The 111,200-nt window shown below is 40.3% G+C and overlaps 2 protein-coding genes and 2 long non-coding RNA genes across 4 annotated transcripts; 1 reads left to right on the top strand and 3 right to left on the bottom strand.

Annotated features, from left to right (window-relative positions):
• Nucleotides 1–830: 830 nt before the first annotated feature.
• nectin3a (nectin cell adhesion molecule 3a) lies at nucleotides 831–50,761 on the bottom strand. Its single transcript, XM_049466928.1, has 6 exons — nucleotides 50,620–50,761; nucleotides 24,671–25,018; nucleotides 16,578–16,877; nucleotides 12,108–12,225; nucleotides 9,696–9,847; nucleotides 831–5,403 (listed from the first exon to the last, which is right to left on the bottom strand). The coding sequence occupies exons 1-6, from the start codon at nucleotides 50,705–50,707 to the stop codon at nucleotides 4,769–4,771; spliced, it is 1,641 nt and encodes a 546-aa protein (XP_049322885.1). The 5' UTR covers nucleotides 50,708–50,761; the 3' UTR covers nucleotides 831–4,768.
• On the top strand, nucleotides 10,032–11,638 carry LOC125782568 (uncharacterized). The gene is made up of 5 exons (XR_007425282.1): nucleotides 10,032–10,116; nucleotides 10,527–10,623; nucleotides 11,039–11,206; nucleotides 11,249–11,500; nucleotides 11,543–11,638. It is a non-coding gene; the product is annotated as an uncharacterized LOC125782568 (long non-coding RNA).
• Nucleotides 41,360–44,372, bottom strand: LOC125782569 (uncharacterized). The gene is made up of 3 exons (XR_007425283.1): nucleotides 43,388–44,372; nucleotides 42,781–43,081; nucleotides 41,360–42,737 (listed from the first exon to the last, which is right to left on the bottom strand). It is a non-coding gene; the product is annotated as an uncharacterized LOC125782569 (long non-coding RNA).
• A 12,834-nt stretch (nucleotides 50,762–63,595) lies between the features above and the next one.
• diabloa (diablo, IAP-binding mitochondrial protein a) lies at nucleotides 63,596–67,828 on the bottom strand. The gene is made up of 6 exons (XM_007237711.4): nucleotides 67,513–67,828; nucleotides 66,465–66,594; nucleotides 66,095–66,220; nucleotides 65,267–65,377; nucleotides 64,713–64,809; nucleotides 63,596–64,603 (listed from the first exon to the last, which is right to left on the bottom strand). Exons 1-6 carry the CDS (start codon nucleotides 67,632–67,634, stop codon nucleotides 64,398–64,400), a joined length of 792 nt encoding a protein of 263 aa, XP_007237773.1. The 5' UTR covers nucleotides 67,635–67,828; the 3' UTR covers nucleotides 63,596–64,397.
• Nucleotides 67,829–111,200: the final 43,372 nt, after the last annotated feature.

The following is a 111,200-nucleotide window of genomic DNA, read 5'->3' as shown; positions in this document are numbered from 1 at the left end:
TGGAAACTAATTTCAGGGAGGAAGTACCAAGACCCAGAAGGAACATTTATATTTATTCAGCAATCATCCCAAATATGTCACTGTCACGAAATATTAGTGCTGTTTCACATCTGTTGTAAATGTAAAAATCAATATATTTATAATATTATATTTTTAATTCTATACGTTTTTAGCAATTTATTATTATATTACAATATTCCTTCGGGTTACACTCCTACACTGTCGTGATTTCCAGGAGATTGTAGCTTCTAATCAACATGTAAGAGAATCACCGAAGTTGCAGGAGAAATGGGATGTCTGATCCTTTAAACCAAGGCAACTGGCCAGTGAGGTTATTTGAACTATAATGAAGGATAATTTAAAAAAAGAAATATAATACTGCTTCATTGGCAAGCTTTTATTTATATTTCTCCCGTCTCTCTGTCACGCTCGGCGTGACTTTAGTTTCCGCCCGTTCCTGGGCTCCCTATCTCCTTGTAAGGGCATTTTGTCCCGACTGTGTCCCAATTCACTAGCCAGGGCAGCGGTAGTGTGTTGGACCGTGACCCTGACTACACAGGTTTGATTCCGTGTAAGAAGTAGTATGTTTATTGTTTTTTTTTTTTTGCTTTACGTTCAACTGTTCTGCAATTGGGTTCAATAACCCTCTGGACTGGAGAGCTACTAGTCTGTAGCACTCCATCCCATTACACTTCATTTTCCTAAACAGAATTTTTTTTGTTGCCTTCCTCATAAATGCTTGGGAAATATCTGGCCAAACTTAATAGCCAACCCCTACTTTAAACCTATCACCAGCATATAAAGCACCTATAAACACTCACACATTCACATGTTGGAAGAATACATATTTGTTTATTAGAAACAGAACTCAATTTAAATCAAAGTGAAATGATTTGTGAGACATCAGTTGTTAACATAACCCTATTATGTACAAAATAATCAGAAATAGCAGAACTGTCCAGAGCTAAAAACAAACAAAAACAAACCAACATGAGAACAGCTGTTTACATCCTCTGAGCATGTTCTTATGATTTCATAGAAAAATATGATTTATTCCAAAGCCAAATAAATCTTGTCAACATATTTACAAGCAAAAATATTTACTATGACTGGCTGCTGATTTTATAGTGCACAGTACTACTGTACAAATATCCAGTGAGAATTCAGCAAAATACAACAATAAAAATATACAACGACTCGCGCTAATCAAGGCACTAATTCAGAAAAATACCTTTACGCTCCAGAATGAGAAAAGATATACATACATAAATAACAGATTAAATTAAGTAAAAACATTTCAATGAAATGAACTAAGAACATTTCCCTGTTTCTAATTTGTACAAACGTAAAAAGAACAAAGTTTATCACTGATTAGATTTGATATGTTCAGTATCTGAATGCTGCCAAGCTAACAATGCTAACAAATGCTGGATTCCCAGAGACAAACCAAAGTGTTTTAAAAAAGTGTTTATTTATTTATTTAGGATTTTAATAAATTTTAAGCAAATAATTTGCATAGTATTAAGTAATACTGAGATCAAACTGCCTAGTGTTTTTTTCTGTGTGCCCGGTCTGATTCACTATATCTGGGGTTAAATATTAATGATTATAAACTGATTTCTAAATTCTGCGAGACTAACGAATTGAGATACAAATAGTCTACATGAATAAGTGCAGAGATAAAGCTGAAGGTACGATCAGACACTTGGTATATGTGAGCTATAATACTCCAGTTTCACTCCAGTTTAAAAAAAACTAATAGAAACACTATAAAAACAAAGCAGGATTTTAAGCTATGCTGTTAATCTGTAGCTTAATTTTTCAAAATACCAAATGGTTTATCTGGTTTCTGGAATATTGTACAAAAAATAAGATATTACCATGTATGACTGAAGTCAGACTGTAGGGTTTTTTGTAGCAGCGTTAGCCTAGCATCTCCCACTGTAGAAAGCATGTTGTATTTTGAATCCACTGCATGTGGGTTTAAGATAAATGATAGTTATTTGACTTCCATAAAAAGTCAAACTTTCTTAAAAAGACTAAATAAATTCAGTGTGGAGCTTGTACAAATTAAAAGTCAGGAAACGTGGCTGCAGATATAATATCTGAATTATGCTAGGCTAACATTGCTAACTTATACTGGATTTCCATTAAGACAAACTGACATTAAAACACTGTTTGATTACTTTAGTCTATAAAAACAAAGACAGGCAGATAAGAGCAGATTAGCCTTTTTTTTTTTTACCTCAGTACAGCCAAATTCAAACAACAGGCTGGGCATTACATTCATCATATCAGGACAGCTTAAACTGCAGCTTAAACTGTGTGTAATTCGTCTGTGTAGATTTTTGTAGGTGTTTTAATCAAATAAATGAATATTTTATGTTAGTGTCAGAACACTTACTATAGTCTACAGAAATAAACACAGAAGTAGACCAGAAGATTATCTCAGTAAAGCGTGATACTCCATTACTTTTAATACTTCTGTAGAGCAGGGCATTATGCTATGATATCTCCAACTATAAAGTAATAAATATGTATAAAGAGATTTTTGAATCAAATAAAATGAAGATTTTATATGTATTACTGATTTCCAAGTCCAGTGTTCGTTAGCAGCGTTAGCCTAGCATCTCCTGCAGTAAGACGGTGAGATATGAAAAGTGTCTGGAATGAGATAGAGATGTGATCATGTTTATCTCATCCAGCCTTTTAAAAAAGACAATAGGAATGCTGGCTGAAGCATTTTTACAAAATAAAAGTCAGGGCACAGCTGCACATGTAAATCAGCAGAGGGCCTCACCGCTCGTCCTTCGGGACAGACGTCCCGCTATATTTATCTCTGGATAAGAAAACAGAGCCGGGGGCGGGGCCGCGGTACAGCTGGGTTAAAGCGGTAGTTTATAGGGGGTGTGGTTGGTGGGGCTGGTGGTGTTTGGGTGGGAGGGGGGTTAAATTATAAAGCTGGATGTTTGAGGCGAGGCCTGGGCAGCACATGCAGCAGATGTATGGCGTATGAAGTGGTGTATTGTGGGAAGCGCAGTGAATGGAGAGGGGGATGGAAGGATGATGAAGGAAAAGAAATCGGAATAAACGAGTAACGAGTTCTGAAAACCACAACCTCCAGTGAACCTTCTGCTGCCCATCCTGGTCTGTTTGATATGCTGGCCTTTATAATAACATGATCGAATTACAAGGCATGTTATAAACATTAAGAGCTTAATGAATATTATTAATAATTGTAATTTTGCTTTTATTTTGAAAAGCAACACAAATATGCTTTTAGGATATTTAATTTATTCAACTTGCAAATTAATATTAAAGATCAGTGATAAAACTGTTATGAGAGTTTATTACCTACAAGATTTTTGGAAGCTACAATTTTACTGTAAGTGGTAAAAAAAAAAACTATGTTAAGCAACGTTTTAAAAAAGGTTTCAGAAAGTTTAGCCTGTAAAGAATATAAATTAATGTTTCAGGAACTTTCTCACAAAAGTGTGACATAATAATGGTTTGCATCACAACATTATTAGAACTTTTCTCACATAATGTTCCCAGCTAGATAAATGCTAACATCAAGGAAACATTCAAAATAACATTTCCAAAACTAAACATTATAACATTGTAATGTTGCAGTGACATTGCAGCAATGTTACCAGAACATATAAAAACATTGAATAAAAACATTCTAAGAACATCAGTTGTAACATTCAGAAAACATTTTGCTAACCAAAGACTTCTAGCTTCCAGAAGTTGTGAGTGTTAATGTTGTATAATTGTGTACTTGTGAATAAATAGACAAACAAACAAAAAACTGAATGAGCAGGAATCAGAAGGAGTGTTTCATTCTTCAGTCTGGTGGAGTCGAGTTCTCCAGCCCTCGGGTCAATTCCTCTCCCGGACAGAGTTCAGTAACTCCCACAGAGAGTCGCAGTATTAAGCTGTGCTGAAACAATGGAGCAGACGAGACTGTGCAATAATACACGCTGGATACATCTCCACTGTGACGTTATGGCAGCTCAGCTTTCTTACAAAACTTCAAACCAACATTGAAACAGGGCTACTTTATCTACTGAAAGTCTCTTATTGTATTGACAGATAATTTTGTTTAAATCAGGAAATGCTTAAAACCATCAAATATATCTGCCAGTGAAATAAGAAACGTTTAAGTAGAATAAATGACTTAAAACAAGGAAAAAATAATTTTGAAATAAGGCAAATATTGGTATAAAATTCTGAAAACAAAGGAAAACAATGCAAAAATGAGAAATGTCAGATATTTAAACTAACGAACTTATGAAGATTGTTTGATCTGCTTAGATTACAGTTTCGCTGGAAAGGGATGCAGGGAAACTGCAGGGAAGCGGCTGTAAGTATCTTCCACCCAGTTTGAAACTGGGAAGTCACGTGCGGTGCGGTGTCTGGCTGGGATCTGAGTAATTCACGGCGTAATTTTAGCAGGCTTGTTGTTTTTGTTGCTCTGGGCTACCCTGTCATCATAACCCACGCCAGCCTCTGCCTTCACATTACAGATGCAAAATAACACGGTATCACCTCAGCAGAGTACCGAGCAGCCGGAGACAGGCGCCGTCCAGCTGGGAAATTATAATAATAATAATTATAATAATAATAATAATAATAATGATAATACAGCCTTTCTTTCATTTGCATGATATACAATATTCCTTAATACGTTTGGTAACGTTTAGAGTTCTCTATCTTTATTATATTATTGTCTTCCAGCGTCGCACCTCCACTCGTACCGTAATCCTCACACGTACCACTCCCGGCGAGAGATCACGGATCCGTCCGTGTGAGCGACGTACTCGCAGTCTGTGCCGTTATCGTAGCAGCCGTCCTGCAGGAAGGGGGCGCCATTGTTGAGCGTAGGGCCAGAGACGGGCGGTCCGCTGGGGTTGACGCCACGGTTGCTCTGTGAGTCGGAATAGTAAGTGCAGCCCCTCCGGAGGCTGTCGCCCCAGCTGCCCTCGTCTTTGGTGTAGTCTGGGTAGATGAAGTCCCCGTCGGGTTTGGGCTTCAGGTCCTGGCTGCCCTTACCCGAGTCGCCGCCGTACACGTCCATCAGCTCGTGGGGCTGGATCACATCCAGCTGCGACTCCTTCTGCATGTCAGACGGGCCCAGGTACTGCTTGGTGTAGTAGTCCCCACGGAAGGTGCGCCGCTGCCGCAGGTAACACAGAACCCCCAAGCCCAGGAGCATCGCAAGGAGCAGGACGCCACCCACTGCCCCGCCCACAATGGTGCCGACAGAGCCGTCCGCCAGCGACGCCAGTGTCGGAGAGGTGAACTGGGCGTGCCTCTGAGTTGGCGATGTCCCGGAGGATCCAAGGGCGACCGCAGCGCTGGTGGTGGCGGAGGTGGGTGTGGCCGTGGTGGGAGGCGGCTCTGGTGGGAAGAAAAATGGGAGGAGCAGAGAGGAGAGAGAAGAGAATTAAAACAATGGAGACATTATGAAAGACAAGCTGTAAACTGGAGTTTAGAAACCGACACCGAAACTCCTAAGATTACACAATCTCAGCGGATCTCCAGCAGGTTCACCTGCCCTGCACGAACACAGGAGCCGTCAGCTCGCCCTGTTCATCTGATTACAGTTTATAGCAGGTTATAGATTCAGGGTCTGTTGTGCACTAATATAGTCATAATAATAATACAAATGAAAACATAAATAAGAATTAAACATTATATGTAAAGTATTAGGTTAAAGTATTAGGTTTGGACACGATGTGTATCATCTAAATAAATCTTTTGATAATATTATAATAGGATAGTGGTGGGTGGTTATTCTCAGCACTGCAGTGATTAGCACTGATTAGCATGGTGGTGGTGTATGAGGTGTTAGTAGAGTGTGTTGTGCTGGTAGGAGTGGATAAGATACAGCAGTGCTGCTGGAGTTTTTAATCATAGCAGAGTATCCTGTGGGCAGAGTCCTGAGGGCGGTTAGCTATGAGTGAAGTCTTGTGTCTCCGATTTTACCGTATTTGTTGCACTATTAGGTGCACGTAAAATTCTTTAATTTTCCTAAAAATCATCAGTGCATCTTATAATCCATTGCGCCTTGTTTATGAATTTTATCAGTCAGGTTGTAAGGAGTAGTAAAATCACTCCACTGAAGTGCAGCGTTATACAGGAGTTTCAGTTTAGTTCTCCAGCAGTATTAGCATTAACCACACTAAGCGCTAGCCATTTGGCCGTCCTGAGGTGAGTATTTTTGGCCTGTAGTCTGCTCCTATCCCCGGCTAGCACTGCTGGAGCAGCATAAGCATTAGTTGCTTACCACAGTGCTAGCACTTTTGCTGTTCAGAGGCAAGTATATCAGACTGTAGCCTGTGTGTTTAGCGTGTTAGTGTAGCTCTTTTGGGTGGCTAGCGGCTAGCCGCTAATGTTAAAGCTCTAGCTTTAGTGGAAATCTGTAAATCTAAGCTTACTAACAGTTGTCAATAAATAAATCTCTGTATATTCATATCCAGTACTCTCACATAAAATGTGAATTATAATCCAGTGCATCTTATGTATGAAAATAGACCAGAAAATACATTTATTGATAATACACCTCATAAACTTCTGGTGTATTCCCCACTGCTTTCAAACAAGCACATGTGACACCACTGCTTAAAAAACCTTCTCTCAACCCCGCCCAGGTTGACAACTACAGACCGGTCTCACTGCTACCCTTTCTCTCTAAAACACTAGAAAGAGCAGTTTTAAATCAGGTCTCTGGCTTCCTCTCCCAGAATGACCTTCTGGACCAGAACCAATCTGGGTTCAAAAAAGGACACTCTACCGAGACGGCTCTGTTGTCTGTGACTGAAGCGTTGAAAACTGCCAGAGCTGCAGGTCAGTCCTCAGTGCTCATTCTGCTGGACCTCTCGGCCGCATTTGACACAGTCAACCATGACTTCCTCCTAACTATACTCTCAAACATGGGGATCGCAGATAATGTGCTGTCATGGTTCAGATCATACCTCACTGGGCGCTCGTTCAAGGTGTCGTGGCAAGGACAGCTGTCCTCAGCCCGCTCCTTATCCACTGGGGTTCCCCAAGGTTCGGTACTGGGACCCCTTCTCTTCTCCATATACACCACCTCTCTTGGTCAGGTTATCCGCTCACACGGATTTTCCTACCATTGCTTTGCTGATGACACCCAGCTATACCTGTCGTTCTCACCTGAAGATCACTCAATCTCTGCACGGATTTCGCAGTGTCTCTCTGACATATCCTCATGGATGAGGGAGCATCACCTTCAATTAAATCTCTCAAAGACTGAACTTCTGGTTATACCAGCAAAACCATCTTTTCAACACAAATTCTCTATAAGTATCGACTCTCTCTCTCTCTCACCGACAAAGGTTGCTAGGAACCTGGGTGTTATGGTTGATGACCAAGTCTCCTTCACGCACCATGTGGCCTCAGTTGCTCGGTCCTGCCGCTTTGCGCTCTATAACATCCGAAAAATTAGACCGTTCCTGACGCAACAGGCCACCCAACTCCTGGTGCAAGCGGTCGTCATCTCACGCCTCGACTACTGCAATGCCCTGCTAACTGGCTTCCCGGCCTGTGTAGTAAAACCACTCCAGATGATCCAGAACGCAGCAGCACGTCTGGTCTTCAACCAGCCAAAACGGGCACATATCACCCCGCTGCTCATTGAGCTCCATTGGCTACCAGTTGATGCTCGCATCAAATTCAAAACTCTTACAATCGCCTACAAGGCCGCTGCGCTCCTCCAGTGAACGTCGCCTCGCTTTGCCAAACATTCACACAAAGCAATCCAGACTGTTCTCATACAGAGTTCCCCAATGGTGGAACAAACTACCTTCCACTACCAGATCAGGAGAATCTCTCGCTATCTTTAAGAAACTCCTGAAGACAGAGCTCTTCAAAGAGCACTTACTCTCTTAACACCTCTAACACACTAACTACTTCTAACCTCATTTCCTTCTTCCTCTCCTTCACTCCTCTATCCTATTATTCCCCTTTGTCCTCCTTTTATCCCTATCCAAAGATGTTTTTCCTTTAAACTTATTTTACATTGTACTTGACTATTGTAAGTCGCTTTGGACAAAAGCGTCTGCCAAATGTAATGTAATGTAATGTAATGTAATAAACCACCATCATACTAATCAGTGCTAATCACTGCAGTGCTAAAAAATAATGACCCTCCACCCAAATATTAATAGCTGCTCTGTGGTGGGATACATAATTAAAATATGGCATTTGGCATCATAATAAAGGGGATAAAAGAAGGGTGGCTGTTTTGGAGGTATGAGGTTTTGTCTGGACATTAATGATTAAACATCTGTTAAACGGTAATAGAGTGAAGCTGGAGTTCAGCAGTGTGTGCTGGTGCTGTAACTGTGGGGCTTCATCTGTAAACGTGACCGGGTCTGGCTACTTCTCAGAACCTTTTTATCCACATTTAGAGATCATGTGCTGAAAAGTTTCAGCTCCAAGATCTGAAGTCACTGTTTGGATAGCCATAAAAAACTAGGCGGAAGTGGAAGATGAGGGGTTCTCAGGTTCCGAACCCACTGAGCTGTGGTTCTGCCAAGAGCACCGCTAAAGAGCCGAGCTGGAGGCACAGTGCTGCTGAGTATTTATCCAGCCTGGAAAACAGATTTGAACAGTTTGTCAGTTATTCCTCACAGAACTCTATAAAACTCTTTAAAATCTATAATATGCTGGTATCAGAGAGCAGATCTGGGCCCTGAAGCACAGCTGGACAGACGTGCTTCAAAAGAGCAAAATCACAACAGAAACTGATCCAGCTGAAGTTCTGATCATGAGCGTGACCCGCTCTGCTGTTCTGGAGGCTCTGTTGTGAGTAAAACGACATCAAGAACCATTCCAACAAAACAGATACGAGAACCAAGGGCTGGATGATATGGACAAAATACATAAAAATATATAATCATAATAATATAATGCGTTGAACTGATGGCAGCTCTCTGTGATGAACATCAGTCAGGAACAGATGCTGTAAATACTGTATATCTCTAACAACACAAGACCAGTTTATTACAGCTGCTTATTTGTTCACCTAACTATTATAGAAGATGCTCACACATGCTAGAGGACATTTTCAGGAGATTTTAATTTGAGATGCAAATATTACTATAATTTAGATCATTTGACCATATTTTGATTAAGAAAGTATTTAGCAAGCTCCATATAAAATAAAAATAGTCAAAATAACATGTAAAACCTGAATATTCTTTATTATTTGCAAGGTATTTATCTATTTATTTTTACTATCTGGCCTCAGGACTCTTATCTTGAAATCTGAGATGTGAGGCTCAGGCACAACAGCAGGTCAATGGCTATGAAGTATAAAACAGGGCGGGTGATAATGAAATACTGAATACCAGTCAAAAGTGTTCAGTTCTATTAGCAGTGCTTTCTGTACCAGTTTTCTCCCGCTTCAAAGAGTTTTTTAAGGCTAAAAAAACAGTACTCACTGCTCGCTGGCATAATTTGTAATTTCTTCAATAAAAAAAAACTGCTTTACTACTTTTAATTGTTACTGATTTCTCTGTGTTTCTGTGTTTTTTTTCTAGTTATTATGAAGTGTGAATATGCTGTGTGTAAGTGTGTAAATGCTGAACCAACACTCAGGTTTGTTTGGGTTCTGTGCTGTTCATATCTTTAAACCCGGTACAGTCGGTTCTGACGGAGCTCACCTCGGATCCAGATGTGTACATCCTGAGAGCGCAGACCCACGTCGTTCTGAACCTCACATCTGTACGTTCCAGAGTCGTTCCTCCGTAAAGGACGAGTGAAGACCAGACTACCGTTAGCCGCCTCCACGCCAGCGGGCATCAGCGTGTCCACCCTGACATCACAAATACCAGCTTTACAAGAGCATATTTCAACCAAATTATTAGGAATACAAACACTGTCTGTACTTCACAAAGAAAGAAAACACTAAATACTACAGAAAAAAAAATACACACATGCTAAAAATCACAGGACAGCAGTATGTTACTTTACAATTAAATGTGAATGCCCACTCCTGTATAAGTTGTGAGGTGGTATCTAGTATCGAGTGAAATTGATGCTCATGGTAAGGTGTGTAGAAAGAATTATAGGAGTTGTAATGAGGTCTGATAGTGGGTACAGGTGAATTATGGGAGTTGTAATGAGGGCTGATAGTGGGTGCAGGTGAATTATAGGAGTTGTAGTGAGGTCTAATAGTGGGTACAGGTGAATTATGGGAGTCGTAGTGAGTGAGTAAGTACAGGTGAATTATGGGAGTTGGAGTGAGGTCTGATAGTGGGTACAGGTGAATTATGGGAGTTGAAGTGAGGGCTGATAGTGGGTGCAGGTGAATTATAGGAGTTGTAGTGAGGTCTAATAGTGGGTACAGGTGAATTATGGGAGTCGTAGTGAGTGAGTAAGTACAGGTGAATTATGGGAGTTGTAGTGAGGGCTGATAGTGGGTGCAGGTGAATTATAGGAGTTGTAGTGAGGTCTAATAGTGGGTGCAGGTGAATTATGGGAGCTGTAGTGAGGGCTGATAGTGGGTGCAGGTGAATTATAGGAGTTGTAGTGAGGTCTAATAGTGGGTACAGGTGAATTATGGGAGTCGTAGTGAGTGAGTAAGTACAGGTGAATTATGGGAGTTGGAGTGAGGTCTGATAGTGGGTACAGGTGAATTATGGGAGTTGTAGTGAGGGCTGATAGTGGATGCAGGTGAATTATGGGAGTTGGAGTGAGGTCTGATAGTGGGTACAGGTGAATTATGGGAGTTGTAGTGAGGGCTGATAGTGGGTGCAGGTGAATTATAGGAGTTGTAGTGAGGTCTAATAGTGGGTACAGGTGAATTATGGGAGTCGTAGTGAGTGAGTAAGTACAGGTGAATTATGGGAGTTGTAGTGAGGGCTGATAGTGGGTGCAGGTGAATTATAGGAGTTGTAGTGAGGTCTAATAGTGGGTGCAGGTGAATTATGGGAGTTCTAGTGAGGGCTGATAGTGGGTGCAGGTGAATTATAGGAGTTGTAGTGAGGTCTAATAGTGGGTGCAGGTGAATTATGGGAGTTGTAGTGAGGGCTGATAGTGGGTGCAGGTGAATTATAGGAGTTGTAGTGAGGTCTAATAGTGGGTGCAGGTGAATTATGGGAGTTGGAGTAAGGTCTGATAGTGGGTGCAGGTGAATTATGAGAGTTAAAGTGAGGGCTGATAGTGGGTGCAGGTGAATTATGAGAGTTAAAGTGAGAGCTGATAGTGGGTGCAGGTGAATTATGGGAGTTAAAGTGAGGGCTGATAGTGGGTGCAGGTGAATTATGGGAGTTATATTGAGGGCTGATAATGGGTGCAGGTAAATTATGGGAGTTATAGTGAGGGCTGATAGTGGGTGCAGGTGAATTATGGGAGTTGGAGTGAGAGCTGATAGTGGGTGCAGGTGAATTATAGGAGTTGTAGTGAGGTCTAATAGTGGGTGCAGGTGAATTATGGGAGTTGGAGTAAGGTCTGATAGTGGGTGCAGGTGAAATATGGGAGTTGTAGTGAGGGCTGATAGTGGGTGCAGGTGAATTATGAGAGTTAAAGTGAGGGCTGATAGTGGGTGCAGGTGAATTATGGGAGTTAAAGTGAGGGCTGATAGTGGGTGCAGGTGAATTATGGGAGTTATATTGAGGGCTGATAATGGGTGCAGGTAAATTATGGGAGTTATAGTGAGGGCTGATAGTGGGTGCAGGTGAATTTCTGGAGTTGGAGTGAGGTCTGATAGTAAGTGCAGGTGAATTATGGGAGTTAAGCCTCGTCCTAGACTAAAGTTTCCTTTTAGTGGAAACCTTTTCTAAATACTGCAGCCCTATACTAGGCTTAATCCTAGTCTGGAAAACTGCCCCTAAATGCTGAACACCAAAACTGCTTTTTGCCAACTGTTTTGATGCATCCTGACATTCTTCCATTTGTTTTGGTTCTGAACTGCAACTATCATAAAAAAAACATTATAAACTGATCTTGTTTTGGAAAAGATCACAATAAACTACAGTTTTAGACACAGTGCTGCAGTAGAAACCCCCACCCCCCCTGTTTTAAGCAGCAGGATAATCAATGCAGGAACTGACCGCTCTGCCCGCTGCAGTTACCTGGTCCAGAGGAAGAGATGGGGGTACGGGTTGGCGTTTGCTCTGCAGTCCAGCCTGACGTTCTCCTGCCCCACATACCAAACCTCATCTTGACCCACCACCATCACATCCGGAGCAACTGGAACACATAACATACAAAACACTGTCAGACCAGCACAGAGCAATTTAGATAAACAAAAGAAAATCAGCATCCCCTCCCCCCATTGGTATGAAAATGTATGTTTGGGCACCCCTGATAATGTTCATGATTTTCCTTTATAAATCATTGGTTGTTCGGATGAGCAATTTCAGTTAAATATATCATATAGCAGACAGACACAGTTATAGTTAGAAATGAAATTGGGTTTTTAGGATTTACAGAAAGTGTGCAATAATTCTTTAAACTAAATTAGGCAGGGGTATAAATCTGAGCACCCCTTCTGAGCAGAGGTTAGTTACAGTAGTTATAGGTATAAAGCTAAAAGTGTGGTGCCAGATTTCAGGGAAGTATATATCCTTGTTAATGAATAAGTAAATCTGTAAATTTGTTTGAAGCATTTTAATGAATCTGACTCTACTGATAAGTTTATAATTATTTTATAAAATACTTTTTATTGCATCCCTATTAATCATTATACAAGTGGTTAAACACTATTAATGTGGACATAGTGGAATAAGAGTTTGACTCAAATACTCTTTCTACACTGAGAACTACTTTCGCCTAACCAAAGCAAAGCTGCAAAACAGGCCGGTTTAAAAAACTCAAAACTGTTACATCACAGTCTGGATTTAGATTTTGAGCGGGAACTCAGCCCAGAATTAATCAAAAGTTTGGTGAGTAAACAGGGATCTGTGGGCTAAAAGCAATGGCATACAATAGTACTGTCTTTTTAAAAATATATATTTATAATAATTTCATAATTTTTAAATTACAATTTTATTTTATTACAATGTCACCCAGCTCTACAGTGCAATGTTTTGAATACTAAATCATAACACCCCCATCTCTTTCTCTTACTCCACTGTGATCTTCTAAATGGAGAAGCTGTGCGACCTGTATGCCTGTTACAATAATTACATCATTGGCCTTTATCATACAATTTATGAGACATGGGGAGCTCATTAATGTGAATGGGCCGATATGGGACGTTGTTTAAAACATAATTTATTCATGAAACCTATTGTGTTTTGGAGAAGAGAGACTAAACTTTAGCATAAATAAAGAGTAATCCACCTTATGAACTCGCTGTGTTTATATCACTATATAAAATGGATAATACGTCACCAGGCTTTGTACACATCGTGATTAACTTGCATGAAAACATGTTTTGTTGACATTGTCTGCCCTAGAAATGTATTTTGCCTTGCCATTACAAAACTACAATTCAAAATATTTATAGAACATAGTGCTGGACGATATGGCCAAAATTTATATCACGATATATTCCTTAAATTTCGGTCGATACGATATAATTTCGATATCGATAAATACTTTGAAGGCCTCAGAAAAAGAATCCCTGCAATCTCTGCAGCTTGCACTGCAAATTTAAATTATTATTTAACTGTGTATTTGCACTTTTTGTATCAATCTATCTAATGGAAATCTGTACCTACTACTGTATGAAAATGTTTTTTAAGTCTTTGAAACCTCCTTTCACAAAAACTTTAATACTTTAGAAATAAAAGTAGTCAAAATAAATCAATGCTCAATTTTATTTGCATATAGCAAAATAATAACATGACATCCCTGTCAAAAATAAGCCTATATAACTATTACAAATAAAAATAACTTTAAATGACAACAGAGGCAGAGCTTCTTATTCATTGTAAACAAATTTAACAGATTAAAACAAAAGTGTTTTAACTAGGATATATAATACAAGAAGCCTTTATATACATAAAAGCAACAAGATTTTCCCGTCAAATAAACAAACCTATAGGATTTTTCAACTATAAATAACTTAGTGACAACATAATCTATTAAAGTGCTTCAGCCAGAATACAAGAGGTATTCAACATGATATCAACGGCAAATAAACAAACCTAAAGGATTCATAAACTTTAAATAACTTAGTTTCAACATAATCTATTAAAGTGCTTTAGTCAGAATACAAGAGGTATTCAACATGATATCCACGTCAAATAAACAAACCTAAAGGATTCATAAACTTAAAATAACTTACCGTAGTTTCAACATAATCTATTCAGTGCTTCAGTCAGTATAAGGAAAATATTGTATGTAGTGAAGATGCTTGAGGTGGTGGAACAGATTAGATGTATTAACGTTACGCTGCTTGTCGGCTCCACTCACCGGCACAATTTGCAGCAAAGCGGCTGGGCGAGCGGACCCGCGGCTGGGCGAGCGGACCCGCGGCTGGGCGAGCGGACCCGCGGCTGGGCGAGCGGAGGCGCGGATGAGCGAGCGGACCCGCGGCTGGGCGAGCGGAGGCGCGGATGAGCGAGCGGACCCGCGGCTGGGCCAGCGGAGCCGCGGATGAGCGAGCGGAGGCGCGGATGAGCGAGCGGACCCGCGGCTGGGCGAGCGGAGCCGCGGACGAGCGAGCGGACGCGCGAATGGGCGAGCGAAACAGCGGCTGACCGAACCGAGTCTACCCTAGCCTTGGATCCGCTCGTCCCGGCTCCGTTTCGAGACATTTTAGATGCGTAGCGGAGCGGACCTGAACCTAACCTAGCCTAGCCTAGCCATTTTAACCTAGCCTAGCCTAGCCTATCTGGCTACGTGCCTGTGTGATTGCGTCATCACGCACTGAGGTAGCACAGCTATGGGGGCTGAATGTGTTTGGCTCTGCGGCGAGCTGACGCCAGTAAAAAACGCCTGTCCGTGACAGATTCTGTACATAATACATATCGATATACCACAAAAGTGATATCACCGTTATTGAAACATTTCTTATCGCGATAAATACCGATATCGAATTATTGTCCAGGCCTAATAGAACATGAATTTTTTTAACATTCCAGCAGACAATCCAACAAAGTAAAATATGACTATAATAGATTAGGCAACTGTTTGGTATTATTTTTTCTTTTTTCCCCACTTATTTAGCTAAGCACTGAACATTCAGTGCATCCCTATTATATTCCCATTATAGCATCAAAATGTTGATAATAATTAAAATAAAAGGTATGCTTTTTAAAATAATTAGTATGATATTATTTTTTTTATAATATTAGTGACATAAAATGACAATAATATAGATTTTCATATAATTTCTGGCACAAAATATTGACCACACAAAAACACTCATCATGAGAGGCCTGATTACCTGCATTATAATGAAGTTCTAATGGAGTACAGTAACCTACGTTTACTGAGCTCTGAAAGGCTCTTATACTGGGAATTAACCTCAGCCTCGCTGGTTCCGCTCCCACGGCCGGTCCTGCTGGGTTATGATCAATATTTCATAAAGCATCTCCATTAAGCAGCACTCGGTTCAGACAGACAGCAGCCAGAGGAAGAGCACAGCGAGGATTATAGCGTTTAATCGACTCGTTTAAACGGGTTTACGAGCGTCCGAGAGTAACGATAACACTTCATATCATAAATCATATACTCACTCCTACTTTCAGAACCACAGAAAACAATAGCGGCTTTAGAAACAACAATCAGCAGAATCACACTACAGCTCTTTCAGGATATATATACACAATATATATACACAACATACAGCTCTGGAAAAAAATCATGTAATAAATAATGCAAAGAAAACAAGTTCATATTCATAAAGTTTTAGAGGTTCAGAAATCATTATTTGGTGGAATAACCATGGTTTTTAATCTCATACATCTTGGCATGTTCTCCTCCACCAGTCTTACACACTGCTTTTGGATAACTTTACGCCACTCCTGGTGCAAAGATTCAATCAGTTCAGCTTGGTTTGATGGCTTGTGATCATCCATATTCCTCTTGATTATATTCCAGAGGTTTAGAATTTGGTAAAATAAAAAAACTCATCAATTTTAAGTCTCTTATTTTTTCCAGAGCTGTATATACACGAGATATATAAACAGCCCTAAAGCCTTACAGTCTCGTCTATACACCCATTATCCATGTTTTCAGATTCACTGATCATACAGGACTCTCTGTAGTTGTACAATTACACACTAGAGATGGAAGCTATGTATAGGTTTTGGACAATGTTCAGCCGAAAAAATCTGCAATATTGGAGCAATATTCTTTTTTGACCTCTATATGGAGCCAATCGCTCGTCCTGTGGGAGGCATCCTGTGGGCAGAGTCTTGTGGGCAGTGTACTGTTCTGCTCAAAGCATGTTACGCTAAATTAAAACTCCAGTTTATAAAGAAGATGATGTTGCTTAAAAGTTTTAGATCCAGGTTTAGTGAATTAGTGCTTTTTAATTTAATTACTTGAATTTACTTTAATGCAGTGCGATGTTAGGACTGTTTGGCTACAGGGCTCATTTTATACACGATATAAACATACAGGCCAACCTGAGCCTGTTAACTCACACTGCACGTCCAGCACATATGGAATGCGGAACTCCATGTCCAGTGCCGGGTGACGCACCACGCAGGTCAGGGTGAGGCCGAAGGCGTGGCTGGTTGGTGCCCAGATGTAGCGCACCTGCGTAGTGGTGGTGCCGTTGGGCTCGTCTTGGTCGATCTTCTCCGAGCGGCCAAACAGGTCCGACTCCCAGAACACCTCAGCGGGTGGCCGGGCCCGCTCTGCCGTGCAGGTCGCCACCACACTGTCCACGTCACCGTCCACCAACGGACCAGAACCGGCCGACACGTACACCTTCGGCTCCACTAAGAGAGAGAGAGTGGGACAAATAGAGAGGGAAGAGAGATGGAACTGTTAATATATATACTGACTTTAATTATTAGTGTTCTACAGGGATGTAGGAAGTGTTCACTGTGGAACTCTACCTCACTTTACCTCACTTTACCCTCAATCTACCTCTTCTATATCGCTTTACCTCACTTTAGTTTCCTCTACCTCACTGTGCCTTGATCTACCTTTCTCTAGTTTACTTTGCATCACTCTACCTTGCTTTAAATTATTCTAGTTCACTCTACCTCACTGTTGCTCCTTCTACTTTACTCTAGTTCACTCTCACTTTACCTTCTTTATCTCTGTCTACCCTCACACTACCTCTTTTACCTTACTCTAGTTTCCTCTACCTTACTGTGCCTTGATCTACCTTTCTCTAATTCACTTTGCATCACTCTACCTTGCTTTGCCTTTTTTAAGTTACTCTACCTCACTGTCCTGTTGCTGTATATGGGTAATGACGTTATTAACAATGTTATTTTTTAGATGTATTTATAGAGGTTTATCTGCGATGCTGTTTTTCTGAGCTGTATTACTTGCTAGTAGTTAATAACAGGTTGATGGTTTGATTGGGTAAGTCTTACTGTTCGATATGATGTGTATCTGAGATATAAATCTGAGAATATCAGCATGTAGCTGCCAACAGTGAGGGCACTGGGTTCAATGAATGGATCCTCCTCTGGATGAGTCTACTTTTATTAGCTGATCCAGACAGCTGTAAAATATTTTTATTGGTTTTGTCAATACCTGAATTGATGATGATCTGGTTTTAATATTGGTGCATCTCTAGTGTTGCGTTCTGTCCGGGCTGTTCTATAGGAAGTGAGGGTTTTAAAAATGCCAAGCCTTTTAAGATGGTTAAACCCCTGGACTGTTATATAACAGTTATTGATATTGTCCTGCTGTACTACAAGCTGAATAAATAATTAGCATTATAACAGAGGAAGACCTGCAGATGGGTAGCAGAGCGGGTTTAGCGGGCACTGCCTGGCAGGGGTAGCTGATTGATTACCTAGACTCACAGACCCCCATTAAAAATACATGATGCCAGCAATCGCTTTCTATGAGTGCATTCTTATTGGAGAAACAGGTTCTCTGCAGGGTCACTATTTACAAATCATGCCTTTCATGCATCTGGTGGACATTTACAAGAAACTGATGAACAAGCCATCACAAACAGAAGCTGCTTTTGGCCACGGCTGCGTTGATGGTATGAGTGGATCAGATACAGCAGTGCTCCTGGAGTTTTTAATTGCATAATAATAATAATAAAAAAAAAATTAAAACATGAAAAAAACGCTTGAGGGAAAAGTTAGGTCAACACAAGGAAAACATGAGCTACACGCAAGAAAAACATTAGGTAAATATGAGGAAAACATTCAGGTAAACATGAGGAAAACATGAGGTAAATATGAGGAAAACATGAGGTAAACATGAGGAAAACATGAGGTAAATATGAGGAAAACATGAGGTAAACATGAGGAAAACATGAGGTAAACATGAGGAAAACATGTGGAAAACATGAGGTAAACATGAGGTAGACACGGGGAAAACATGAGGTAAACTTGAGAAAACATGAGATAAACACAAAAAACATGATGTAAACACGAGGAAAACATGAGGTAAACATGAGAAAAACGAGGTAAACATGAGAAAGACATGAAATAAACACAAAAAACATGATGTAAACACGAGAAAAACGAGGTAAATATGAGAAAAACGAGGTAAACATGAGGTAAACAGGAGGAAAACATGAGGTAAACATGAGAAAAACGAGGTAAACATGAGGAAAACATGAGATAAACACAAAAAACATGATGTAAACACGAGGAAAACATGAGGTAAACATGAGAAAAAACGAAGTAATAATGAGGAAAACATGAGGTAAACAGGAGGAAAACATGATGTAAACGCGAGGAAAACATGAGGTTAACACAGAAAACATGATATAGACACGAGGAAAACATGAGGTAAACACAAAAAACCTGATATAAACACGAGGAAAACATGAGGTAAACATGAGAAAAATGAGGTAAACATGAGGAAAACATGAGGTAAACATGAGTAAACAAGATAAACACAAGAAAAACCTGTGGAAAAACGAGGTAAACATTAGGAAAAAAGAGGTAAATATAAAAAACATGAAGTAAAAATGAGATAAATATGAGGTTATGTCCCCATATTATAGGACACGTCTATAATAATTATTGTGACGCCCTTTCTCTAGTCTTCACCAGGGGGAACAGGATGTTGTGGGTGGACTATTCTCAGTGTTTCTGAGGTGTTTGAGAACTTCAGCAGCTCTGCTGCATCTGATCCAAAGCTCTCCTCACACAGCCATGGCCAGAGGGGCTTCATCAACAGTTTCTCATAAATGTCCACCAGGTGCATAACGGGTAATAATCTCTATAGGAATGAAGCAGAACAAAAATGGCAGAGGAAGCTACACGTGCTAAAGGCTAACAATGCTAAAGAAAGATGTGAAGAAAGTGAGAGGTGGAAAAGGCATTGAGATTAGCAGCAGATGATTATCTATTGGTGTTATTGTCCTAAATTATGTGGCTACTGCTAATAGCTACTAATATATTAGCCTAATGTTAGCTAAGCTGCAGGTATTAGCTAGCTAGCTGTGTTTATCTATTATCTCTTTGTGCTGAATAATGTAATATCTGCACTGTAGATTTAAACCATGCTGTTAGTCCATATTGTTGAGTTATTATCTGGTTACTTTTGTTTATGCTGTAATTTTTATATTAGTTATAAGGATCATTCTACTGTCGAACTGGGGATACTTTTTTACCTTTAAATATAATACTATTTATATTAATTCTACACTATTAGTAGTGCATAAATTGTACTATTTACATTATTTATACTCAAAATATATGAATTAAATCACAACGTTCACACATTACTGACCTTGTTGTTGTTTTTGAATTTTACATGAAAAAGTTTAATGTAATTTTTCTTTTAATGCTTTTCTAGTAACAGGTACAAAATCAGCTGGGTGGAATTTCTTTTTAATGTAGATTATGTAAGAATATATTGTGTATGTACTTAAACTGTAAAATATAATTAATAATAGTGTATATTTGTGAAGCAGACATTGCAGTGCAGACCCAGCTGCGACCCTGACTGACTGAAATGTCATCCATTAAAAATACATTACAGGCTACAGTTACAGTTACAGCCCTAAACATTTGCAGGCGTTTAGTGGATTCCCCATAATTCTTCTTCAATGGTTCCTCTCAGCACTCGGCAGCTCAGGAACACCGGCCCGTCTGCAGCAGCAGCACCCCCACACTCACCACCTTCATCATTACCACCATCATCATCGCCATAATTTTCATCACCATCATCATAACCACCATCACTATCATCACCATCATCATCATAACCACCACCATTATCATCAACATCAACATCATAACCACCACCATTATCATCACCATCAACATCATAACCACCACCATTATCATCACCATCAACATCATCATAACCACCAATATTATCATCATCATCAAAATCATAACCACCGCCATCATCATAACTACCACCATTATCATCATCATCATAACCACCACCATTATCATCACCACCATCATCATAACCACCACCATTATCATCACCATTATCATCACCATCATCATCATAACCACCACCATTATCATCACCACTATGATCATAACCACCACCATTATCATCACCATTATTGTCATCATAACCATCACCACCATTATCATTACCACCATCAATATCATAACCACCACCATTATCATCACCATTATTGTCATCATAACCATCACCACCATTATCATTACCACCATCAATATCATAACCACCACCATTATCATCACCATCATTGTCATCATAACACCACCATTATCATCACCATCATCATATACACCACCATTATCATCACCATCAACATCATAACCACCACCATTATCATCACCACCATCATCATAACCACCACCATTATCATCACCACCATCATCATATACACCACCATTATCATCACCATCATCATAATAACCACCACCATTATCATCACCATCATCATAACCACCACCATAATCATCACCATCATCATCATTATCATCACCACTATCATCATAATCATAATCACGGCCATTATCATCACCATAAACATTAAAACCACCATCTCTATCATCTCCATCATCACTATCACCACCAACATCACCATTATCAACAAAATATTCAGAATACAAACATCCAGTCTGATTTACTGCAGATGCTTTGTGAGAATTATTCTGGTCATCAATATTAGGCATTAATAATTAAGAGCAGTAAATGGTCAGCTTGTTCCGGATCTATAGAACTGTCTGTATTTCCTGTTTGTGAGATTATAATAATCGATTGAGCTGAAGTAACAGGAACTGCAGAGTAAAACTCTATAAAACTCAATAACACTTTTTTATTCTTTATTTACAGAATTAAAATCATATCCTAATGTTCACATCCATTAGAACTGGTCCAAAACACTACCAAGCAGCACCAGAACGAGCAGCAGGACCAGAACCAGCAGCAGCACCAGCAGCACCAGCACCAGCAGCAGTGGGAGTGTTTATTTGGGTCTGTAATGAGGGGCTGAGAGGGAGTTCCCCGGTTCCAGTACGGTAATTACACAGTACAGGAATAGAACATTTAGCATGTGTTCACATACACTACACTATACTAACACTACACTATACTATACTACAATACACTACACTACACGACAATATGCAGTATAGTATAGTGTAGTGTGGTACACTACACTAACACTGTCCTTCACTACACTATACTACTACATACTACACTACACTATACTACAGACACTATACGTCACCACACTATATTACAATACACTATACTAACGCCATACTACACTATACTACACTAACCTATACACACTGGGCGGCGCCGACACTGGCACAGTGCGCCCCCAGAGGGAAAAATATACGTAATATTTCAGCAGCACTGGGTATGAATATCATTTCTGGGTTTGCTGAGTAATCACAGCACCTACAGAGCAGCACAGTGAGCAGATGGCACAGAAACAGATGGTACTCAGATGCCACCTTTTACGGTGAACAGGGAAGAACAGGACGATTTGGATTGTGTAACAGCAGGTGATCTCTTATAATTTCTTGAAGATAAATAAAAGCAAAAGTGACTTTGTACCTCATAGATGAACTAAATGATATACAGGGGTTGGACAATAAAACTAAAACACCTGTCATTTTAGTGTAGGAGGTTTCATGGCTAAATTGGAGCAGCCTGGTGGCCGATCTTCATTAATTGCACATTGCACCAGTAAGAGCAGAGTGTGAAGGTTCAATTAGCAGGGTAAGAGCACAGTTTTGCTCAAAATATTGCAAAACACAACATTATGGTAGACATACCAGAGTTCAAAAGAGGACAAATTGTCAGCAAGTATTTTTGATGTATCAAGACTCCCGGTATCCAGGGTAATGTCAGCATACCACCAAGAAGGACGAACCACATCCAACAGGATTAACTGTGGACGCTGTAAGAGGAAGCTGTCTGAAAGGGATGTTCGGGCACTAACCCAGATCGTATCCAAAAAACATAAAACCACGGCTGATCAAATCACGACAGAATTTAATGTGCAGCTTAACTCTCCTGTTTCCACCAGAACTGTCCGTCACCACAATAAATTATTGTGGTATAAAACCAGGTGTTTCAGTTTCATTGTCCAACCCATGTATATAATACAGCTCTGGAAAAAAATACAGACCACTTCAGTTTCTGAATTAGTTTCTCTGATTTTTCTATTTTTAGGTATATGTTTGAGGAAAAAGAACATTGTTGTTTTATTCTATGGGCATGTTCCCTTCCACCGGTCTTACACACTGCCTTTGAATAACTTTATGCCACTCCTGGTGCAAATATTCAAGCAGTTCAGTTTGGTTTGATGGCTTGTGATCATCCTCTTGATTATATTCCAGAAGTTTTCAATTTGTTAAAATTAAAGAAACTAATCATTTTTAAGTGGCCTCTTGTTTTTTCCAGAGCTGTATATAAATATCCAACTGCTGATGGACAAACAGTATGACCTACAGTACTATCTCTCTTGGACTCCGGCTGCTGATGTAGAAGCAGCATGAACTACAGTGAGGAAAATAAGTATTTGAACACCTGGTGACTTTGCAAGTTCTTCCACTTAGAAATCTTGGAGGGGTCTACAATTTCCATCTTAGGTGTTTGTCCACTGTGAGAGACATACTCTAAATAAAATCCAGAAATCACAATGTATGATTTTTTTTATCATTTATTTGTGTTACTGCTGCAAATAAGTATTTAAACACCTGCCAATAAGCAAAAATTCTGGCGAAGAATCAGCCCAGAACTACACAAGAGCTGTTCAATGACCTGAAGAGAGCTCGCACCACTGTTTCCAAGGTTACTGTGGGTAATACACTAAGACAACATAGTTTAAAATCATGCATGGCACGGAAGGTTCCTCTGCTTAAATCAGCACAAGTTTGCCCATGCCAACTGGATGATCCAGAGGAGTCATGTGAGAAAGTTCTGTGGTCAGATGAGACCAAAATAGAACTTTTTGGTCTTAATTTCACTCGTAGTTTTTGGACAATAAAGAATGAGGAGTACCATCCCAAAAACACCACCCCTACTGTGAAGCATGGGGGTGGAAGCATCATGCTTTGTGGGTGTTTTTTTGCACATGGTAATGGAAGACTAAACTGTATTAAGGAGAGGATGATCGGGGCCATGTATTGCGAGATTTTGGGGAACAACCTTCTTCCCTCAGTTAGAACATTAAAAATGGGTTGGGGCTGGGTCTTCCAACATGACAATGACCCAAAGCGCACAGCCAGATTAACCAAGTGGTGGCTCTGTAAGAAGCCTGACACAAATAAATAAACACACAAATAAATTTTTTAAAAAATCATACATTGTGATTCTTTAGATTATGTCTCTCACAGTGGACATCTAAGATGAAAATTTCAGACCCCTCCTTGATTTCTAAGTGGGAGAATTGCAAAGTCGCAGGGTGTTCGAATACTTATTTTTCTTACTGTATTGTACTCTCTCAGACTCAGACTACTAATCTAGAAGCAGCATAACCTACACTACTTAACTAAACATGTAACTGTAACTGAACTATTTTGAAAGGAATTGATATTAAATCAGATCAATTTGGGATCTTGTGAATCAGAGATAAAGAACCACAGGCTTCTGTAAATTAATCCAGTGAACAAACAGTATAAGAGAGGGTAATAAAACTGTGCCTGAAATCAATCAGTTCTCATCAGTACGGGTAATAAAATCGATCCGACCCTGAATTACATTCAGCCGTAACAGCGTGATATTAAACAGCCCTAATGAATCATTCATTAGTCATTACATTAGGCACTACAGAGCCGGGCCGTCTCCTTCCTCTCTACTTTATAAACTAATCAGCCCGGCAGGAAGTGAGCGCTCACGCTGCACAGCTGGACCATCACTCAACCCTCCACATCTGTTATCAACAGCACCACCCCCTTGCTCAGGTCCAGGTCCAGACTCAGGATACACTGAATATTTGGCAACCGTAATTACGACAAAAAGAATTTGTAAAAAAAAAAAAAGCTTTTGGTGTTAAGGAAGGTAAATTAAAACTGTGAACAATTTTGACCAAATAATGAATAATTAAAGTAATACTGCAGTGTTTCCTCGAACATGGATGGAATGGGTAAATCATAATAAAACGGAGAAGAAGAGAACAAACACTGCCTACCCATCACGTCCAGCACTGTGGAGGCCTGCGAGTTGCCCAGAGGAAACGTGGCCACCTTACAGGTGTAGGACCCAATATCTGCGAAGCTGACCCCCTGCAGGACAATGGAGGCATCCTCCGCGGACGGCCTGACGAACTGCACTCGGTTCTCATACGCCTCCACCACAGAGGTGCCGAACTGAGGGTTAAACACGGCCAGGGTGGTGGTTCCCGTGGGTGACTGTCGCTCCCATGAGCTCTGGGTGAGGCTGAGGTTGGTGCCCACCTCCACCCTGCAGCTTAGCGTGACATTCTTCCCTAGTACTGCGCTGACCCGGTCCGGAACCAGAACTTCATTACTGCACACACCTGTAGAGACACAAACACTGTTACCAGGGGTTCAAACCATCAAATAGAGACAGGACTCAAAACCGACTAAACAGAATAGCACTGCTGAAGTAAAATTATGAATAGAATAGCACTGCTAAGGTAACTTCGTGGTTAGAATAACACTGTTAAGGTAAATGTATGAGTAGAAAAGCGCTGCTGAAGTAAATGTATGAGTAGAATAGCACTTAAAACTTTTTAAAAACTAGGCTAAATAAAAGTCTGTCCATTTTTTTATATTCTTATAAAGTTCAACACAGACAACACTGGACATACCCAAACCAGTACTAGATGTATGATTAGAATAGCACTGATGAGGAAAATGTATGAGTAGAATAGCACTGCTGAGGAAAATGTATGAGTAAAATAGCACTACTGAGGTAAATGTATGATTAGAATAGCACTGCAGAGGTAAATTTATTATTAGAGTAGCCATGCTGAGATAAATGTATGAGTGGAATAGCACTGCTGAGGTAAATGTATGAGTAGAATAGCAGTGCTGAGGTAAATGTATGATTAGAAAAGCATGCTTGAGGTACATGTATGATTAGAACAGCACTACTGAGATACCATTATGATTAGAAAAGTACGGCTGAGTTAAATGTATGAGTAGAATAGCACTTTTAAGATAAATGTATGATTAGAACAGCAATACTGAGGTAGATTTATGATTAGAACAACACTGCTAAAGTAAATGCATGATTAGGATAACAGTGTTGAGGTAAATTATATAGTTATGTAATCATACATTTATGTATGATTGAAATAATACTGCCAAGGTTAGCACTGCTAAGGTAATTTTATAACAAGTATAACACTGCTGGTAAATTCCTATGATTTGTAGTTCTTTAGCGTTCATGGAATCTCTGGCTGTAATTAGGCCTCACACATTTTACCCTACCAGCACACAGCAGCAGACAGCCGAGTGCTGCACCGCTTTAATGAGCACCACCTACTGCTACTCCACGGGACTCGCCGACCGTCCTCCGTGCCCCCACCTGAACACCTCGCCCTATAAACTCTTTTGGAAAGAGATTAAACGCTGGGATCTGCTCTGGGTTACGAGCTGACTAATCTTTATACTGTGTTTATTTGAGGATGCTGGAGATCGTTTGGAAAGCGTTGTCAGCATCACCGTCTGGAGGCAGGTAACTAAATAAAGGTGAAGCACGTTAGAGAGACCTGGGGTTCGTGACACCGTCTCCAGGGGGTGGTAAGGGTGAGGTAACACTATGGTGACCAGATTTGGGTTTCTGAAAAGGAGGACACTTTTTTTTTTGGTATTTTTTGAATTTCACTCATAACAGCTCAATTCTAATTCTTCAGGTTAAAGGTGCTTCCTCCTTTAAACAGCTATAATGTATTTGTATCAGGCTACAAACAGGGCTGCTTTATTCATTCATGCAATGCAACTCTGTCTTAAAAGCACTTCACACTCATATTCAGTGTGGGCATACCTTTTGCTAATATTACTTTTATATTTTTAACACTTACTTTTTAAGTGAACTGATCATTTATCAGTTTTAAAATATGTTATTTCACTTGTTTTAGAGCTTTTTAAAACATGCTGATCCACAGCATAGAGGCTTCAAAACTGAAACTATGCAGCCTTTCAACACATTTAATATAAATATCTCAAATAAAATGATGTAGCCTAAAACACACACTTGCTGCTCATCCAGCACTTCTCAGTCTTGACCAGGGTTTCCGCCACGTTCATTTCAGTGCGGCGGTCCGCCACGCCTTCGTTCTTCCCCGCCACCCTTCGTGAAAATTCGGAGCCCGGCGTTTTTCCCGCGCTTGATCAGCGTTGCCCCTTCGGGGGTGGAAATCGGTAGTTAGTCATGCAGTGCCAACATAACGCACGCGCGAGAGAGAGAGTGTGAGTATAGGACACAGCGAGAGAGAGAGACTGAAACATAACGCGAGAGAGAGAGAGAGAGAGAGAGCGAGAGCGCGCCTGTAAATAGCGAGAGAGAGAGACTGAAACATAATGCGAGAGAGAGAGAGAGAGAGAGAGAGAGAGAGAGAGAGAGAGAGAGAGAGAGACTGAAACATAATGCGCGCGCGCGCGAGAGAGAGATGAATTAAACAGTGATTAAACAGCTTCAACTTACGCAGGTGTCCACTCAGGCTCACTCACCTGGTGGAGTGAAAATCACGCTATGTTTCTGTTTCTGGAGCTGTCATAAAGCAAGGATGTAGGGCCCTAGAATAGAGGCACCCTAGAACAGCTCTGTGATGCATTTGTTTTCACGGTCCAGTAAACATTTTATTGTAATTAAATTAAAGATTAAAGATATTATTTGTCTGTTTTAATAAGCACAATTTTTAATTAAATTCAATAATATTTTTTATTTTATTTACTCATTCTCACATTTAAAATACCTAATACAGATAAGAGCGAATAAATAATACATATATATTCTGTTGTGCCCTTTCTCCTCTGTTATGTATAATTTAACATTTTGTGTTGCACACTTTTACGTTTACCGTATCTGAAAAAAGAACAATAAGGATTTATTTTAAAGAAACCTACTTTTTGCAACTTTTTGTTTTAAGTGGGCATTTTTCAGTGACAGTTGGAAATAAAGAAAATAACTGGAAACATGTGTAATTGTGTTATATCGTGATATCATTAACGTGATATAAATTATCGGTTCCCAACCGGGGGGTCCTGCCACCGCACCTTCAAGGAAATCCTGGGGGAAACCCTGCTTGACTGTTTGCTGTTTTATCAGTTATTGCTCATCATTCTCGTGTAATAGAGCTAACGTTACCTCCATCACCTCAAAGTCCCTGTATAATCTACCTGATTATGTGCTAAACATTCCCGCTCAGTCTGTTCCTCGGTTTCTCCGTCACAAGCCTGCTCTGCCGGTCTGCTGCTCAACACTGAACGTACCACGCAGAGAAAGGGTGTGGAACCGGCGGACACACACGTGCTTTCGCTTGTAAACATTTGGGTATACACTGGCAAGCCCACGCTTTCTTCTTCACACACACAATGCAAAATAAGATAGATTTGAGGAGAAGGGCGTGACTAATTTGCGATACAGAGAAACCTGGAATGGAGTGGAATGGAACGGCGTGGCAATTCTAATAACAATATACTGTACTGTGGACAGTCAAACAAAATCCCGGACGATTTTAAAGTTTTTTAGGTCTCAAAAGTAGGAAATGTCAGGGAAAAAGAGGACGTCTGGTAACACCCTAGGTAACACTGTGACTGGAACTCTTAAAGTTCAGTTCAAACAATGATAAATAACAAACTGAGACTAACATCTGTACTAGTGATGAGACGATCCACTTTTTTCAGCTCCGATCCGATTCTGATGTAAAACTGATATAAATCTACTGATACCGATACAAATACCGATAAAAGGGCTCTTTTAGTTAATTATTAGTACAATGATTAAGTTTACATAATGAGGCTGTAACAGAGCATTTAATGTAAATTCATTTCAAAGTCATTTATTTGACACGCTTTATATACAAACACAAAATAGTTTTATTTAAATTAAATATAAAAATTTATATGAAATAAATATATATATATATATATTAAAAAATAATATTAAATGTGTTAAATATTAAATACAGGACAAATATTTTGCACTGGTTGCACAGGAGACTTTTATTTTGAAACAGATATTGTATCAGATCTGTCCTCTCTAATCTGTACTGACCTTTTATATGATTAAATCTGACAAAGAATGAGGCAGAATCCCGCCATTTGAAGCACTATAGAAAAAATATCGAACAATGAATAAATAAATAAACCTTTCTAACTTTTACCAAATGTAACCTTGTTTTGTGAAATCAATTAATTACTCGTTTTGTACCTAATGTTTTCCTTTTAAAGAATAGGTTTAGGTTTAGGATTAATGTCTGTTGTGATAAATAATGAGGAACAGCAGAACCTCTCCACATCAAACATGAAATTAAATTCACAGCAGACTGCCTGTAAGATATTCCTTTCTGATGCGTTATGGGATGTTGGGATGGCTTTACAGAAGAAGAGTGCTGAACTGACCTGCCTACAGTCCAGACATTTAACCAATACAGAACCCACCGCTCTCATCACTTCCCACACTTTTACACACTGCAGTTAATAGAGGAGGAGGTGCTACAGTTGAACATGCCCACACCCAAATTTACAGATACTGCAGCTACTTATAAACTTCTACACTTTTTTATAAAATGGTAAAATGTCTCACATTCTATTGAGCTTAAAATTAATCTAAGCATTTGCATTTACATTTGGCATCCAATTTGTAAGGTGGTAAAGAATTACATTCCAAAATAAGATTTCTCAGATTTAGATAGAATTAGATCTATATATTTTCAGATCCATAAATTCTAATTTATCTACTAAGTTTGAATTAAACAGATTTGAATATATGATCTGATTTTTTTGAAAATCGATATTTTAAAATAGATATTCAAATTTTAATACTCATATTTAATGTTAAAGCATTGTTAAAATTCTACTTTATCAATTACACACAAGTTTATTAAAAGCTAAATTTAATTAAATTATTCAAAATGCAAATTCAGATTTTTACATAAGCTTTCATATCTATGAACTATTGGGAATAAAATATGAGTCTATGAAATCTGCAAATCGTAACATTCTGTTTTTATTCACATTTATTTAAATTTTACAGAGAGCCCCCAAAAGTTTTTTGGAACTTTCCGCTGCAAACTTTAAGGATTAAGAAGTACTGGAAATTGACAAAGTTCCTAAATTCTATTTGTTAATATTAAAAACAACTTGTGTGTATTTAAGTTGTGTTGAAATCCCGGCAGAGAGGCGTTAACCCTCAGCTCAGGCCTGCAGGAAATCATTCAGCTGCTAAAAAAGGAAAAGCAGCTGCAGTAAACATGCGACGCTGCAGCTCAGAGCAGAAATTACAGGCTGCAGCTCTGCAAAACCATGCAGTCCAAATATAAATCACTGCACTGAGTCATTAAGACCCGCAACCCAGAACCATGCCTGTCCACGTGATCACACTCTGCTGCCCATATTAATTCTGTAAATTTACCAATTCTTACTGGTAAACACTGAAATTAGACTGGGACCAGAGCGGGACTGTGGAAGGAGATTCTGATGGAGCAGGAAAGGCACGAGGTGAACCTTATTATATCTGAAACATCCACCCGGCGAGGTTCTCCCGACCCGACCCGGTCTGTAATTGAGGAAAAGAAAAACACACAGAGGGAGGGAGTGTTTCTCTTCACGCTCCATTCGTAACAGAACCGAAACGGAGAGGGAAAACAGATCAGAACATTGTTCACCAGGAGCTGCCAGACCCAGACCTGCTGTCTAATAATGGGATTATTTTGAAGAATGAGACGGAAAACTTTTCTCTTTCATCAGAACCTCCAGGACAGCAGGAAACAGGAAAAAAAGAAAGTGAATTAATTAGGAATGAACTGATTATATGTGCATCGAAATACTAGTCGGACTAAAAGATCGGTCTGCATCAGCTGACCCATGGATCGGTTGGTTTACAGCAGGATTCGGCAATTAAGTTTGGCCGTGGGCAAGATATTTTCCAAGCCATTACATGGCGGGCCACAAAATGAAGTGTAATGGGATGGAGGATGGAGTGCTACAGACTAGTAGCTCTCCAGCCCAGAGGGTTGTTGAACCCAATCACAGAACAGTTGAATTCAAAGCAGGTGAACCCAAGAAAGGAAAAGAACTAAATAAACAAACGTCAGGATTGCGGTCCAATATACTAGCACTGCCCCAGCTAGTGAATTGGGACACAGCAGAGAAAAAACTGCCTTATATAGAGATAAAAAGCCCAAGAATGGGCGAAAAAAATGAGAACGGCCCTCATCACCAGACAACCTCATGGGCCAGATGTTTCATGCTTGTCGGCCACATCTGGCATCTATTGCCAACCCCTGGTTTACATAGTAAAACACTTTTTGTGACTGTTCTGACTTAATCTGACTATTCATATCAATTACAGGAGTTAGGAGTCAGACTATCATCATCCATTAAACAAAAGAAGAAGAAAAAAAAGGTGTTATGCAGAAGTCCGTCACGCAGCAGTATGGGTACAACAGATTACGATGCTGGTGATTCTGTATCTACTGTAATTGTAGATTAACCCTTATTCATGAACAGAAATAAAAGGAATATACACTCATTCTGCTGCGGGACAAACCTGCACTCGAAGAACAGAGACGCATCCTGGCAGAGGAGGCAGAATTCAGCACAACACCTAAAAAGGAAACTTGCCAAACTGAGAACGTTCAGTAAACAGCCTAATAAAGCAGTTTGTGTCCTGAATCCTTAAGTGAACGTTTATAAATAAGCCTCCCTAAAAAGCGCAGTGTTACAGACTCAGCCTGCAGGTACAGAATGGTTCTATAAAAAAACTGCAGCAGCATTAATAAAGTTCTTTTTTACCTTCAGCAGGACACCGTTTCTAAAGGCATTTTCACAGCAGAAAGTCCAGACCTGGTCTGTTGGTCCACAGCTTTTTACACCAGATATTTTGGTCCAGACCAAACAAGGCATATGTGAAAGTCAACCAAAATTTGCATGCCCTGTACATGAGCCAAACTTTATTTTTTAAACTTTTTTTTAATAAGGTGCTACGTTTTTTTTCTTTAAAATGATGGACAGAGGGAGATTTTCTATCTCCACACACCTAAGGGAGTGAAATAATGATGGAAGCAACAGAAGAGAGAAAGAAAGGTTGAAGTTTCCAAATGTTTCTGTCCTAGTGCAGTACAGCCACTGTGTGAAGAGGCTCTACCACCACCACTGAAAAATCCTACTGGAAACACTCAAATAAAAAATTGATATATCACAGGGGTTGGACAATGAAACTGAAACACCTGTCATTTTAGTGTGGGAGGTTTCATGGCTAAATTGGAGCAGCCTGGTGGCCAATCTCCATTAATTGCACATTGCACCAGTAAGAGCAGAGTGTGAAGGTTCAGTTAGCAGGGTAAGAGCACAGTTTTGCTCAAAATATTGCAATGCACACAACATTATGGGTGACATACCAGAGTTCAAAAGAGCACAAATCGTTGGTGCATATCTTGCTGGAGCATCTCTGAAAAAGACAGAAAGTCTTTTTGATGTATCAAGAGCCACGGTATCCCGGGTAATGTCAACATACCACCAAGAAGGACCAACCACATCCAACAGGATTAACTGTGGACGCAAGATAAAGCTGTCTGAAAGGGATGTTCGGGTGCTAACCTGAATTGTATCCTAAAAACATAAAACCACAGCTGCCCAAATCACGGCAGAATTCAATGTGCATCTCAACTCTCCTGTTTCCACCAGAACTGTCCGTCGTGACCATAAATTATTGTGGTCTAAAACCAGGTGTTTCAGTTTCATTGTCCAACCCCTGTATATGAGTATTGTGATGTTACGCTTTGGATAGATTTTTAAAAACACATAACCAATGTTTTAACTTTATTTACTCATTAATGATGTTTAGATGTAAAGATCACTATATCAGTTTTTGTAAAATTTCATAACATTACTAATCCAACCAACACTGTAATAATCTATTATCAAACCCAGGAATCGACTAATCTAACCAGCACAGCGCCATCCATCTGTTATCAAGCCCCAGATGATGATGTACAGCACCGACGAGGCACTACTGGAACAGCTTCCACAACCCCTGAATGACTCTGTTTACTACCCCTAAATACACAGAACTTGAGAAAGCAGGGTGTCTTTAGTGATATAATGGTGTCTGAGCCGGTCTGTGTGGCAGGAGCAGCTGCCACCTGTCCTCTACTAAACACACCACCCCCAACATACACACACACACACACACACGCACACACACACACAAACCCTGTATAAACAAGCGCATTGCTCCAGCTCTTCACCAAGGACGGAGATCAGTGCTGGACGACAGTGACACACTGCAATAACACCTCAAACCACAAAGCGCCAGGCTTTGGAAATGCTTGGCACGCTCGGGCAGTTAATGCTGCCAAGGATGCCCCCGCCCACTCTGTGGCATTTACAGCATGCTGTACCTGTGTCCTAGGTCTGTACCGGTGCTGTTCTTTGTGGCCCGGTGAAGCGAGTCCCCCCGGTTCTGCAATGCAGGACAGATGGCTGCTGCCGCGGGTGCCTGTACACCTGCCACGTGCCACAGCGGAACACTACCACTCCAACAGCATCAGCTGTAACTGCGGCAACCGAGCAACCCCTTACCATCCTCAGCTCAGTAACCAGACAGTACACCATCTACAGATCTACACACTGAACAGCCCTACTGTACACATTTTACTGCTTTAAACTGCTGCACACACACGCTACACACAATGCACACACCACACACACACGCTACACACGCTACACACACACACACAGCTCACGCTACACACACTGCACATGCTATACACACGCTGCACACGATAAACATATCCTACACATTAAACAGTCCTACTGTAGCTTCACACACAATACCGCTTTAAACTGCTGCTACTGTCCACACTAGACACACACGCTACACACACACTGAACATGCTACGCACAAAGCTCATGCTACACTAGTGCTGGACGATATGGCCAAAATTTATATCACGATATATTCCTTAAATTTCGGTCGATACGATATAATTTCGATATCGATAAATACTTTGAAGGCCTCAGAAAAAGAATCCCTGCAATCTCTGCAGCTTGCACTGCAAATTTAAATTATTATTTAACTGTGTATTTGCACTTTTTGTATCAATCTATCTAATGGAAATCTGTACCTACTACTGTATGAAAATGTTTTTTAAGTCTTTGAAACCTCCTTTCACAAAAACTTTAATACTTTAGAAATAAAAGTAGTCAAAATAAATCAATGCTCAATTTTATTTGCATATAGCAAAATAATAACATGACATCCCTGTCAAAAATAAGCCTATATAACTATTACAAATAAAAATAACTTTAAATGACAACAGAGGCAGAGCTTCTTATTCATTGTAAACAAATTTAACAGATTAAAACAAAAGTGTTTTAACTAGGATATATAATACAAGAAGCCTTTATATACATAAAAGCAACAAGATTTTCCCGTCAAATAAACAAACCTATAGGATTTTTCAACTATAAATAACTTAGTGACAACATAATCTATTAAAGTGCTTCAGCCAGAATACAAGAGGTATCCAACATGATATCAACGGCAAATAAACAAACCTAAAGGATTCATAAACTTTAAATAACTTAGTTTCAACATAATCTATTAAAGTGCTGTAGTCAGAATACAATAGGTATTCAACATGATATCCACGTCAAATAAACAAACCTAAAGGATTCATAAACTTAAAATAACTTACCGTAGTTTCAACATAATCTATTCAGTGCTTCAGTCAGTATAAGGAAAATATTGTATGTAGTGAAGATGCTTGAGGTGGTGGAACAGATTAGATGTATTAACGTTACGCTGCTTGTCGGCTCCACTCACCGGCACAATTTGCAGCAAAGCGGCTGGGCGAGCGGACCCGCGGCTGGGCGAGCGGACCCGCGGCTGGGCGAGCGGAGGCGCGGATGAGCGAGCGGACTCGCGGCTGGGCGAGCGGAGGCGCGGATGAGCGAGCGGACCCGCGGCTGGGCCAGCGGAGCCGCGGATGAGCGAGCGGAGGCGCGGATGAGCGAGCGGACCCGCGGCTGGGCGAGCGGAGCCGCGGACGAGCGAGCGGACGCGCGAACGGGCGAGCGAAACAGCGGCTGACCGAACCGAGTCTACCCTAGCCTTGGATCCGCTCGTCCCGGCTCCGTTTCGAGACATTTTAGATGCGTAGCGGAGCGGACCTGAACCTAACCTAGCCTAGCCTAGCCATTTTAACCTAGCCTAGCCTAGCCTATCTGGCTACGTGCCTGTGTGATTGCGTCATCACGCACTGAGGTAGCACAGCTATGGGGGCTGAATGTGTTTGGCTCTGCGGCGAGCTGACGCCAGTAAAAAACGCCTGTCCGTGACAGATTCTGTACATAATACATATCGATATACCACAAAAGTGATATCACCGTTATTGAAACATTTCTTATCGCGATAAATACCGATATCGAATTATTGTCCAGGCCTATGCTACACACACTGTACACGCTACACACACAGCTCATGCTACACACACACCTCATGCTACATGCACTGTACACGCTACATACACACTGCACATGCTACACACACTGTACACGCTACGCACACTGCACACGCTACACACACAACCCATGCTACACACTGTACATGCTACGCACACAGCTCATGCTACACACAGTACATTCAATGCACATGCTACACACTGTACATGCTACACACACAGCTCATGCTACACACTACATACAAAGCACATGTTATAAAACGGTGCACATGCTACAAATATTCCACACGCTACGCACACTGCACAAGCTACAGACACTACACACATTAAACGCCAGAGACTCTCCACATGCTACAGACACTACACACGATACACATGATGCATACGCTACAGACACTTCACAGTGTTGCAGGTGAGCAGAGTTTGGGAAAGTGAGAAGCCTTGGGTGTGATGGGGAGCTTAGGGGAGGGAGGGAAGCACTGGGCAGTGTTGGGAAGTGGTGCGGAGCGTAAGGGAGGGTTGGGTAGTGTGAGGAGTGTTTGATTGAGGAGTGTGCGGAGCGTTAGGGAGGATTGGGGAGTGTGCGGAGCGTTAGTGGTGTGGATACACAGTAAAATTAGCAGTGCTGGATCAACACCTAAAGAGTTAACTGTAACACTCCTTCGGAGCACATATGGTCCCACTCTACAGAGAGTAAAAATTACACTGATAGCAGTGTTAAATGTTAAGGGTTAATATGACACTGTGCAGTGTACCACTTACTCATGCTAGTGTTGTTCATTAGTGTTATAGCAACATCTAAAGAGTTCATTTTTACACCGTTTGGAGTATATATGGTCCCACACTACAAAAAGTGTTAAACTTAGTATTAATGACATTGAATAGTGAAAATTAAATAAAACAAAAAGACAAAAACGTGTCATTTTTATTGTTCAGGTTCTTGTTTTTTTTTTATTTAAAATGCATAACATTTAAACACATTCATAGATATGAATCAAGTTGCAGTAGGTTACAAAACAGTAGCGCAAAACTTACCCATTGCGTAGTTTAAGGTGGACCATAAAAAAATCCACCTTAAATGGTAGCTATAGAAGTTATCTAGCTAGCCTACATGCTGGGACTTCAAATGGCAGAATTTAACAACCGTGCCATTTAGCTAGATAGCTAGCAATGGTTTCCTGAAAGAACTTTTCAATTTCGCCTCAGCTAGCAATATAATGTGATAAGTTGCTCATTTCACGTAAGCTAAGGCTAGCTAGCTAGCTAACTTAGCTAACCTAGCTTTTCCTGGCAAGAGGTTCCCCATTTAACCCAAGTTAAAGCTAGCTAACACTACGTTAGCTGTTACTTGAGCGCACTTTCCCACACTTTTTGTGTAACTTGTGAGAAGTCTTCCACCTCACGTAAGCTAGCTAACCAGCTAGGTTAGCTGTTTCTTTTAAGAAGTCCCTATTTAACATTAGCTAGCTGAGCAAGTTTAGTTGTTTAAGAGAGCATGGGTTAATTCTTTTCCTCAGCTATCTTGGCTAACCAGTTTATTGTGAGAAATTTCTAACTAACTAACTAAAGTGCATTCTGAGACTTTGTATTACTACAAATGGCACCAAAGTCAGTCTCCGTTGCAGGCTAGCTTGCTAACAAAAACACACACTAGAGCTGTGAAAAAAGTAGCCCAAAAAGGATTCCACAGGATTAATGGAATTGCATGTAAACAATATTTAGAATAAAAAAAACACATTTAATAAATGGTAAAACAATAAAAAATATATTTAATGTCACTACTTATCAAATTCGAGAGTTTAGGGAAAGAGACACACCTGTTGCTATCGCTGAATCAGGAAGAAAATAGCAGCTGATGATGTTTGAGTGTGGCGAAATTTGGAGGCGGAGCTTGTGAGACAGAATACACTGGGAGGAGTTGAAATCTGTTAACTCTGGCAAATAATGCCAACTTTATTTAAATTGTAACACTGAGAGTTGTGAAGATAACACCCAGGGAGTCAAAAAATGTTTACACTGTGATTTTAATACTATAGATTTTACTGTGTAGCATTGAGCAGTGTTGGGAAGTGTGTGGAGAGTTAGAGAACGTGAGACGCGTGGGGAGGGAAGGGTAATAGAGGGTAAGAGTGTAGATCAGAGGATCGGTGGAGTGAGAGCTCGGCGAGTACAGAGGAAACAGGAATGAACGGAAACAATGCAGGAAGAAATTAATGATACCGATCCGCTGAGCCTCGACTCCACTAACTACAACAAGCTGTTCCCGAGCTCATGCTGTAAACCTGAGCCGGCCGTTCACATTCCAGAGCCCGGTCCAGTCCAATCGGCCCAGTGTGACCTGCTGCTGACCCGCCGGTCCCAGAGACATCTCAACTACATCTACCAGAGATCTGCTGCCCTCAGAACCCATATCTGATCAGCACAAGGGGGAACACAATGCAGGAGGGGTGATGTGAAGGCCTCAGTGGTTTGTTAGAAAAAACTAGTGAACAAACAGCATTATGGAGACCAAGGAACTCACCAGACAGGTTACAAATTAGGTTCTACGGTTACCTAGGGTTAGGTTATACATATCCCAAGGAGCACTGTTGAACCCATCATCCAAAAACAGAAAAAATATTCCAATCTGGCCTATATGGAAGAGTGGCAAGAAGAAAAACATTGTTGTAAAAAAAAGACATACAGTATTGCAGATTGCCACAAGCCTTGTAGAAACAGCAAACATATGGTAGAAGTTGCCTTGGTCAGATGATACCAAATTTGAACTTTCTGGCCTAAATGCAAAGCGCTATATGGGGAAGAAATGTAATACTGCTCATCACCCTGAACACACTACACTGTGAAACTTGGTGGTGGCAACATCCTGCTGTGGGGATCCTTTACTTTCGCAGGGATGGGAAAACTGGTCAGAGTTGATAGGAAGATGAATGGGGCTAAATACAGGACAATCCTGGAAGAACCTGTTGGGGACCTTCCAGCAAGACAATGACACCTGAACATACAGCCAGAGCTACAGTAAGATAATTTAGCTAATGTTTAAGAATGACCTTATGTACCATACATAAAACCTCAATTCTTCTGCATGAACAACTTCTAACAAATTAGCAGAGCAAACTGAATAATCAAATTTGCTGCTTGAGTGAATTAAAATCATGTATTGATTTTTTAATTTTTATGAAAACATATGATAATGGTAAAGTGTGAACATTTTAAACTGATGCTGCGCTGATGTCACACTAATGCTAAATTGATGCTGAACTGATGCTTAACTAATGCTGCACTGATGTTGCAATGATGCTGAACTGATGCTGCACTTATGCTGTACTGATGCTAAACTGAAGCTGAACTTATGCTGTACAGATGCTAAACTGAAGCTGCACTTATGCTGTACTGATGCTAAACTGATGCTGCACTGATGCAAAATTGATGCTGAACTGATGCTTAACTAATGCTGCACTGATGTCGCAATGATGCTAAACTGATGCTAAACTGATGCTGCACTGATGCTAAATTGATGCTGAACTGATGCTGAAATGAAGCTGCACTGACGCTGCACCGACGCTGCACTGATCGTAAACTGATGCTGCACTGATGTCACACTAATGCCGAACTGACACGCACTGACGCTGCACCGATGCTGCACTGACGCAGCACTGATGCTAGATTGACACTGCACTGATGCTGCACTGATGTCGCCCTGATGCAGCACTGATGCTGGATTGACACTGCACTGATGCTGAATTAACGCTGTATTGATGCTGCACTGACGTTGCACTGATGCTAACCTGATGTCGCTGTGATGCTGCAGCAGCTGATAGCATTAGTAGCCTCCTTTGCTCAGATCAGATCAATGATGCTGCAGGCAGATCAGAAAACAGTGAGTCCAGCCCTGTGTACAGCCCCGGGGGTGGTGGCGGTGGTGGGGGATAATATAATGTTTATATAATAATAACCATCATTAAGATTGCAGGACATGTGGCTGCATTTAATACATGGCGAGCTCCAGCAGAGATTACAAGCTAAACTAGAGAATGCGGTTTCTGCAGAAACTGTGAAATGGATTGCAGTTCAGCAGAGCTGCTGTGGTTGCTAAGCTGTTGCTAGGTGTTGCTATGCTACTGGTGTTTGTTGCTGGGGTGTTGATAAATGGTTGGCTAAATTTATATGTGCTTAACATTCAGCTAATCACTCAGTTTAGCATTCAGATGGTGACAAAACAGGCCCCCCCCTACTACCTGCACTCACTTCTATAGATCTATGTTACCTCCCGCCCACTGCACTCCTCCAGTGAACGTCACGCAAAACTTTACCAAACATTCACACAAAGCAATCCAGACTGTTCTCCTACCGAGTTCCCCAATGGTGGAACAAACTACCTTCCACTACCAGATCAGGAGCGTCCCTCGCTATCTTTTTAAAAAACTCCCGAAGACTGAGCTCTTTAAAGAGCACTTCCTCTCCTAACACCTCTCACAAACTACTTCTAACCTCATTTTCCTTCTTTATAACCAATATCACCTGTTGACCTGCCTAAAATGTTTTTTACCTTGAACTTCTATGTCCTCTATTGCTAATGTACATCATTATTATTTGGATAAAAGCGTCCACTAAATGCAATGCAATGTAATGTAATGTAATGTAACTCCAGACTAATTGAGCTGATGAGCGTCTTGCTGCAATCTGTAGGAACGTAAGTAAATCAGATCGGCTAAATCAGAGAAAGATCGGTCGATCCCCGATCACGTATTTTGGCTGAAAATCAGCCGATACCAATACATAGCCGATTGATCTTTCCATCTCTATTTAAAATGTGATTACAGGATGAATGGAACAAAATAACGTCATCACTAGGTATCCTCAGTAGGGATGCACAATAATACTATAATTATATTGACATTAGCTGATAATTGCTTGGACAGTATTTCAAACTTATATTTTCTGACATAAAAAGACCAAGTGATGCTGGCTGCACTATGACAACTGGCCAATACTGTCTTGCTGCTTCACATTTGTTTTAAAGTTATATGGCACTGGGGTACAGTGCTGGGTGATTATGGCCTAAAAAAACAATATTTACATAAAAATCTGATTTTCGATTATAATCAACCAACCCCCGACAAATAAATGGAGAAACTCACACACTGATGGACACTATATTATACGCAGGTATGTAACTGAAAATAAATAACGTACTAAACATTTCACAGAAGAAACTTTGAAGGAGAGATTATTATTGTTTTCCACAATGAATCACAGATCCTCACCAGAGAGCAAAGGCTGCAGTTTTTACAAACGGTGAGATTTATTTTTAGGTGCGACATATGCTTTATCCCACCGGGTGTTTGTGTTAAAAAGCTGGAACTATTTTTGTATGAGCTCAGGAATGTTTACAAAATATGCGCTCGTTAGTTTGTGGAAGGCGCCGGTAACCAGGGTAAGAGGGATAAACACTTCAGAAATGAGGAGCGTTTTCAGATATTTTAGATTAAAAATATAAAATGTCTGTAGGCACACAGAGACACAGACACAGGGAGTGAATGAACTCAAAAAGGTACCTTTATTTAGGTTCGAATGTTCTCCACCAAACACAAAAACACACCGGTCCAGTGGGGCTCTAGGTGTTAACTTGTGACTTTCAGTCTTTTAAAGGTCCGTTCTGCCTCGGCCTTCCTCTCACCTGTAGCGTCTCTCTGAGTGAGGGCTGAGGCTGAGTCTTTATGCGTTCTCTGATAGAGCTGCCTGCTCTATCAGTACTCATTCAGATCAGCTGGGACAGGCAGGAGCTGCGCCTCCACTTGTCACACTATGTAAAATTGTGATTAATGCATTTTGAGAATCGTATTTAAACTGTAATTCGAATAAACAAAATGAATCGTGAAAATCGCCCAGCACTACTGGTGTATGTAGTCTCTCTGTAAGTTATAAATGTGTATATTGTCATCATCAGATAATTACATGTGTAATATCAGATATCGGCATTGGCCCAGAATTCCCACAGCTGTGTGAGAAACAAAATAATAAAATGTACAGAAAAAAATTGGTCAAACATACCAAGTGCAAGGAAATGTATATGGTAAACCAAGGTTTCTAGGGTCAAACCAGGGCCAAACCAGAGGAAACTCTGCAGATTCTGCAGACTGAGGCCCCAGGAGCACAGCAGTTGTCCAGTTTGGACAACATGGCCCACTGTGGGCATTTTCTTGGTCAGATGGTGTCAACTCTACCTCAATCCACTTTACTACCTTGTTACTTGCCCTACCCTCGATTTAACCCCACTCTACCTTGATCTGCCTCATTTTAACTCTTTCCACAACACTCTACCTCTCTCTACCCACAGTCTACCTCACTCTGCCTCTCTCTACCTCTTTCTACCATGATGGTACAGATGCAGCTCTGCTCTAAATGAGCTCTTCAGATTGAACAGCCTGAGAATCCTGTTCCTGTTCAGAACTCCTCGTTAAAATCTTCCACAGCAACAAACAACTACAAAGCCAGATCAGACCGGCATCATCAACAATCACACTCTGTTTAGGAGAGACAATGGCTGGAGGACACTGTGAGAACAGTGACAACACAGAACTCAACCCAACAGCCAATCAGTGTCAACCTGGCCCAGTAACAGCATCGCACTGAAATCACTGGGCTCCACCTCGAGGTTCTGAGATCTCGGGTCTTTGAAGTTCGTCTGTGATCTGTTTGCAACTCCAGCGAGCTTCACAATCCAATCAGAACTTCTGATTTTTACTTTTTTTGTACTAATTTAATTTATGATTTTGACCCAAATATGTTTTTTTGTGAATGGAAATATCTGAAACTATTAATCTTAAACTATAAATATGTCAGTAAGTCTTATGACTAATGTTATAGCTATTTATAATTACTAATCATTTTATGCCACTGGTACAGTGACAATTAAATACCACAAAGATGCACCTCTACACCCATTACATCCATTTAAAAAGGCATAAACTAATATTATAAATATTCAACTATTATAATTGCAATATAAATTTGTTTTAATATCATTATACAATCATGAAAAAACTACAAATAAAAAAATATGGTGGTCATACCCAACTAGGAGGATCAGAATGTTTTACCACATTGGAAACTGATTCCAGGCTCCAAGCTGGAGAGGAAAAGAAAATGTGCTTTCAAATTCAATTAAACTGCAGTGTTTTGCATAAAAATGGATTCTAAAAGGACCCCAGTGAGAGACGGCTGCTAATCGTTTGCTAATCGTTAGAGTGATGTTGGCTTAAGCAGTGCTGACACTGCAAACTCTCGCCAAGCCAATCAGTGACTGTTTTACTCTGTGCTCTGAGTCGATGCTAGCCAGCTTCATAACACATTAATGCCACAGTGTCTAATAACATTACAGCTCCCTACGATTCCATCTCAAACACCCAGCAACACCATAACAATCACCTGGGATACCATCTCAACCACCTAGCAACACCATAACAATCACCTGCGATCCCATTTCAAACACCTAGCAACACCATAACAATCACCTGGGATACCATCTCAACCACCTAGCAACACCATAACAATCACCTGCGATCCCATTTCAAACACCTAGCAACACCATAACAATCACCTGGGATACCATCTCAAACACCTAGCAACATTATAACAATCACCTGGGATACCATCTAAAACACCCAGCAACACCATAAAACTCACCTGGAATACCATCTCAACCACCTAGCAACACCATAACAATCACCTGCGATTCCATCTCAAACACCTAGCAACACCATAACAATCACCTGGGATACCATCTCAAACACCTAGCAGCATTGTAACAATCGCCTGCAATCCCATCTCAACCACCTAGCAGCATCTTAACAATCACTTGCAATCATATCTCTACCATCTAGCTACATCTTAACGATCATCTGCAATCTCATCTCAACCACCTAGCAGCATCTTAACAATCACCTGCAATCCCATCTCAAACACCAAGCAACACCATAACAATCACCTGGGAAACCATCTCAAGCACCTAGCAACATCTTCACAATCACCTAGGATATTAACTTAACTACCTAGCAACATCATTATGATCATCTGCGATCCCATCTCAACCACTTAGCAACACCATAACAATCACCTGCGATCCCATCTCAACCATCTAGCTACATCTACGATCATCTGAGACACCATCTCAACCACCTAGCAACACCATAACCATCACCTGTGATCCCAGCTCAAGCACCCAGCAACACCAATCATCTTAACAATCACCTGCAATCCCATCTCAACCACCTAGCAGCATCTTAACAATCACCTGCAATCCCATCTCCACCACCTAGCAACATCATAAAAATCACTTGCAATACCATCTCAACCACCTAGCAACACCATAACAATCATCTGCGATCTCATCCCAAGCATCTAGCAACATCAAGCACATCTGCACTTTCATTTTGGTGGACTCCTATCACTGGGTATTAACAAAAGGCAAAATCAAGGTCAGCAAAAAAATAATTATTTCATAATTTAGGTCCATATAGTGTATGATAATTTAATGACATAATTATCACGACAAGCTAAATTTAACATTTGTAAAATGAACATTGTTGTTTTTAATCTATAAACTTCGGACAACTTTTCTTCCAAATTCCAAATAAAAATATTGTAATTTAGAGCATTTATTTGCAGTAAATGAGAAACGGCTGAAATAACAAAAAAGATGCAGAGCTTTCAGACCTCAAATAATGCAAAGAAAACAAGTTCATATTCATAAAGTTTGAGAAATCTTTTGAGAAAATATTTGTTGGAATAACTGTTTTTTTATTACAGTTTTTGTGCATCTTGGCATGTTCTCTTCCACCAGTCTTACACACTGCTTTTAGATAAATTTATACCACTTGTGGTGCAAAAATCTAAGCAGTTCAGCTTGGTTTATTTGGCTTGTGATCATCCATCTTCCTCTTGATTATATTCCAGAGGTTTTCAATTTGGTAAAATCAAAGAAACTCATCATTTTTAAATGTTTCATCTTTTTCCAGAGCTGTACATATTTAATGCCATATATTGATAATGTATCACAAATGAAAACAATACGATATATCACCACATTGATATCTTGGTCCTGCCGGGCGCTGTGCTGCCAGCGGTCCAGGTCACTACATTACATTCTCTAATGGGTTCTGTAACAGTGCCGGTCCTCCTGAGTGTCACATCTGCCAGCAGAGTTCCTGGGCACCGCGCTCAACCCCCCCACCCCAGCAACCACTGTACCCACCCCCCCACAGCTCACCCCAACACTCATCTGCTGATGGCTCTCCTTCAAAAGAGCCTTTTAACGGGATTGGCAGGTTTCGGGACGCTGCAGGTCTAAGTGAGATTAAAATGAAGAACAAAGACGGCTGAGGGTGGGGGGGGCACAGGGGGGCATGAGGTGAGACTGACTTTCCTTCAGTTCAGACCAGATTCAGAGTGTTTACACAGAGAAAATATATACGGACATAATAAAACGAAAGCAAATAGAACGGAAGCATACACAAATCAAGCATAACATTATGACCGCCTACATTTTTCTACACTTCACTAATCATATAGTTCACTTTGTAGTTATATATATAACTATAGTATATATAACATTTCAGATTTTAGTTCTGTATCTTTTTCTCTATATGCTTCATTATTACCCTCCTTTCACACTGTTTCTCAATACTTAAAACCCCACAGGAGAGAAAACTACCACAGAGCAGCTATTATTATTATTTGGGTGGTGGGTCGTTATTCTCAGCACTGCAGTGATTAGCACTGATTAGCATGGTGGTGGTGTATGAGGTGTTAGTGTGTGTTGTGATACGAGTGGTACGAGTGGATCAGATGCAGCTGTGCTGTATGTCAGTGTCACTGCTGCAATGAGAATAGTCCGCCAACAGTGTCCTGTGGGCAGAGTCCTGTACCCACTGATGAAGGACTAGAGTAAGAGCAACACTGTAAACTGTGCAGCAACAGATTCAAAGCTTTTGTCTCTGACCTTATTTATCTAAAAGGTGGAGCAGCTGTAGGTATGAGTGTGTAATACAGTGGAGGACTGTGAGTGATTAAAACCTCCAGCAGCACTGCTGTATCTGATCAGAGTTGCCATGAATTAGGATTGTTTTTTTGGCCACCTCTAACCCTGCGTTCACACTGGAACAAGACGAGTCGCTTGTGTCACCCCACATTTTTCGCTTCTGGCGTGTCAAGCTCAACGCTCGCGTGTATCTTGTTCCAGCCTCCGACAAGAAAAAAGGCACAAAAATGGAATCACTTGCCCACTTTATTCTACAGCTATAACTCCCGAGCTTGCTAGACTCTTTGATTTACCTGCACTGGAAACGCAGCCGTTCCTGCAGATCAACGTGGGTCCACCCCATTCACCAGAATAAACAGCGAAAATTTCATAGAACAGAAGCCTGAGGACCTCGGACTGACTTGTATGTGATTGGTCCAAAGAAAAGCTAAAAGCCAATCGGGTTAGAATGTCGCTTCACCGTGTCATAATTCATTTGCAAAAAGTTTCAACTCCGTGTCGCTCTGCCGCATTGTCGCCTCTCGCGTTTCGCGGCGACAAATCACACCCTGCCATAAGAAATGAATGGTTGCCTTTAGCTTTGTCGCTTTCCAGTGTAAACGCAGGGTTAAAATTACAGTGGCTGGCAAAAAAAATTAAAAATACAAAAAACAACAAAAAATCACAATGTAACCAGAAATTACAAGGTGATAAAAAAATTGTTAAAGAAGAGAGAAGAGAGTTCAGGAGGGGCAAGAACAGAAATCAGTACGTAAAAGTATATATATATTTTTTTTTTTGCTAATTATGTTGCTATTCTTGACTGGGAGAATCCCCTGGGTAGGATTTCCTTAATTTTTTATCTTTTTAAAGAAGTAAAATTACAGCTTGAAACTCACTGCAGCGCTCCACTGGGATGTAATAGGAGGAATAGCGGTGCTCTCGTGTCTGTGCCGGAGCTCCTCTGAGCTCAAACCAGACTCTGTAAGTTTTCTTAGGCGGCTGCGACCAACGCTCGCGAGAACTGCGACCTGCTTTCTGACCTTTAGTTCTAACAGTTCTACAAGCACTACTGGTTCATTCTTTACAAACTAACATACAGACACTCTGGCAGAAGCTGGAAAGAGACCGAATATGTCTGTGAAAGCCAGAAAACGAGAAAGAGAAACTAATCGGACTGAAACATTTATTACACTTTGCAACTGTAGGGGGAGCCCACGAGCACAAAATCTCAATCCTACCTAGTGGGGCTTTAAAGGGTAAATAGCAATATTGATAATAAATACATTATAAACAAAATACTAAGTCGTACACTCAGTTGTTTGGCTATTTGCTTTGAATGTGTGACAGACATATATTTTGGGCTAGTTTAAGCGTCTGAAAGGTGGGTTTTAGACTTACTTTGGGCTGGATATTTGTGTTGGACCTGGCAACCCTGTATCTGATCCACTTGTACCATCAGCACAAAAACACGCTAACACCTCATACACCACCATCATGCTAATCAGTGCTAATCACTAAAGTGCTGAGAATAACAACACACCACCCAAATAATAATAGCTGCTTTGTGGTGTTTTCTCTTCTGTGGGGTTTACATTATTGAAGAACAGGGTGAAAGGAGGATAATAATAAAGTACACAGAGAAACAGATACAGAGTGTTCTATATGATCAGTGCAGCTAAAAAAAACAGATGGGGTGTACAAGCAAGGAGGTGGTCATAATGTTATGCATGATCAGTGTATATTAATAATGACTGGGCCTGCTGATCTGCACCAGCCAGATAAATGTCACTGCTGGATGCTTTGTGTTAGCATTAGCAATAGCCTGTGTCTGCTACCCAGCTGCTTTAATGACCTCTTACTGGCACTGTTATTACTAATCACTACAATCACAATACTCTGCTGTCCACTCATACTCATCCGTACCTCAGAGTGGTTATTTCACCCTCGTCATGGCAGTGGTTCAGTTCTGGTGCTGGAGATCCACAGGACCGGGCTTCCTCTGTGTGTTATACTGTATTCTGTACTGTATTATTTTGTTAGTTTTGGTTTCACGCTGCAGTTTAGTGACTGAGTGACTAAACAATTTACTACATCCTGACATCATTACCTACATAGGCAGAGTCTTCCTCCACACTGATTGATTTGTAGAGTAGCCTTTCCACACTGAAAAAATGATGCGTAAGATTTACTTTTAAAAAGTTTCGCAACATTCTGCATTTGCTTTTTTAAAGTACATTTAATTTCACATAAATTTAAGTAACTTTAACTCGATTTCAAGACTTAAATGTTACACAGAGTAAATGAACTGAACTATATGAACGAAACTTTACTTAATTAATTTTTGCTGAATTAATCCTTTCCTTTATTAAACTTTCCTTTATTTATTTTTTGCTGAATCAATCCTTTCTTTTAGTAACCTTTACTTAATTTCTGCATACATTATTACCTAATTACAATTACTTTATTCATGCAATATTACAGAAATTTAAATATTTTTAGTTAAAACACAAATTCAAATATTTACACAATCTAAAAGATTTAGTTTGTAAACGGACCAAGTCTCACTGTCTCAAGAAATGGATGGCATGTAATACATTTGTATACTAAAAAGAATGTATTACATGCCATCCATGTGTTGGGACAGTGTAATATGTGTGTTTTAACTAAAAATATTAAAATTTCAGGAACTGTAATATATTATGTATCAAATTATTTGAGTGATATTGAATAAATTAAGTAATTGTAATTACGTAATATTGTATGTAACATTTAAGTCTTGAAACCGAGTTAAAGTAACTTAAAATTATCTGAAATTAAATTTACTTAAAAAAAGCAAATGCAGAAAGTTGTGAAACTTTTTTAAGTAAATTTTACTCATAATTTTTTTCAGTGCAGGTGTTCTGCTGAAAACTGCCTCCCAGCCAGAATCTGAGTCCCTTTGAGCTAATGAGTCAGGCATTAGTTATTTTATGGCACATCAAGTTCTGATCCTTTGTTTTTGCCCCAGTGTTCTAGCAGAGCGCCCTCTAGGTGCCAGTAATGCACATTTTTTCCAGTCCACAGCAGTTTAGAGCCTGTGTGAAACTATTTTACAGTGGAACACAAACTTCTATAACTTTTAGAGTTGTAACTGTCTTTAGCCCTATGTAGATGGGATTCGTTTCTCATGGGGTCCTGGGGTCATTTTCTCTTTTATGAGGGGTCCTCTGTGATTTTATTCCTTTTCAGAACGACCATGTAAGTGTTTTTTCTCAGACATCCTCTGAAAAAAAATACAGGCTGAGCTACCTACTGTTTTTTGCTGAATTAATTTTAGTCCCGTCACCTTATGTTCAATAAAATAGCTATTTGTTCACTGCAACGCACCGTAATTAAAATCCCATCCGGATAGGGCTTTTAAGTCAATTTTCCTACATTTATTTGCTTTGTTTGCCATTCTTACAACTATTGCAGGAACACTCAGTTTTATTAATGAGAGTATTCCACAAATTGCTTTAATTTTAGAACTATACTAAACAGCTTGTTCTGACTGCTATGAGCAGCAAATTTGCTGAATCAGGCATGTACATAGTAACATATATGGACAGATGCAGGACCAGGACTAAGAGTTAGTATTTTAAGGTGGGGTTCTGGGTTTGTGGCCCTGCATTGATGGTGTCCACCACTGATCTGTGCTTTTATATTCTAACACACTTCTGGCAGGTTTTTCCGGAGTGTATGTGTGTGGGGAGTATACAAAAGGCCCCTAATCTTAAACAAGTTTTCTAGGAGCTTTTAAATACTTTTTCTTTTACAAAAACATTTATATATTTACAGAGAAAGGTAGCCAGGCCTAGCAAAAGCTAGCTGAGTTAGCATTTCTATCCTAGCCCTGTACAGTTCATAACCTTCAGCCAATTTGCCGTAAAGGGAGTAAACTGTGATTTTATGTGACTAAAGAGTAAAAATGCTGTTACTTAAACCTAAACCTGCTGTTTCTTGTCTGTCTGCTCGCTTTCTCCCTCACAACCTGCACTATAAAAAACCTAACTTGGGTAAAACTGTTCAAGAGCAAAAATTTGGAGCATCTCAAATAGAATAGCAATCCAGAGTGCAACATTTTCAGTAAACCTTCCTATGATCTTTGAACCTAATCTCCAGGAAGTCTTAACCTGATTCTCCATCAGCGCTGAAATGTAATCCGTTACTAGGCGTAATCTTTCTTTGTAAAACCGTATGGTTTGCCCCAGTTCCCGTCCCAGCTTATCTCTGTTTACTGGCCACTAAAGATTTACAATGGGAACAGTGGGTAAGGTTCATCTGGAACACAGGCAGTTTCCTGCCTCCAGTTTCCTGAGTTTTCCTGCTACACCTGTACCAAATCTCCACCCACTCCTACAGCTTCACCCACTCCCCCACCTCTAAACAGTCCTACAGCCCCACCCACTTTTAGTCTCTACCCACTCCTACAGCTCCGCCCACTTCAACAGCTCCATCTACTTCTACAGCTCCACCCACCCCTTCTGCTCCAGATAAAAAACATAGAAGGCTGTATTTACTAATAGTGTAAATAGTGTGAACAGTGTTAATAGTGTGAATAGTGTGAACAATGTAAACAGTTTAAATAGTTTAAATGGTGTAAATGAAGGGAACAGTGTAAATGATCTGAACAGAGTAAATAGTGTAAATAAAGTGAACAGTATAAACAGTGTGAATAATGTAAAGTGTAAAACAGTGTAAATGGTGTAAACAATGTAAATAATGTGAACAATGTAAATAGTGTGCGCATTGTAAACAATGCAAATAACATTAACAGTATAAACAGTGTAAATAGTGTGAACAGTGTGAACTAGTAAAAATAGTGTGAACAGTGTGAATAGTTTGAACAGTGTGAAAGGAGTAAACAGTGTGAATAGTGTAAACAGTTTGAACTAGTGTGAATAGTGTGAACAATGTGAAAAGGGTAAACAGTGTGAATAGTGTTAACAGTGTGGAATCGTTTGAACAGTGTAAATAGTGTAAATGTGAATAGTGTAAATAGTGTGAACTAGTGTGAAAAGTGTACATAGTGTGAACTATTGTAAAAAAAAAAAGTGAACAGTGTGAATAGTATGAACTAATGTGAACAGTGTAAATAGTTTGAACAGTGTAAAACTAGTGTGAATAGTGTGAGGAGTTTAAACAGTGTCAAAAATAGTGTAAACAGTTTAAACAGTGTAATTAGTGTGAACAATGTGAAGAGTTTGAACAGTGTGAAAGTTCAGGTCAGAGCTGCCAGTCCGTGCCAGTCTACTGTAATCTCCGCATTAATAATCACGGGTAATGATAACACATACCCAGCTAATCAGCATCGCTACACACCGCACTCCGGAACCGATCTCCCGGTACCGGTTCCGTTATGTGGAGCTGAAGTTCCCGGTGAGTTAGGTTAGTGGGGAGGGGGAATCAGACCGGTAAACGCAGGGAAGGACGGTCAGCTTACCAGAAAGCGCGAGCAGCAGCAGGCCGGTCCGCAGCGCCGCCGGTACCGGAGTAAATCCCGGGGGAGATCCGCGACCCACCGCCATCATTCCCCAACACCACCGACTCCGCAGCGCGCGGAGAACCGACTCACCGAACCTCGCACAACCCCAGCACAGGGGGCGGGGTCACTGAGTTTGGGGGCGGGGCAATCGTGATTGGGCGGAGCGTGTCGCGCTGAGTCACGCCTCCTCAAGAACAAATAAAAAAATAAAAAATGATAAACAGTTTATTTACTGGTTCACACATTAATATAATATCACATAATATTTACAAAGTAATTCATATTCTAGCCACATTATTTGTCATAAAAACTTTTTTTATATATATTTAATTCATAGTATAATAAATTGATATTTATCAAATTATTTTTCTCCGTTTGTCGTTTTAATCTGTGTTTTCTTAATTTCAATATATTTTCCATGTTGCATTTTACCAAACAAATTGCTCCAAATACAAATATACAATTTGCTTTAAATACTAGTCTGTTATAGTGATGTGTGTGAAATTTTTTGGGTTATTTCTTCTTTTTTTTTTTTTTGCTGGTGTTTGCTCACCTGTTAGTGTGTGTTTAGTACTGTGAGCTGCATTTTAAAGGAATTAAATCTGTTACATAAATATTCATATTTGTAACATTTTAGTTTTTTGTAATTAATATCGTATTATTGTTATTGTTTTATTACTATTAATATTAGTATTATATTATTAATAATAGTTGTAGTAGTAGTAGTAGATGTAGTAGTACTACATTTAATTTGACCCATATTGTATGTGTTTTATTTGAGTATATGTAAATATGAACAAATATTCCATAATGTCCAGGTTTATTGGGTTACCAGCAAACAGAAATGCAGCTATAACTGGCAGTATTATTTAGAATCTTTCTTTATATTAAATTATTCCTCCTCTGTGCATCTTCAGAATCACGTGCTAAAAATACAAAAATAAAACAGAATAAAGTGTGAAAGAGCGCCACCTGCTGGACAACCCGACCACTAGCACCCAAAACCTCACACTATAGGCCAGGAATATCAATCAGGGTTAATAATTTAAAGTTCTGTGTGTAGCCCTGCAATTAACTTATCTCAAACAAAATAAATTACATAATACTTAATAATAAATACTGAATAATGTCTAATAGATATTGAATAGTTTATATCAGTATCTAAATAATTTCTAGTAGATACACAATTATTTATTGAATATAATCATTTACTGATACATTTATATTAGTTACAGAATCACTGAATAAAGTTACTGAATTCTTTACCACACCCACTGAATCATTGATATTCAGAAGATACCTTGATACTACTTCTGTACAGATCCAGGTTCTCCTAGAACATCTGACTGCATGGTACAGTGGTATGAAAAAGTTTGGGCACACCTGATCATTTTCATGATTTTCTTTTATAAATTGTTGGCCATTCGAAAAAAAAAAAAAATTCAGTTAAATATACTTAAATTATAAATATTTATATATATTATATATAAATATAAATAACATAGCAGAAGAACTCAGTGATATTTGAGAAGTAAAATTAAGTTAATAGGATTTACAGAAACAAAATTAGGTAGGTACATAAATTTGGGCACAAAAATGACATCAATATTTAGTAGATTTTTTTAGATGTTTTACAAAAACATTACCCTCTAAACGTTTCTAGTGAGACCCTGACTCCAGTGAGACCCTGACTCAGTCAGGTTTTATGGTTTCTGATCATGAACAGCCCACTTTAAATCACACCACATATTTTCAATAACATCCAGGTCTGGGGACTGAGGTGATCATTCCAGATTGTTGTACTTGTTCCTCTGCATGAATGTTTAGTAGATTTAGAGCAGTGTTTGTTTTGGGTCGTTGAAGTATCCAACCCCGGCGCAACTTCAACTTTATCACTGAATCTTAAATGTTGTTCTCAAGAATCTGCTGATATTGACTGAAATCCATAAGACCCTCAACTTTAATAATATTTACAGTACCTGCACTGATCACACAGACCCACAGCATGATTGAACACCACCAAATTTTACTGTGTGTAGCACGTGTTTATCTGTGAAGGCTGTGTTTTTTTTTCCGCCATGCATACCGTCCTCCAAAAAACGTAAAAGTTTAGATTCATCAGTCCACTGCACCTTATTCCAAAAATAAGCTGGCTTGTCTAAATGTGCTTTAGCTTTAACATGCCTCAAGCAACTCTGTTTGTGGCATGTGCTCAGAAAAGGCTTCTTCTGCATTACTCTCCCATACAGCCTCTCCTTGTGTAAAGTGCGCTGAATAGCTGAACGATGCACAGCGACTCCATCTGCAGCAAGATGATGATGTAGGTCTTTGGGGCTCTGGAGGTCTGTGGGTTGACTATGACTGTTCTCACCATCCTTCTCCTCTGCTTATCTGAGATTTTTCTTGTTCTGCCACTTCAGGCCTGAACTAGAACTGTGCCTGTGGTCTTTTATTTTCTCACTCTGTTCCTCACAGTGGAAACTGACAGCTGAAATCTCTGAGAGAGCTTTCTGTCTCCTTCCCCTAAACCATGATGTTGAACAGTCTTTGTTTCCAGGTCTTTTGAGATTTGTGTTTTGAGGGTCCAATGTTGTCCCTCTTTAGAGAAGATGAAAAGAGGAGAAAAACTTAACCACCTTGGCAACCTTAACCCTTTCTCATAATTCACCTGTGGGTCACCTTGTAGGTCAAGGGTCAATGAGCTTACTAAACAAATTTTGTTTTGCAATAATTAGAGATAATGGTTTTCAAATCAACAAAAACGCAAGAGTGTCCAGATTTATGCACCTGCCTAGTTTTGTTTAAATAATTACTGCACACTTTCTGTAAATCCTATAAACTTCATTTTACATCTCAAATATCACTTTATTCTTCTGCTATATGATATATTTAATTGAAATTCCTGATCTGAACAACCAATGATTTATAAAGAAAAAATAGGAGTGCGCAAACCTTTATTCATACCACTGTAACCAATCAGCCCCACCCATATCATACCAGTCATAACATCCCATCAACCACCCTTCATCCACAGTGCAATTCATAACACCACAGCAACCACCTCCTATACACAACTCCAAGCATAACACCACGGCTCCAACCATAACAGCACAGCAACCACTCTCCATCCACAGTGCAATTCATAACACCACAGCAACCACCCTCTATACACAACTCCAAGCATAACACCACGGCTCCAACCATAACAGCACAGGAACCACCCTCCATCCACAGTGCCATCCATAGCACCACAGCAACACCCTCCATCCACAGAAGCCTGCGCGACATTGTGCTCCGACACTATCATCATGAAATCTCTTCCTCACAGGTTTAGCAGAAACACAGATATTATCTCCTAAGGTGTATTGGCCTGTCTCCTGGTATCTGCTCCATGCTCTGGACACTGTGCTGACAGATACAGCAAACCTTCTTGCCACAGCTCACACAGACATCTGGAAATCTGCGCTACCTTAGCAACTTCTGTGGGTTGTAGACTCCGCCTCATGCTACCGCACTGACACAATGCAAGTGTGACCAAAACAACAGCCAGAAAGAAGGAGAACAGAGGACTGGTCTGTATTTTCCACCTGCTGAACCTCTTCTTTATAGAAGTTGTCTTAAATTAGTAGTGATTGTAATTCCTCCAATTAATCAAATTTTACTAAGTTAAATTAGATTAGTTTTGCCACAGTTCCCGCTGCCTTCAGACAGCCATAAAAATCTCACCCTGGACACCACGGTTTTGAAATGTTACCGTCAGGTAGACGTAGACTATTAAAATGAGAACAAATCGAAAACAGTTTTTATTCCACTGCAGTAGTATGAGCACTAAACAACAAGACATAGGACTCTATAATACAATATATTTAATAGTTAAATAGGGCAGTGGGCAATCTGTGTTACACCTTAGCCCATGTCTGTCTTCTGTTTCTGCCTTATTTGGTCTCTTGTGCTCCTGCCCCTCTGTTTACCTGTCATGTTTCCCAGCCATGTGCTTGTGTTGTTGTTTTTGTACCTGTCTCCACCCTAGCTCCGCCCCAGCCCTGCCCTAGCTATTAGTGTTCTCACCTGTGTCTGGTCTGTAACCCCGCCCCCTCGTCATCCTAGCCCAGGTGTTTCTCACTCTCCTCATGTATTTAAGCCCGTCTGTTTGTATGTTCAGTGTCGAGTCTTTTGTATTTTGTAGTTTGTATCCTGTATGTATCCTTACTGCCCGTATACTTCCTAGTCTTAGTTTCTTAGTCTGTGTTTCTAGTTTGATATCATCCAAGCCTTGTTTTTTTGCGTTACCCGCGTTTTGTTTGTTTTGATTTATCTTGTTTGTTTAAATAAAATATATATTTGCACTTACGTCCATCCCTCCGTCTCCCGCGTAACATAAGACTCGACCGAAAATGGACGTAGCAAGGTGGCAGGCTACGAGGAGGGCGGACCTCGAATATCTCCGGTTCCTCGCCGAGCAAATTCGGGGAGATGAACCGCTCCCGGCGCCTCTCCTTGGCTCCGGCCGCCTCTGACTCTGTGCCCGCTGCCACCCCAGTTCATGTGCCTGGGCCACCCGCCTCTACTCCTGTGCCTACTCCTAGGTCACGAGCTCCTAGACCCACCGCGCCTGCTCAAGCTGCACCCGCCGCGCCTGCTCAAGCTGCACCCGCCGCGCCTGCTCAAGCTGCAACCGCCGCGCCTGCTCAAGCTGCACCCGCCGCGCCTGCTCCAGCAGCTCCCGCTGCTACAGCCTCAGCTCCAGCACCAGCAGCTCCCGCTGCTACAGCCTCAGCTCCAGCACCAGCAGCTCCCGCTGCTACAGCCTCAGCTCCAGCACCTGCAGCTCCCGCTGCTACAGCCTCAGCTCCAGCACCAGCAGCTCCCGCTGCTACAGCCTCAGCTCCAGCACCAGCAGCTCCCGCTGCTACAGCCTCAGCTCCAGCACCAGCAGCCCCCGCTGCTACAGCCTCAGCTCCAGCACCAGCAGCCCCCGCTGCTACAGCCTCAGCTCCAGCACCAGCAGCCCCCGCTGCTACAGCCTCAGCTCCAGCACCGGCAGTGCCTGCCACCCATGTGGTACCCACTGCTCCTGACCCGGTACCCGCTCCCAGAACTTTGTACACCCCCAAGCCTACTCCCAGAACAATGTTTGGTCCCAAGCCCCGTGATTCCCGGCCTGCTCCGAGGCCTCCTGACTTTGCCCCCAGTGCTGTGCCCAGGCTGTCCCCACGGACTTTTGTTGGACCCTCCTGTGTTTGTACCCATGTCTCTCCCTGTCCTGGTCCCCGTGTCTGTGTTTGTTCCCGTTCCTGTCCCCGGTGTTTTTCCTGTTCCCGTCCCTGTCACTGTGTTTGTGTCCGTCCCTGTCCATGTATTTGTTCCAGTTCCCCTGTCCAGTTTTGTCCAGCCCCCTGTCCAGTCTCAGCCCCGTGTCCAGCCTCCTGTCCAGCCCTGTGTCCTGTCCCCTGTCCAGTCCCAGTCTCCGTTCCCTGTCCAGTCTCCGTCTCCTGTTCGGTCCCCTGTCCAGTCTCTGTCTCCTGTCCAGTCCCCTGTTCAGCCATGTGTCCTGTCCCCGTCCCAGTCTACATTCCAGTCTCCGTCCTATGTCAAGTTCCCTGCCCGGTCTCCGTCTCCTGTCCAGTTTCCATTCCCTGTCCAGTCCTCTGTCCAGTCTCCGTTCGTGTCCCCTGTCCAGTCCCTGTTCCCTCTCTCTCGGCGCCTCTGGTAGTGGCGCCGTTGAGGGGGGGTTATGTTACACCTTAGCCCATGTCTGTCTTCTGTTTCTGCCTTATTTTGTCTCTTGTGCTCCTGCCCCTCTGTTTACCTGTCATGTTTCCCAGCCATGTGCTTGTGTTGTTGTTTTTGTACCTGTCTCCACCCTAGCTCCGCCCCAGCCCTGCCCTAGCTATTAGTGTTCTCACCTGTGTCTGGTCTGTAACCCCGCCCCCTCGTCATCCTAGCCCAGGTGTTTCTCACTCTCCTCATGTATTTAAGCCCGTCTGTTTGTATGTTCAGTGTCGAGTCTTTTGTATTTTGTAGTTTGTATCCTGTATGTATCCTTACTGCCCGTATACTTCCTAGTCTTAGTTTCTTAGTCTGTGTTTCTAGTTTGATATCATCCAAGCCTTGTTTTTTTGCGTTACCCGCGTTTTGTTTGTTTTGATTTATCTTGTTTGTTTAAATAAAATATATATTTGCACTTACGTCCATCCCTCCGTCTCCCACGTAACAATCTGTTACTATTTTGCACAATTTTTTTAAAATCTAATTTTCCTACAACCTGGGACTGTGCAATATTTTTTACATTTCAACATCTGAAACATTTTTGCGTTTCATAGCCCTAGTTCTTGCTCCGTGTTTATTTCTTGTTTAGTTTTCTAGTTTCTTGTTTCTTCCTCGTTTCCCCAGTTCCCTGCTTAGTGTTTAGTTCCTTTCTGCTTAGTTTATTTATTATTGTCCAGCCTAGTTTTTCCCTGTCTAGTATTAGCTTCTTGTTTGTTTTCCCTTGTAAATATATATCCCTGCCCTGTTTAGTTTTGTTTATCTTCTTGGTTATTCTTGGTAGTTTCTAGTTTCTTTGTGTTCTTACCTCGTTTGTTTCTTTGTTTATTTACTCCCTGTTTGTTTATCATTAGTACTTATTGTTTTGCTTAGTTTATGTTCTCTTACTGGTTTGTTTTGGTTATTGGTTATTTGTTTATCTAGTTTCATTTATTTGGTTCACTCCCTTGTTCCTTGTATATATCTCCCTGTTCCGTATTTAAGTGTTTACTTGTTTCTTGTTTCTTTGTTACTTGTTATTTATTTATTAAATTATTATTTATTGATTTCACCCTACCTGCACTTGTGTCCGCTTTCCTCGTCACCCTGCCTTGGTATTCCTGACACTGTACCTAGTGTCTAAAATTGTTAGGGAGGCCAGGCAGGGAAATGTGGAGGTGGATGTAAATGCAGGTAAGGAAAATTTTATTGATAAATAAACAAATAAACAAGCAAAGAAATAAAGAAACAAATCAAAACAAACGAGAGGCGAGGAGAACAAACAGGGAGGGTAAATGAGAAAACAAACAAGGAACTAAAACAAGACTGAATAAAATTAACAGGACAAGAAAATAAACAAGAATAAACAAGAAGTAAACAAGGGTCAATAAACAATGAGAATAACCAGAAAGACGCGAGAATAGACAAAACAACAGAGGTTAGTGCAAAGACTGACAAGACACACTGAAACACCAGGACTATGTATACACTGGAAGCACACACACGAAACTGGATACATCCTGGCAGGTTACAAGGGGGGCGGAGCTAGTAAATTAGACAAGACAGAGTACATGAGAATGGAAAAGTACAGGGGAGCACAGGAGGAGACGGGAGCACGTGGGAACAGTTAAACAAAAACACAGAAACGACACAGAGCAGGCAAGAAGGAGACAGAGCAAGACGAGAGCGTGACAAAAATTAAACTTAAGTCCTCCTACAAAATATATATATATATATATATAGTCATAATACTTTTAGAAAAAAAAATGGTCCACATAAATCAGCGTTCACATTTTACTTGCAAACTGCCTTCATATACAAACAAGAAAGACCTCTAGGCCTTATTAATATAAATAACTAAGTTTTAATTACAACAGAGGTAGAGTTTCTTATTCTTTGGTAAACAGAGTAAACAGGTTAAAACAAAAGTGCTTCAGCCAGTTAAAAAAATTTTTTAAAGCATAAAAGCCTTCAAATGCATACATGGAACATGACATCCCAGTCAAGTAAACATACCTCTAGACTTTATCAATATAAATAACTTAATTGCAATAGAGGTAGTTTCATATTCTTGTGTAAACAGACTGAACAGATTCAAGCAAAAGTGCATCCCGTCAAACAAACAGGCAATATCAACATAACTTAAAATAACTTACAATTATAAGAGGTAGAGTTTCTTATTTTGTAAACTGAGGAAACAGGTAAAATTTCTTCAGCAAGGATAAAGAACGTAAACGCTCACAGCCACTGCAGAATATAGAAAAAGAATCAAATGTGCTGCTGCTGCAGGGACATGTTTGAAAGTTGATTAAACCTTATGGAGAATCCTAAAGGTTTCTGAAAAGAAATACCAGCTGGTCTACAGTATCTCACTTCAGAGCTGCCCTTCTACAGGGGTTGGACAATGAAACTGAAACATCTGGTTTTAGACCACAATAATTTATTGTGGTGATGGACAGTTCTGGTGGAAACAGGAGAGTTGAGGTGCACATTGAATTCTGCCGTGATTTGGGCAGCCATGGTTTTATGTTTTTTGGATACAATCCGGGTTAGCACCCGAACATCCCTTTCAGACAGCTTCCTCTTACAGCGTCCACAGTTAATCCTGTTGGATGTGGTTCGTCCTTCTGAGAAACTGAAAAACTGTGCTCTTACCCTGCTAATTGAATCTTCACACTCTGCTCTTACTGGTGTAATGTGCAATTAATGAAGGCTGGTCCAATTAAGCCATGAAACCTCCCACACTAAAATGACAGGTGTTTCAGTTGTATTGTCCAACTGCTGTACATGTGATAATGTTTCCACATGTGCTAAAAACCCTCTGAGAGGGTGAGCTTAAGGCCTGAATGCACAAGTACTGTTTTGCCAGTTGGCTAAACCTGGGGCTGTTCTTTTGGTAGACTTTTCACCAATCTAAAGAATTTGAGTCATTTTCAGCATTTGGAGACTTGCCAAGTTGCCAAGCTCCCTCTCAACTCTTTGCTGTGCACTCAAGCTATCCATGTTGATAGTGGCAGGCCTGATTGAAAAAAAGCTGGCCGAAGACCGCTTTGTTTTCTTGGGTGGTGGCACTGCTTCAGCTTCTTCTCAGGACTCTTTTTCCTTTTGTACATCTTTCTCTTCCCCCAGCATCTCCAAAACGGCTTACTCTTTGATGCGTTCTCTCTTCTTCTCCTGCGTGTACTGCAGCTTGAATCTTGGTTCAACGAGACATTCCATGTCAAGTAGATCATGTGTGGCTGGGTCACCATACTTTTCGTTTAGGTATCCCATCACTGTTGTTTTTATGGAATGGGTGAGCTCTGTCTTCATCAGTTTCCTTCAAGATGGAGGTGTTGAAGAGATGCATCACTGATTTTAAGAACAATACACAGGCCATGTATAGAACTCAGCGGACAAGGCACCAGTGAAGTCAATAAGTGGTCTGAGAGCTGCATCTGTAGATGGGCACCAGCACCTTGGTCTTTTTCTTCTTTGAGAGGACCTCTGTAATGGCCCTTTTCTGCTCCAGAACCCGCTTCACCATTTGCTGGCGGGAGCCCCATCTTGTTGGTGTCTCACTAATGAGCATGTGATACTGGTCCTGGGCAGCTGCAAGGTCCCGCTTCTTCTTCCATGAGAAGGGGAAGGAAGCCACAATCTTTTTACAGACCCCAACTGCCCGGTCTACCCGCTTGTCTCGGTTAACTCGCTCTGATGGAAAGAAAGAAAAATGTTGCAGTGTTAGTTCTTATTTTTATTTTTTATTTTAACGATATGTTCCCTACTTCTTAATATGTGTTTTACAGGAAACATAAATATAAATAGTGTGTTAAATAAGTTTTTATTTTACACCTAATGTGGTAAACATCCAAGCCAAGAAAACACAAATTAATTTAAGTTAATTTGTTTAATTTAATTTAAGCTATTTGTTTAATGCAACTAATTTAGACAAATAAACAATAAATTAATGGCCTATAAAATCACTTTTTAGGTGGGTGAAATAAAAATTGTCATAACAATAAACCAATACTAAGTAATATCTATTTCTGTGTATGGTGTAGAGCCAAGTAGCAGCACCTCATGATGCAGTGTAATGCTCTTCAGTCATACACAACCCACTTGGCCCCATTGGCTCTTACTGCCCAAATTGCCCTTTAATCAAACGTATTTAATTTTTTGTAAGTGTATATGTAAAAGGAATACACATTTTGGCCGAAAAACTAAAGTATTTTACCCCTCTTTCCCGCCCTCTTCACGTATTAACATTTCCCCGTAAATTTACCATATTATATTTTATAAAAAAGTATTAATCAGGAGTGTGTGCACCGGAAAGCTTTAAACGCCAATCACGGAGCCGATTCAAGGAGAAAGTCCCGCCTTTCAGGAGAAACAGCCAATCAGATTGCTGGAGTCATTGTGAATGGGAAAGCCCCCCTCGCTGTGAGTATGGGCCGCGGGTTCAGCAGCAGCTGAAGTTAAAACTAAACGGGATATATGGAGATATTTAAACTTTTTCTGATAACACTAATCAAAACACACAGATCAAACTCACTGTGTGATTAATAAAATACAGCTTGTGATTCAGTTAGCTTAACTTTGAAATTAGCTAGTTTATACAGGTAGTCAAGGTTTGAGAAAAAAAGGTAATGTGCCCGATCAGCGAATAACCATTTCATTTCAAATTGTGTTAATTAATTTAGCATTACAGTAATAAATGAAAATTCATTTAGCTTCTTAACCCTGATCACTGAACTAAAATGTGTTTTTCACAGGATGCAACTGATCTACTAATTAACAATCCTTTATCTACTTTACCTGTTAAAATATCTTAACCCCCTATGGATCATAAATAAATAATTATATCATTATGATTATTATACTGATTATATCAGTGTATTAGACACATCATACCACCACTTACTTTATTAAGTGCCTTTAAAGCAGGAATATGCAGTAGAATATGCAGGAACAGGGTTGAGAAACACTGATCTAACGTGACCTCTGCTCATTTGTAGTTTATAGTAACACCAAAGTAAGACCACAAATCAACCAGTTATATTGTAAAGTATGTTTCTGTATAGTGTTTCAAATTCGTGCTCGATGTGCGCCCTTTTGACTTTGAGCACATGCCCCTCCAAAGGCCTTTTCACGGCCCTGATCTGTTCAGTTCAGCAGCTTTGATGATATTGGTCCTGCTGTCTGTGGTAATACAGACCTGGCGGTCCTCGCTGAGTTCCCTTTGCAACTGCCTTGTCTGTGTAATCCTCCCGAAAGTAGACCGTCTGGATGCATAAACTGACAAGCTTCCATTCTGGGTTGATGGAATGAACTGTCAGGGTCATGTAAGGTTCGTAGGTTCTGATAGACCACAGGTTGTTCTGTAGATGCAAAATGCGAGGCTGATGCCCTGGCACCCTTTCCTTTACTTAGTCATAAAGTTTTGGAATAGCTGTGCGGGAAAAATATCGGCGGAAGCTCATATCGGCGCTTGACTGGCATCATCATTTCCTAAATCCCTCGTTTTCCACCTTACTGTGTGGCATCATGTCATTAGCCAAGACGTTCGTCAGAATTTTAGAGATGTCTTTATGGCGTTTGGAATGTTTATTATACGGCAGAAATGCAGCCACCGTTTCTGCTGCCTGGAGGTTACATTGGTTGGCACGAATGCTAGTGACTGTGTTTCAGGAACAGGTTGGCTGGGACATTTTTGATGCCCTGTTTTTAGATTTTCAGAGTATCCTATGGGGTGGATCTGCTTGAGGTGATGGAAAAGATCGGATGTGTGACCGCTACTAGTCAGAGTGGAATAAGGTCACCCAAAAGCAGTGTGAAAGACTTGTGGAGAGCTTGTCAAGATGCATAAATACTGTGATAAAAATCATGGTAATTTCACGAAATATTAATTTCTGAACTCTTAAAACATTAACATTGTTGTTTCTAAATGAATACGAAGGTTTGAAACCACTGTACCTTTTTCATTTGTTTGACCATTTTCTGCAAATAAATGACAATATTTGTATTGGTAACTTGGAAGATATGTTGTCTGTATTTTATAGAATAAAACCACAATGTTCATTTTACTCAAATATATACATATACAATCATATGAAAAAGTTTGGGCACCCCTATTAATTAGTTCTAAATATTTGGGTGTTTGCAACAGCCATTTCAGTTTGATATATCTAATAACTGATGGAAACAGAAAATGTGCAATATGGATTAAACCAAAATTTGACCGGTGCAAAAGTATGGGCCCCCTTATCATTTTATTGATTTAAAAACTCCTAACTACTTTTTACTGAAGCACACAATTGGTTTGGTAACCTCATTGAGCTTTGAACTTCATAGCCAGGTGTATCCAATCATGAGAAAAGGTATTTAAGGTGGCCAGTTGCAAGTTGTTCTCCTATTTGAATCTCCTCTGAAGAGTGGCATCATAGGCTCATCAAAACAACTCTCAAATGATCTAAAAACAAAGATTGTTCAACATAGTTGTTCAGGGGGAGGATACAAAAAGTTGCATTTCTGCAAGCACGCCAAAAACAGAGTCGCCTGAGGTAGGCAAAAGCACAGGCGACTGTGGTGTGCTTGCAGAAATGGCTTCTTCTCTTTGGAGGTGGTCTGTGGATTGTCCTTGACTGTTCTCACCATTCTTCTTCTCTGCCTTTCTGATATTTTTCTTGTCCTGCCACTTCTGGGCTTAACAAGAACTGTCCCTGTGGTCTTCCATTTCCTTACTATGTTCCTCACAGTGGAAACTGACAGGTTAGATCTCTGAGACAACTTTTTGTATCCTTCCCCTGAACAACTATGTTGAACAATCTTTGTTTTTAGATCATTTGAGAGTTGTTTTGGTGCTTCAGTAAGTCAGTAAAAAGTAGTTAGGAGTATTCAAAATCAATAAAATGATAAGGGTGCCCATACTTTTGCACCGGTCAAATTTTGGTTTAATGCATATTGCACATTTTCTGTTAGTACAATAAACCTCATTTCAATCCTTAAATTTTACTGTGGCCATCAGTTATTAGATATATCAAACTGAAATGGCTGTTGCAAACACACAAATATTTAGAACTAAAAATAGATTAATAGGGGTGCCCAAACCTTTTCATATGACTGTAAATAGAAAAATCATAATCAGAAATTTTTATTATATAATGAAGTTCAGCGGCTGTGTGGAAGAAGGACACAGGCAGAAAATGAATCAATAGAAAAAATAATTTATTTAGTTTATATAAATTTATAATAATACATATCCATAGATTAATTATCTGGAAACACAAATGTACACAAAAACGGAACAAAGCGCAATTCCATTAAACAGACATTCTTAATATACACAATATTATTAGTGTCATATCTCTGCAATGTATCTTTCCTTTTCTATTCTTACAGAATACACACACACACACACGGTTTTACAGAACAGGAGGGAGACCCTTCAGAAGGAAGGGATGAAAGGCTAGTAAAGTCCACTAGAGGGCGCTGTGGGTCTTTCAATAATACAGCTTTTCTGTTAATATTTAAATTACTCTAAACACGTGCAGTTTTTTGGTGGAATTTGAGAACAAACATTGATTTTAGCATAATATATTTTTGCAATTACAGAACTTTTTACAACATTGTTTTTAATTGCATTTGTGGTTTGAGTTCTGATTTTATTGTCTCACACATTTGATAGAGGTTCTTAAAAAAAAAAAAGTATTATTCCATTATTATTAGACGGTTGATTAGAATCCTAACGGAGCATGAAAATATGATTTCTCAAATATCATAATCAGAAAATTCTGCAGAGAAATGACTGACTGATTCCTTTTTAGTTCAAAATAAACCATAAAGATGTTCTTTTCCCCTTAATATAATCAAACACATAATGACATGGCCAATCCCCCTGGATTTTTTACTCAGGCAATGCTGCGATCCTCGATGATGCTCTCAGAGTGAAGAGAGCTTAGTTCTCAGTTCAGTTCTTCCTGAGGTTCTCCTCTCTGTCCCGGTTCTGCTGCTCAGTCCTCGCGGAGGTAGGCCTCGGGAATGTCCTCCAGGTCTTGCCGCTTGATGCTGGACGCATACTCTGCCATGCGCTGGATCTCCTCGGCTTTAATCTCCGCCAGGCTCTTCTCTGCCACCGCCCGCAGCTCCCGCATCTCCTGTACCTTCGACTGCGCCACCTGCAGGCCGTTCTTCAGTGCCATGGACGCATGTTCTGCCCCTGCAGACGCAACAGAGCAGGTCAGCTGACCAAAACCAGACCCAGAACCAGAACAAGCCCTGCCCAACACACACAGAACCACACACAGCTCTATGAACTCTGTACACACCTGAGTTATACGCTGCCTCCACCGCCAGCTCACACAGCCCGACCGCGGTCACCCAACTCGACTCGAAGCGCGTACATTCATCCAGCCGCTCGCTCACCTGTTCCAACACACACACACAAACACGGGACTTAACTCAACAACATCAATACACACATACTGTAAATGCTGTGATTGTTAAAAGAGGTGATTGTTGTGATCGCTGATAGTGGTGATAGGTGAAAGCTGTGATTGTTGCAATTGGTGAAGGCACTGAACGGTGTAATCAGTGTTTGGTATGACTGATGAAAGTGGTGATCAATTAAAGCAATGATTGGTGTGATCAATATAAGTGATAATCAGTGTGAAGCGACAATCGGTGAAAACAGTGATCAATGAAAGCGGCGATCAGTGAAAGGGGTGATCAGTAAAAGCAGTGATCGGTCAAAGTGGGGTTTGGTGTGATTGGTGAAAACGGTGATCAGTGAAAGCAGTGATTAATGTGATGGTTATAAGTGGTGATCAGTGAAAGTGATGACAGTTGAAAGAAGTGATCAGTTGTGGACGTTGGACATTACCTCAACTCTCTGACCGATGATCACCTGCCAGATACTGTCCTCCTCTGCAGGCGTGAGCTTCCCTATAGAGTTCAGATATCGCTTCTGCAGAGCGATCAGAGTGTGCAGAGCCTGAGAACACACACAGACACACACACACACCATGACTTACTGCACTATTTTCTCAACTACACACACAATTATTACAGAAAATCAGTGCTCACATTATAACCCTGCACCCAGACTAGACTAATACACTGATATTTATACAGGTTTTAAACTCAACACTCCATACAGGTCACCAAATAACAGTACTTACAAAAGCAATAAACATTATTAAATGCTTTAGAAACGTCTCCTCTAATTATTAATGGACACTAGTTAAACATTTCTTACACATTAGTAAATGGAATGCATAACAATGTATCTGTTAAATAATAATAAAATGAAAAATGTAATGAGTAATGTATTAACTAGTGTCAATTAATAATTAGCTGAGTAACTCAGTAGTACGTACTGTTAACAAACCCGTATTATAAAGTTACCTTTAAATATAAGCCTGTCACAATAATTACATTATCAATTTATGATATAAAATATGGGCATGAACTCAATACTGCCCATTATGTTTTTGTTAGTGAGCTCATTAACATAAATGAGCCAGTGTGTCTGCTTCATTTAAAAACAGTGGATTTATTTATGATTTATATTCCAATTCCAATATCTAAATATTCTTAATAGTTCCCTGCTGTTTCACAGAGTTTAAATAGAGTGTTATTGTTAAGCTACAGTTTGGTTTGTTTAAATCTGAGAGGATTAATGCTGGGCGGCACGAACCCCAGAACTTACTGTGGTGTAGAGGGTGAGGGCGTCGGAGAGGGCCAGCGTGGTCTGCGACAGGTAGGTGTTGGCGCTGTCGGTGAGCAGGCAGGATGCCCGGCGGATTAGCGACTCGTGAGAAAGGTTTTCGTTGTGCTGGAGATGACAAGAGGAAGCGCTTATTTAGTTTATATTAAGTTAAAGTACAATGTTTGTGTTGGGTGTGTGTGTGGTGATGTGAGCAGCACTAGAAAATGCTTTCTCCTCTAATAATGAAGTTTAGCTTTTTACTGTAATAGTGTGTATTAGTGGGTTGCAGTGTTTAGTGCTGTGAATTATCAAGATATAGAACATGTGTAGATCAGGTGACTTGTATAGTTAAATCAGGTGAGTGTTATACCTGTATGAAGGGCACGGAGCAGAGTGTGCTGGCGATGCTGAACCCAGCGGCGTGCGTTTTTGAGGATGCAGGCATGCGCAGCAGCTGGCGGGCAGATTTCCGGTTGCTGCAGAGGGCGGTCGTCGCTCCCCTTAAAAATAGTAAATAAAAGCAAACGTTTAAACTCTTTATAATTAATGCAGTAAATCACTCGTGGAGTCGCAGCTTCACACCATTTAAAACAATGATTCAGTTTAAAACAATGATTCTGTAAAGCTGGGAGTGGATCACAACTCCCGAATCGATTCGAGAGTCGATTCAAAAAGTTCTGACAGGTTTGCGCGCAGACACGCGCAAACTCAGTTTTATGTTTAATTTGATGTGAAAATAAGGAATACATTCTTATAAGATTATCATCATTACACTTTCTTTCACTTTTATTTTATTGAATCGTGTTAGATTTTATTGCTGGCATTTAAATATTAAATTTTACAATTACTCTTAGAAGGTTTTTTTAATTATTAGTTTTACCACTTTTTAATGTCACTCTTAGATACAAAGGCTTACAAAACTCATTTTTTTGCTTCTGAAGTTTATCTTTTTGATGTGTTCTGGTATGTTTGTTTCTGACTATTGATTCTGTTATTTGCAGTATTTGGATTAAATTGACAAATCTACAGTGTAAATACAAGAGCGACAATCCACATTTCTACAATTTAAAATATATTTTAAATAATAAATAATTTTGTATCTGATCAAAACAATAAACATTCTTCGTTTTCTTTGCTGTGATTTGTGATTTTTAGAACTGCTGTGAGGATACGATTCTTAGAATCGATTCCTTTAAATCCGAGTACAGAATAATCAGTGCAGTTTAATAAAATCTTATTTTGATTCAGTGATTCAGCACCGCGCGGTCTGAACACCGTTAGTGCGGATCAATCAGTGAATCATTTTAACACAATATCTGATTCAAACTCGGAGTCATACAGCGGTTGAATCTTTAGCAGAACTCGCTGCAGCCGCGATAAATAAACGCGCAGACCGGCGGCGGATTATAGATTATTACCTGGATAATGTGAGGAGCGCAGCGGCTCGTCGAACGACAGACATGCCGGCCTCGCTGTGCAGGAAGTCGGTCCGACTCTGAAAAATTCCCCTGGACCCGCAAAATCCGCAGTGTCTCAGCATGGTTCCGCTTCTGCTCTCACTGAATCACTCTGACTAAATCACTGACTCACTCTTACTGACTCACTTTCACTGAATCACTCACTGAATTAACTGCTAGATTAAATGAAATAAAGCTAGATTAAAACAAAGATTCTGTAATAAGTAAAGTAGTTCTGAGTGATAAAGCTGTTTGCTTCTCAGGCTGGTGTGATTAGGCCCTGCTGCTGTGCGGTGTATTTATACCCCGGCGCTGTCGACCTCTGTGCTGTAGTTTATTGACCCGCTGAGCCGCAATCACAAACCCGCCGAGTTCAAGGAGAGACTCTACGCTCTGACGCACAACTGAGTCAGCACAGCCCATCTGTAAACACTTGAGGGACAAAGGCTGACCAACAGCCTGGCAAAAGCAGGCCGACAACAACACACTTTAGCCCCAGAACAACAGCCTGGCAATTTCAGCCTCAGAACAACAGCCCGGCACCAAAGCCCGCCATTTTTAGACCCAAAACAACAGCCCAACAATTTTAGCCCCAGAACAATAGCACGGCAACTTCATCCCCAAAACTACAGCCCAGCAACTATAGCATCCTCTGGAGGTAACAGGGCCAGACAGAGTGTGAATAAAGAAAATGTATCATTTAGCCAATACAACGTGTGTTTCTAGGCCTATACAAATGTTATCAATTAGTATTTGTTAAATAATATATTACAGGAAATACGTAGAAATATGTAGGCTACATTAATATTTATGTAAAAAATAATAACATTAATTGCCATTATGAAAAATAAAACATTAAGAGAATAAAACCACGACTGGGATTCGAACTAGGTTTCCATCCGGTGTTCTGTCGAGTTTTGCTACCCTGTCAAACCGTACTACCCTAGTGCATATTTAATTTTTAAATATAAAATTGCTAGAAAAAGCCCCATATTTAAACATGCTTTCTATAGAATATTTGGAAAGCCTGAATCAAAATATCAGGAGACAGTTTAGGGTTTTTAGAGGTGATAATAAACCTTATGTTTTTTATTATTGCTAACTTATTATTACTTTCATTATCATCAGCTGTCATTTACGCATTTGTAATACTAAATAATAAAAAATAAAAAAAAATAATGGCAAGGGGCTTCTGGTTGTTTAATGCACCCAAAAAGAACAGAATTACCATAAAAAAAAAACAATAAATAAATGAAAAATGTTTCCACGCATGGGCGCTGGTGTTGAGAAGCACATCTCGATCGGTTGCACAATTCGACAGAACACTGCGCGCTGCACCGTCGTAGGCGCTCTGCTGAACCACTGAGTAACACATTTCTCATGTCTCATTTGAATAAGACTCATTCAGAATGGTGATTATTTTATTTTTAAAAAATATTGCAATAGCAAATATGTGTATGTTTTTTTAAGTAACACTGTCTGTTACAAATAATAATTAATATATAGCAATTATTGTGTACATTTTACTTGCAGTTCATTGTTATTTTATCAATAGTATTGTTGTCCGTTATGTTCTGGTGATAATTACAATATAAATAGCCTAAATGATACATTATTATTTTTTGCATAATATTTTAAAGATTGTGAGTTTTGCACGTTTTCTGCTGGGAAAGTCTGGCCGAACACATCTGGAAACACCTTAGTTAAGACCACGGTGGTTCAAACCAACATAGATCAGACTTCTGTGGTACCAACAAAGTACGATGGTTTCGGGAAACGGTCGTACTTCAGATGTTAGTTAGTTTAACGATGCATCGTACCACGTTAGTTCAATGCTAGGCTCCGTCGTTGTACGGGAAACGCACCCCAGACCCAGAATAATAGCCCGGCAACAACAGTCCAACAACAACAGCCCGGCAACAACAGACCCAGAATAATAGCCCGGCAACAACAGTCCAACAACAACAGCCCAGCAACAACAGACCCAGAATAATAGCCCGGCAACAACAGTCCAACAACAACAGCCCAGCAACAACAGACCCAGATTAATAGCCTGGCAACAACAACAGCCCAGCAACAACAGACCCAGATTAATTGCCCGGCAACAACAGTCCAACAACAACAGCCCAGCAACAACAGACCCAGAATAATAGCCCGGCAACAACAGTCCAACAACAACAGCCCGGCAACAACCAGGCCCTGTGTAACTCAGTAACTTTTTTTGTATTTTAAGAATAACAAAATCATTTTGAGGGAAAAATTATTAATATTGTGATTTGTCATATCATTTTTGTTTGTGATAAACTATTGCTGGCGTTAAGTATGGATATCTCTATTGAAACATAGATCTAACCTCCTTAAGCACCACCCCCCAATTAGACTTACTAAAATTGCTGCTTCATTACTCCATGGGTGGTGCCATAATAAAATGAATAGGGTAAACCTGTGGTGAAGAATATTGCTTGTCAATTGTAAGAAACAGACACCAATAAATACATAATTCCTGGTATTTGATTGTTTAGGAGTATTTTATCCTCTTCAATAATACAGATGCTGTGAAGTATTGTACAGAATTATATTGTGATGTATCGAGTATCACACAATCACCGTATTGTGATATTGGTATCGGAAGATGCCCTGTGATTTACGGTGCTAGTGCTGATGTGAACTTTAAAGCAACATTACTGCACAGTGATTGCTACAGACATGACCTTTGACCCTGCAGCTAAACAATCAGAACCCTAATCTGATTTAATTTAATAATTTCTTTCTGATCAGGAAATTGAGAATTGTCTGTGCAGGACTGGCAGGGTTAATGTGGTGGTTGTACAGTAACAGTATGTGTCCACAAGCTCTTTGGCCTCAACACATCCTATCCATTTCAATGAAGAGATTTGCTGCATGCTGCAGTGCATGCTGGGTTGCATTGAACGCAACCTCGCCATCCAGTCAATTAAGGAAGAGAATGCTGCGATGTCACACAGACAAGCCTTGTACATAGATTACTATAGAACTATAGATTACAATGAGGTTGATTAAAAATATTGAATTGTATTGTATATGATTGCCGGCATCTGTTGCTTCATTTGAATTGTAAAATGTCACAGACACACCCACACAGCAAGCCCAAGTTCCGGCACATCAGAGTGCTGTGAAGAAAAGCATGAACGAGCTGACAGAGTGAGTTTTACAGTGCAGGAGATAAGCTTCTGCAATAATAACCCTTCTCTAAACAGTCCCAGCATTCCTCACACGTCTGTCCCATCACAACACTGTGTACAGAGGGCTATCACACCTCGTCCCAACACTACTGCCCAGATAACAGAGCTTCTGGATTATTGATCAGCGCCGTCAGTGTGACTGGAGTAGGCCAGTCTGTGACGGATCACAGCAGAGGTCAGCATGCAAGCAAACACACAGTGATGTCAGAGATGGGGGCCTGGCCTGTTCTGGGCACTTCATAGGGAGAGAGGGATTAGACTAAGCAAGGGGTGAAAAACACCAGTAAATTCAGGCACTGCATTATTAACATGCATCAACACATTGACTGACCCATGTTTAAAATTAAAAAAGGAGATCTAAATTAAGGTTAGCGAAGCTCTGTAACGGTGCACTTACTTCAGCCTTATTTAACTTGGAAGATACTGTAGTTTCATTAATTCTGTAGATACTGTAGCTTTATTAATGATGTAGATACTGTAGCTTCATTAATGCTATAGACACTGTAGCTTCATTAATGCTGTAGACACTGTAGCTTTATTAATGCTGTAGATACTGTAGCTTCATTAATGCTGTAGATACTGTAGCTTCATTAATGCTGTAGATACTGTAGCTTTATTAATGTTGTAGATACTGTAGCTTCATTAATGCTGTAGATACTGTAGCTTCAACAATGTTGTAGATACTGTATCTTTAATAATGCTGTATATACTGTAGCTTCATTAATGCTGTAGATACTGTAGATTTATTATTGTTGTAGATACTGTAGATTTATTATTGTTGTAGATTACATTACATTACATTTGGCAGAAGCTTTTGTCCAAAGCGACTTAAAATAGTGAAGTACAAAAGTAATAGAAGTTAAAGGTAAAAACATCTTTAGATAGGGCTTAAAGGAGGTCAAAGGGAAATAATGGGATAGAGAAGTAAAGGAGGAAAGAAGGAAATGAGGAAGTACTTAGTTTGTTAGAGGTGTTAGGAGAGTAAGTGCTCTTTGAAGAGCTCTGTCTTCAGGAGTTTCTTAAAGATAGCGAGAGATTCTCCTGATCTGATAGTAGAAAGTAGTTTGTTCCACCACTGGGGAACTCTGTGAGAACAGTCTGGATTGCTTTGTGTGAATGTTTGTTTGGTAAGGCTAGGCATGGTTCATTGGAGGAGCGCAGCGGCCGGGAGGTAGCGTAAGCCTTCAGGAGTGAGTGGAGTAGGAAGTAGCCGGTTCTGTCATCACCTTGTAGGCGATTGTAAGAGTTTTGAATTTGATGCGAGCATCAACTGGTAGCCAATGGAGCTCAATGAGCAGTGGGGTGACATGTGCCTGTTTTGGCTGGTTAAAGACCAGACGTGCTGCTGCATTCTGGATCATCTGGAGTGGTTTTACTACACAGGCCGGGAGGCCAGTTAGTATGGCACTGCAGTAGTCGAGGCGTGAGATGACCACTGTTGTACCAGGAGTTGGGTGGCCTGTTGTGTCAGAAACTGTCAAATTTTTCTGATGTTGTACAGGGCAAAGCGGCAGGATCGAGCAACTGAGGCCACATGGTGCGTGAAGGAGAGCTGGTCATCAACCAGAACACTTAGGTTCCTATCAACCTTTGTCGGGGAGAGAGAGAGTCGATGGTTATGGCAAAGTTGTGTTGAAAAGATGGTTTCGCTGGTATGACCAGAAGTTCTGTCTTTGAGAGATTTAGTTGAAGGTGATGCTCCTTCATCCATGAGGATATGTCTGAGAGACACTGACACTAGATACTGTACACTAGATAGCTACACTAGATACTTTAGCTTTATTAATGCTGTAGATACTGTAGGTAAGCGGCAGCTGTTAGTGCTGACCTCGAGTAAGCAGTGATGCTAATAGTTACTCTGAACCCCCAAAATAAATTCCAGTGCAGTCAATTCCCTAACAAGTCACTGAATAGTTAACAGAAAAGTTAACAGAGGCCAGCTGTGTGTAATTTAGTCTCAGTATAAATACAGCTGTTCTGTATGGTTTGTGAACACTAGTGAACAAACAGCATCATTAAGACCAAGGAGCTCACCAGACAGGTCAGATATAAAGTTGTGGAGAAATTTAAAGCTAGATTTTAGAGCTAGAGTTAGATTATAAAAAACATATCCCAAGCTTTAGGCATCCCAAGGAGCACTGCTCAGTCCATCATCCAAAAATGGAAAAAAGTATTCTACAACTGCAAACCTACCAAGACATAACTGTTCACCCAAACTGACAGATCAAGCAAGAAGAGTAGCAGTCAAGAGGCCCATGGTCACTCTGGAGGAGTTGCAGAAATCCACAGCTCAGGTGAAAGAATCTGTAGACAGGACAACTATATTAACTATATGAACTCCACAAATCTGGCCTTTATAGAAGAGTTGCAAGAAGAACGTCACTGTCGAAAAAAAACAAACATAAGAGGTGCTGTTTGTACAGCAAGCATGTGGAAGAAGGTGCTGTGGTCAGATGAGACCAAAGTTGAACTTTTTGGCCTAAATACAAAGAGCTTTGTATGGCTGAAAAGTAACACTGCTCATCATCCTGAACACACCATCCGCAAAGTGAAACATTGGTGGTGGTGGTGGCAGCATCATGCTGTCGAGATTCTTTTCTTCAGCAGGGACAGAGAAGCTGGTCAGAGATGAAGAAAAGTTGGATGGAGCTCAAGTAAAAGACTTGAGACTGGGAAGGGGATGCAAGAGATTCAATGAACAGCCAGAGCTACAGTGGAATAGTTTAGATCAAAGAATATTCATGTGTTAGAATGACCCAGTCAAAGTCCTCACCTAAATACCATTGAGCTTCTGTGACATGAAAACTGCATCTCACAGATGCTTTCCATCCAACCTGACTGAACTGAGCTGTTTTGTAAAGAAGAATGAGCAACAATCTCAGTATCTAGATATGCAAAGCTGGTAGAGATATAAACCAAATGACATTAGCTGTAATTGCAGTGAAAGGTGGCTCTATGAAGTATTTTTTTTTATATATATATATATAATTTTTTTTTTTTTAACTTTCATCATCAAATTATACATCACTAATCTCGTTTTTTATTTGATAACATTTTTAAACATTTACATTCCACTTCACAAGTATGTACTACTTTGTGTTGATCTGTCACTTAAAATCTCAATAAAACACATTTAAGTTTGTGGTTGTAAGGTGACAAAATGTGAAAAAGTTCAAGGGGTATGAATACTTTTGCAAGCCAATGATTCACACATGCAGATGCAGTCTTTTAAATGATGTTTTTTGGTAATTACTGATCTTTTCATATTTAAATGCACAGCAGTTTATTTTAAGGTCATGCTGAACATTAGTTCTTCTGTTTTTAGGGGCTTTCTTTAAATTTTGGCGAATTTAAAAGACATTTAGCTGGAAACCAATGTAACAATCTGGCAACCCTGGTGGTTCACTGTTGGCTCTAGATTGTTCGGCTGTCAGTTGCTTAGTAGCGTTACTCGAAATGCATTCTGGTTCACATTCAGCTCATGTAGTGAGTTTAATGATAATCTGGCTACTGCGCTTACACAGATCTTCACATCGAGGGGGCGGAGCTGACCAGCGGGACTCTGTAGGGATGAGAATCACAGGGCATATCACGATAACGATGAAATCACAATACTGTGATTCTGCGATACTCAATATATCACAATATAATTGTCTACGATATTTTACAGCATCTGTGTTACTGAAGAGGATAAAATACTCATAAATAATTAAATACCAGGAATTATGGATTTATTGGTGTCTGTTTTTTACAGAATTTAACAACCAATATTCTTCACTGCAGGTTTACTCTGTTCATTTGATTATAGCGCCACCACGTGGAGTAATAAAGCAGTAACTTTAGTAAGGGCAGGGCTTAGAGAGTTTAGAGCGCCTATGTTTCAATAAAAATGTCCATATTTGACGCCATGAATCGATAATGTATTACAAACCAAAACAATATGATATATATTGCAACGTAATGGATGCCATCATTAGCGTTAGCGACTAGCATTAGCGACCAGTACATGCGCTCTTTTTTTTGCACCAGTTGACTGTATTGGAAGAACAGAACAGATGATGCAATAAAGTGTAAATCACTGCTAAAAGCTAACGGTGAAGTCCAGCAGAAGCCATGCGGGTATCAGCCCTCTGGCTGCAGTCCCGACACACTGACCACAAAATCAACACCGACTGTTTACAGAGAACAAAAGTCACAGAGCAAAGATTTCACCCTATTTAACTTTAATCTACATTTACAATCTTTATACACTCTCTCAAACTCTTTGTCAGATTAAGACTAGTCCTAATCTCTCCTCTCAGTGGAAAATCTCCATTTACAGTGCTGTGTAGTCCAAGACTTAATCCCTGTCTAGAAAGCTCACCCATAAAAGTTTAAAGCAGGAAGAGATAGAGTTTTAGCGTGAATTGAAAAAAGATTATTATGGGTAGAAGAGAGTGTGTTTAGGCAGTTTAATACAGCTTTAAAAGACCCGTTTTAGGTCCAGTGCTATTTTATCTCTTAGCGATAGAGATGTTAGCCCTTCAAACAGAGATTTTTCAGATGCAGTCTTTAAACCGAGGGGTATGAGAATCATTGGTAAGATGGCAACACAAAGTGACGATTAGCACTACATTACCATAGTTAAATGTGTAGTTTCAATGTTTTATTGTCAATATATTGCAAAAAAAGATCACTAGTAGTTTGTCTAGCTAGCTAACTTTACCGTTCCACCTTAAATGGTGCAACAGCTATCAGAAGCTGCAGCATTTAAGGGGGAATGTAAAAATAAAATAAAAAAGCTAATTTCAGCGCCCTATCACAGAGGAATAAATAAATGGACAATAGTAATTAATTTCTACAACCCCCCAGCCCCCTTTCTGAAGACATACAATGAACTTCAGCTAAGTGACTGTACTTTAGCCAGGGTTCATACACTTTTTTAACCAATAAATTTTCCTTATGTTTTCATGACCTTTTCATGCCTTCAAGGCAAAATTTCATGACCATACAATTTTTAAAACAGTGCAAACAGACACTAAAACCAACAATCTGAAAACCAACTAAAACTATCATTTAAATTGATTATAGTAGGCCTAAAAGTAATCTGACACACAGTCTTTAATAATAAAATGTGTGTCAGATACTGAGAGCTTCATTGTATGGAAGCCCATTCCCGCCACCTAAAAAAAATAAATAATCCAGCAAAATGTTTTTTTATTATTATTAAGTAAACTGCTATCTCAATATTTTGAGATACTAAGTCAATATTTTGAGATACTAAGTCAATATTTTGAGATACTAAGTCAATATTTTGAGATACTATCTCAATATTTTGAGATACTAAGTCAATATTTTGAGATACTATCTCAATATTTTGAGATACTAGTAGGCTGTGCAGAGACAGAAGCAGGTGAGACAAAGATGCAAAATGGATACCATCATTGAGGACTACTTCAGACGTGGATTCACAAATCATGAAATATTGGAACTTTTAGAGGAATCACACAATATCAAAATAAGCCCCCGGATCTTGGACGAGGCTGAAGTTAGCTTCTTATTCGCCAGTGTCTTATTCAGATTTCCGTTCCACCTTAAATGCTGGCTGAACATTCATGCGGCCGCCTGTAGATGTCGCATTTTAACAGTAAAAAACAGCATGTAAGCAAAGTGCTGTGAAAACGCTCTGAATAAAGGGGAGAACAAAATGCGAGGGACAGAGTTTAACTCTGAGTGAAATATAATGTAAATAAAAATTAGACAATATGAATTAAAACGTTATTGCTCTCACTTTTGGCCTAATTCCCAGGTCATTATCTACAGGTGGCCGCATGTATATTCAGCCAGCATTTAAGGTATCTCAAAATATTGACTTAGTATCTCAAAATATTGACTTAGTATCTCAAAATATTGAGATAGTATCTCAAAATATTGACTTAGTATCTCAAAATATTGACTTAGTATCTCAAAATATTGAGATAGTATCTCAAAATATTGACTTAGTATCTCAAAATATTGACTTAGTATCTCAAAATATTGAGATAGTATCTCAAAATATTGACTTAGTATCTCAAAATATTGAGATAGCAATTTACTTAATAATAATAAAAAAAAATTGCTGGAGTATTTTTATTTTTTAGGTGGCGGGAATGGGCTTCCATATCATTGTGTAGGGCTAAATTACTGATTTAACTCGTATTTGTTAGCTCAAAAAAGATTTTCTCCATCGATAAACTGAAATGCAAGATTTGTAAATTTCTATGACTTTTCCAAAACTTTGTGTATTTTTATGGTCACCGGGGAAAGGACGCACACCAAATGACAAAAGAATTTGTTTTTCGGGTATTTTATTCTGATTAAATTGTAAAAATAAAAATGAATACACTAAAAAAAAACCTAACTAAGAACACAGTACAGTATTTGGTAGTGGCACTAATTACAGAAAAGAGATAAATAACATTAATACCACATTAATACCATTAACAGAGCTCTTTTTATATTTGTTTTTAAGCTCACCTCGATTTACTCAGCTTTACTCAACAAGACTTTACTCAACAAGAACTTGGATAAACAGCTTCTGTAACCCAGAAAAATACAAGGCTTGAACACGAGGAGCACACTACCCCACAGAAACAATGCCATCTGCCCACATCTGGTTGTGATTCATTGAAAATACATGTTTAGAAAGGCAATATAGGCATCTACTACTGTTATAGGCCAACTAAACCTTATATTGTTCAGTATTTCCTGATTTTTACCTCTTATGTCATTAGGATGGCTCTGGATGGATCCTAAAATGGAGCACCACCATTCACTGCAGCTTGAGCCTCCTTCTCTACCATGCTCTTAGCTCCTCCCTTTCCTCTCTCAGGTTGACAACACTTCTGATTGTGTTTCTTAAAGTTACAGACACACATTTTAAAGGTGTATTCTCAATTCACCACCTGGCTACATTCTCCCCTGCTCAGGAGTCAACGTCCTCGGTGACCTCATAAGATTTCTTTACCTCTTTTACAGCTTCTCTGAAAAATGCTGTACCCAAGCTGGATAAAATTTGTGAAACTGTCACTGAATCAAGTGGGACGGACTCTAATATGCGAAAGCCTGTGTAAATTTCGTGAACACATCTGTGATAACCAGAACATTTTCTCTTCCATCTGTAGCTGGTTCCAACAGAGTAAAATCTACAGCAATTACCTCTAATGGTCTGGTAGCCAAAAATGACTGCATAGGTGGACGTATCTTTGGCTGAGGCATTTTAGTAAGTACACAACATTGGCATTTCTTTACCCACTGCTCAACATCCTCATACATACCAACCCAACAGTTGCATTGTCCTCTCTATGCCCTGGTGACCCATAGAGTTATGTACACTCTCAAGAACTTGTACTTTTAAACAAGCTGGCAACAGTAACTGATTGCATTCACCTTGTCTCAGATCTTCCACCACTCGGTACAGTAGACCATCCTGCTCTCTAATTCTACCCCAGTGCTTCAGAAGTGACAGTACAGATTTAGACAAGTCTCTTCTCTCCTTATTGTTTGGCTTTTTCCCTCTGACCCAAAAGGACCTAAAGATGCTGAGGACAGGATCTTGCTCCTGAAAAGAACGCAACTCATCTTTAGAATAGCCTGGTAAAGTAGGTGTATTTTCCTGATCTAACCCAGCCAAAGGGTGTCCTGCCTCACTAGCTCGAATTTGTCGAACCTCGCACCTCTCTAGCCCAACATCTACTAGTTCCTGCCCTAGTGTGGTTCGTTTGTTGATCAAATTACAAATAGCCACCCAACCATCATACTCCAAATCTTCAGAGGCAACGTTCGGCTCCCCTGCTAAAGGGTGCCTAGAGAGGGCATACGCAGCCTTATTTCTCAGGCCGGGGCGATATTGAACGTCAAAATCAAAGGCAGCTAACTGCGCTACCCATCTCTGCTCAACAGCTCCTAGCTTGGCTGTGTTGAGATGGCATAATGGGTTGTTGTCGGTGATTGCGGTAAATTTTGCACCCAGCAGATATCCCCTAAACTTCTCAGTTATGGCCCATTTTAGGGCGAGAAGCTCCAACTTCATACTGCTGTAGTTCTTGTCATTTTGTTCAGCCTTTCTAAGCCTACGGCTAGCGTATGCTATCACCCGCCTTTTACCATCCTGTTGCTGACATAAGACAGCTCCTAAACTGTGGCTACTCGCATCTGTCTCTACAGTGAAAGGGCAAGTAAAGTCTGCAAACCCGAGCACCGGAGCACTAACCAGCTTCTCCTTTAAAACATCAAAAGAGGTTTGACACTCAGTACTCCATAAGCTCAACAACCGCTCATTTACTCTAGAGGGAGGTCCAACCATTAGACAGTTATTTACCAGATCATGCAGTGGACCAGCTATCTTTGAAAACCCCTGCACGAATCTTCGGTAATAGCTACAGAACCCTAAGAATGAGCGTAAAGCTTTCAGAGTGGTAGGTACTGGCCACTGCTTCACAGCTTCTACCTTATCAGGGTCAGTCGCTATACCTTCTGCGGAGACCTGATGTCCTAGGAATTTTTCCTTTTCCTGAAGGAAATGACATTTCTCTATTTTGATTTTGAGACCTGTCTCCTGGAGTCGTCTCAGTACTGTCTCTAATCTCTCAACGTGCTCTGAAAATGTCCTAGAGAAGACTAAAATGTCATCCAAGTATACTAAAATTATTTGAAAAATTAGGTCAGTCATAGTTGCCTGCATCAACCTTTGAAATGTAGCTGGTCCATTTACAACCCCCATCGGCATGCGTAAATGTTCATATAACCCATATGGGGTTGTGAATGCAGTCTTGTGCCGGTCACGTTCATGTACTGCCACCTGGTGGTATCCACTAGCCAGGTCTATAGATGAGAAGAACTTTGCACCTCTCAGAGCATCAAAACTTTCGTCTATACGAGGTAAAGGAAATGCGTCTCGCTTAGTTTTTAAGTTTAGCTTACGATAGTCAACGCAGAGTCGTATACTACCATCAGACTTCCTTACTACTACCACAGGTGAAGCATAGGAGCTGGTTCTCTCCTGAATCACTCCTTTCCTTAGAAGCTGAGAAATGTGATCTTTGACCTCCTTGTACTGGGTCGGTGGGATACGACGGTATGGAAGGTTCACTGGAGTGTCATCAACTAACACAATCTCATGTTTCACCTTTTCTGTGTAGCCTAGCTCATCATCTCCAACAGCGAACACATCTGAATATTTACCAAGTAAGGCCCTTAACTCTGCTTGTTCTTTTTCAGTGCCACCTACATCCAGCTTAGTCAGTATATCAGACACCTTTTGATGACCTTGAGACTCTTTTAAATCCACTGACACCTGCTCTGTATTGGCTGAAATGCGCTGAAACGTTACTTCACAGTGCTGATTATTGGTAATGCACTGTACAGGTGATAAGACACCTATGCGAGTTCTTGGATTGAGCCACACATCCTCTCTAGAGAGATTAACTACTTGCACTGGAACCTGATGTCTGTGTTCCTTAACCAAAGAAGGCATTACTACAATACCTCCTGGTAATGGTAGTTAACCAGGCTCCAACAACCATGAACCTTGATTTGGTGACGTCTGAGAAACCTCTGACCCTGACAGTGACTACTGATTCAGCTGGGACATGTACAGTATGTACATGTATCTTTCCCTGCTATTTGAGCCATCTTTGTCTTGTCAAAATCACATTTATGCATCTGTTGGAAAACAGTCCTCCAATCTGAGTCTAGCTTTGCATCCAAAGTTCTATCAAATTCAGCCTGAACTAACTGACGACAACGACTGATGATGTTCATGCCTATGATAGCAGGTAGGGATGACTGAGAACTCTCAGGGTTTTTCACGACTAAAAATACACAATCAGGGATTTTAATACCCATGGTATCCATCTCTAACTCCAAATAGCCCAGGTAGGGAATATCTAATCCATTGGCTGCGGTTAATTTAAGCCAGCCAGAGGTTGAAAGCATATCCCCCTCTTCTCCCCCTAACTGCTGGCGGAAGAACTCTTCTGTAATAGTGCTTACTTGGCTGCCTGTATCCAGCAAACATGAAACAGGAACATTCCCAATGTTAACATCTATTGTAGGGCAAGTTCCTACCGCACGCTCCAACACCTGACCTTGGCTAAACTTGGCTTTAGGTGAGTCTGTAGTTTGCCCCTGAATTGCCCGACTCACAGCAATCGGGGCCTTTCGTTTCCCTGTGCATCAGTAAAGGCTGGATTTTTAGTATGCTGTTTTTGTGGACAATTTCGGGCAATGTGTCCCTCCTTCTGACACTTTAGACGGATAGGTTTGCCATCATCTGTAAATCTGAGTGGAGCTCTTGCCTTAGAGACGGGTTTGAACGTGTGAGTTTTCTGAGTGGTCAACTCCATTACTGCCTGCATTAGTTCACTAAGCTGCTTTCCCTGCTCAGTAACAACCTGCATGACGTCATCCAAAGTCAATGATTTGTGCTCACCAACACTTACTACAGCACAGCATGCACCCCTCTCAGAATCAGACACCTTACTTCTAGTTCTAGATGGTTTTGAATTAGTAGGCTCTTCCATATTCCATAGGTAAGCTTCCTCACGTACTTCTACCATCGAAGAATCAGGTTTGTTTCTAACCCACCTCCTAAGCTCTCTCTTAAGTGCAGGGTCCCGAACTCCCTCGACAAACTGATCTCTCAATACTACCTTCATATTTGGTACTGCATCAGGTGTTTGTCTCAATACATTGTTAAGTGCTTGTGATAAGGCATGTGAAAATTCCAGTAAGCCTTCACTCTCTCTCTGTTTGCGGCTGTAAAAGTCATGCAATAGCTGAGCCCCACTACACCTATCACTAAAAGCTTCCCGAAGGTAGGTGAACAGATCACTAACCTGATCTACTTCACTATCACTTCGTAAACGTACCTCTTCTAATGCAGCCCCTCGCAACAAAGAGAGAACAAAGTCATACTGCTCAGGAGGAGACTGACTGCGTGCACGTAAGACGCGTTCAGTTTCCTCAATGAAATCATCTACTAGTCTTCCATCTTTTTCAAAATCACCAGTAAACGGAGCAATGTGACGCTCTCGTGGCACATAGACATATGTTCTATCAGGCATCCTATTCAAGGAATCAATGGTTGCTATTGCTACAGCATGTTTTCTGTTCAGTTCACCAATTTGTTTCTGAATGTCCGATTCTTCTGGCTCAACCCCATCATCAGAGTCCCTCTCCTCCTCTGAATGGTCAGACATTTTAGGAAAAATAGTCTTTGCCAGATAAAGGATAAGGTTTCTGGATCAGTCCAGGAAGATGAACAGCAGCAGCCAGCAGCGATGAGTCCTCCACTCCACCGTCTCTGCAACTCCGTCTGCAGTCCGATGTCTGGTCACTAGGTCCTCTATCACCACCACCAAGTCCTGGTTCCACTCTCTCCCTCTCGAACCTGCGACACTTCACCACTACCAAACAGCTGTACTGTGTTCTAATGTATTACCTAAGAAACCTAACCAAACTATCAGAAACCCCACTCCTGGTACCAATTTTTGTCACCGGGGAAAGGACGCACACCAAATGACAAAATAATTTGTTTTTCGGGTATTTTATTCTGATTAAATTGTAAAAATAAAAATGAATACTCTAAAAAAAACCCTAACTAAGAACACAGTACAGTATTTGGTAGTGGCACTAATTACAGAAAAGAGATAAATAACATTAATACCACATTAATACCATTAACAGAGCTCTTTTTATATTTGTTTTTAAGCTCACCTCGATTTACTCAGCTTTACTCAACAAGACTTTACTCAACAAGAACTTGGATAAACAGCTTCTGTAACCCAGAAAAATACAAGGCTTGAACACGAGGAGCACACTACCCCACAGAAACAATGCCATCTGCCCGCATCTGGTTGTGATTCATTCAAAATACATGTTTAGAAAGGCAATATAGGCATCTTATTTTGTTATAGGCCAACTAAACCTTATATTGTTCAGTATTTCCTTGAGCTTGAGCCTCCTTCTCTACCATGCTCTTAGCTCCTCCCTTTCCTCTCTCAGGGTGACAACACTTCTGATGTCTTAAAGTTACAGACACACATTTTAAAGGTGTATTCTCAATTCACCCCCTGGCTACATTTATTTTTCCAAAACGTATCCAGGCCTGGAAATTGCTATTTTCAAATTCCATCACTTTTCCTGTTTTTTCATGACTGTATGAACCCTGTTTAGCGATCCTGATGACGTATCAGGTGCTTGAAGGGTTGTCCCAATTCTTAGGGGGAGGATTGTAACTCTGTTCCAAGGGGAAGGGTTACACTCGAAAAGAAGGGGTAGGGGTAAATTGTAGGGCCAAGGGGTGAAATGGGATTGGGCCTTAATGGTCCTGAAAGGCCTTTGGCATTTAAACATTTACTGTTTGAAAAAAACAAAAAAAACAACAGCACTTAGAGGCAAAAAATATTATATATCAATTTAAAAATAAATTAGTTAATAGCACATTTTGCTGTGATTAATCCTGATTAAATAATCTTTTTCAACTGGAACATTCTGGACTTAGAGTTTTTTTTTTAATAAATGCAAAATAAAAGAATCAACGTAAGATCATCAGAATTCTATTCTATTCTATAAATTTTATTTATAGTCAAATATATTTGTTTAATTGTATCATTTGATCATTATTGTCCTTTGTGATCTATGTTCAAGTACATGCTAAAAAACAATTGTCACATCAACACAGAATATGAAAAAGAAAAAAGAAGGGTGGATTAAACTGGCAGAAGAGGAACAATTAACTACTTAATTTAAAAAAATAAATAAAAATAAATAAATATATATATATATATATATATATATATATATATATATATATATATATATATATATATATATACATTCAATACGTTTCCAGATTCAATCACATTTGTTTTAAATAAACTAGAATACAGATACTGATAAATACTGATAAATAATACCCCAGTAGATACCAACACAGCATTTTAGAACTTAAATACAGTTCTACTTCCTTACTATAAATCTCTGTATGTGTTTTATATTCTGCTGTGAGTAAAATATGGGTATATGAGATTTACTAAGTACATTCTGTTTTTATTTACATTTCACACATCAGCACAGCTATTATAGAACTGGGATTGTATTATCTGATGTCTAATCAGTACAGGTGTTTAAGTGGTCATTAGTTTTCTATCATGGTTTGGTTAATTAAGCGAAACTGAGTGTCATTTTGCCAAATAACCCTTAGAGAATTTTCTCCAGAAAAACAAGCAGATAATTAAGCCTCTCCATAAGAAAAAAAGTGTTTAATTATTGATGTCTCTAATATTTTCCTGTGTTATAATTAGTCACACAGGATTTCAGAACACTGGGTAAGATTTTGGCACGGATGAGGACGAGCCTGCAGGTCAAGTCAAGTCAGTGCAATTCTGAACACTGTGACCAGACTGCAGCTAAATCAGATCTGTAACTGTTAAATACACTGTTATTTGCAAGTGATTAGATCTGATTTGTGTGTCTGCTCATCACAAGCCTATCTGCATGGGTTGCTGTTAGGGCTGCAGATCAGCACTAATTTACAGACTGAATTCGATTCTAATCCACAAGATCCCAATTCAGTTTGATTAGATTAAATTCATTTAGTAATATTTTAGTTACAGTTACTGGTTACATTTTAGATATGAAAGAGTTTGTCAGAGAACTACTGTTAACTACTGTACTTTATAAACATATTAGAAGATTAGTACACAGGAAATTTGGCCGTGTTAAATCAACACTTATTAGTGTTAAACTTTACACTCTCAGTGTTAATTTAACATTAACAGTGTTGATTTAACACTGCCAAATTTCCTGTGTAGATGTAATGTAAATATACACTCGGCTGTGATTCTCACATACTTCCACACAACAGTCTCAGAAAACAGCCTGAAAAAAGGATTTATTTATTATACAAATTTTGGATTTATTTTTTTGTACTGTTTTGAACTGTTGCCAAATTTAATGTGGAACAGAAAACTCAGAAAAAAATACCAATGTATTTGCTAAATGTGAGTGAGGTATACAATTTGTCAAATCTGTGTGGCCTTTTGTGGTATCTGTGTGGGTTGCTGTGGTATCTGGTGGGTCTCTGTGGTATCTGTATGGGTAGCTGTGGTATCAGTATGGGTTTCTCTGGTATCTGTATGAGTTGCTGTGGCATCTGTATGAGTTGCTGTGGTATCTACATGGGTTGCTGTTGTATCTGCATGGGTTGCTGTGGTACCTGCGTAGGTTGCTGTGGTATCTGTATGGGTAGCTGTGGTATCTGCAGTGTTGGGCACGTTACTTTGAAAAAGTAATTAGTTATAGTTACTAGTTACTTCTCCAAAAAAGTAACTGAGTTACTAACGGAGTTACTCCACTATAAAAGTAACTAGTTACCAGTAAAAGTAACTATTGCGTTACTTCGCCCTGTAAAAATAAATAAATAAAGAATAAATAAAGAAAATAAATGATGTAATTACTATTATTATTTGAAAAATAACAAACAAAAATAAACCCAAAATGTTGACAAAAATATAGTCTAACGAATAAAAAAAAAATAAGAAACGAAAAACTCCACAGGACCAAAGAAAATTACTAAGACATGTAATACTGAAAAAAAAACGTCTGGGGATAAAAATTAAACAAACCAAACCACACTCAAAGAAATAAATGTATATATAAACAAAACAAAAGAATGGACAAAAACAACAATCCGTTAAAAAAACTCATTTAAATCCATTAAAAAACTCATTTAAAACAATCACAGGCTTTTTGCGCAGAATAATAAAAGTTTCGGTTAGTTTCAGTTTCAAATCATGAAAACAGCTCATCAAAACCTCAACATATCCTTTATATTTGACAATATTTGATTAACTTACAGGTCCTTACTTATTTTTATTTAACTGAACTGAGTTGTAAATTATTTATAGCCTCGCACTGAATTCAGCTCCGCGCTGCGAAAGAGAGAGAGAGAGAGAGAGAGAGAGGCGCAGCGCATTTTGCCTGATTTCTCTTTATTAATTAACAGTACATTTGTTGGCTTTAGTAAGTTTAATAACATTAATTTTAGTATACTTGTCAGATCTTATTTATAAAAACTTTTTTTAGAAGACAGAGGTTATTCTGCGCGCAATGCCTCGCCGCTGCGCCAAGCACCACTTTGCGTGCCTGACATTTCAGAGCGCTGGACGAGATTTTAATTCATGAATTAATATATTTAATATTTTAATAAATTTGCCCTGGTGATAAGAAACGAATGCTAACATATAGCGTTATACTTCTGTGTATTTCAAATGTTTTAAGTTTTATATAATTGACGGGCAGCACCACGCGCCAGATTGACAATGTGCTTTGTTTTTCAGATATAAAAGTGAAATTCAGTTAAATAATAGCAAAGTTAACTAAAATAAATTTATGTTCAGTCAAAGTTATTTTCTCTTTTAATTTTCCATTTCAAAACTCCAGCATTTGAGTGAGAATAAGCATCTGTTGAAATTTTTAAACAGCAGAATGCCTAGTTACAGTTATTTAGTCTGTGTACTAAACATAAATATAAATCCTTATAACTGACAGAAATAAATATAACTAATAATAATTTATAGTTACAGTGCAGATTTTTAAGTATATATATTTTTTCATAGTTGATTGCTGAAGGCTCTGGGTGTGGTTTATTTTTATGTGGTAAAGATGTGATGGTATGGAGTATTTTGGAGCGCAGGGTGAGCAATCGCGCTAAGCTTTTTTCCGCCACCAAGATAAAAACACGCCAGAAATTTACCTCAACACACATCATTTCCAGACCACCACGCCCATCAGTGTTAATATATTCCAAAGTCCAACGCTATTTTAAGGACGCGTGCAAGGCCTAAAAATAGACTGTTGACGGGTGGCAAAGCGCCACGCTACACGCCTTGTGCGGGGTGTATGATAGGGCTCTTTGTCTGTATGCGCAAAGTTAAAAAAAGTTCATTCAGCTGCTAAAGTAACGTGCAGTAACGGAGTGTCGAAAATGGTAACGGCGTTATAGTTACAGTCAGAGTAATTAGTTAGATTACTCGTTACTGAAAAAAGTAAGGGCGTTAGTAACGCCGTTTATTTTAACGCCGTTACTCCCAACACTGGGTATCTGTATGGGTTTCTCTGGTATCTGTACGAGTTGCTGTGGCATCTGTATGAGTTGCTGTGGTATCTGTGTGGGTTGCTGTGGTATCTGTGTGGGTTGCTGTGGTATCTGTGTGGGTTGCTGTGGTACGTGGTGGATTTCTGTGGTATCTATATGAGTTGCTATGGTATCCACATGGGTTACTGTTTAATCTGCATGGGTTTCTCTTGTATCTGCATGGGTTGCTGTTGTATCTGTATGAGTTGCTTTGGTATCTGTATGGGTTTCTGTGGTATCTGCGTGGGTAGCTGTGGTATCTGGGTGGATTTCTGTGGTATCTGTATGGGTTGCTGCGTTATCTGTATGGGTTTCTCGGGCATATGTATGGGTAGCTTTGGTATCTGTATGGGGTGCTGTGGTATCTTTATTAGTCTCTGTGGTATTTGTAGGAGTTGCGGTTGAATCTGTATGGGTTGCTGTGGCATCTGTATGGGTTGCTATGGCATGTGTATGGGTTGCTGTGGTATCTGTATGAGTTGCTGTGGTATTTGTATGGGTTACTGTAGCATTTATTAGATGCTGTAAAATGGGTTGATGTGGTATCAAACAACCATCAAATATTTTTTAATGATCTGAATAGCAAACATCTGATTGCATGTGACTTTTTAAATTATTATATTCTGATAAAATGATACAATAGTGGCTGTATGTGAGCATTATCTGTCAACATGATCCTGGGTCAGGGTACAGAGCCTGATAACATGTTCTGAGCTCAGGGTCTTGTAATCAGGAGGCGTGTTTAGATCAGAGCTGCAGGATTTAATCCTAAAACCTCAACTTAAGCAAAGAATGTATTGTCTCATTGAAGGTATTCATACCGCTTACCTTTCCACACCACTTTTTCACGTTTGGTCACCTTAAAACCACCAGTTAAATGTATTTTACTTAGATTTTAAGTGATAGACCAACACAAAGTATCACATAATTGTGAAGTGGAATAAAAATGATACATGGTTATAATTTTTTTTTATCAAATAAAAATCTGAAAAGTGTGACGTGTATGTAGCCTCCCTATACCAATACTTAGCAGAACCACCATTCGCTGCAATTACAACTGTAAATACTTTGGGGTTTGTCTCTATCAGCTTTGCCCATTTTGCACATTTTTCTTTATAAAACAGCTCAGCCAGGTTGAATGGAGAGCGGCTGTGAACAGCAATTTTCATGTCTTGCCACAGAAGCTCAATGCGATTTAAGACTGGGCCATTGTAACACATGAATGTTCACTATATTTAGCTCCATCCATCTTCCCATCAACTCTGACCAGGTTCTCTGTCCCTGCTGAAGAAAAGCATTCCCACAGCATGATGCTGCCACCACCATGTTTCACAGTGGGGATGGTGTGTTCAGGGTGATGAACAGTGTTGCTTTTAATTCCCATACAGTGCTTTGCATTTAGGCTAGAAAGTTTATATATATATATATATTTGAACTTCTGCCTCTGTTGCTCACTGGGAGTTTTATGTTTTATGTTTTGTGTGATTCTCTGTGCTGCACCGGATTTGTGTAAAGCTGCTCTGTGATAAGAAAAGTACAAATAAATTAGATTTAATTTGATCTGAGTTATGAAGGTACTGTCTGTTCTCCTGCTCCACACACATTCTCCTGGTCCAGATCTGTAATCTTTATACCAGAGTTCTATCCCGGGTACTAGCTGTTCTCTAGACTTACATAATGAGTGTTTATGAATGAAGCTGGAATGCTGCTGTGTACGTGATCTCTGTGTGAGACATGAGCTTTTATCACTCTGCAGAACTCGATTACTTATTTACTGACCCTCTACTACTTATCTTTAAAGTCCTGTAGCAGCAAAACAATAACAGTCAGAGGGAACATTCCTGCAGGGTGTTTATACTGTATATGGGATTCATTTTTAAATACAGAGCTTAATTTAATTACAATGTGTTTTCCATTTGTTACGTATTAAATGTGAGAACCAGGTTTGTTATTTTTTACACTAATAGTGTGGATTTACTGTGTGAACTGTGTGGAGTGTCCTATCAGTTATTATGATTTAGACAGTAGAGCTCTGTACTAGGACTGCAACACACTGTATTAAACACAATATTTTATGACATAGTAATATTGTAATTTAAAAAATCCATATTGTGATGAGTATTTTGTCTTGAGATTTATTTTTTTTATTTGTATTAGTTTTGTTATTTTTATTTACTATGAAGCTTTAAGGATATTTTTGAATAAATGTTTATGTTTGCAGATTGTATACATGCAATAAATATTCTGCAATTTTTGTATTTTTGGTTGCGTTACCTTATTCTATACTACATTATTTAGAGTCTTAATAAGCTACTATTGTTTACAAAATAGACAAATGTTTATACTGTTTTTTATTTATATGTTTAAAACATTTTAATTGTTGCAGTAACATGTTCTTGAAATTAATATCATATATTTCAGTGTTTGTCATGTCACCAAAAATTAGGGCTGGACCCGAATATTCGGGTATTCGGATATTCGGTTTTTAATTTTGGTATTCGGATATTCGTTTTTTTTCTCCTTTCCAGAGTTCCACCTCACTCTAACCACTTCTGTTTTCGCGGGTCCCGTCAGAATATCTTGCGCGCGGGACAGAACTGAACTGTTATTGGCTGGAGCGGGAGTTTAATCCAGACGATGCGGGAGCAAATTAATAAATAGTTAAGAAAACTGTAATAATTGTAAAAAAAAAAAAAAAAACTAAAGAAAACTCTCAACGCGCAGGATGGACCGACACACACACGCACACACCGATGGTGTTTGGACTGGGGTAAGGAACGGGACCGCACTATTCAGCGCTGCTGTTTTAATAAATATATAAGTAAATTTGAAGCATTAAATGTAGTTTATTTAATTTATATTAGGAACGTGGGGCGGGAGCGGCAGAAATGTGTATGTGGCGGGCGGGCACGGGATTAAAAGAAGCAATTTTTTTGCGGAGCGGTAACGAGACAGAAACGCGGGAGCGTGGAAGAGTGGGTTTAAAAATCAGTCTCGCGCAGACCTCTATTATACATGATAAAAAAAATGCAGGCTCTTCGAAACTGATTTATATAATAAAACGTAAGGGGTAATGTGGCAACAGTAGGGGCTAAATCGGTTACAAAAGCCTGGCCTACAAAAATGATGTCTGAACGAATTTCCTCTTATCTAATATAATTTAAAATGGTTTAAAAATATAAAATAATTTCTAAGCAAACGAAATATTTAATATTGAGCTTATAGCCCAAGTGCAAAAATACAAAATCAGTAATACGGCTATGCCCTGCACAATGCTTAAACCGAAATAGACCAAGTACAATAACGTCATTAACAATGACTTTCCTCTACTCTAATATAATTTAACATGGTTTAAAAATATAAAATAATTTCTAAACAAACGAAATATTTAATATTGAGCTTATAGCCCAAGTGCAAAAATACAAAATCAGTAATATGCCCTGCACAATCCTTTAACCGAAATAGACCAAGTACAGTTTACAATGACTGTCCTCTAATATAATTAACAATGTTTAAGAATATAAAATACTTCCTGAACAAACTTTTTTTTGTTTGTTTTTTTAAGCAAATAGCCTAAGTGTGAAAACACAAACAGCAATTTACTGGGCTGGCTTGCGCAGCGGAGAAACCGTGCAGCAGCCTCCTAGCCTGCTTACGCAGCGGATAAGCCGCGTGTGGGGCAGCAGAAATTCCGGGATGAAAACACAAAGAAATCTGGGCTAAAAACACAGAAAAAATATGGGGTGAAAACACAAAAATATGGGGGATAAAAACACCAAAAATCCGGGGTGAATAGGTCTCGTCGGTCAGAGCAAATTGAACATTTTTCAGTGGATTAAAGGGGCCGTGATTTGCTTTTTTTTATTTATTTTTTTTACCTCTTTTTTTAAAAACGAATATTCGAATATTCGCTTCGAATCAGTGCCGAATATCCGGAGCTCAAAAAACGCTATTCGGGCCAGCCCTACCAAAAATATCACAAAAGTACACTAAAATAGTGTGATTTTATTTAGAGGCTATATCTCTCATCTGTATAGTTTGTAAACAACCTCTGTGTACAGTCATGTCATCAATATCAGCCATACACGCCTACTCCTTAACACTGCCACCACCATGTTTAACAGATAATGTGGTATTTAGTTCATGAAATCTTTTTCTTCTACTTACTTAATCTATAAGAAACAATTCGTTCTCTGACCTGTAATCTGATCTATAAAATGGCCTGCAATCTGATCTGTAATCTGACCTGATTGTTTCCACTGGTTTAAACAGTCACTCTGATTTAACTGAATGAAGGAAACTCCTCACTGTAATTTTTTATGGAGCTGATATGAGTTTGAATTCAATTCATCTGAACTTTGATAATATTAAAATATTTAATGGCACAATTCATACATCTTCATAGTAAAAGTGCTTTTATGTTTCTTGGAGTGTCATGGTATGTACAGAATGGCAGACATGTGCAGATACTGATAAAATCAAAATGTGTTTATTATAAGAATAAACAGATGTAATCAGAGTCGATACAGAGAAATGGGTGATCACCAGTAAACAGAGTAATGAAGGCAAAACCATACCAGAAACGATAACCAGTGCAGAGTTCATACACGAGCAATCCAGTATCAGAGGTAATCCAAGAGGCAGTAGTGAAAACACAGTCCACGTCATACACAAACAATCCAGAATCAGAGGCAAAGGCAATAATCGGCGTCGAGAAAACAAAGGCAAGGTCATACACAAAGTAAACTGAGACAAGAGATAAAGTAACGCTTTGTAAAGAGGAGAACCTACAATACGCGGCATGGTAGTCTGTTTGGCGTGCACCTTTATAGTGCCAGTAATCAGTATTCGGGACTTCCTGGAGGAAGCAGGTGAGGTGTCACGTGATCAGGTGAGTGCGTGATGTCAGCGGGTGGTGCATTCTGGGTAGGGTAGTTGTTGACCTGAGAACCTCCGTTAGAGCTTGGTGTGGAAGGGACAGAGGAGCTAACAGCACCAGACGTGACATGGAAATGGGAACATTTAATTGTCAATACCCAAAACCTTTTTCAGGGTAAAATATTCTGATTCTTACATTTTCAGATGCATAAATTAAATCCTATCTACCAAATGTTTCACCTCAGATTAAAAACAAAAAACAAAAACAAAAGATTCCACAACCTTATAAGCCATTCAATATTTAAGGATTATTAAAATCGGCTACATTGAATTTTAATATATAAAGTAGTTTATGTAAGTTATGTAGCTTTTAAGCTCTGTAGGATTCAGGCAGCAACTCTCATCCTGTTAGTGTTTGTTCAGGAGATGAAAGGCATAATAAATATGAACACAGAAAGATTGTAGATAACAAAAAATATGCATATTTTATATTTCTATATTATAAAAACTGTGCTCAGCACTGCTGTCTGGGTGTTAATTACCTTGTACTGCTCAGAGTAAACAGAACGCCAGGGTTAATCATTAACCCTCAGATTAACCGTCACAAATTTCAGCTTTACTTAGTTTAGCTCAAAGTCTTCTCTTCCAATCAGCTGCAGCGTTCTGAGTTTTATGACATTACAACCTTTTTTTTTAATCATAAACCTAAATTGTTTATTCAACTTAATTTCTCAAATATCGCTGTGTTCATCTGCTATATAATATACTGAATTTAACTGAAATTGCTGATCTGAACAACCAATGATTTATAAAGGAAAATCATGAAAATGATCAGGGGTGCACAAACGTATGATTATATATATATCAGAGTTTTATCACATTACAACCTCTCTTAGTGTTTTACCTAGTTTAATGTTTTAAAATAGCATGAATATAGTTATATTTGCTTATTTATTTTGTCATGTGTATCTTTGAGTATTTTATCAATGCCTAAATACATCTGTTTGTTATTTGAGTTTTAGAATATGTATATTGATATCGATTTTAGCACATTTCTACGTTTTTTGGGTGGAATAGATAATACATACTGCATATTTGGCAGTGTTTAAAACATGTTTGTGTTTCGATTGAGCGCATTGTTTTTTTTATCTTATTTATTTAGAATGTTATTTTCTACAGCTTTTTTTTTACTTAATCATGAGTTTAAATTATTAATATTCGCATTTATCAAAAAAAAAAATATTTATCAAAAGTCAATTAAATTTAATCTAAATATGCCAAAAGTTTTTTTAAATACTTTTATTATTTTACCATTTCATTAAAACCAATTTATAAGTAGCTGCAGCATCTTTGTAAAGGTGGGTGGGGGCATGTCTAACACTGTTGCACCTCCTCCTCTATTAACCGCAGTGTGTAAAGGTGTGGGAAGTGAGGAGAGGAGTGGGTGGAGTTTTGTATTGGTGAAAGGTCTTGACTGCAGGCAGTTCAGTGTTTGGTTTAGCATTGTCTTGCTGAAAAATTAAAGGCCTTCTTTTGACCAAATTGAGTCCAGCAGAATTTACTGAAGTCGTGTCGATTTATCATTTGATAAGACAATGATTATTGTAACAGATCTGTGTAGAACTTTCATGTTGGGTTGAGCACTGCTAATTTACAGGCTAACTATTATTAACGCAGCACTGTGGTTCTAATCCTATATAGAAATCTTCTGTATACCCAATCCAGCACATTTTTAAAAAATCATTATTAAGTAAACTGCTGTCTCAATATTTTGACATACTAAGTCATTATTTTGAGATATTTCCAAAATATTTCATGAAATATTGGTGCTTTTAGAGGTATCACCCAATATCAAAATAAGCCTCCGGACATTGGAGAGATGTGGAACAAAATTAATCAGTTAACTCCCCACATTGCTGTCTTACTCTCCCCTCTCTACTCTTCTCTCTTCACCCACTTAGCTCCCCTAGCGGTTCTCTACACACCACAGTAGCATTGGTAGCTTTACTGGAGGAAAAAAAAAATCCCAAAAGCAAACACTTGCTATCTCAAAATAATGACTAAGTATGTCAAAATATTGAGATAACATCTCAAAATAATGATTTAGTATCTCAAAATAACGAGATAGCAGTTAACTTAATAAAAAAATTATTTGTATTTTTTAGGTGGCGGCAATGGGCTTCCATAGAAATCCAATAGATGAAGAAGAAAAACAAAAAGAAGAAGAAGAACCAGGGCTATTGCAGCACCTATCCTAAAGGGGGCACTGTTACTTTTTAGTTATCTTTTGCTGTTTTATGTTAGAGCAAGCACTGCTGTTATTGAAGTGATACAACAAAAAACTGAGAGCTTCACAACTTCATGTGTAAAATGTAAGTTACAAATAAAGACTTGAAAGACTGAAAGTTTGATTAAAGCACCTAAATATGGTGATATTTTAATTATAGAGAGAGCCTCCAACCTGGACAGTACTTCTGCATCACATCTGAGCTTCTGAGAGAGCTGCTCATGCTGGATGAGAAAAGGCTAGCTGGGTTAGATGCGCTGGATCCCTTCTACTTATAATGATCAGCCCCTTAACAAGAATCTTTAACTGATCAAGTAAGCAATTAAAGGTTTATCTTACTGAAAATTAAATCTTATCTGGGTTAAAGTCTGGCTTCCGATCAGATTATGGATGATTTTAGAAGTCATTAGTGATATTATATCTGCGTTAGACTGGTCAAAATGGGTTATTTGCATTTATTTACTTTGCTGTATTTTTGATATGTAATTGTGGTTATGCTGGTGTAGAATTTGGTCTTGTTTTGCTGTGCTGTGCTGTGTAAACTAGCTGTTTTGTAGGATCGTCTAATTACTTCCACCTTAAACTAATAACTGATATTTTATCAGCCTGTAGCCAAAGTGTGGCTATTTAGAGACTATTATTTTAAAAAGGAGAATTTTACAGAAAGGAAGAAGAAGAAACTGGTAGGGGTGGAAGGTTAGGAAGGAGTGGAGATGGAAGGAAGTGACACAGGAGGCGGAAGTGATGCAGAAATGTTTGGGAGTGGGAGAGGGATTGGAAGGTTTGGTGATAAGGAAGCATCACCTGGAGAACCAATCAGATTAAAATGAAAGATTACTTTTTGCAGAAACGTCTCCCAAGCCATGGACAAGAATGAAATGTGGTTTGGTGAAAGAGCAGCCTTGCCCACAAAGAAAGAGGTAAGGCAAGAAATTCTATTATACCTTAGCAACTTTTATACAGTGATTTTACTAGTAATTACAAAATGTTTAAAATTGATTGGACACATGCAAAAAATAGTGACATTTATGAAATATTGGGTCTGTCCCAAAACCTAGGGAGCTCTCTACATAGACAGCATCTTACGTCATTGGATGCGCGTTCCCGAGAAGTAGGCTGTCCCAATTCTTAGATACCTTAAAATGCTGTCTACTAAGATACCTTATTCTGACCCTGTAATAAGAGAGCATTAGACCCTTCCTCAGCCGGTAAGGCAATCCCATGATGCAGCGCGGGGCAGCACCGCGTAGCTCAACTTCTTCCATAATGGCGGACGGAAGTGGATCGGCCTGCGGCGAAGTCATTTTCAAATGTAAGTTATTTAAGTTTTTATAGCGTAAGTGTGGTGTTTCAGGAGTTTTCTTGGCATAAAATAACATAAATTAGCGTTTTATTTGTAGTTTTGGTTAGTTGGTGGCCGTTTTCCAGTTTTTTATATATCGAGGTGTTAGCATTTATGCTAGCGGGTTCTGAAGCGCCAGTGCATTGTTTTAGATGGGCTGATGCTAACTAGCCTGTTAGCTCAATAGCTAAGTAGCCTCACTGGCGATATTCAGCGCTTTTTTATCAGTCGCCGTAAAATTTTATTAGTTTACTCAGTTAACCCTTTCTTTATAGTTAGTTAGACCTGTCGGGTTTATACGATCTTTATGTGGGCTGTTTAACGTGATAGCCAGTGTTCAGATATACAAATTACTTTCACTCTTTTAGGGACCAGATCAGCAATAGAAGCCTTTATAAAGGCTCGCATAGAGAAGGAGAGGCTCTTCACTGGGGAGAAAAACTCTGTTCTCTCAGCTTGGAAGTAAGGGCTTATTTTAGCTAAACTAGTTAGTTATTTAACGATAATATATTATTATTCTATTGCATCTTAAATGATGCAGCTGTTACACTTTGACAAATTAATCCAACCAGCTAGCTAACTGCTTATGATTACCGATGCGCACAAATTCCTTCACTCCTGAAGGAATTTGGACTCAACCTCGAGGTAAACTGTAAAACAATCTTGTATGGTACGTTCGAAAAAGGAACACTCTCTGTATTGCAAATAGTAAAATATGGAAAACTAGATACAGAATGGTAGTTAAACAAATACAAATACCCACAGAAATAGTTTTTAAACTAAACTAATCATTAATAAATTGAAAAGATTGAGAACCATTGGTCAATGTTAACGTTTTAATAAATGTAAAATTTTCTATATATTATGATATACGTGTTTAAAACAAATGTTATAAAATGTTATATGCTCTGCTTGTGTTATGATGTATATGTATGCTGTGGTTTTGTAATGTGCTCTGACAGCCTTAATAAAGTTTATTTTGCAAACATTTGTTTTATGTTGGAGCAAACACTGCTGTTCCTGAAGTGAGACAAAGAACCAGAACTTCACAAATACTTGTGTAGTTGTAGTAACTAAAAATAAAGACTTGAACTTCGAGAAGTTTGCTTAAAGATACTACAAATAGCATGTAAATATGATATTTTAATTACAGAGAGGGTATGAATCCAGGACCATTCTTCTGCATCCTATGGCATCTCTCAGGCCCACAGCTGAGACAGCTGATCCAAACTCCTGCTGCCAATTTCCATCTTACCCTGCATTTCTAAGGTCTGTTAATAAAACTGCGAGTGAGCAATTCATGTTTTTTGCTTGATGATAATTAAATCTTATATTATGAATGCCTTACTGCAGTTTTAAAAGTCTTCAGTAATATTATATGTGTGATTTTACTTTGCTGTATTTATGATTTGTGATTGTTAATGCTGGTGTGGAATCTGGTCTTATTTTGTATTTGCTGTGGAGTGCTGTGTAAACTGGGTGTTTTTTTGGGGTATGTATGTATGTCTAATACATAATTTTTTTACATGTTTAAAACAAATGTTATGAAATTTTATGTATGCTCTGCTTGTGTTATGATGTAAATATACAATGTGGTTTTGTAATGTATTTTGAAAGCCTTAATAAAGTTTATTTTGAAAAGGCAAACTATTTAGAGCTTAAAAAGTAGGAAACTACCTGATTAATCAGATTCGGCTGGCGGTGGTAGTAGAGAAGCATGTAGTTCTTCTTAAGTTTGGGGCTGAATTCAATAAAGTTGCCAAATGAGCTGGGAAAAGCTTTGGGTGATTTTGGTTGTGCAAAGGTTTTGAGAGATGGAAAAAATGTAACTACCTGTAAAGATGATCGACAGCAGGATAAAGCTTTGAAGCTTTAAAGCCTGGAAGTCGCTAACGGCAATTATGTTTAGGGAGACAATGAGGTTGAGGGGAATAAAAACTGAAGTCCCTATTGAGGTTTCTATGGATGAAATTAAGAAGTCTTTGGTTGAAGAAGTGTGGTAGAAGCTGTATGATTTCAAAGGGGTAGTACACGATGTTGATGGGTTACATTAGTTTCCCAGTCAGGGTGTATGTGCCCCAACCTGTGAGATGTTTTAATGACCAGAGATGGGCACCTAGGGCATATAGCTTGTGTATGTAGGGCATGGAAGTGGTGTGGGGTGTGTGGGAGTAAACTTGATTATGGGCAATGGAGAGAGGTTGTTAAATCCAAATGCTGTAACTGTGGAGGGGAACATAAGGCTGTTTATGGAGGCTGTGGTGTGCAAAAGAAAGCCATGGGGGTACAGGAGGTTAGAGCTGTGCAGGATATATACAACCCCTGGCAAAAAGTATGGAATCACCAGTCTTGGATGAGCACTCCTTCAGACATTTCATTCTGTAAAACAAACTCTGATCAAAAACATGATACAATAATAAGGTCATTCCAAAGTGCAACTTGTTGGCTTTCAGGAACACTCAAAGAAATGAAGAAAAAACATTGTGGAAGTCAGTGAATGTTACTTTTATTGACCAACCACAGGGAAAAAAATATGGAATCACTCAATTCTGAGGAAAAAAGTATGGAATCACTCAAATTGAAGGTAGAAAATAAGGACACACCCAGTCAATTTCCTTTCCCTAAATGGACACCTGCCTCAGATTAGATCTGCTCGTTAGTCTGCAGTTAAAAACACCTGCAGTCATGACACCTTGGAGGGCTGCTGGACGAATTAGAGTGGCAAGAACCATGGCTCCAACAAGAGAAATGTCTCTTGAAACAAAAGAGAGGATTGTGAAACTTCTTGAAGAAGGTAACTCTTCACGCATGGTTGCTAAAGATGTGGGCTGTTCACAGTCAGCTGTATCCAAGATATGGACCAAATACAAACAGCATGGAATGGTTGTTAAAGCCAAGTGTACTGGTAGACCGAGAAAGACATCAAAGCGTCAAGACAAGCAACTTAAGGCCATTTGTCTTGAAAACCGAAAAAGTACAACTACAACCCCTGGCAAAAAGTATGGAATCACCAGTCTTGGATGAGCACTCCTTCAGACATTTCATTCTGTAAAACAAACTCTGATCAAAAACATGATACAATAATAAGGTCGTTCCAAAGTGCAACTTGTTGGCTTTCAGGAACACTCAAAGAAATGAAGAAAAAACATTGTGGAAGTCAGTGAATGTTACTTTTATTGACCAACCACAGGGAAAAAAATATGGAATCACTCAATTCTGAGGAAAAAAGTATGGAATCACTCAAATTGAAGGTAGAAAATAAGGACACACCCAGTCAATTTCCTTTCCCTAAATGGACACCTGCCTCAGATTAGATCTGCTTGTTAGTCTGCAGTTAAAAACACCTGCAGTCATGACACCTTGGAGGGCTGCTGGACGAATTAGAGTGGCAAGAACCATGGCTCCAACAAGAGAAATGTCTCTTGAAACAAGAGAGGATTGTGAAACTTCTTGAAGAAGGTAACTCTTCACGCATGGTTGCTAAAGATGTGGGCTGTTCACAGTCAGCTGTATCCAAGATATGGACCAAATACAAACAGCATGGAATGGTTGTTAAAACCATTTGTCTTGAAAACCGAAAAAGTACAACTAAACAGATGAAGCATAAATGGGAAGAAGCTGGAGCCAATGTATGTGACCGAACCGTAAGAAATCGCCTAAAGGAAATGGGATTTCAATACAGGAAAGCTAAAAGAAAACCATCATTGACACCTAAACATAAAAGAACAAGACTGCAGTGGGCTAAGGAGAGGCAATCATGGACTGTGGATGACTGGATGAAAGTTATCTTCAGTGATGAGTCAAGAATCTGCATTGGACAAGGTGATGATGCTGGAACTTTTGTTTGGTGCCGTTCCAGTGAGATTTATAAAGAGGCCTGCCTGAAGAAAACAACCAAATTTCCACAGTCCTTGATGATATTGGGCTGCATGTCAGGCAAAGGCACTGGGGAGATGACTGTGGTTAATTCTTCTATCAATGCACAAGTTTACATTGACATTTTGGACAGTTTTCTCATCCCTTCAATTGAACAGATGTTTGGAGATAATGAAATAATTTTCCAAGATGACAATGCATCGTGCCATAGGGCAAAAACAGTGAAGCCATTCCTTGGAGAAAGACACATTCAGTCGATGTCATGGCCTGCAAATAGTCCAGATCTCAACCCAATTGAAAACCTGTGGTGGAAATTGAAAAAAATGGTCCACAAGAAGGCTCCGACCTGCAAAGCTGATCTGGCAACTGCTATCAAAGAGAGTTGGCACCAAATTGATGCAGAATACTGTTTGTCACTCATCAAGTCCATGCCTCAGAGACTGAAAGCCGTTATAAAAGCCAAAGGTGGTGCAACTAAATACTAGTGATGTATTTTGAATCATCTTTTGTTTATCTGTTTTTCATGATTCCATACTTTTTTCCTCAGAATTGAGTGATTCCATATTTTGTTCCCTGTGGTTGGTCAATAAAAGTAACATTCACTGACTTCCACAATGTTTTTTCTTCATTTCTTTGAGTGTTCCTGAAAGCCAACAAGTTGCACTTTGGAACGACCTTATTATTGTATCATGTTTTTGATCAGAGTTTGTTTTACAGAATGAAATGTCTGAAGGAGTGCTCATCCAAGACTGGTGATTCCATACTTTTTGCCAGGGGTTGTATTATGCTGAAGCATTAAAAATGGTGGACCATGTTTGGTCCTTTAGGGCAGGTTGATTGACCTGTAAGCCATGATGGAGCAGATCCAGCCCCTGTGACCCACAACAAAAATCTGGACACTTTGATTGTTGAGAAGGTAAAGTTTATTATGTTTCTAGCATAGGTGGTGAACTGTACAGCTCAGACAGGTAGTAGGACTGCTAAAAAAATGTTTGGATGTACAGGTCCTGGCTTGGGAATCTGTCAGTGGGGGCTTTGGAAGAGTGATGTCCTCCCAGGGTAGTGATGGTTAGTTCCAGTCTACTTATTTTATAGTGAAATGCTCTCATGAGTCTCATAGCTAATGGGCAGGATTTTTTGCGTGTTCTTTGGCGGGTAGAAACAGTTGGAATTTGTCAGTTCACTTCACTAGGCAGCGACCATTTTTCCTGTTGAGTGTGGAATGTTCTACATACATAGAATTTTGATAAAGCCAATTGGAAACAGTTTAGTGAGCTTTGTGAGTTGATGTTTAAGCAGTTGGTTATTTCTCATAATGTAGATGGTTTTGTGTAGATCTTGTGGCGTGAGGAGGCAGGGGAGCTGTGGGTCAGCCCCACGCCAGAACGCCCAGCCCTGTCTGTCCCAGCTGGTGGCTTAAACAGTCCTGATGCCGTTCAGCTGGGACAGACAGGGCTGGGCGTAAAAACCCAGCCTCAGCCCTCATTCGAGAGAGACTCTTGACTGGGGAGCTGAGAGCTGAGGCCGCACAGACCTAAAAACAAAGACTAAGTGAACTAGTGAACCCTAGAGCCACACTGGGCCGTATTTATGTTCTTTTAAGTTCTTTTGGGTGTGGTGGTGGGCATTTATAACCAAATAAAAGGTACGTTTGAGTTCATTTACTCCCCGTGTCCGTGTATCTCTGTGTGCTTCCTGCTACAGGGTCACAGTGGCCACGCCCCTAAACCCAGCAACCGGTTACAAGTGGTGGAGAATGCTGGCACCGCCCCTTTTGGGCGGGGTCCAGTGACCCGGTAGAAAAGAAGCTGCGGAGTGGAGCACGACACAGGGTTGTATTGGGCTCAAATCGTATCTTTGTTTGGTTGCCCGAAGCCACACCTTAGTTTTTGTTTTGCCCTTATTTTTTCGCACAAGCCAGAGAAAAAAATGCCTCGCGGGAGGAAAAGAGGAGGCCCGCCCCCGGCTACTCACCGCCGATCTGGTGTGACGCCGGGGATTTCCTCTTCGCCTCCCTACTCCTCGAGCCGGAGCCCCAGCCGAGGGAAACGGCGGCGGCAATCCCGGAGTGGCTCCGTCAGCGCTGGGAGGACGGCAGCGAAAGGTGGCTGCAGCAACAGTGGATGCCTAGCCCCGAACTGGTGTGAGTGGTGTCCCAATCCCAGACACCGGGAGGCCGACTGTTCTCACACCGGCCCGGACTTCTGCTGCTGCTGCGTTTTCCCTGGGCTGCCTGGGCTGTGGTCCGCCACGCAGTGCCTGTGGGACACTTCGGCGGCTGAGTCAGAGTCGTGGAGGGGGGACAACGGGAGCGAGGCCGACCCGGAGGGAGAGCTGCCTGCTCTGGCGCTACCGAGAGCCGCTGCTCATCCTGCCCCGGCGCTACCGAGAGCCGCTGCTCATCCTGCCCCGGCGCTACCGAGAGCCGCTGCTCATCCTGCCCCGGCACTACTGAGAGCCGCTGCTCATCCTGCCCCGGCGCTACCGAGAGCCGCTGCTCAGCAAGCCCCGGTGCTACTGAGAGCCGCTGCTCAGCAAGCCCCGGCGCTACCGAGAGCCGCTGCTCAGCAAGCCCCGGCGCTACCGAGAGCTGCCGCTACTCCAGCCCCGGCGCTACCAAGAGCCGCCACTACTCCTGCCCCGGCGCCGCGCAGAGCTGCTGCGCCATCGGTCCCGGCGCCACGAGCCGCCACAGTGCCTATCCCAGCTCCCGAAGTGGCCGCTCCTCTTTCTACCGCGCCCCGTGCATCGAGCCGCTGGCACAGAGGCTGGGAGGTGGGCTGCCATCTCTAAGGCCCCCGCTCTCCTCACTACTCCTCTCTTCGTTCGCCCCAGTCACCATGTCACGCCTCACCTTCGACCCTGGTGTCCCAGCTAAATGGCATCAGGACTGTCAGGCATAAAAACCCAGCCTCAGCCCTCATTCGAGAGAGACTCTTGACTGGGGAGCTGAGAGCTGAGGCTGCACGGATCTAAAAACAAACACTAAGTGAACTAGGGAACTCTAGAGCCCCACTGGGCCGTATTTATGTTCTTTTAAGTTCTTTTGGGTGTGGTGGAGGGCATTTATAACCAAATAAAGGTACGTGTGAGTTAATTTACTCCCCGTGTCTGTGTATCTCTGTGTGCTTCCTGCTACCGGGTCACAGTGGCCACGCCCCTAAATCCCGGGGCCGGTCACTATCTGCAGACGAATCTTTTCCTTTGAAGAAGCAGTATAGGGGAGAAAAGCTGTTGCTTGGTGGACAGTGAATGATCTAAGGTAGTGAGACTCCATAATGCAGCACACCCACAGGCACGGAGATCATTGTCATTTAGTAATTTGTTGGCATAAGGAAAAGCTCAGGCAGTGGTCAGGAGAACTGTTAAATTGGCAAAAATCAGGTCTGATATACGGTATGTGACTAATGGCATATGAGTAAGAAAATGCGAGGAATTAGACGCATGCCTGTATTACAAGACAGAATTATAGAGGCAGTTACTGATGCTAATAAGGCAGATATATTAGCTTGAGCATTTGCACAGATCCACAGAGAAGATTTGTTTTCAACATCGTGGGTCGATGTCTTTGAAGGAGGATTTTAATGGTTTATTAGACCTTGAGTTCATTTGAGGAAACTTAAAGTGCTTTACACACTGCATGCGACCAGGGAAAAATTGTAGTCCAACCAACAATAAACACAGGCGAGAGACTGATATTAACTATTAGTGAATCCCCTCAGCTGTACAACACTTCCCTACACTCATATAGGGTTAACAGTAAGAAGAGCAGAATCAGAGCTTTATTCTGACAGTAAGAAACAGAGACAGATCTACAGAGGCTGTAGAGACGCCTGGAAAAAATGATGTGCATTATGATATGTTTAAACATTCATCAGATTCATCTTTTTCTGTACCTGTAGAGTTTTTAAATGGATTATGGATGGGTAGGATCCCGTTGGTATGGAAATTGGCAATTGTAATCCCCATTGGCAAGCCCGGCAAAGAATTGCCCAGTCCAGCGGGGTATAGACCCCGTATAGACTCACGTCCCATTTAAGTAAGCTGATAGAGCGTGCGGTAACAGACAGATTGACCCATTATCTTGGGGGTCAACTGGGTCGGAGGTAAGAAAAAAGTGGCGGTGGTGTTTTTGGACATCAAAAAAGCATATAATATGTTGTGGACTGAGGGTTTATTGATAAAATTGGATCATTTAGGGGTTGGGGGTAGGATATATAAATGATGTTATGTAATAACAAAAGTTTGGGAGAAGGACCACGCCCGAACTCTACGTTCTAACTCCACCCCGTATCAATCAACCGTCCTACAAATACCTCCCCTAACTAACTATCTCTCGTGACGAAAGTTCGCATCAGTCGAATCTGCCGCACCCGCCTGCTAGCATTAGCTTGTTCTCCGTCATGGACCTTTAACTCACCGCCTCCGACGAGGACCTCTTCCCTCCTAGCCTGTCTCCACTCCTGCTCCGCCTCGCCGGGCTCGTCGTCTGAATTCCGTAATCTCCATTCCGGCTACTCCTGGTTCTACTCCGGCTACTGCTTATTCTTCCTCCCGGGTCGGTCGTCCTCACCAGTGCACCCCCGGATCTCGGCACTCCCGCCGCTCTTCTCCCTCTTCCCCTACTCCTCCTGCGCGGGCTCGCCGCTCCGGACGCCCGTCTTCCTCGGCCGGCCTCGCCGGCCCTGGGCCCCTCTCTCCTAGTAAGTCCCAGCCTCCTCGCATGTCCGATTGGACTGTTGTTAAGCTGCAGCGGGTTTTTTGAAGGACCGCGGTCCGTTTCCCCCGTTCTGCTCCAAAAGCGGAACTTTTCACTGAACCTCTGAACAGCGCACATGAGCCGCACCGGCGTCGCAGCCTGATGACGTCACCCACTCAACTCGCCGCCGCTGCAGCTCTCGCGCCCCTGGCGCGGCACCAACTTCGCCTCAGCGCCTCGTCTCTCTCGTCTCTCTTCCCCTCAGTCGTCCAACTCCCCCTCCCTCTGTCGTCCAACTCCCCCTCCCTCTGTCGTCCAACTCCCCCTCCCTCTGTCGTCCAAACCCCCTCGCCGCTGCTGCAGCTCTCGCACCCCTGCAGCAGGTGCTGCCGCGAGCCCCGCCCACGACACTCACAGCGCAGTCTCAGTCAGACCACACACTCACACCGCTCTTCAAACACGCTGCAACGAACTGCGCATACCTAAAGCCGCCGCTGACTGTCAAAAAAAAAAAAAAAACTTAATCATATAATTTACATTAAAATGGAGTTATTTTGAGAAGTCTCTGCCTATTTATAAAAGCAACATACGTAGTTCATTTGTTAGAGTTCATTTGTAACATTTCTAACATTTAAGGGGTTTTAATCACAAATTGCAGCCAATGGCTACTTTCCTTACTGAGCAGTTGGCAACACTATTCTCCAACCCGTCCCTTCCAGCCAGCCTTTCTCCTTCCTTTACTCCGTCAATTCTCTCCCCGCCTCCTCTCTCGCCGTTTCTCACCGGGCTGCAGCACCCGCTCAGCTCCTTGCTGGAGCTTCATGACCTTCATTCTCCATCTAAAGCGCCGCCCCCTCTCAGCTCGCGTTGCGGTTCATCTCCAACACTGGAACCCTGCTACATTCCAAGACGCCCCGGATCTGGAACTTCATTGACGTGTGTTTGCGGGACGAAGCTCCCCATCCCGCGATGGGCCTGGCTGTCTAAGGCTGACGTGGTTTCGGCTTTCAAAATCCTCCCTCTCCATCCTGACTCCTGGCGCCTTTTCAGAGTCCGTTTTTCAGTTCACCTTGCTTTCGGGTGCAAAGTAACCCCAAGCTTCGACTCCTTTGCTAAGGCGCTCTGCTGGATTTGCTTAACACGGGCCCCAGTTCGTGCTCCACCTCCTGGGTAACTTCGTCATCGGTCCTCCTTCCTCGCCCCTCTCGATGGGTCTTGAAGCCATGACCAGCGCTTTCACTCGCCTCCGTGCCCCGCCGTCGGAGAACTCTGTTGGTCCCTCCACATCTCTCGAGTTTCTTGGATTCTTTCTGGACTCCGCCTCCTTTCAAGTCTCCCCGCCCGTACCTAGCACCGTCTTTCCCCCCTCGGCCACTTTATTCACAACCCAAAATCGAACCCAGGGTCGTTCTTTCATTTCCCGCCTCCTCCACCCCTCAGCCCGTACGAACCACTGGTCCACCACTTAATCTCCGCCTCTTTCAACAAGCATCACCTTTAGATCCTCTGTTCACAACGGAATCTAGTAGTATAATCTCAAAGCACTGGTTCCAACACATCTCCGTCGCATCCTTTCTCCCAGTAGTTACTCACCAGATCAATTCTCCGCCCACTCAGTTTACATCGTGCAGCATCCAACGCCTCCAGACAAGGAATCTCCGAGCACACGATCAAGCTCCCCGGCCGGTGGTCTTCCCAAGCTTATAACCTATACATCCGTTCCCAACCAGACGGTTTGAGACAGGCTCATTCCAAACTAGCTTCCACACAAGCACGCAGTTCAGAACTCCAGCCCAAATTTTCCTGAGTTCCCTGCCCTTTTTCCTTCTTCTTTCTCTACTTCTTTAGGCGTGGTCCGCACTTAGCAAACTGGATAATGGAGTTTTTAAATAATAGGATCTTACAAGTGAGTGTGAGACAAGCTCTGTCTGGAGACTAGATATAGAAACTGGGACTCCACAGGGTAGTGCCTGTAGCCCCCCTGTTATTTAATGTAATGATTAATAATATTTTCTCTGAGGTTGGATCCGATATAGCCAAATTGCTTTAGGAGCACGATAGGGCCCTCTGGGAGGGGGCTAGAAATCTCTCATTTGTTTGGAACAAAATGCAGAAAGCCTTGATGACAGTGGAACATTGGGCTACTGACTAGTTTTAGGTTGTCTTTATAGAAATCGCAGGCTATATGTTTCATGAATAGTCAGACAGCAACATTTAGGGCCCTGTCAATGCATGTTAAAAAAATTGTGGATTGTGGATCTGCCGCCAAAAAAAGGCAACTCTGGACCGAATTTAAGCTCAGGTTCTACGATTGTTTTGTGGGAGAGTGAAGTCTTCCTCCGTTGTGTCTCCACAAGTGGAGCTTGGGAAGTTGCCATTGCCCCTGCCTAGACTGGCATTGTCCACAGAGTCACCCCGTGGTACCCATTATTCTTGAGTGTTCAAATTATTATCATGGTAAATCAAGCAGCTTTGGCTGTGTTTGTGTTGGTGAGGCAACAGAACTGGGCATAACATTTAAATAAATGTAAACAATTTTTATATAACCCTGTACCCTCATCTTAACATTAGAGTTAGATTTAGTTTTTTTTTTATATTTTGTATCTTTCAGAGATTGCAGCAGGGAGTATGTGGAGAGTGTCGTAAATGCAGATACCCTAATAAACAAAGAAACTATATATACACAAAACCAGTTAAACAGTCTTTAGATGTGAGAGGGTGTCAGACTTCAGTATCTTTTCTGAGTCGTGTAGTGTATGGACAGTTTAACAGACATGAAAACGTACAAGACCAGACAACCATGCAAGAGACAAAGAGCTATAAATAAACACACAGACAATGAAACACCTGAAACAGGTAACGAGGAGGCGTGGTTACAAATGGGCAGGTGGGAGCACTAAAGACACCGAAGGAGACAAGATGGAGACTTTTACCAGGCAGGAAAAAAACAGGAGATAGACCTGAAAGAACAAAGGACCGAACCACAGCGTGACATGCTCATTTAGCTCATTTACCACTTTATCAACCACTATATTTCAAAAGAAAACATTTCTCTAGTATGGAGCTACAATAGTGCCAAAACTATGTAAACAAAGAAATGTATTTTGTAAATACTTTATAATACTTACAAACAAACACAACACAATTTACAAATACAAAACATGATGCTTGTAAATATTTATGTAACTTCCAAATAAATGCACAGCTGTTATATACAAACAGTATATACATTGCTCTTAACAAACAAATATAACATGTTTTACAAATGCAAAAAGCAATTAAATGTCATGATTCACGCACAGCCTGTTTTACACGTGACATTTGTAAATCATTCATCTTTTGGCACACTTTTAGGAGAGTCATAAACTTGTGTTAAGATTTCGTTTTTAATTTTTACATTAGTTAAACAAAGATTCTAAGGCTCTGTAATTCCTTTTACTACATTCATTTGATTTTTTAAACATGTTTCTAAGTCAACTCATGAATATTTTTAAGATGTAATAATCAGAGGAGGTGTTACCATTAATATGAATAAGATTGTTGAAGTAGCAGTCTCAGATCACTATTGCTTTTTTTTTTTTTATCTAGATGCTTTACCTAAACTAAGTGCTTTACAACCAAAGGTTTTGCTGAACTCAGATAATGCTTGGGGGCAGTTTAGTACTGCTTGAGATGGGTCTTCTCCCACAAACATGGTTGAAAGAAATGGACGACAACAAAAATGTAAATATAGATGAAATTGAAGCTACAAGTTTGTGTGGGCTGTGGACAGGTCCCGAACGTGAGTGCGGATATAGCTTTGATAAATGTAGGAGGACCAGCAGCTGAGGATCTGAACAGTGTGGTGAGGTAAACCTTGGTAAGAAGCTTTAGTGGCTGTGGCTGCTCCGAATTCGAATGAATGGGCGGAGAAATGAGTGGGATTATATCCTCTTAGGGAGAGAATGTTCCTGAGGTGTGAATGGAACCAATGTCTAGTGGCAGGGGAACCGGATTCACTGATAAACAGAGGGTCATGAGGGTGAATGCCTTGGGAGTGACGAAGTTGGGATTAGTGCTGGAGAGGTTTGTAGAAAATGAGAGATGAATGAAGTCTGAAGATGTAAACTGGAGTATTTATGCCAAATTTTACTTTGCTTGATGTTGAAAAAAATGTGTTGGTGATCAGGACCATGACATCAAATAGGCAGGAATGCAGAGTGGGATGGTGAGTGATTGATGGAGTGGTGATTTTTCGATCTTCGGAGAAACCAAGGAGGGAAATGGAGTCCGAATAAGGTGGAGTTGAAGTTGGATGTGGGTCTGAGTGTGGAGCCAAGGTCCTGAATTTCTGAAATTGAAAACAAGACAAAGAGTCAGCAATGGGATTAGATGGACCGGCAATGTGAACAGCTCTGAGAATGGATTGGTGCATAATGGAGTGCCAAGTGAGATGCTGGAGAAATGGCATTAGAGACATGGAATTAAAGTGCTCTTTGTTGATCGTGTGAACTACAGCTTAGTTGTCGGAGTGCGTGAAAATGACACGTTGTGTCCATTCGTGTCCCCATAGCAGGACGATGATCATGACTGGGTAGGGCTCTCAGATAGTAGATGGATTGCCATGACACAAGGGCAACTGAAAAAATTCAGCAGGCCAGAGAGAGGCAAACCATCTGCTTTACTCTGCAAGATTTATGTATAAATAAAGCTATTTACATTTCTGCCTGCTCTTAAAGATATTTTATCATAAAAATTTAAACTATAATAAAAATTACAAAAATAACTATGTACAATTACTATTTACATTTTTGTCTTTCTATCAAAAAATACAAACCATGTTATAAAAGATAGAAAAATAACTATGTACAATAACTTTTTCACATTTGTGCATTGTGTCTTTGTTTGATGCCCTTCATTTTTGCAGTTCTCACATTTTTCCTTCCTGCAGTAGCATCAGTGGCATAGAATGCAGGCATGCACTTCTTTGAAGGCTTTTTGCATTAGGGAGGCTTGTCCATTGATGTCAGCTACTTGTTGGTGCAGAATGAAGCTGTTACATTCATGGAAAAAGAATGTCTTCTACCATTTTCTTGATTTTTGGAGGACATAATAGTAACCAATCAGTGCATCTGTAAGGTCAATGCCACCCATCTTTTACAGCAGCCAGAATGGGTACAGTTGTGGTACTCCACATGCCTTTTTTGTTTTTCACTTCTCTCCTCATTGTGTCCCCTTTGTAGGCCTGGTGCATTGTGGAACACATGGTTATCTCTCTCTTGTCCATCCATAGGATATACAGCAGCTTTCCATGTCTGTACCAGTTGATGGTTTCTCTTTCGGCCCTCTTTGGAAGATCATTCCTTTTTGGATGTGAAAATCATTGTCAATTGGTACGAATGGTTCCACAAGCAAGAGTGTTTTCCTGCAGCAGGTCAGAAAAAATGGTTGAACGGGTGTAAAAAATTGTACACCATGTATCCATTGACAAGTAATGAATAACCCAGTAGTGTTTTAACTGAATCATAGCTTAGTCCTTTTCCTGATGTGAAGGCAGTTTTTCTATCATACACAAAAAAATGACGTGTACCAACTTGCTGAATCTGCCAGAATAAACCATTTGTTGCCCCATTTAGTAGGCTTTGCCTTCATGTACTGTTTCAGTCCACTTCTTGCTGTTGAAGCCACCCTAACCCCTAAACCTGGGCTGGAAAAATTGCGGCATGCTGAGAGGATGTTGGTGTGCAGGGGCTTTATTTTGAACAGTTTGTCGTAACCCGGAGTTCCCTTTTTTATGTTTTCCCCATCCTGAGAGTCAGACAGATGGAGATTGCTTGAAATAGCAGCAAATCTCTTGCTGCTCATCACCATGGAAGGGAATAGAAATGGGTAGAGTTGCTTCTTGGACCATAAATCCACAATACTCTTTACCTTTAACAAGCCCATGTACACATTGAGTGCAGTAAAGGCAGAAAACTCAGTTCAACATCTTTCCAGCTGCAGTTGAAACCTTACCAAACTTGTTTGTGTTGTCCACAAGAGTTTGGACAACAGAAGAGCTGAAAAACAGCTGCAGATTTGAGTATGTTGTGCCTGGCAAAAGTTGTGGTCCTGGGTGTCGCCTTGGAAGAAATCTGAGGAGACTGGGTTGTTCATTTTCATCAGTGATGTCATGCCACATGTCCTCTTCATCATGCTCCAAGAACTAAGGTGGACCACCAACTTGCCTTTAGATGTTCTTGATGAGCTGGAATTTCCATGTGCTGCCTTCTTATTCACAGTTGGGCTAACAGGAACGGGGGGCAGAAGAGAAGAATCAGGGTCACTTGCAGGAAGAGCAGAAAACATATTAGGGGGAAGAGCAGAGAGAGAAGGAAGCGGAGCAGAAAAAGGAGACAGATTAAGAGAAGACAGAATGTCCTGCCATTGCAGGCCAGGAATAAAGGAAGCTGGTTTTGGGATCCTGGGTGAAGTAGCGGCGATGTCATCACGGCTCCCAGGAAGCTGCGCAGGGGACCCTCGGATGGCAGCATCTATCGAACAGGCAAAGTGAATCTCACAGTTCCTCAGCACCCGCTGCAGTCCAGTAACAGTCCTTTCAGACATGGGATGGGCTGGAGCCAGAGATGGAGGAAGCAGCACCTGGGAGGTGGATGCGACAGGAGAGCTGTCACGTTGAGATCTATGCTGGAAACCCCATGTGGGAGGAGGGGATGGCTGAGATGCCATACAGGCCGTGTGCCTACACTCATTCATGTATTTCTTTCATTCCTTTATTCATTCTGCATTCATCCGATCATCACGTTATCTTACATTCAATTACATTTTGTCTAAAGCGACTTACGATAGTGAAGTACAGAAATGATAGAAGGTAAAAACAACTTAATATAGGGCCTAAAGGAGGTCAAACGGTAATAATGGACAAGGAAATGAAGTTAGCTTTAAATTGAATGGCGGCGATAATTTTTCTCAGAGAAGAAATTTGGTTATGTCGTGTAAAATGAGTGTGAACTATGAAATCACAAACAGTTGTGGCTAGGATAGGAAAGATAGGAATTTGGAGGGAAAAGCAAAAAAGGGTAAAAAGATGCCAGACAGAATTATAGCTTTTGAGTGTAGAAGGAGCTAGACCTTTAGACATGAAATTTTGAGCGCTTATGAGTCGAGAGTTAAAATAATTTAATCCAGGATTAATTGACTGAATGGCG

The sequence above is a fragment of the Astyanax mexicanus genome, chromosome 18 (assembly GCF_023375975.1).
Source record: "Astyanax mexicanus isolate ESR-SI-001 chromosome 18, AstMex3_surface, whole genome shotgun sequence".
In the NCBI taxonomy this organism is placed as follows: domain Eukaryota; kingdom Metazoa; phylum Chordata; class Actinopteri; order Characiformes; family Acestrorhamphidae; genus Astyanax; species Astyanax mexicanus.
Note: the sequence above shows the minus strand (reverse complement) of the source record. Positions and strands in the feature narration are given on the sequence as shown.

What these genes read in the sequence shown, in the direction of transcription:
- nectin3a (XM_049466928.1), bottom strand. Translation starts at nt 50,707, where the DNA reads ATGATGGCGGTGGGTCGCGGATCTCCCCCGGGATTTACTCCGGTACCG. An exon ending in GCTGCTGCTCGCGCTTTCTG is followed by an intron (nt 25,019 to 50,619) that starts GTAAGCTGACCG and finishes GTGTCTCTACAG; the next exon opens with GTGTGTGCAGTAATGAAGTT. An exon ending in ATATGTGCTGGACGTGCAGT is followed by an intron (nt 12,226 to 16,577) that starts GTGAGTTAACAG and finishes TATGTGTTCCAG; the next exon opens with TTGCTCCGGATGTGATGGTG.
- diabloa (XM_007237711.4), bottom strand. Translation starts at nt 67,634, where the DNA reads ATGCTGAGACACTGCGGATTTTGCGGGTCCAGGGGAATTTTTCAGAGT. An exon ending in TCATCGGTCAGAGAGTTGAG is followed by an intron (nt 64,810 to 65,266) that starts GTAATGTCCAAC and finishes GTGTTGGAACAG; the next exon opens with GTGAGCGAGCGGCTGGATGA. An exon ending in GGAGGCAGCGTATAACTCAG is followed by an intron (nt 64,604 to 64,712) that starts GTGTGTACAGAG and finishes TTGCGTCTGCAG; the next exon opens with GGGCAGAACATGCGTCCATG.